The 141,728-nt window shown below is 50.1% G+C and overlaps 5 protein-coding genes across 5 annotated transcripts in view; 2 read left to right on the top strand and 3 right to left on the bottom strand.

Moving 5' to 3' along the window:
- The window catches only part of LOC135887330 (C-type lectin domain family 2 member D-like), a 15,482-nt gene extending 6,839 nt beyond the window's left edge, over window positions 1–8,643 (bottom strand). The window contains exons 1-2 of the mRNA XM_065415093.1: window positions 8,565–8,643; window positions 331–429 (exon numbers count right to left, since the gene is read on the bottom strand). Of these exons, the coding sequence (XP_065271165.1) occupies window positions 331–429; window positions 8,565–8,643 (178 nt within the window). The remainder of the gene's footprint in view (window positions 1–330; window positions 430–8,564) is intronic.
- Window positions 8,644–22,577: 13,934 nt separating this feature from the next.
- Window positions 22,578–96,813, top strand: LOC135887318 (killer cell lectin-like receptor subfamily F member 1). The gene is made up of 6 exons (XM_065415080.1): window positions 22,578–22,662; window positions 23,754–23,852; window positions 87,465–87,626; window positions 90,632–90,786; window positions 93,000–93,112; window positions 96,693–96,813. Exons 1-6 carry the CDS (start codon window positions 22,578–22,580, stop codon window positions 96,811–96,813), a joined length of 735 nt encoding a protein of 244 aa, XP_065271152.1.
- Window positions 35,976–42,455, bottom strand: LOC135887332 (C-type lectin domain family 2 member B-like). The gene is made up of 5 exons (XM_065415094.1): window positions 42,368–42,455; window positions 39,653–39,748; window positions 37,259–37,446; window positions 36,953–37,056; window positions 35,976–36,096 (listed from the first exon to the last, which is right to left on the bottom strand). Exons 1-5 carry the CDS (start codon window positions 42,453–42,455, stop codon window positions 35,976–35,978), a joined length of 597 nt encoding a protein of 198 aa, XP_065271166.1.
- Window positions 59,643–65,667, top strand: LOC135888041 (early activation antigen CD69-like). The gene is made up of 4 exons (XM_065415855.1): window positions 59,643–59,847; window positions 60,973–61,184; window positions 64,862–64,965; window positions 65,559–65,667. Exons 1-4 carry the CDS (start codon window positions 59,643–59,645, stop codon window positions 65,665–65,667), a joined length of 630 nt encoding a protein of 209 aa, XP_065271927.1.
- A 686-nt stretch (window positions 96,814–97,499) lies between the features above and the next one.
- On the bottom strand, window positions 97,500–123,335 carry LOC135887319 (C-type lectin domain family 2 member D-like). The gene is made up of 6 exons (XM_065415081.1): window positions 123,271–123,335; window positions 119,026–119,165; window positions 107,340–107,450; window positions 104,538–104,716; window positions 102,728–102,831; window positions 97,500–99,897 (listed from the first exon to the last, which is right to left on the bottom strand). Exons 2-6 carry the CDS (start codon window positions 119,108–119,110, stop codon window positions 99,747–99,749), a joined length of 630 nt encoding a protein of 209 aa, XP_065271153.1. The 5' UTR covers window positions 119,111–119,165; window positions 123,271–123,335; the 3' UTR covers window positions 97,500–99,746.
- Between the last annotated feature and the right edge of the window lie 18,393 nt (window positions 123,336–141,728).

The following is a 141,728-nucleotide window of genomic DNA, read 5'->3' as shown; positions in this document are numbered from 1 at the left end:
TGATGCCCGAGAGGAGACAGCCCGTGACTCTGGGTATGTCTGCACGACAATGGCACTGCTATGCTGCTGCAGCTGTGCCATGATAGTGCTGGAGCGTAGAAACTTCCTACATTAACAGAAGGGTTTTTCCCATCGCGGTAGTTAATCCACCTCTGCAAGAGGTGGTAGCTAGGTCGATGGAAGGACCCTTCTGTCGATCCAGCCGGGTCTACACCGGGGGTTGGGTTGACCTAACTGTGGTGCTCCGGGCATGGAATTTTTCACAGCCCCGGAGCGGCGTGGCCAGCTCCATGTAAATGGAACACACAGACACAGGGATTAGCCACTCACCTGCCAGAACAACAACAGCAACAATCAGAATGACAAGTACAACGCTCACTGCGACTGTACATGCAGCACGTTTCCTGAGCTTGCAGCTAGAGACATTCCCTGAAAGAGAAAAAGCCCTTAATTCTCCTGAGAGTGGGGTACCCAGAGTCAGTAGCTGCACCAGGGTCTGAGCTGCGTTGGTGCAAGGAGCATTGTGCTGAACGGCTGCCCTTATCTATCTATGGAATAGGACCCCAGCAGTGTCAGTCTGTCTGTGTCGCTCTGGAGCCTACAATCTCCGCAGAGTCACTGGGAAGCAATGGAAGTAGCTACTAATATGGCCGAAAGCTCTTTTTGTTCGGAATATCACCAGGTTCATTCACCACTGACATCCCCGGCCTGTTACCGCCCAATTTTTAAGTTCTCAGCCATTCAGACTTTACAGCTTACACCCGTGCAGTGTGCAGCTACAGTAAGGGATAGATCTATGCCATGCCCAGAGCCTAGACCAGCGGTTCTCAACCAGTGGTACGGGGCCCCCTGGGGGGCGCAAGCAGATTTCAGGGGTCCGCCAAGCATGGCCAGTGTTAGACTTGCTGGGACCCAGGGCAGAAAGCTGAAACGCCGCTGTGCAGGGCTGAAGCCTGTGGCCCTGAACCCTGCCACCTGGGGCTGAAGCTGAAACCTGAGCAACTTAGCCTGGGGGACCCCTGTGGTTTGGGGCCCGGGCAGCTGCCCTGCTTGCTACCCTCTAACGCCAGCCCTGGCTTTAACACTGGTGGGCCGTGGAGTTTTTATAGCATGTTGGGGAGGCCTCAGGGCATGTCTACACTGCCCGCGTTAAAGCACGGCCGCGGCAGCGCTGCAATGTGGGCAGTGTAGTCACACTTTATCGCCGGGGGAGAGCTCTCCTGGCGATAAAAAATAACCACCCCGAATGAGGCGTGGCTCCTGACAATAAAGCGCTGTCTATACTGGCGCTTTTCAGCACTAAAACTTTTGTTGCTCAGGGTTTGTTTGTTTTTTCCACATCCCTGAACGACTAAAGTTTTAGCGCCGAAAGGGGCAGTGTAGACACAGCCTCGGAAAGAAAAAGGTCGAGAACCCCTGGCCTAGACTATTGTGATGTCAGAGGTAACTCAGCCAATCACCATCCTTACTCTACTGTCACTTTGCATGCAACAGTTTCATTGGTTGCATGAGGGATGACTGCAGAGATGGTGGCTTACTTAGCCCAGCTGCCAGACCTGTGCCACATGATGAATGGGGTTGTTAATTCCACTCTTTGCTCCTTACCGGACTCTCCCAGAGCTGACACACAGAATGTCCCAAGGGCGACTGGCTCCAAGCTAACATGGGAGAAGGGATAGGAGTGTGGGACTCACCCTTACTTGGCAGTCTGTGCCCCCTGCCCAGCCTGTGCCCTCTCCCAGACACTAAGCTTGCATGCCTAGCTATGCCCAAGAGGCTGGGCTACTCTAGAGACAGTAATGAGTATCTTTCTTCACACAAGAAACTATCTTAGGCTGGCGAGCTGATGCCAATTCCTTTTTGTGATAGTTTTCTCAGTTTGGAAATTAGTTCTCATATGTTTTAGTTCAAACCACAAATTTTTCAAAAGTGCCTTTTTCTGTGTACGTCCACACTGCAGAGAAAAAGGGATGTTCTGAAGTTGGGTTGGCTACTCCGTATTAAAATGGCAGCAAAGACCTTTAAGACAACTGGGGTTAGCCCCCCCAAGTTCAACCCGAGACTCCATTTCAGGCTTTAATGTGAGCTGCTAGCCCGAGTTGCCGAGTCTTCACTGCTATTTTCACCCAAGTGAGCTAATGCGGGTCACCCACCCCAGTTGAGAACACACCTTTCCCCGCAGTGTAGACATATGCTCCTCTCTCTCTTCAGAAGTGACCAGAGAGCTGTGGACCTCAGAAACCTTCCCATCAAAATCGATACAACTATGCAAAACATTTTAGCTTCAATGAAGCTACATATTTTGATGGAAAATGTTCCCACCAGCTTTACTCATTTCCTCTGAAGGATTTTTGAATCTTTGCTCACTGATGATTCATGATGATCTCAGATATGGATGGAATGAACCCAGGCAGCCCCTGGGGGAGAGGAGTCCTGTGGTCTGGGGGAACTAGATCAGCCCCCAACATTAAAAAAAAAAAATCTCCTGTCCTATCTAGGTAAGGTCTTCTCTGGCCCCCATCTCCACAATATGTGAACACCTCACAGACTGTTAATGAACTTACCCGCCCAGCAGCCTTGTGAGAGAGGGAATTACTGGTCTGACCATTGTACAGATGGGAAACTGAGGCAGAGAAAGACTAACACTTGCCCGGGGTCACACAGGGACTCAAACCCAGATCTTCCAACGCCTGGCCTAGCCCCCAAACCACTAGGCCACCCTTCCCCCAGCAGTCAGTGCCGGGGTGAATGGGAAAAATCCCCCCAGTCAATGTGACTCACAGTGACAAAGACTCAGGTGTGCGCACTGAGCTGAGGGAGCTGCAGTCCCACCCAGCAGCTGTGCAGGACGGTGGGGTTCACACAGGGGGGTTCGTAACACGTGGGAACAGGAAACCTGAGGCAGGACCATCTGTGTCCACACACGTACAGGGAAAAACTGGCCCCAAAGAACAGCAGGAAAAAGGAACATGAGGTGGTGAAGGGAGAGAGACGGGCAGATCTTCAAATGAGGGGGCAGTATGAGGCCCCCCAGGATATATCTCCCCCCCACACACACACCCCAGTCACAATCCCAGCTGGTGGTTCAGGCCTGGCTGTAGAAGCCCATTGGGGTGGATGCACCTGTGAAAACCTCACCAATAGAAGGAAGAGGATAGAGAAGGCAGGAGAATAAAGGGATACAAGGGGCTATTGCCAAGTCCCCCCACCCCGCAGGACACGGCCTTGATCCCGGATGCACGCACAGGATACAGCAGCTGCGAGTGCAAACCAGCTGCCCTGCTCCTAACCGTGATCAGCTCCCTGCTGCTCCCCCACAGGGCCTGGCCATTTACAGCCAACACTGAAAATACAACCCCACCTGTGCAAGCTGCAGCCTCTCTCCAGCCAGGGACGCTCCAGCGAGCCGGTTCCCCTTTGCTGCCTGGCTCTCCATGGCGGTCAAGGGGCTGCTGTATCTCAGCTCTTCCCCGCTTTCCCAGGCTGTCCGAGTGACACAGCCCTAGAGCCCAGCTAACCGCCGCCTGCGTCGACATCCACACAGGGACCGAGATGCTGCAAATACTGAGTCAAAAGCGAGGAACTGCTTCAACGCTCCTGTAGGGCGTGGGCATGGGCATCGGCCCCGGAGACCGTGTGACAACCTGTGATCACTTTACACGCCAGTCACGCTGCTCAGGAGTTTCCAATCTGCATCACTCACAGGTTTAGAGGTCACACAGCCGCCTGCCATGGAAAGACTTAACGCCAAAAGGAAGCAGCCGGCATCGACGCTGTTCAGAGTCTCCATGAGGCGAACGCCGGCTGCCCTCATTTTCCATGCACGACAGTGGATTTACTGCACACTGCAACGCTACTGTTCTTACCACATCCCCTTCCTGGCTGCTAACGGTCTGAATCCTCCTCCACTGAGCACCGCAGCCCCCTGCTTCCCCCACAGCCACAGCCCACTCCCCACCACTGCGACTCCATCATCCCCCCCCTCCATTGCTGGCCCCTTCCCCTCCCATACACCCTTCCCCATTACTGCTGGTTTCCTGTCTCACCCCGCTGCTTCCTCCCCACCCTTCCCACCGCTGCCGCTTCCTGCCCTCCATTTCTCCCACCCACAGCTGACCCCTTCCCGTCCTAATCACGGCTCATCCTCTGGCTGCTGACCCCTTCCCCCACCTGCCGCTGCATCCTCCCTGCCCTCCATCCCTCCCGCTGCTCATTCACCCTCCTCCAGCGTCAGCCGGAACTCGGCGTGGAGGGGACCAGGTGACGTCTACACTGCAGTCGGCAGCTGTGACTGCAGCTCGGGTGGACGTGCCCGAGCTAGCCTGGATCTAGCGAGTGCCGCTAAAAACTGGCAGCGAAGCAGTGTCAGTGCAGGGTTTGGTACATACGTGGGGGGGCAGAGGGGCTCACACCGCCCAGGCTGAAAGCCGGGCCACTGCCCCGCTGCTGTTTTTAGTGCCACTCACTAAAGCAAAGCTGGCTCAGGTCTGCAAACACCCGCCCCCGGCTGCAGTACGGACAGTCCCTTTAACAGAAGCTGGGGCATTTGCAGAGTCGGGGACTGGTCGACACGCACACTTGCACCCAAGTGGCTTTCAGTTCCCCCCTCGCGTTGTGTTGGCTCCCTGCCAAGTCTGGGCGGTGATATATTTAGATATTAAGAGCAGTGACCTGTTTTGATTTAGCAAATGAATCACTTAAAAAAACCCAATTAAAAAACCTCAAACACTGATTACCGTCAGTCAGAATAGGGCACTTACAGTACATTTGCAATCAGTGGGCAGCTAATAAATTCCCCTCCTCTCTCCTCTTAAACTACTATTCAAATCATTCAAATTAGTTTTATTTGGCGACTGTCACGAGTTAGAAACTTTAAAAAAAAAAACATTTAAAAAACCCCAGATCCCAACTTGACAGTGAGATTGTGAAAGGTTGGTTTTGGCTTCATCTGCTAGATGGTGAAATTCAGGGCAGCTCCCTGCTTGGCTGCCCCCCACTAGAGCCCCTTTCCAGCCCCTGCACCCCACTTCTGCAGCCCTGCTCAGGCGCACACAGATGTTTGCTCTTCTGGAGGGGTCTGCAGAGGAGAGCATGGAATTGGGTGGGGCGGGGGGAGTGGAGTGGAGCAGCAAAAAAGCGGTCAGAGGGGGAGGGGAATGGAGAAGGGAATTGTAGGGAGGGGGCACAATAGAGGAAATCTAGCTCTCTGGCAGGCCTTTAAAATCTCAGCATGTCACCCCACCTGCAACCTGCTGCCTCCAGAAGCCACGTCTCTGGACAGAGACCCTCTGCGCCGTGTCCACCGGCTCCCAGGACACCAGTGAGGAGCAACGGACGCTGTCCTGGGTTCTTTTCTCGGTGCCCCCCTCTGAATCCCTGATTTTCAATCTGTGACCCTCACTCCCATCCCTGTTTTTTCATTTGTTACCCCCCAGTGACTAGCTGAAAGTGTGGGTTCAGTGCTCCTCGCCTTAGGCTGTGGGCACCCACCCATCCCCCGTGCTTCACTAGGGGCAACCTGCTTAAGTCAGCTCACTGCCCTGGGATACTGGGGGCCTGGGTTCTGTTCTCAGCTCTGCTACTGCCTGACGTGGGCAAGTCACGTCCCCTCTCTGGGACTCAGTTTCCCTCTCTGACACAGGGAGAGCGATACTGGCTTCCCCTGGTAAAGTGCTCTGAGATCTCCTGATGACAAGTGCTGTCAGAGCTGGGGATTATCACCATGAACAGCCTCTGTTTCAGTGGCTCCTGCCTCTAGGAGAGAGTGAAAAAGACCCCAATGGATTGGAGGCCTCTGGAACATGGCGTATTAGCTTGGAATTTGGAGGAGGGACTTGAAGTCACTTAGCCCAGTCCCGCTAAGCATGCTGGGAAAACTGAAAGGTTGTTAACATATTTCAGGCTCCCCGAGGTGGTTGAGTTTTCGAGTTAAGACGATTGGGCTAAAAGAGCCTGGAAAACTCTGCCAAGTCCAGTAACCGGGCGTGGGCTGAGAGTACAAGTCACAAAAGGGTCCAGAGGGGCAGTGCTGCGCTTTGCTTTTTGGTGGTTTGCGGTGTCTGTCTCTTTTCACAGAATCATAGGACTGGAAGGGACCTCAAGAGGTCATCTAGTCCAGCCCCCTGCACTCATGGCAGGACTAAGCAATATAGACCATCCCTGACAGGTGTTTGTCTAACCTGCTCTTAAAAATCTCCAATGACGGAGATTCTACAACCTCCCTAGGCAATTGTCTTAGCTTCCTTTTATTTCTTTCCCAAATTCCAGTCCTAATGAGCATCAGGCCCCTTCATGGTGCTTCAGATCATCCCTTAGGTGGCTCTGGTCTTTGCCTGCTCATCTAAAGCCAACTAGGAGCGCAGAGGGCAGATTTTGTCTGACACCCAGAAGTCTCCTCCAATCCAGTTTTACCCCACTCTTCCTACCCAAGGAGACAGCCACAAACTTCAGACCACCGGTCGCCATCCACTGGAGTATAAAGGCTTGTCTATATGGGAAAGTGATCCCAGTATAAGCCCAGGTGGAAATTTAAACCAAGGAGTTAAAGCTAAACCAAAAAAGCCACTTACTGCAGAATAAGAATGTCCACGTGGGAAGTTATTCCCTGTATGTTTCCCATGCATACCAGCCCTAAAAAACACACCTTAGTCTCCTTGCCACCTACCCTGGTTACCTAACTCTGTTTGTGTGCCACTGGAAAACATAACTCATGCGAGCTTTGAGCTAGTGAAGTGGGAAATACAATGACTGTTTCAGTCATTTTAGGTTAAAAAACAGCTTAACTGACAATTTCCACACCTATCTCAGTGAAAACATCCTGTTTTGCTAATTTACGCCTTAGATCTTAAAAACCAGGGACCACGGCTCTGGGTGTAGTACAAAATCCCCAACAGTAAAACACAATAACAAAAACCCAACCCTATCCCTACAGCACACACCCCTCCACAAACCTGAGCGGGTTCCCTGGAGTGCTGTATAGAGAGGGGAGACTGTGGACTAGATGTGACACAGGTTATTTTCCATTGCAACGTTCCACATATCAGGGAGTGACAGACGTTGTCTCCAACCATAATAAATCTCATTGAAAAGTATCAAGGAAAAACCAAGGCTGACCCTGGAGACATCGTACAGAGTGACCTACCACCAGAACAGGAATGACAGCAACGGTAACGAGGTACAGGGGCTCAACCCATGTGACCCCATCCTGGGTGGGGCATACCCGCCTCTAACAGACACCTGGGGACGGGCTTCTTCTAACACCTTGGCAACACGGGCCTGGCTTGTCCTGTGACAACCATCACTAACAAGCAGCCTTGGTAGGCTCAGCAGACTCCCAAAGAGACTTTATCATGTTGTAGGTGGCTGTTGTGTTGTTGTTGAAGCTGCTGGGTGTAACCACCACCCTTCCTTTACAATAATTCTTTCTTATAGCTAAGCTCCTTTATGAAACTACAAAGCCCCTATCCGAACACAGAGGCACATGTGGGCTACTCGGGAGTTTGAGCTACGTAGGAGAGGGGCTTGCCTGTGTGTGTGTGTGTGTGTGTGTGTGTGTGTGCGTGTGTGTGCGCACAAGACAGAGAAGAAAAAACACCAGAGAAGCTGAGGGGAGCAGGCAGCCAGAAAGCCAGACACAGAAGCACTGGCAATGGGATCCTGAGAAGAAACCTTGAGAGCGTGCTTTTGGGCACAGTGCTGGCTGAAAGAGGCTGGGAACTATGAGCAAGGAAACTGTCTCCCATCATTTGACTCCTCCCGTCTTTGGGGTAACACAACTTTGTACTTTGTAAATAAGCCAGACTATATGAAAGGGGACCAGACCCCACTGTCTGTTTCTCCTCGTAACTGCAAGACACCACATTTTTGGCAAGTCGCTCAAGTCGAAAGGGATAAGAGAGGGTTTGATGAGCATCTAGCTGTAGCTTGCTGGAGGCAGACCAGCTTCTTAAGGCTTGCAATGGGGCGGGTGGATGCAAGGTCTCACATCTGACACCAGGGACCCTGCTCTCCCCGTGCCCCTAACCCTACATGCACACACACACACACACTCCTGAACAACCTCCTGATTTGGGGGGAGCTGGATGGCCTGGCATCCGGGCAAACTGCTTACCCAGAGGGAATAAACCCAGGGCACCAGGCCGTCTGGAGCTGAGAGAACAGTTTCAGTCTCCCCACATGTCCTTAGCCAGCATTTTCCACAGTCGTGTTTAAGGCAAAGCAGATGGCCCAGCAATTTCCCCCACCCCCACAGGTGTTACAGTCACAGGCACTGAAAGGTGAGACTCCTCCTACACTTGCTCTTTGGTATTGGCAGAGACCCATCTGTACAGAGCCAGAGGTTTGCACTTTTTTTTTTTAAACACAAGCTCTAGCTTCCCCCTCAGCAGGCGTGGGCTGGATGCAGGGGGCAGTGGGTGAGATTCAATGGCCTGTGCTGTGCGGCAGTGGGGATGGGGTGGGTGGAGGGTGGGTGTCAGAACAGGTGATCACACTGGTCCCTTTTGGCTTTACAAACGATGACACTAGAGACACCATTTAAGTGCTCAGAACCAGGCTTCAGTTACCTGGCTCCGCTCCGCTCTCGGGGTTTCCAGGGATATCAGGATTAACCTCTGACCGCAGTTTCTTCCCAGCGGGATCCATTCCTTTCTCTCGTCTTGACGGGACATGTGGGCACACGCCGGACTCCTCGCTTTCTCGCTACCGGATTCAGTCCCGGTGGGCTGGAAAGATTCCTGGCTCACGACGTGTCTGTTCTGCAATGCAAGAGGGAAGAGCCGGAACATGTAAAGGGCAGTTTCTGTGGGTCGCGGAGTCATCGCTGTTATCGACCTGGGACACGGGGCATGGGAAGTTCCCATTGGTAGATTACTAGACCTGACTTTCCCCTCTCTTTAAAAGGTTCTGAGGCCACATGCTAGGTTGAAACTGCTCCCCAAGACACGGCTGCCTCAGACACACTGGCAGGGGAAACTGAGGCAGGAGCACGTTGGGGTTCTGACTGGACTCCCCAGATGCAGGTTCTCCCTTTGCATAGTACCCCAGCACTTTCCCCAAGCACAGCCCTTCTCCCCGCCAGGCCTGTCCTACCCCCCCCATATTCGCTTCCCTTATCCCCTTATGCTCTCAAACACAGCCATTTCTCCCCCGCAGACACACTTCTGATGGAAAAGGAAAGGGATGCTGTGGGGGGAGCTTTGGGGCTAGGAGGATTGTTTTGGGGAGACCTGGTGCCCAAAAAGGGGCGCAGCACGGAAGGACACCAGACCCAAACACCAGGCTCTCCTTTCACTCCTGCCTCAGTTTTCCCACCAGTGCTGCCTCAGTGTGCCATGGAGTCTTTAAGCGTTGATGCCTCAGCATAGTCGGACTAAACTCCCCACTTTGGACCCTTGCCCTGTGCACAGCCCTATTCTCTTCAACACAGGAGCCCCCTGCACACAACCCCCCTCCATACACACACTGCCTTCAACAGTGCTACTGAGCCCTCCCATCTCATGCCCCCCTCCCACCCACTAACTCCGAGCTATCAAGTTTTTCTACACAGCTGCAATTCGCAGGACCAAAAGGGAAATGTAGTCAGATTCTAATCACAGAACTTTCTGTGGGCAGTAATGTTTCGCTTTAACGTGGCTGTGTAGTCCCGGCACCAGTGCTGGCAGAGAGCTCTCCCAGCGCTGTAAAAAACCCACCTCCAGGAGGGGTGTAGCTCCCAGCGCTGGTGCACTGTCTACCCTGGCATTTTATAGCGCTGAAACTTGCAGCAGGGGGGGCAGGGGCCGGTGCTACCATTTAGGCAAACTAGGCAGTTGCCTAGGGTGCCAAGATTTGGGGGTGCCAAAAAGCGGTGCCCCCCATTATTTTTTTTAATAGCATTCCTGGGCTGGTCGCCGCTCCACTTCTCCTGCCTCCAAGGCTTGCAGCGCCAATCAGCTGTTTGGTGCCACAAGCCTGGGACGGGAGTAGAATTAGAGCGGGGCGGCGTGCTCCGGGAGGAGGCGGAGCAGAGGTGAGCTGGGGTGGGGAGCTGCCGCACGGTTCCCGGGGGAGGAACTGCCGGGGGGAGCTGCAGGGGGGGTGCCTCAGGGCAGGGGGGGAGCTGCCGCAGGGCTGGGGGGGCGCAAGGTGGAAGTTTCGCCTAGGGAGTGAAATTTCCTTGCACCGGCCCTGAGGGGGGGTTGCAGCGCTGTGAAGTGCCAGTGTAGACAAGAGAGCAAATAAAGGGAACAAATAAATTGGAAAGAGGCCACAGATGCAGTGTCTTAACTCCTTACTAGCTTACTTACAAACTGCTTTCAAAATGCACAACCCCCCGCGACAGCCCTTCCCTTCGGGCGAGGAGCGCTCCCACAGGAAAACACAAGGCAGAGAGGACAGCTGCACTCCTGACTTCCCTGGATGCAGAGCCCACTGGCCCAAACACCTGCTCCAGTAGAACGGCTGGAAATATTTTTGATCACTGTTTTCCAGCAAAAAAATATTCAAATGGTCCAAAATTAACGGGGAGGCGGGTTTGGGGAGGAAACTCTCGTTTTTACAAAACTTTCCAGCAGGAAATTTGCAATTGTAAATTTTAGTTTGGGATTAAAAAATCCCCACCACTTTTTAAATTTTTTAAATAATATCCCCCCCCCCCCCCATTTGTTGCCACTGAATGCAATAGAACAAACAGCATCGTTGGAGTCTCACACACGTGGTTGACTTATAAGACAGCTGGATACGGCCAACGTGAGCCAGGGTCTGGCGCTGGAGGCTGCACTGGGTGCGGTCATATTTCTTATCCCATGAGACAGGAGAATTGGCAGGAGGTTCACGGCCAGAAGTTGGCTGGATCCTGCTATGGGGATGTTGCTTTTTGTGATGTTCTGCGCCCTTCCCCCTCACCCACCCCCTTTCTGATGGTCTCAGACCAGCACAACATTTCTATTAACATGATAGCGTCAGGGAGGGGGATGGGGGGATGTCTGGACCCAGCAGTGTCCATGTGCTGGATGAGGGTTTATGCAGCATTGTTATGCCCAGGGGCAGACTGTTCCTGCGGGACGAGGAGAAGATTCCCTCATTGTCTATTCTGACAATAGATTTGGGGGCCAAAGCTTGTCTGGGCCACTTTATATTGAAACCACTTTGTGATTTCCCCGCAGACCCCAAACTGTGATTCACAGTCTCACCAACTCACACCCCACCCAACACCCGGTTCACCCAGGGATCCCCCAGAGCATCCACACTAGGGCTCAGTGGGTCCCCACCACCTCCTGGGCCCTCCTAAGGGGACCCACTTCCCAAGTCGATGCTCTCCCAACCCCCACACCGTCCCTCCCGGTACCCCTGCAGCCCGCCTCACTGCACAGGGACCCCAGCATCAGTGCTGAGAGCGCCCCGTGATCTCCCCACCCCACCGCCCAGGGGCGCTGAGAGCCATTGAACCAAACAGCAAACCCTGGCTGGGATGGGAACCACTTCAAGCGGGGGGGGAATGCATCCGCCACCCGCTCTCCAGTCTGGATCTACACTGGGCTCCCTCGCAGCATCTCGGACAAATCGCTCCCTCCCCCCACCCCCAAACACACACACCAGCCCCACCCCTGCCCACCCCCGTGCGGGCGCCCGGTGCAGCAGAAGGAAGGAGGATCCCCCCACCCACCCCCATGTCCCGGGAGCTCTGCTTGTCTGCGGGCTCCATGGGACCCGGCCCCAGCCCGGCGGGGTCCCGGTCCCAGCTCCCACCCCAGCCCGAGCAGCCCGGTTATGGCTCAGACCCCCTCCGAAACTGGCCTCCCTGCCCCAGGCCTCTCACCTAGGATCCGGCTCTCACAACGCCGCTGAGAGAAGCACGTGTACTTTTTAACCAGGACCCGGTTTCAGCTCCAAGGGCTGAAACCCCGTTGGGGGTGGAGCTAACTCTCCACCAATCAGCGTCGGAGTGCGGGGGCGGGGAAACACAAATTCGCTCTGCTCCCCCAGCTCCCCGAAGCCGGTGAGCGCCCGGGATACGGGCGCGGTGCCCGGCTGCCGAGGGGGCGTTTTGCTAAAATCCCCCGGGACTGTCGCTCCAGCCGCAGCCGCTCCTGCCTGTAGCTCTGCCAGGCCCCAGTTCACTCCTGGGCGCGCCTGGTCACCCCCCTGCGCTTCTCCAATGCCGCTGTCCCGTTCCCGCCCCGCAGCGCCCCCCGCCCAGCTACGCTCCCAGAGACCCGGTGCCCGGCACTTGCGGGGCCGGACACAGACGCCCGCAGCGCGGCTCGCGGCCCTGCGCTTCAGCGATCGGGCTGTCAGAGCCCCGCATAAGCCCGTGTGCGCCCCCAGCTGGGGAAACGCGTTCACACGGGGAGAGGCGGGGCGCGGGGGGACGATGCCCCAGGACAGACCCGAGTCTCACGGACACTGATCGGAAAGCCCTGGGGGCGGGACTGTGGTTTTGTTCTGGGTTCGGACAGTGCCTAGGAGGGTTCACACAGATGAGATGTTTGCCGTAAGTCCCGTTACACATGTGGTGGCAAATCATGTGGCCCAGCTCCGAGGTGGGTTGGGGTTGGGAATAAGAGAATAATTGTTGCCGACATGACAAGCAGGGAAATTCTGCCACCCTCAGGCGGTGTGGGCGGCTCGTGTGGTTTCCTTGTGACTCGGACCCATCCACGCGGTAGTGACTAGGCTGGGGGAGGAAAGGGGAACGCAGGTGCTGATCTCTAACAAACTGACAATCCTGCGCGCTGCCCTCGCTCCTTTCAATAGAAAAAACCCGCCCCGAAAAATCCAGGCTCCTTTGATTCTAATTTCAGATTCCTACTTTGTTTCTATGTAACCCTTCTGCCAGGTGGCGCTCTCAGCTCACATCCGCCCAGCCCCTGCCCAGCAATTAATCCTACCACCAACCTACAAATCAACCCGCTCCTCCCAGCCCCCACATCAGTTCTGCCCCCCAGGCCCCGAGATCAGTGCAGCTCCCTCGCCCACAACATTTGCCCTGCCCCCAAATCAATGCTGCTCCCCAAATCTACCCTGCCCCCCACATCCACCCTGCCCCTTCAGCCCCTCGATCAGTGCTGCCCCCTCATCTGCCCGGCCCCCTAGATCAGTGCTGCCTCCCTGCATATGCCCTGCCCCCACGGCCCCTAGATTAGTGCTGCCCCTCACATATGCCCTGACCCACCCATCCCAACCTCTGCTTCTCCTACACCTCCTGGAGTTCTTCACACACACCCAGGCAGGTGGAGGGGGGGGCTGCAGCAGGGTCCCCATCCCTGGCCCCAGGCTGCGTGTTGCAGAGGGGAACGGGGAAGACACAGAGGGACCCTTGTCTGTCCTTCTCACAGGAGGGGAGGGGCGAAGCAGACCTGCCCTGAGCTGGGGGGGGGGCTCTCTCTGCTCCCCCTTCCCCTCCTATGAGAAACTCGGAGCTTTGCCAGGCGAGCTCCAGCACCCTCTGAAATCCCGTCGCCCGCGGAGAAAAACCCATGGCAAGGGTCGGCGGCACTGGAAATGCCACTTCCCTCCCCTGCACCGATACACTGTTCGCCCCACCCCCTCCCATCTGCCTCGTCACCTCAGGCTCACAGCTGGTGTTGTCTGGGATCGATACTGGTATTTCTTTTCGGTGGAAAAAAGTTTCTTTCCCCGCCACATTTAGTACTAAATCTAGAAGGGTCCCTTCCCTCGGCAGCTGGCTGCCACCTGCAACATGCTCCCTATTGCGAGAATCAGCTAAGAGTGTGTAGGAAAAGGAGAGGGACGTTTTTTAACCTTGCTTACAACTCCGAAGGCCATTTTAATTGGGACCTTTCACCGGTTCCAGGGGTGCCTCTTTGCATAATGGGCTTAATCTGCAACAAGGGAGATTCAGGTTCGATATTAGGAAAAACTTCCTGACTCTCAGGGGAGTTCAGGTCAGGAACAGGCTTCCAGGGGAGGTTGTGGAGTCCCCGTCACTGGAGGTGTTTAAGACCAGGTCGGACAAACACCTCTCAGGGCTGGTCAAGGGGGTACTTGGTCGTGCTCAGCGCAGGGGCTGGATTTGATGACCTCTCGAGGTCCCTTCCAGCCCTGCATGTCTAGGATTCTAATATCAGCCCCCTCGGTTAAACTCGATGCCCTACGATCAGGACTTTCTGAAGAAGTTTAGCTGATTCCTGCCTTTCAGTGCAGTAAGCCATTGTTACAATCTGAGTGGCCAAGCAGACATGCAGCAGATAAATCAGAAATCCTCCCCCCCTTCAAATGAGCTCAGACTGGTTTCCATCCAGCTGAGGTGCAAGGTGTCAGACTCAGAAACCCCAATTCTCCAGCCAGTTCTGGACAGGCAAAGCTCCTCACAGGACCAAGGCCGTGTGATGGGGTGCTCTTCCCCACGCTAGCCTAGAAGGGGGTTCATGAGGCTGGGAAGGGGGCAATTAAGTGGATAGGCCACACCGGAGTAGAGGGTGGGCCCGGGTTCCCCTCCCAGCCACTGGGGAAGTGGCACTGTCTGGGCAATGAATTAGAAGGCTCCAAAGCAGAGGTGGGCAAATTATGGCCCGGGGGCTGCATCTGGCCCTTCACACATTTTAATCTGGCCCTCAAGCTCCAGCACCCTCCTGCACTCCCAACCCCTCATTCCTGGCCTCACCCCAGAGCCCGCACCCCCAGCTGGAGCCCTCACACACCTCAAACCCCAACCCCTTGCCCCAGCCCTGATCCCCCTCCCACCCACCGAACCCCTTGGTCCCAGCCCCACCCCAGAACCCACACCCCCAGCCAAAGCCCTCACCCCCTCCCGCACCCCAACCCCCAATTTCATGAGCATTTATGGCCCGCCATACAATTTCCATACCCAGGTGTGGCCCACCCCTGCTCCAGAGAAACTGTCTCAGGCAAAGACTTCGATGTCCTGGGAACAGTGACCTGGCCGAGCCAGGGAGAGAGAGCACCCGGTATCAGAGAGTCAGGGAGAGAGGCGGCAAGGTGCACAAGCAGCGGCAGAAGGGAACGTCGGACCTGGAAAGAGCTAATCCCCAGAGCAGCCAGGAGGAAGCGCCTTAGCAGTAATTAACCTGACAACCGCTGACTATTTAGAACAAAAATCAGAACCCCCACAACGCACACTGACCTGCCAGACGTGTGTAACGTGGCAACATCAAAAAAGAAACCCGACAGCCACCACATGCAAAACAGGACTCTGGAGACAGAGTCACAACATACAGAAAACCCACCAATGAAAGCAGCAGAGATCCCAATTCCAGGGATCCTGCCCTGTGAGAACCCAAGCCAGAATCGGCTCCAGAGGCTGACTGCTTGTCTATAGCCTGTGTTGCACAGATGTAATTAAGTCCTTGTCTACATGAGACAGGGTACGTCTACACTAGAAACACGACAGTGGCGCAGCTGCTGCGTTGGCACCATAGCAACGCAAGTGGTTCTTCCCTAACTGTAGATAATCCACCTCTCCGCGAGGTGGTAACTAGGTCAGCGGAAGTATTCTCCTGTTGACGTAGGGCTGTCTACACCTGAAGTGAGGTTGGCTTAACTATGTATCTCCGGGGGGTGAATTTTTCAGACCTCTGAGCAAAATAGCTACAGCGACCTAACTCTCCAGTGGAGACCAACCCAAAGTTGCACCTAATTTAAATCAGTTTCTAAACTGGTTTGGTTAACGCCCCCCCCCCTTTTACCCCCACTCCACATGGACACTTGTTTGGAGTTTAAGGACAGTTCATTACGGGTAGCTTAAACCTATTCCTATCTGATCTGAGACAAACTGAAACGAGCCACTCAAACTCTAAAAAGAGCAGGTAAAAGCATGTTTCAGTTTAGTTAAACTGAAGTAATTTTTAATCTGATTTCAGTTCAACTTTCTCACGTAGATAAGCCCCGTGGCATCTTTATTATTATTTAAATTGCAGCAGCAGGTAGGAGTCGCAGCCATGGACCAAGATCCCCTTGTGCCAGGTGCTGGACAAACACAGAACAAGGATGGTCCATGTTTCTAATGTAAGTATGAGACAAGACAATGGGCGGGTGCAGGCAGACGGACGGGGGAGTACAAAGGAAAAGTGAAACAATACTAGTCATTTACTGCTGTGCATCTAGTCATCTCTGTAGCGCCTATTACACATCTCTATAACCTGCTTCTAGCATTTACTCATAATTTATTAATCGTTTATAGATAGAATCATTAACTAAGAAGTGTGACTGTTTCATGTACCTCCTCCAACCTGACAACTCTGGGGATAAAGCGGCTTCAAATCCCCCCCTTTCAACACTCACCTGGAGATGTCACAACCTACCCAGAGACAGGCTCTGCCTTCTACCCTCTCAGCCAGCAGTGCCACTCACACAGACTCTCTTCTCTATTAGCCACGAGACAAGCCGTTAGTTTTCGATCATGTCTCTCACCTACTCACGGAGAGAGACCGGAATGACCGATCCATCTGCTACAGACCAGAGACTCCCGCTCCGTCAATTAGACACGATCCCAGCAACAAGCTCAGGATGAAACTCAACCAGTCTCTGGTACGAAGCATCCCGCTCAGGCATTGCCACATCCCTGCTCTGGGAAAGCTACACAGCTCCGGGCATCTGGAAGCAGGAGGTTCTAATGGCAACTGGTTTGTAAGTTTAACTACAGCAGCTGCTCCTGCTACAACCCCCGAACTCCCAGGGATGATGCCGAAGGAGCTCACTCACCAGGTTATCTTCTGCTGGGGCCAACGGAGCCTGCCTCAAGAGAAAGAAGAAACATCCTCTAAAGAATCAATGGGACTGAACTGTGGGGATTGGGTCAGTTTCACTGAGAAAATGGGATTCTTATCTGATGGCAGGCAGCCAAGCCACACGGGCTGGGAATTTTCTAAAAAGAACAGTGATAAAGAGAGGAAAGTCCCTGACTAGCCAGGACATTGTTACTAATCTCTGTCAATCCCCCATCCCAGCTGTGCTAATAGCCCCTCAATCCTGACTCCTCAATCTCCCTATTGTCCCAGCCCTGGACTTTCCCTCTGTCAGTGCCCTTCAACCCCGACCCATAGTCCCCCTCCCCTCCACCCCTATCCCAGCCCTGGGCTTTCCCCACCACCACCCCACAGCTCTGCTGGTGCCCTGCAGTCCCCTGTTATGCCAGCCCTGGGATCTCCCTCTGTCAATGCCCCTCAATCCTGACCCAGAGCCGTCCTGTTACCCCAGCCCTGGGTTTGCCCTCCTCCTCCTCCCCCCAACTTTGTCAGTGCCCTTCAATCCCAAACCCATAGCCCGGCCCCCTCTGCCAGTGCCCTGTAATCCCGACCCGCTGTCCCCTGCTCTCCCAGCTCCGCGATCCCCCTCAAAGGAGGGTGGTGACTTCACGCACACACCCAGCTCTGCCTCAGTAGGTCAGTTCATCCTGATAATCCCATTCCTCAGCTTGTAGCCAGCATCAGACACAGCAGCGAGGACTGTGTGGAGTTAGAGGGGAACCCCTCCCCCCAAGACCCCATCGAGAGGAGCGGTTCTCAAATGTATGTGATCGCACCCCCATTCTGGGTGTCTGGAGTAGTTTGTGTCCCCTCCGTGACGTCACACACGTACATATACCGATACAAACACACAACTCTCCCTATTCAACCCAGCAAGGCGGTGATTCAAACAGAGCCAACGAGCTGTTGTAACAAGAGCAAAAGCAAACCTGCGACTGGGGTCCAGACCTCGGGTTAAACAGGCCGCGGCTGCATCGCAGCACAGGGATTAATGTCCAGACGGCCGGGACTGTGTATAACCAGGGCCGGCTCCAGGCACTAGCTTAACAAGCAGGTGCTTGGGGCGGCCAAGGGAGAGGGGCGGCACCTGCGGCAATTCGGGGGCGGCAGGTCCCTCACTCCCTCTAGGAGCGAAGGACCTGCCGCTGAACTGCCGCCGCCGATCGCGGCTTTTTTTTTTGTTTTGTTTTGCTTGGGGCAGCAGAAATGCTGGAGCCGGGACTGTGTATAGCGCTCTGCAAAGGGAACAGAAATCCCGCCAATGCACAGCGCCCTCCAGAGTCACACGCACAGCGCCACCGGAGGAGCTGACATGTCTGGAGGAATCGGCTTTGCTAGTTTTTCCCTGCTGGGGATAACATGTGCGCGATACGTCCCCCCCCCCTTCTCTCGCCCTCCCCCTCCATACATTCTGCAACCCCAGTTTGGGAACCTCTGGTCTAGAGAACAAGGCAAGATGGCTCCTCATGGTCCTCCCCCCCGGGCTTCATCCTGGGAAAAGTGTAATCCTTCCAGGTCCCTGCCAGTTTGCTGCATCCCTTGGGGGGGAGGGAAATGAGGCTCCCGCACCTAGACTATCAAAGGGACACAGGGGAGGAGGGGAGTGAAATGGGGGAGGGAGGAACATGAGAACTACACGTGAGCAAAAGAATGCAGTGGGGGGTGGATGGCAGGAGGGGTTCTTATAACAATCCACTCCCTAGCTTCTCCCACACACACACCTGATCTCCAACCCCAAATAGCCATAAACTAACACACACACACACACACACAAATCCCTATCAAAGGGACACAGGGGAGGAGGGGAGTGAAATGGGGGAGGGAGGAACATGAGAACTACACGTGAGCAAAAGAATGCAGTGGGGGGTGGATGGCAGGAGGGGTTCTTATAACAATCCACTCCCTAGCTTCTCCCACACACACACCTGATCTCCAACCCCAAATAGCCATAAACTAACACACACACACACACACACAAATCCCTATCTACCTAATCTCCACCCCCAAATAGCTACACTACCCTCCACACACCCCCCTAATCTCCATGCCCAGATAGCCACATTACCATCCACACACCCACATTAAATCAGTTCTCACCTGCATCCCAGGGCCAGCACCCGCAGTGCAGGTGGGGGCAAAGCACCTGCTCTCCCATGACTGCTGCAGCTTTTCCCTTCTTTACTGTCTGTGCAGCGCTGGGTGTTTGCAGCCAACAGTTCCCATTGGCTGCCCAGCTGAGAAGGAAACACCCCAGGAGCTCTTTGGCTGGCTGGCTTTCAGGGGACGACTTGCTTTCCTCCTGCCCCTTAGCTTTGGGCACTGGGGGCCTCACAGAGACCCTCGTGTTTCTCAACCTCTGTGTCCCATTTGGGATGTTGCAAAACTTCCGCCAGTGATCCTCTGTTGCCCACTTGTTGCATTTTCACACAAACCCCTCGAGGCTTTCCCCCACATTTGGGAGAAGCTCAGCGCTTAGCCCTGGCACCTCCTCTGCCCGTGGCGTGCAAGGCGTGACCTCGCACGTCCGGCATGTGCGAGCTCACGCTTGGCAGAGGGCACCATCATCAACTGCTTCAGCCCCCAGCCCCTCTTCTTTTAACAAACGAAGCCCTAGAAGAGCTCCCTGTAAAAATCTGCAAAACGAACTCAGTATCCACCTTCAAGTCTCTCCTCCAAACTCTCTTGTGCCATGATGCCCACAGCAAACTTGACAATGGTCAGTCTGCTGGTGTGCTGTGACCACGGTCGAGCGTGCTGACCACTCTTGTGTCACTGTTTCCTTGTGCTCCCCCGGCGATCTGTATCTATCTATTGTCTCTGAGATTGTCAGCTCTCTGGGGCAGGGACCCTAGAGCCCGTCTAGCCAAGTTTTTATATTTTCCTTTAAATTGGAATACAGGTCTGTCTCATCTTACGCTGGGGTTACGTTCCGCAGTCAGCGCCTAAAGCGAAAATCGCATATAGTCAAAATTACATTGAGTGTAATGGCGGTCAGAATCGCCCGCACTACAGAAACAGTATTTAAATTATTTTTCTCTTTTTTTTGTTTTTTTGTTTTTGCCGACCGCGTAAAGCTGAAATTGTGCATGTTAAATGCACCTAAGATGCGACAGACCTGTAAATACAAGATACCGAAATAGAGATCACCAAAATCCATGGGGAAAAATGCAAATCCAGGGGTCAGAGTGAAGGGTGTCGTGATGCAATATGCATTTCTCTGTTCTTTGTAACAGCAATGTTTCTGTTATGTGGGCAAGTTAGGCTTGGCAGGGTCCTTAACTATTCATTTCCTTGATTTCAAGGGCTGGGGTAGACGGCAATGGTATGATTGCTTAGCTGGTTTTGAATGAAGTTTAAGACAAAAAAAATAATAATCAATGAGTTTTCTGGGCAGTTTGGCACCAAATTCTCCACTTCTAGCCTCATGCAAGGCAATGACCTGCAGGACTATTGGTGACTGTTGGCCAAGAAATAACAATAGTAGGGGGAAAGAGTGTACACAGAAAGCCTGGCAGAGGGGAGAAGGGGGCCCTGCTATGGGAGAGAAGGGGGAATGAAGGGCGTACACAGCTTCTGGCCTGGGGGGTTGGGTGGCATGCAGAGCCCCTGGCATGGGGAGGAGATTTGGGGATGCTGGAGAATACAGGGAAGGGGGGGCATACACAGCGCCTGGCATGGGGTGTGGGAGGGAATGAGGGAGAACACAGAGTCCCTTTGTGACGTGGAGGAGACCCCTTGGCAGAAGGCAGGGGGGTGCACAGAGTATGGGGGAGGAGGGAGTGGGGGACACACAGAGACCCTGGCTTGGGGGAAGGTTTCAGGGAGTCCTGAAGCAGAGGAAGTAGGAGGATGGCTCACAAGGGATGCACCGCGCTCCGTCCAGAGGAGTGACACAGTGTCACTCGCCGTACGAAGTGTTGAAACAAGAGATTCTTCTTAGAACATCCTCACGTCCCGCAGTTCTAGGCCTGGTATTTATTGGCCGTCCCTGCAGAACCTACTGGAAACTCTGTCACAGGAGCCTCAGCAACAGAGCGACCACATCCTGCGCCCACCCCTGTTTCCTCCCTGCAGGAACTCGAACTCTCGGCATGCTGTGGTTCTAACGGGGGCAAAGACACTGCCCGAGCCATTTCAGAGCCACGGTCCCCTTTTCAAAAGTGACCCAGGAGCCTGCAGTTCATTGCAGGTCAACGGGATGGAGGGGGCAGATTTCCAAAGGGGTTTAGGTACCTAAAGATGCAGAGAGGGGCCTAGTGGGATTTTCAAAAGTATCTAAATCCGTTAGGTACTCCTGACCCACAGCCCCTCCCCCATGCCATCTCAGCCCTGGGCTCACCCCCACCCGTCCCCAGCTCTGCTGGTGCCCCTCAGTCTCGATCCACAACCCCCCTGTTATCCCACCCATCAGCTCCCCCCACAGCTCTGCCAATGCCCCCCATTCCCAGCCCACAACCCCCTACTGCTCCAGCCCTGGGATTCCCTCCGTGCCCAGCTCTGTCAGAGCCCCTCAATTGTAACCCCCAGTCTCCTGCTACCCCAGCCCTGGGCTTCTCTTGCACACACAGCTCTGCTGGTGCCCCTCCGTCCTGACCAACGCGGAAGCAGAGCTGTAACTTTGCATTTTAGCACCCAGGGTGAGGAAGCATATTTGCACCCCTACCATTTCCCCCCCCCCATCATTTTTCCACCCCAATTTTCCATCCTTGCAGCTTTGTGCCCTGGGCAGCCGCCCTGCTCGCCCCAGATACAGCCCTGCATGGAAGCATTACCTGAACATTATGATTGCAATATTCAAACCCATTAAAGTTGCCTAGAATCAAACACATTCTAGGCAACTTTAAAAAACTCACCCAATGCATGTAGCCACTGGTTAGGTTACTAATACATCACACGAAAGATAGATCAGTCATTTAGCAAAGTCTATCTCATCCAAAACCCATAATGAACTTTGGCAAGATACATAGTGTCCGTGAATCATACTGATCTTTTCAAATTCACTGTGCAATTGCAGCAAGCGCAACGTTCCTTAAGAGGCCCCAGTCCTGCAAACGTTTATGCACGTGCCTAACTTTACGCACATAACTAGCCCTACTGACTCCTTGCGTTATGGCCCAGTCATAATATGGCTCCATTGTGTTGGGTGCTGTCCAAAGAAACATCAGTAGAAGACAGCCCCAAAGAGCTCACAGTCCAAGCAGTCACGGCAAACAACTAAGCAAATGCTTCCGTGTTTGCAAGATCTGGGTCTAAGACGGTCACGTTCATCACTGTGTTTTCAAACCAACATTTTGGGGGGCAGATCCCACAGCTGGTGTCAATCGGCTGTATCTCCATTGGACTCAATGGGGCCAGATCCCCCAGCTGGGGTGAATCAGTGAAGCTTCGTTGACTTCAGAAGAGCTATACCAATTTACATCACCAGGGGACTGGGCCTGTGACATTGTTTATTGCATGTTTAGAGATGTGTTTCTTATCGCTGAGAGGCGCAGCAAGGAGTGGGGATGGACTCAAGAATAACCCCCCAGTGCCTTGGCTGTTCTCGATCCTGCCTGCAGCTTGCAACTTCCCTGTGACTTATTTCAGAGCATTGGGTCCAGTTTTGCCCTGTGATTGCTCCCTTTACGTGCTCCCCCACTGAGCGTTATGTTCTGACCCACGCTCTAATCCTCTTGCCTTTTCAAAGTGCCAAGCTGTGCAGCTCGCTAGCAGGTTGGACGGCCTCTTGCATCTGAGCAGATCCTGTGGTTTGACAGCTCGAGATAGGGTTAGCGCTTCCTCTGCAGCCTTGAGCCCTCAGTTGGACAGGGCGAGTCTGTGGAGGGTCATTGCTTTCTTCTCTTCTTGTCGTTTTCTGGGCAAGCCTGGAAGATGGAGGATGAAGAAGGTTACACGGTATTGAACCTCCGACACCAGGAGAAAACCACCACCCGCCCGTCACCAGGGCGGATCCAAGGTACGGACATTAGAAAGTTATGCTTCACGAGCATGTCGCAGGGAGAGAATGAGTGAAGAGCACAAGTGCAGAGCGCCATTATTCTGATGTGTGTCAGACAGGCTTTTCTTTGACCCGTGACCAGACCTTCCCTGTTCCTGTTCAGAAATGGATATTTGCACTTGAAGGTTGAGATTTTCAATGCTGCCTAAGAGATTTGGACACCCAAATTGAATCAAAATAAATGGGATTTGGACATTCAATTCCCACAGGCTCTGATTTTCAAAGCTGCTTATTTTTAGGGCTGGCTGGAAAACAGGAATTCCATTTTTTGAAAAATGTAGCAGTCTCGACATTTGTTTTAATTCTGCAGCAGAACAAAAATAAGATCCTTGGATATAGCAGGGACGTGAGCCTGGCTCCCCCACATCCCAGGGGAAATGCCATAACCACCCCTGAACCTGAGCAAACTTTGCTGGAACTGATACGCTTCCATGAGAAGTTTTGATGAATCGGCATTTTCCAACAAAAACAGGTTTGTTGGCAAATTCCCGACCAGCTGAACGTGAGCTCCCAGTGTGGGGCTGCAACCGAACGCTAATGTGATTCTTGGAGCCATAAACAGGAAAATATTGAGTAGGAGTAGAGTGGGGTTTTTTTACCTCTGTATGTGGCATTGATGTGACTGCTGCTAGAATACTGTTCTGGTATCTACAATTCAAGAAGGCTCTTGATAAGCTGCAGAGGGTTCAGCGGGCGGGAGCTCAGTGCTTTCTGAAAACCAGGCCCCTTTAAGGGCTCTAAATTTGAGCACCCGGAATCACTTGCCACTTTTGAAAATCTTCACCCATAACTTGAAAAATTGCTGCAGCGTTTTCTTCACTTGACTTTAGTAGATTTCATTGAGGCTTAAAAAAAAAAAAAAAAAATCAAGCCAAGACTGGCTGTGCAACTGTGCTGTAAATTACTGCACGTAGGGTTGGATGAGAAAGTTCCGTTTGTATTGCATTATGGCTATTATCTAACAATGCCTAACGACATCACGTGAGACCAGATTTTAAAAGGCAAAGATGAGGTTGAAGGCATCTCACCAAACTTTGCATGTTTTACAGATTCTCCTTTGCGTTCCCAGCGCTGTAAGCGCATGCTAGGGATTCTGGGGGCTGTTTGCATCATTCTGACAGTAGCCGTGATCATTCTGACTATCCTGGGTAAGTGTCTGGATCCCGTCGGTTTTGTCAATACGCAGGTGGTGAAGTTTCTTATGCCTTAGGAATTCAGCTTAGCTATTTCCTATTCATCAACCGGGGATTCTCAAATTTTCCCATGGCGCAGTCCACCTGTGAAGATCCATCTACGCTGCACACCCTTTTTGGCAGTGTGCAGAGCACATACACCACATGGCCCTCCCAACTTGGGTATAAATAGCAGTGTAGATGGTGAGGCCCTGCTTACGTGAATAGGGTTAAGATACACTGAACCCTGTGAGTACGCACTCAGATATGCACCCTACACAGCTCTCTACTCGCCCAAGCAGTGTCTCTCCCATCTACACTTCTATTTTACAGTGTAGTGTCCCACTGCCAGAGTCTTTCCCCACCAAAGGGGAAGCTTCAGAAGTGAGGAAAGACTCTGGCAATGGGAAGTCAGCGGTGAAAGGCTCCGTCAGCTCCCTGCTGCAGAGTCTTTCCCGTTGCAGAGGGAGACTCCAGCAGTGGGGAAAGTCTCTGGCAATTCCCTGCTACCGAGCCCCACCCCACCGCTTCCTCCCTGCCAGAACCTTGCCCTGACACATGTAGCTGTGCACCACAGCGTGGACCAGTAGTGGGCAACCTGCAGCCCGCAGGCAGCCCATCAGGGTAATCCGCTGGTTGGCCACGAGACAGTTTGTTTACATTGACCGTCCGCAGGCACGGCCGCCCGCAGCTCCCTGTGGCCGTTCCCAGCCAATGGAAGCTGCGGGAAGCGGGGATTACAGATTCCCTGGTGCACATAACATAATCTCTTACATTTATAATCCCTGTGCCAATGACAGCTATTGCTTGCGTGGAAAGCGTAACATTAGGAAAATAATGTAATTGTTGCTATTGTATAAAGTAATTTAGCAGGTAAAAGCAAAGATATTTAGCCCAATGTGGCCAGTTTTTACTACCACCAAGTGCTCTCTGGTTCATCATGAGTTACAGTTTGAGAACTGCTGTCCTATATTCAGATACCACATCATTAGTAAGGTCAGGAAGAAATGGCCCCCGAGCAGGAAATGGGCAGGCCCCAGTTCAGGTAAGCAGATATGGAACCTTTTAAAATTAAGGCTCTGCTTCAGTGGTTTCCTGAGTAGGTGCCTTAAAGAGACCATCACCGTTAAAACTAGTCAATTTAAAAAACAGAAAAACAAGCTAAAAGTATCACTGCTACTGGGTTCTCTTGACTGTCAGACCATTTACAATTAAAGCCGGTCAAAAGTTTGTGAACAATTTTTTTCATTAAAAAAAGAATATTGTATATCTGGAAACAATTTTTTGGTTCCGACAACTTGTCAGTCGTACAAACAATTTCACTGAAAAGTTTTCAGTGCTTTGTTCTGTTTGTGAAAAAATTGTTGGGCTTTTTTCCAATTTGTCAAAATTATTTCAGTTTTCAGTTTGCCACTGTGTAGATTTTGATTGGCGCAGGTTGTAATATGTTGGCACAAGATGTTTTTAATCTGACTCCTTGATACGATGAATGTGCTGGTCAATTCTTGATACTCTCCCATTGTGTCTCACACAAGAGGCTCTGTGGTTTCCAAACACCAGGACAAATTTTATAAAACAAAATATGGCTAGTGTGAAAACAGATAGTTTTTATATTTTTGAAATTTTTTTAAAAAAAGAAAATTTTCAACCAGCTCTATTTACAATCCCATTTTCCAGAGTGTTTTCCCTCCCCTGTGAGACCCTAGATCTCACTTTTCAGAAGTAATTAGTGACTTTGGACAATGGAGTGGAGAGTGGGCTTATACATTTTGCAGATGACACCACGCTGAGAGGGGTTGCCAGCACTTTGGAGGACAGGATCAGAATTCAAAACGACCTTCAGAAATTGGAGAATAGGTCTGAAATTGACATGATGAAATTCAATAAAGACAAGTGCACATTGCTTTACTTAGGAAGAAAAAAATCAAATGCACAGCTACAAACTGGGGAATAAGCGTCATCAAGTCCAGCCCTCTGCAATGAGGCAGGACCAAATACACCCAGACCATCCCTGACAGGCGTTTGTCCAACCTGTCCTTAAACACCTCCAGTGATGAGGACTCCACAACCTCTCTTGGAAGCCTGGTCCAGAGTTTAACTTCTCTCACAGTTAGAAAGTTCTTCCTAATATTGAACCCGAATCGCCCTTGCTACAGATTCAGCCCATTACTTCTCCTCCTGCCTTCAGTGGTCATGGAGAACAATTGACCACTCTCCTCTTTATAACAGTCCTGAACATATTTGAAGACTGTTGTCAGGTCCCTGCTCAGTCTTCTTTTCTCAGGGTTAAGCAGGCCCAGATTTTTTAGCCTTGCTTCTCAGGTCAGATTTTCTAAATCATTGATCATTTTTATTGCTCTCCTCTGGGCTCTCTCCAATTTGTCCACATCATCCACATGTGTCCTAAAGTGTGGCACCCAGAATTGGACACAGTCTTCCAGGTGAGGCCTCACCAGTGCTGAGTAGAGCGGGACAATCACCTCCTGTATTGTACATACGACACTCCTGTTAATACACCCCAGGATGATATTAGCCATTGTTTGCAACTGCCTCACATTGTTGACTTATATTCCATTTATGATCCACTGTAACTGCCATCTAGCCTCTTATTCCCCATTCCTAGACTGCTATTCCCCAGTTATTCTCCTCCCCTCACTGCAGCAGTCCCTGCTTCTGGTCCTATCGGCTGGAGTCTCTTCGAAATACGATCTTCCTTCTCCTTTCTCACATGCGATGTTGCACAGTGAAACAGCTAACAATGTTGACATTTAAAGTATCATAATTAGTATACAAATTCTGTGGCCTGCAATGTGTAGGAGGCCAGACTAGATGATCATGATGGTCCCTTCTGGCCTGAGACTCATAGACTGTAAGTCAGCATCTGTTAAAATGGATTGGGCAGTTCACATACCAGGGCTATTGTTTCAGGCTCTCTGCAGACTCAGGCAGAAGTTGCTGGATCAGTTACACTTTGGTCAACGTTTTTAGGGTTGCCCCCACAACAATAATAGCTAGACACTGACTTAGAAGAAGCTCTGGAGACCAACTCAGTGGTCTGTCCATGTCCCCCATTTTTGGAAAAAATTGCCTTAAGTCTTTACAATGTTCTTATGCTGAATGCTACAGACCCCAATAGCTATGGATGAACAAACTGACGTAACAGACCATATTCCCAGAACTGGGCTGCTATCAATGATAATTGGAGTTGGCTGGAAATTATAATTTTGGTTCTGTGGGAAATTCTGACAATTTGAAATTTGTATTCATTCTAAATTGGAATGAAAAGCCAAAATTTTGAAATTTCCCCCTGGATAAAAATTCCTATTTCTTTTGGCTCGGAACTATCAAGTTGGTTTGATTATGTTGAAACATTATAATAATAATAACAGATACAATACACTGAATATTAAATATAAAATGTAATAGATGAAAATTAATATTTACTACAATATAAAAGTTGGAATGAAATGAATAAATGAAATGATAAAGTCACAATAATTTTTTTACCTTATTGAAACATTTTGAAACAAAATGAGAATGTCAAAACAGTTCATTTAGATTTTTTCCTCATCAAAAATGTCATTGAAACAGACAAATTCCTGCAGAATGTTTCCATTTTGATAAAACTGCATTTTCCCACAGAAAACTGTTCCGTCAGGTTTTTCAGACCCGTTCTACTGATCACATAAGCAAAGATGCTGATCCAAAGGCCTGGTCTACGCTATGAGTTTAATTCGAATTTAATTCGAATTTAGTAGAAAGAAACTAATGAGGCAGAGGCAAATTGAGCCCAGGGAAAAGCATTCAAAATAAAAGAACTACAGGGCCAGCTGGAAATAGCCAAAAGCAGGCAAGAGAACTGTGAAAGCGCTAAGAGATTACTATATGTAACAGGAAAGGGGGATGTACAAAGTGATACATGTCTGTTTCACTTTTGTGTTTAAATACTGTAGGAACAGAACAGAACTTGCCTCTGGGTTTTTAACAGTTCAGTTTCTTTCTCCAAAGTGACTGGCTGGGATCCATATTACTCAGTGCTTTATTACACACACATGCGAGGCAGTTCTCTAACCTCTGTTCACACGGCGGCTTTGTGGGGAAGTTTTCCAGGGCGGCTCTCACGAAGGCCAGACGGGAACACCCCCAAACACCCCTGCGGACAGTGATTCCGGGCGGAGCAGCTTAAACAGCGCAGAAGGCCGCAGCAGCAGCAGCCCAGAGGACGTCCTGGCTCATCTGAGACAGAATCTGTGCGAGCTGCAAACACACCGCAGCGCAGGTAACCGCAGCTCCTTCCCTGCCTGAGCTGTCCGCCTGTCTAGCTCCTTAGGCTGCTCTAGTGCATCTATCAGAGCTCCTGCTAGAAAAGTCCCTTCCCGCTACTCGGCCCACATGTGCCACCCACCACCCGTCCTCCAGAGCTTCTCTGCACTGGGTACCAGGAGTGCTGTTAACCACAAGCATTTTCAGATGGGGCTGTGGGGAGCAGCAGTGACACCTAGTGGCCAGTCAGGGTAGCTCTCCGTACATACAGTACCACAGGGAGGGAAAGCACAGGAGAGTGAGAGGGGAAGGGATGGGCTAGAACAGAGTGAGGAAGAAGGCAGAGGCTGTGCTGGGACATGGCATGAAGGGACATCAGGTGTCTACCCATCATGCCACACACCCAGCGAGAGACAGTCCCTGCCCCAGCTGAGATCAGGGCCCCGTTGTGCCGGGCGCTGCACAGACACACAGCGAGAGACAGTCCCTGCCCCAGCTGAGATCAGGCCCCGTTGTGCCGGGTGCTGCACAGACACACAGGGAGAGACAGTCCCTGCCCCAGCTGAGATCAGGCCCCGTTGTGCCGGGCGCTGCACAGACACACAGCGAGAGACAGTCCCTGCCCCAGCTGAGATCAGGGCCCCTTTGTGCCGGGCACTGCACAGACACACAGGGAGAGACAGTCCCTGCCCCAGCTGAGATCAGGGCCCCGTTGTGCCGGGTGCCGCACAGACACACAGGGAGAGACAGTCCCTGCCCCAGCTGAGATCAGGGCCCCGTTGTGCCGGGCGCTGCACAGACACACAGCGAGAGACAGTCCCTGCCCCAGCTGAGATCAGGGCCCCGTTGTGCCGGGCGCTGCACAGACACACAGGGAGAGACAGTCCCTGCCCCAGCTGAGATCAGGGCCCCGTTGTGCCGGGCGCTGCACAGACACACAGCGAGAGACAGTCCCTGCCCCAAAGAACTTACAAGACAGATGAACAAAGTAGTACTATCCCTATCTGACAGGTGGGGAAACTGAGGCATGGCAGGTTGCCATGACTTTTCCCAGGTCACACAATAGAGTGTGTGGCAGAGCTCGGAATTGAATCCAGATCACCTGACTCGCAGTCAAGTGCCTGAACCCACTGCATGGAAAGTGTTGAACCATGAAGTGTCTTCAGCCCCATTAATGCCGTGGCCCTTTCCCCCAGGTGGAGGCTCCGAGTGCAGACTCTGCCCCATGGACTGGCTGTCGCACAGAGGAAAGTGCTACTGGTTCTCTAAAGGGAATAAGGACTGGAATGGGAGCCGTGATGACTGTCCAAGGAAGAGGTCTCACATCCTGGTGATCCAGGACCAGGATGAGATGGTAATGTGAAAAATAAAGGGTGCAAACTATACCTAAAACTTCGGTCAGCCTAGCTATGTTGCTTAGGCGTGTGAAAAATACCTCTTGTTTTAAATCTGGGTTGAAAAATTGTCAGTGATTGAGAATCTACAACGACCCTTGGTAAATTGTTCCAATGGTTAATTACCCTCACTCTTAAAAATGTACACCTTATTTCCAGTGTGAGTTTGTCTAGCTTCAACTTCCAGCCCTTGGATCATGTTCTACCTTTGTCTGCTAGACTGAAGAGCCCATTATTTAATATCTGTTTCTCATGTAGGTACTTACAGACTGATCGAGTCTTCCCTTAACCTTCTCTTCGTTAAGCTACATAGATTGAGCTCCTTGAGTCTATCACAGGTTTTCAAATCCTTTAATCCATTCTCACGGCTCTTCTCTGACCCCTCTGCAATTTAGCAAGATCCTTCCTGAACTGTGGGCACTAGAACGGGACACAGGATTCCAGCAGCGGTCACACCAGGGCCAAATTGAGAGGTAAAATAACCTCTCTGCTCCATTCAATATTCGCCTGTTTAAGCATCCCAGGATCACATTAGCTCTTTTGGCCACAGCATCCCACTAGGAACTCATGTTCAGCTGAGTATCCACTGTGACTCCTAAATCTTTTTCAGCGTCACGGCTTCCCAGGGTAGAGGCCCCATCCTGCAGTCTTTGTTCTTAGCTATATACATTTAGCCATATTAAAAACACATATTGTTGGCTTGCGCCCATTTTACCAAGAAATCCAGCTCGCGCTGTATCCGTGACCTGTCCTCTTCATTATTTACTGCACCCCAATCGTTGTGTCGCTGTAAACTTTATCAGTGATGATTTTTTTTTCTTCCAGGTCCTTGGTAAAAATGTTCAATAGCTTAAGGCCAAGAACCAGTCCCTGTGGGACGCTATTGGAAACACACCCGCTCAATGACGATTCCTTGTTTAAAATTAAATTTTGAGGCCTAGCAGTTAGTGTTATATGCCAGGTCTATAGGGGGGGGAAATCCCCTTGTTTGTTTTGGGTCCAACTAAAGGCCTCTTTGGAGATTGGGGATTAAGTTCTCTGGTGTCCTTTAGAACGACTGCTTTTGCCCCAGGCTAAATTCACGCTCCTGCTTTTCTCCACAGGAGTTCATACAGAACATCACACAAGGGAAATATCCCGTTTGGATTGGGCTTAATGTTACATTCCCAGAGGAGAAATGGACCTGGGTGGACGGCTCCATCTTAAACCAAAATCTGTGAGTGTTTCTTGCTGTTAAATATTTCATGTGTGTCTTGAGGAAAGCTTATCATTAAGTAACTTTGGATGTTTGCAGAGTCAGAGAGAAAGGCTGGCCTTGAACTGGGGCTCAGGCGATCTGGATTTACGAACAGACTCCCTGCGTGACCTTGGCCAAGTCACTTAAACTCTCTGGGCCTCCACCCCCCAGCTGTCATAAGGAATAATTATTCTTTGGCTGCTTTGTGTATTTAGATTGCAGGCCTCTGGAGGAAAGAACTGCCTCTTGCTAAGTGTATAGATAAAACGCCCAGCACAATGGAGTCCTGATACTGGTTGGGGCCTCTAAGGGTACGTCTTCACTACCCGCCGGATCGGCGGATAGGGATAGATCTATTGGGGATCGATCTCTGCCGTCGACTCCGGAACTCCACCGTGGCGAAAGGCGGAAGCGGAGTTGACGGGACAGCGGCGGCCATCAATCCCGCACCGTGAGGATGGGGGGTAAGTTGAACTAAGATACGTCGACTTCAGCTATGCTATTTTCGTAGCTGAAGTTGCGTATCTTAGGTCGATCCCCTCCCCCCCCCAGTGTAGACCAGGCCTAAGCATTACTAGAACACACATAATACAGAGAGCCGGGGAGAAAATTTCCCAACGGAACAGCTTTCCCTCTAGGAACATCTACGCTACAACTGCTACAGTGCAGCAGGTGTGATGCTGTAGCACCAAACGTAGGCACTTCCTACAGCAACCGAAGGGGTTTTTCCGTTGCTGTAGGTAGTCCACCTCTCCAAGAGGCAGTAGCTGGGTTGATGGAGGCATTCTTCCATCAACCTAGCTGCATCTACAGCTAGGGGGTAAGTCAACCTAATGATGTCGCACAGGACGCAACATTTTTCACAGCCCTGAGAGATGTAGTTAGGTCGACTGAAGTTTTTAGATGAAAACCAGGTCTCAGAAAACACCGATTCCATGAAATTGACACGTTGCCTGTGACTGTGTTGGTTTTTCTCAATTTTTGATGGAAAACGATCGCAACAGTTTATTTCAGCGTCATCCATTTGATTACATTGTATATTACATTACAACATAACAGTGGAAAGATTTTGACCTGATTGAAACATTTTTGGAAACCTCATTTTGCTGTAAATTTCAATGTTTTGTTCTGATTGAGAACAGCAGCAAAAAAATCACCAACAAACCTCCTGATATTTTTGGAATATCCCATGGAATGGAAATTCAATTTTCCAGCTTCTTCTAACAATAAGTCAAGTCCCCTCCTATCAGGAATTAAAGCAATGCTGAATGTTATTAGGTAGGCAACTTCCCCTTGATTCTCAGGCTGACCATGGGACTGCCAGGTCTGAAAGCATGCACACGACTGCTTGAGAGAAAGGACTGGACTTTGGGCACTTTTGTGGCCCAACCACTGACTAGGAGGAGACAAAGAGCCACACTCAGCATAAAGTCTGGCAAGCTTTCTTCCAACCCACGCTTTCCCACTGCTGCCTCTAGGCTAGAGTGGTGAGTTCAGACCCCAACAGCCGTATGGAGACCAGACGTGGTGGTGAGTTCAGTCCCCAACAGCCGCATGGAGACCAGACGTGGTGGGAGGTTTGGGACATTTATAACCTTGCAGGGGAAAACGCAGAGATAATGGAATACCTACAGCTGAGCAGGCCAGTAGATTTAATACAAAGAGACGCTTCTCTGGACCTTTATTTGAGAAGTCTAGACACTAACACGGATTATTTCTCCTCTCCCCCCCCGCCCCTTTGCTCCACAGGTTTCCGGTATCTGGTCCAGCTGTGAGAAACAGCTGTGGGGTGATAAAAGGGAATCAGATGCGTTCGGAAATGTGCAGCGCTGAATTTAAGTGGATTTGTCAGAAAGAAGCCGTCCTGATCTAAGCAATGACAGTAGGGAGGCGGTACCCTTAGAAATAATAGATTCCTAGATAGAAAGGCCATTCTGATTGTCTACTCTGACCTCCTGCATAACAAAGGCCGGCGAATGTCACTCAGTAAAAAGCTGATGGGAGAGAGCTACATGCTCTTCCTAGTTAGGGTGACCAGATCTCCCGATTTTATAGGGACAGACCCGATATTTGGGGCTTTTTCTTATATAGGCTCCTATTGCCCCCCACTCCCGTTCCTGATTTTTCACACTTATCTGGTCACCCTACTCCTAGTCCTCTGAAAGGTCCAGCTCACCCCTGTGACAGAGTGGGAATTTTCTGTAATATTTTTGTATGACACCGGTGCGTGCCTCAGTTTCCCCTGTATGCTGCGTCGTCACCTAGGAGGTAGAAAAGGGCTGGTTACGCTCAGGCAAGGGTGGCTGACGCTGGTCTCGAGTGTGGGGCCCATGTCGCTGGAAGTCCATGAAGACAATGGCAAAGCCAACACCCGAGACATTTGCTACCAAGCTACGAACGACCATGGATGGCCCACCTCTCCGCAGGAAGCCAGCTGTGTTTGAGCAGCTGGACAGCCAAGGACCCAGAAGGGGCCTGGTGGGACTGGCCTGAGATCTTGACCAAAGAGAATAGAGTGGGAGCTAGAAGGGGACACACCACTTTGGCTGGGGCTCTGGGCCAACCAGAATGGACCTTGCTGTAACTTGTTTTTCTCTATGTTAACCAAGGACTCTCTACACGGTGTTCCAGACAGCTAATAAACCCTCCTGCTTTTACCACGCTGGCCGGGAGTCACAGCCGATGCTGAAGGAGGGCTGCCTGGCTCCGTTTGGGGGTACACGTCTCCCTCAGAGGCCCATCTCAGGTGGCCTCGCTGAAGGGAGTTCACAGTGTGAAGCAGGGGGGCTGGAGACTTCGAGGTTCAGTCCAAGGAGGTGGTGAAGCCAAAGGGCTTACCCTGGTGACAGAGTGAGACCCTAAGGGGGTCTGGCACCCTGAAGGGGTCCTCCCAGGGACTGTTCTAAAGCACTGGGTGTGTGGATCTGTGACAACCCCCAATAACCATCATCCTTAGCATGTAGTGCCCTTCTTGTGCAGATCTCAGTGCTTTGCAAAAGGCAAGTGATCACCATTATTGTAGAGGTGGAAGGGGAAATGGAGGCAGAGAGAGAATCACAGAAATGTAGGACTGAAAGGGACCTTGATAGATCATCTAGTCCAGTCCCCTGTACCGAGGCAGGACTAAGTATTATCTAGACCATCCCTGGAAGGTGTTCGTCTAATCTGCTCTTAAAAACCTCCAATGATAGAAACTCCACCATCTCCCTACGTAATTCGTTCCAGTGCTTAATTACCCTGACAGTTAGAAAGTTTTTCCTAAAGGTCTAACGTAAATCTATTTTTTTTTTTTAATCTAAGGTGCTTAATACGGAGCCCTCGTTACCACAGTCACAATCTTTAACATCTATTTCTCCTCCCACCCCTCCCCGTCACCTAAGCCCCCTCCAAACCCATTGCTAAGAACCGCTCGGAACCACCCCACGCTCCAGATTCCACCCCAGGTGAGGTGGGGAAGGCTGGGTGGTACTGGCTGCTTCTGCAGTTGATAAGGCAACTCAGACTCCTCCCCCCACCAAATTAGTTGGCCAGCTGCTAGAAAATCCCCTTTCCTTCCTTCCACCTGGACACAGCCCTTCTGGCACCGAGGAGGCACTGAAGTGACGCAGGGAAGAAGACAGAACAAAACCGTAGACCCAGCAGTGAGGTCATTTATTTACACAAAGTGCAAAAGAGAGTACAAAACCCTACTTATATACAGACAAAGGTTTAAGCAGCAGTGTTTCTCAAGTATACAGAATACTGTAGCCCATTAGTGGGTTCACTGAGCCAGGTCGAAACAGGGAAAGTCTCTCCCAAGATAGGCAGCTTGTGGGAGGCTGGCTGAGATGACGGATGGTGAAATTAAGCCTGACTCTTGACTTTTCACAGTTTGGTCTCAGCCTTATTGCGAACGCCCTGGGGCCTGACTCCCTACATTTCCTTAAACAGCTACTTTACACCACTGCAGAATGGGTGTAAGGCTGGGTTTGCACCTAAAAATCAGATCGACCCAGCTGCATCGCTCAGGGCTAGGAAAAATGTCACACCCTGTGCACCGTAGTACGATCGACTGTAGATGTAGCTTGACACAAGAATTCTCTCAGAGAGGTGGATCAAATACACCCACGGCAAAATTCCTTCTGTCGCTGTCAATGAGACTAAAGCTTCCGAGAGAGACAAGGCGGGGGAGGGAATATCTTTTATCCTGGGACCGACATGGGACACGCAACAAGGGAAGATACCGAATTTTGCCGTCTCTATGGAAACTCCACAATATGAAGAAAAAGCAAAGCTTAAAGAAGTTATTGGACGACAGGGGACGGATCACTTAATGATTGCCTGTTCTGCTCTTTCCCGCTGAAGCACCTGGCATTTGCCACTGTCGGAAAACAGGACACTGGGCTAGATGGACCTTTGGTCTGACCCAGTATGTCCGTTCTTATATTCTAAGTTGGTCCAATAAAAGAGATTCCCATCCAAGTGTCTTAGAACCTGGAGATAGTTTCAAAAGCGTCTGTTTAAAGGCTTTTAAATGACTGGATACCCCTTTCGGGAACGAACTCCTGATGAGGTTCATCAGCCCATCACCTCTAGAAAGGAGAGATCGGACTCTGCTGGGTCGGACACAAACACATTAAGAAATAAATACAGACAAGGGCTGCATTTAAGCATGCGGCAGTAGGAACCCCCAGGCATTCTGCTCGGATGCCGTATCCCTTTTCCCCGGCATCCCCTGTTTGTGGCTGTGAGGTTCTCTGGGGTGGTGGACGAGTCTTACTGAAGTTTGTTTGGACAGCAGCCAGCAAAATGGGGCCCCTGACCTTGACTGGAGCCTCCGGTGCCCCTGTGATGTAAATATCCTCAGAGAAGGGATCAGCAGCAAGACACTCAGCGGCACCATTTGCGCCCTGGCCACCAGCACCCAACATAGCACGGAAGAGTCAGCTCTGCATTGCTCTTCTCCTGGAGCAGCCCTTCGGCAGCAAGGAAATGCTTCAATCAACGGTAGCCCGGAGTCTGGAACTCACCAGCCATCTTATCGGCGCCCTGCAGGTGGCGCTGTCACGTTACAGCAGCACAGATGACCGCGGCAATGACTGGGCTCCTCCCCTTGCAATATATGCGGATAGCGCAGCAGCAAAAGCAGATCGGAAGTCCGACAAGCCTGGCCTGACCAGTCCCACGCACGTCAGGCACCGCGCGCCGCGGCCCGTCGGCTTTTCCCTAGCCCTTCGTGTACGCATCGCGTTGGGCACAGATCCAGTTGCGCAGCGTGTGGCACCACGAGGAGCTGACAGCCTTGTCGTTCAGATAGGCACAGTTGCCGTTGGCTCGGATTTCAAACCTGCAACACAAGTGCCGTGGGGCCGTGAGTCCCGGCTCCGCATTCTGGGTAGCGCAGCAGATGAAAGCAAGTAGCAACGGGGCCTTAATTACCCCGCTCTCCACTGCTCTCCCCCGCTGCATCTGGGCCCAGCATCCCCTTGTGATTTGTTTTAATATCAAATTCTGTTCATTTCATGATGTCCTCCCATGTGGAGCATGCAGCCCTGGGGTTAGCACTGGTATGTCCCTAATGCAGGCAAAACGTCAGGCCGGATGGGGATCAGACCATAGGTAGGATGTTTCCAGCCCATCACGCTATTTAGTCTGATTGTACCTTCTGTTGCCCCCAACCCTTGGTCTGTCTTGTCTAGTTAGACTGTGAACTCTTTGGGGCAGAGACTGTCTCGCTGTGTGTCTGTGCAGCGCCCGGCACAATGGGGCCCTGATCTCAGCTGGGGCAGGGACTGTCTCTCCCTGTGTGTCTGTGCAGCGCCCGACACAACTGGGCCCTGATCTCAGTTGGGGCCTCTGGGTGCTACCATAATGACAACATCAATACTACTACTACTAATAATAAAAGGTATCTTGGGCCAGGTCAGTTACACGGGGGACATCAGCCAATAACGTTGCTACAACAGTGCAAACAAACGCCCACGTACAGAAGACCTAAGATCCCCTCAAAGCCAGCTCCATTAAACAATGCATCGCCCCCCAATCCCGCACCGAATAGGAGTTCCAAAATACCATGTCCAGTCTTTTTAATGCCAGAAAAAGATTATCGGTGGTTTTGTCTTCCAACCAAGCTTAGACTGGTCCAGATTCAATGCTTATTCGAGTCACATGCGTCCCAACACTTAGAAAGAGAGAAGACTCACAGGTTGTTGAATTCTGCACCATTCACCCATCTCCAGGGCTCGCCCTCTTCCCTCCGCAGGCCAATCCAGTGCTCGGAAAGGCCTTTATAGCGCAGCATGAAAGCCTTTTTGTAAAAGAAAAAGGAAGACGTTATTTCTGGGTGGGTCCTTCTCACTCTCTCCTGCTGAAGCTGTTCCACGTTGTATAGGACACCTGAACAGTCGCTGGGGCCGAGAGTGAGTGAGGTGGTTAGTGCACACACCTGGGAAGAGATCCAAGTTCAGGTCCCTGATCCAGGCCCATTTTGTAGTCTGGAGGCGTCTCACCTTTTCAGGCAGGGTGTCGATCGTAGCCAGGGAGGCGCCGAAGGAGGAGCAGTTGCTCTGGCTGAAGGTCCAGTTCCCTTCGGCCTCTGAGAAGTAGTAACATTTCCCCAGGTACCCGACCCAGCCGTCAGGGCACCAAGGGACAGCAGGGGAGCGTGGAGGATCAAAACCAAGTTTCAGTGCTATCCCTGGGGGAAAAGAGACAGTAACAGACACTGGGTGACAGAGAGCCATCTGTTCCTGTGCAATTACACGCAGCAGTAAGAATTTCACACACACGCTTCCCCCTGAGATTAACCCAGCCCATCCTGTGCCCAGCACTCAGATCTGTATATTTCGTGGGTGAATGCCCACTTTGTCAGACGCATTCACTCACGAAAGCTTATGCTCCAATACATCTGTTAGTCTTAAAGGTGCCACAGGACCCTCTGTTGCTTATTTCATCAGGTTACCCCTAGTTCTTGTGTTATGTGAAGGGGTAAATGATACTTTCTCCACACCAGTCATGATTTTACAGACCTCTCTCATCTCCCCCCTTAGCTGTCTATTTTCTAAGTTGAACAGTCCCAGTCTTTTTAATTTCTCCTCATATGGAAGCTGTTCCATTCCCCTAATCATTTTTGTCACCATTCTCTGCACCTTTTCCAATTCGAATATAGCTTTTTTGAGTTGAGGTGAGCAGAACTGCGCACCGTGTTCAAGGTGTGGGTGTACCACAGATTTACTTAGTGCCATTTATGATATTTTCTGTCCTATTATCTCTCTCTTTCCTAATGGTTCCTAATATTCTGTTAGTTTATTTGACTGTCGCTGCACATTGAACGGATGTTTTCAGAGAACTATCCAAGATGACTCCAAGATCTCTTTCTTGGGTAGCAACAGCTAATTTAGACCCATCATTTGGTATGGTTTTTTTCTAATGTGCATTACTTTGCACTTATCAACACTGTTTAATCAGTAGCATAGCTAGCGGGGTGCAGAGGAAGCAGCCGCTTCCCCTCAGCACACTTTGCAAAAGCGGCGCCTTTCCAAAAGCGGCCGGTGGAGCGAGGCGGGGCACGGCCGGAGGAGCGAGGGGGCGCAGGCTGGCTGTGGCCCGGCAGCTGCAGCCGGAGGAGCGAGGGAGGGGGGCGCAGGCTGGCTGTGGCCCGGCAGCCGCGGCCGGAGGAGCGAGGGAGGGGGGCGCAGGCTGGCTGTGGCCCGGCAGCCGCGGCCGGAGGAGCGAGGGAGGGGGGCGCAGGCTGGCTATGGCCCGGCAGCCGTGGCCGGAGGACCAAGGGAGGGGGGCGCAGGCTGGCTGTGGCCCAGCAGCCACAGCCGGAGGAGCGAGGGAGGGGGGCGCAGGCTGGCTGTGGCCCGGCAGCCGCGGCCGGAGGAGCGAGGGAGGGGGGCGCAGGCTGGCTGTGGCCCGGCAGCCGCGGCCGGAGGAGCCATGCGGGGGGAAGGGCGGTGCGGCCGGAGGAGCCAGCGAAGGGGAGGGGGCGTGGAGCGGCCGGAGGAGGAGCCAGGGGGGCGTGGGCAGAGGAGGAGCCAAGGGGGGCGCCATCTTTAGGTTTGCTCCCCCTCCTCTTAAAAGCTGGCTACGCCATTGTGTTTAATACATGCAGGTAGCCTTCATTATTAAAAAAAAAAAAAAAAAAAAAAAAAAAACACTAGATAAAGTCCCGCCACAAGATGGCACCAGAGCTTCATCACAAAACTTTGCACTGACTGGCTCGGAGAAAGGTTTTAACTCAGTGGAGGGCAACCTGCGGCCCATCAAGGTAATCTGATTACGGTCCGCGAGTCATTGTGCTAACATTGACCTCCGCAGGCACCGCCCCCCGCAGTTCCCAGTGGCCGCGGTTCTCTGTTCCCAGCCAATGGGAGCTGCGGGAAGCGGCGCCTGCAGGCGAAGGGGCCGCAGGGATGTGCTGGCCACCGCTTCCCACAGCTCCCATTGGCTGGGAACAGAGAACCACGGCCACTGGGAGCTGCGGGGGGCGGTGCCTGTGGACAGTCAACGTCAGCACAATGTCTCCTGGCCCGCAATCAGATTATCCTGATGGGTTGTCCACCATTGTTTTAACTCATTCCACCTCTCATTTAGTGGCCTCTTTATTGGATATTGCATCAGATAAAAGATGACCAAGTAACAAAACTAAAGACCTCATTGAAATTCTCACCCTTTCAGGGCAAAAAAGGAGGCTTAGGGACTGGCGCCCATGAATCATATCACAGGGATGGTTTGAAGGGCAAATGAGCAGTCATGTTAAGGGCAGTTGGAGCAAGAGTCTTGTATAAATCCACCATGTGGCCCAACTATCTGAGGCAAGAAGAGAGAAAAACGTGCGATTGCGGCCGCTCCTGGGCCGAATGGAAAACAGAAAGGAGCAAGAAGCGCTGAACTCTCACCTGACAAAGCCACGATGCCGATGCCAGCAATGGTCAAGAGGATAAAGAGGAATTTACGTGTACAACGTTTCCAGGGCTTGGTCCAACGCTGGTCACCTGAAAGAGAGAAACCTGATGGGTCTCCTGGAGGAGGTGGATGGGAGGACCCAGAGTTATTAATACCAGCATGTCAGCTGCCAGACAGGGCATTCAGTTAAATGGCTCCTGCTTCCTCTCCCTTACGCTCATTGTTCCGCTCCGGGCTCTCTGGAGCTGTGATCCTGAGTATCCCAGGCTGACTGGCTCTCAGCTAACAGGGGAGGGGAATGTGTCTCATTCTGCAGTCTCTTCCCTCTGCCCTGCCTGTGCCCCCGACCCAGGAGATCAGACGCTCTCAGACACCGAGACCACAAACCTAGTGGCCCTACATTAAGTCAGGATGCTCTGAGCCAAGCCATGTGGGGGAGAGGTGCTGGAAATCGGACTCCCTTAGGAGGAGAAGCAGTGTACATTTGGTATTAGTGTCCCTAAAGAGCAGAGAAATTGCTACAGGATGGAAAATGTCCCCATTCCATATTACAGGGACTGCAGACATTAGTCTGATAGATGATGTTGATTTACACCTATACTGCATTGGAAGGTATTTACACAATAGACCAGAAACACCAGTGCCAAACAGAGAGAAAATAACCTCTCGTCTCCTACGTGAGATTCCCTTGTTTATGCATCTCAGGATTGTACTAGCCCTTTTGGCCACAGCTTCGGACTGCGAGCTCACATTCAACCGTTTATCCACCATGACCGCCAAGCTTTTCCAGAGTCCCTACTTCCCAGGAGAGAGTCCCCCATCCAGTAAGTATGGCCTGTGTTCTTTGTTCCCAGATGTACACGCTGACATTGAGCTGTGTTCAAACACCTACTGTTAGCTTGCCCCCAGCTTACGAAGCGCTCCAGATCTCTCTGAAGGAAGAGGGCAGGTCACTGATTCAGAGCCATCTAGATCACTTGGTAAACATGGGGAACAAATAATTAATAACGGGCTCTTCAGTCTCGCAGAGAACGGTACAACACGATCCAAGGGATGGAAACTGAGGGTAGACAAAGTCAGGCTGGAAAGAAGGCGTATATTTTTACTAGGGAGAGTAATTAACCATTGGAATGATTTACCAAGAATCATGGTGGTTTCTCCATCACTGGCCATTTTTAACTCAAGACTGGACGTTTTTCTAACAAATCTGCTCTAGACATTTTTTCGGGGAAGTTCTCGGGCCTATGCTAAACAGGCGGTCAGACTAAATGACACAATGATCTCTTCTGGCCTTCGAATCTATGAACCTGTACATTCCTCCTCTATAGCACCTTCAACACAAGGCACCTAAGTTGCTCTATAAACAGCCATGCATTCAAGGGAGCATTCAAAAATCACCATTTGTCCAAAAAAATTTCTAGAGAGACTAGTGCTGTAAGCCAGACCTAAGATTCTTGTAAGCGAAAGACACACGCCTCACAACAGGGGCTGGCTGGCTCGCCCAGCGGTGTGGATACAAACCTGCGTTCCACTATAGCGCACACCCAACCCTGCCAACTTTGCTGCTGATGTAGCCAAAGTTCCCGTGGCCTAGCTTGTGTTCAGACAGTCTGACAAAGCTATCCCACAATTCCCGGGGTCTGCGTGTTCCTGTCCTTCTGTCTCCCATCTTCCCACTTGTCTCCCATGAGCTGGAAGTAACCTGCTGGCTCAAATACAGTCGCCCTGCGGTTAACCCTTCATTTCCACACGGACGACTTGGTTTGAAACATAGCTCCGCCTAGTTTGTTAAAAAAGCAGAGATGATGCCTATCAACCAGCGTGTCGCAGGACGGACAGAGACGTTCTCCCATAATACACCACGAACCAAGCCCTAGAACTGCTCTAGCTAGCCGGGCACTAAGAACCCTGGGACGCGTCCCCAGAAGCCACCATGTCTGACAGGCGTCAGTGCAACCCCAGTATGGATGCAGCTGCCAGGACACAAGGCAGGTATGAGATGTGCATACCGATGCAGTACAGATGCTCACAGGCGAGTTGGAAAGCACAGGCTTGCACGCCCGAGTACACAGACCCGGGTGCACTATGCAGTAGAGACATCCCCTAAGTGAACCAAATTCCTCTTTTGTATGTGCAAATGCAGAATCCTGGGCTCGCAATGCCTTGGGTGGATTAACCACACCCACTTCCATCTTTGGCCGTGAAGAGGGAAAGGAGAGGGCACCAGGGCCAAACCATCATGTGCAGGTGCAATATATGCTCCAGCCCAGAAATGTACGTGAACCTACTTAATAACCCACAGCATTCCCACAGCCGTGCATAGAGTTGCAGGTACAAAATGAGGTAACAACACATAGGAGAGGGTTTGGGGGTGATCAGATACGCCTGACTGCACATGCAAATGCTGCATCCTCCTTTGAAAAGGCAACCTCAGTATTTAAACAAGGTTACATCTCTCCTGTGTTATGATTAGTGTGGACAGAGGGGGGAAAAAAGCAGGTTAACCATGCCATAAACCCTCTTCTAATCCTGCCAGACACCTAAAACATGTTTGTCCTGTCCACTGTCAAGAAGAGTTTTGTTATAACACAGAAGAGCCACGACCACGTTTCAGATCTGTGTCTAAACATGGCTATTCTTCCAGTGTAGATGGGTCTTACATTTGTCTCTACCACCACCCTGTACCTGAGCAGTGAGGCTCTGGTTACCTGGATTTCCTGACCTCTCTCGATCCCCATTGTTATTAAGAGGGTCCTCAGCAGAATTCTCAGGCTCTCTTCTCTGAGTGAGATGCATGGTCTATGAACAGTGGGCTCTGCTCAGCTCCCTCTCAGGCTGAAGCTGTGTTTAGAAGAGGAACCGCAGTCATTTGAAGACCTGAAATCCAAGATTTAAGAGTCAGGACATTTGGGTTTTGTCATTCATTGCCACACGGTGATCAAAACAAACAGCCGGGGCTTTTAGCAGGGGCAAGTCTTGCATTGCATTGGCACCTTCAATCTAAAAATATCTTAGAAACATTGCTGCACACTAAGGACAAGGATTTCTTCAGCCAATCACTGAAAGCAGGCACTTCTGGGGCAGCTGGTTAATGGCACATAGCTACAGGGAAAAAAATAAATCTTGTCATAAACTGTTAACTGCCTACATGCACAAGAAACTGCAGAGGGAATTTGAAGGAAGCAGAAAATCATTTACTGTGTTTAAATCTGGCCTGGATCAGGGGCGTAATCAGCATTTTCCTGACAGGGACCTAAGGGTGCTGATTTCAGTGGGGGCATTTCTCTGGGGCAGAGCATATGATGAGGCGAGGCAGAGTGTGTGTGAGACCCCCATCAGCCTCGGGCTCCTCCCAGCCTGGGGTTCTCAGCCGCCCAGCCAGAGGAGGGACCAGATGCTGCAGCCCTTTGTAGCCAGGGGCTCTGGAGGGTTCGAGCCCCAGCCAGCCCTGGTTGCACCCCGGCTCTGGATGCTACTTTAATAGTAGGTTGGGGAGTTCATGTCTTGCATGTAACCCAGTGCTCTCCCTCCCACAGCTCCCACACTGTTTTGACAGCACCCCGGCTGCCTGCCACCTACCACGATTAGAGCTAAGACAGCGAACTAGTGTCACAGCCGTCACCTCCAGAATAAGGCCCTGTCTACATTAGAGACATTTGCACTAGTGTAGCTACACTTGCAAACCCCTAAGAAACCTGCTGCATTGGTGCAATAAGCAATTTACACCACTCTCTTACCAGGGAAAGGCCTTGTCCACATTCAGCATTGCACAATACCAATGATTACAATTCAGTTAAACCCATTGTGCTTTAAAGTCAAACAGCTGCCCACAGAAGTCTCTGCACTGGTTTATTTGATGGCTGGTCCACAATTTAGTTCTTAGGCTATTGTTATACAAGTAATCAGAGCTGGTTGAAAACCTTCCGACGGAAGAATTTTCCATCAGATAAAATTGATTTGACAAAATCAAAATGTGCTGCAGGACCGCGTCAATTTCAACAAAATGTTGTTTAGGAAAAAAATCAAAATGATTCTTTTGGAGGAGGTCATGTTTTTGTTTCAATTTTTAATTTTGAAATAATGTTTTTGTTTCAAAATGTCAGATGTTATAGTACACAAATTATACTATAAATTAAAGTTGAAACTGAAACATTTCTATGACACTTGCTAACCATCACTCATACAAGGGAGGCACATGCCACCCGCCCTATGCTCATGGAGACAGATGTCTCACAAACAGGGAGACTCTCCCAAGCTGTTTTCTCCTTGTATAATCATTGACCAGGATCCCACTGTGCTAGGTGCTGTACAAACACAGAAGAAAAAAGACAGCCCCTGCCACAAAGAGTTTGCAATCTAAGCCTTGGGGTCTGTCTACAGTTGAAACTCTACAGATGTAGCATAGACACTTCCTACAGTGTAGCATAGACACTTCCTACAGCGATGGAAGGGGCTCTTCTGTCTCTGTAGTAAATTCACCTCTCCCAGAGATGGTATCTGGGTCGACAGAAGAATTCTTCCATCCACCTAGTGAGCTTAGGTTGGCTTAACAACATTGCAGGGGCATGAAAATTTGCACAGCCTTGAGCGTCATAGTTAAGCGGACCTAATTCTGTAATGGGGACCAGGCCTGGGTCTGCACTTGAAAGTGATATTGGCATAGCTACGTCAACAAGAAGCATGGGGTGGGAAAAAAACACCAAACATCCCAGACCAACATAGCGATGCCAACAGAACACCCGGCGTAGATGCTACGTCCACAGAAGACTGCATCTGTTAACGTAGCCAACGTCGTTTGGGGACTCCTCCACTGAGGCCTATTAGCAGCACCCCCCCCTTAGACTCCCCCATTAGCAGCCCCGCGTTGACCCTCTCCACTTCGGATTCCTCCATTGGCTCCTATTAGCAGCCTCATTAACCCCTTCTATCTGGGATTCCTCCATTGACCCCCTCCATTAACAGCCCTCCCCACTTGGGAAGCCACCATTGACCTCCCACCACCAGCAGCCGGAGACCCCCACTGCCACCCCCCCCCCCCTTTATGAGACGCCCCCAAGCCGACTCGAAGGGGCGGGGGCAGGACGCGCTTCGCTCCCACCCCGCCCTTTCTTCTGCGCATGCGCTTTGGCGGTACCACGAGCGGCGTGTCCCCTCCGGCTCGCCGTACCGCCGCCATTTTAGATTTCCCGCTAGCGCCGAGTGGTGCTGGTGCTTCGCTCGTGTCCGAGGTGAGGATCCATTCAGGGGTCTCCGGCTGCGCAACCCCCCGCCCGGATCCCGTGTTGTCCGAGGAGCCGCCCCCCCAACCCCGTTGTCACCCCCCCCACAGCCGGGGGAGCCCCATAGAGCCCCGCCCCCATCAGGCTCATGCCGCCTCCCCCGGCAGTGCCCCCCCGGGCGGGGTGCCCCTCCCCCCGATGGCTAGTGCGCCCCCGTGTTCGGTGCCCCCAGTTCCCTCCCCCGCCCCAGGATCCGGACGGGGGGGGGCGCCTAGGAGTCACCCCTGTGCACAGCCCCCCCCGTAGCGCTCCCCCATCAGGGGGCGCCCTACACAGCGCCCCCCCTCTCACCTCCCAAGTCAGAGCCGGACGGGGGGGGGGTCCGTGGGAGGCCCCCCCCCGGCCTAGTCATGGATCCGGGGCGGCTCCGCTTGTGGAGGTGCAAAGTAACTGCAGATGCCCCCGCCGCTGGCTGGCCGGATCGGGCCCGTTGTGTGGGGCTGTCACTCGCCCCGCCCGGCTCCCGCCGGCTCGCCCGCCTGAGACAAACTGGCCCCGGCTTGTGCTGCCGCTTCTCCCTTTAAACCCTTGTTCGTTTCCGGCAGGGGATTCACCCTCCCGGCAGCGCCAAGAAACTTTTTTTTTTCCTATCCTTTTTTGTGTCTCGCACAGTGAACAGAGCAGGAGCTGGTTGAGTGGGCGTGGGATTAAGGGAGGTCATTCTTTAACACAGCGGCTCTCAACCTTTCCAGACTACTGTACCCTGTTTCAGGAGTCTTGATTTGTCTTGGGTACCCCCAAGTTTCACCTCACTTAAAAACGGCTTGCTTACAACATCAGACATCAAAATGCAGAAGTGATACAGCCAACTATTACTGAAAAATGTCTGCCTTTCTCATTTTTACCCTATCATTATAAAAATGTATCAATTGGAAGATACATATTGTATTTACATTTCAGTGTATAGCATATAGAGCAGTATAAACAAGTCATTGTCTGTATGAAATTGTAGTTTGTACTGACTTCACTAGTGTTTTTATGTAGCCTGTTGTAAAACTAGGCAAATAGCTAGATGAGTTGATGTACCCCCTGGAAGATCTCTGCATACCCCCAGGGGTACATGTACCCTGGGTTGAGAACCACTGCTTTAACACAGCTGTGCTGGGTCGTGAATGAAGATTTACCGTTTATATAATGATGGCACACAGAGATGCCCCAGCTGAGCTCAGGGTCTTGTGCTGTGCACTTTACAAATACCTAGTGGCTGTTAAAATTCAAAAACAATTTAGTTAGTGCAGAGTTGAAGCTGTCTGGCGGTATCTGCTGCCTTCCCAGAACATCGACTTACGAAAACAAAGAAATGCAGCATTAAGATGCTTGTTTGAGTCCATTGGCGCTTGTGACATGCCCTTTGTTGTAAACCATAGACACCGACTCCATGGGTGCTCCAGAGAAAAATGAGTGGGTGCTCAGCACCCACCAGCAGCCAAGCTCCTCCGCCCTGCACCCCCGCGCCTCTTGCCCACCTGCGGCTCCTGCTAATCAACTCCTCCACCTCCCAGCGCCTGCCGCAAACAGCTGTTTCACAGCGTTCAGGAGGCTCCCTGAGGGAGGCGGGGACAGGGGCTTGGGGGAAAGGGTGGAGTGGGAGCAGGGCCTGGGGCAAATGGGGGATGTTGAGCATCCCCCAGCTAGAGGGGAAGTGGGTGCCTATGTTGTAAACGACCAACATTTCTCACTTAGAAGACAGCCCAGTCATTTCAATACTTTGTTTACACCACAAAACCACCAAAAAAAAAAAAAAACCCGAGTCACAAATCACTGACATGTTGGAAGTCAAAGTGACTCATTTCATAACCAGCCTCTAGTTTGTAAGGAGCATGAAACAACATTATATATATATATATTTTTATTATTTTTGCTAACGTGGTAAAATCCTACGTGGGCAGTTTGTGGTTTTCACACACACTAACAGCCCGGGGGAAATGCGTGACTTATTAATGCGTGTGACAACAACTATCTTTACAAAAACTAATTTCCCCATATTAATTTCTACTGTTACTCACACCTTCTTGTCAACTGTTTGAAATGGGCCATGCTCATTACCACTGCAAAAGTGATTTTTCCTCCCTTGGTATTCTACTGATAATTGAATTGTCTCATTAGCACGGACCCCCCAACTTGGTAAGGCAACTCCCATCTTTTCATGTACTGTGAATATATACCTGCTACTGTATTTTCCACTCCATGCATCTGATGAAGTGGGTTTTAGCCTGCGAAAGCTTATGCCCAAATAAATTTGTTAGTGTCTAAGGTGCCACAAGGACTCCTTGTTTTTGCTGATACTGTACAGACTAACACAGCTACCATTCTGAAACTTAACAACTGTCTTGTCCACACTCGGATTTTACCATATGTTAGCCAACATGGTGGTAAAACCTTTTTTCCTGGTGAAGACAAGGCCATGGTGTGACATAGAATCGTAGAAATGTAGGGCTGAAAGTGATTTTGAGACGTCACCTAGTCCATTCCCCCAGCCTGAGGCAGGACCAGGCAAACCTAGACCATCCCTGACAGGTGTTTGTCCAACCTCTTCTTAAAAACCTCCAATGACGGGGATTCTACAGCCTCCCTTGGTAACCTGTTCCAGAGCTTAACTACCCTTAGAGTTCGAAACTTGCTTTTAATATCCAATGTACATCTCCCTTGCTGCAGAGTAGGCCGATTCCTTCTTAACCTACCTCCAGTGGACATGGAGAACAGTTGATCACCGTCCTCTTTACAACAACCCTTAACATATTTGCAAACTGTTATCAGGCACCACTCCATCTTTTCTCAAGACTAAATGTGCCTAGTTTTTGTAACCTTTCATCAAAGGCCAGGTTCTATTTGCTCAGGATCCTCCAGCAAAGGAGACTCTTCCCAACCCCCAGCCACCTCCCCATCGTCAGCTGGGACAGAGAGGGAATCCAAACGTGCAGCACTCTGTGCTGGGCGGAAAGGAAACCCCAGAAAGAGGAATGAGAAGCTGAATGTAATTCAGGGGGGAGGGATAGCTCAGTGGTTTGAGCATTGGCCTGCTAAACCCAGGGTTGTGAGTTCAATCCTTGAGGGGGCCACTTAGGGATCTGGGGCAAAATCAGTACTTGGTCCTGCTAGTGAAGGCAGGGGGCTGGACTCGATGACCTTTCAAGGTCCCTTCCAGTTCTAGGAGATGGGATATCTCCATTTATTTATTTATTTATTTATAAGCAGGGGGAGAAGGAGAAGTTTGTGGTTCCAGATGAACTGAAGGACAAATGTTTGTTTTCATGTTTTTTAAACACGTGGTGTTAGTAAGTAAAACCACTAAGTGTGGATTCATTTAAACACGTGGTGTTAGTAAAACCACAAAGTGTGGATTCACTGAAACATGTATTAGTAAAACCACTAAGTGTGGGTTCATTCAAACAAAATCTCGCTGTTGCTCTCTCTCTCACACACACACAAACTCTTAAATCAACAAACTGAAGGAAAAAAGGAAGTTGGGTGGGATGCCACTGTGATTTGATAAATGGCTTGAAATACAACTGAGACCTCCAGGCCCCTCGTGCCAAATGAAACAGAATGCATTATGTCTTGCAAAAGGATTTGTGTAGAGTTTGGATTTGGTTTATTTCTACACTCTTGTATGATTACGCCATTTATCCGCTGAGGTCATTTGCCTTCTTGAAGCTTATGTGGGCGTTTTGTTTTTACTTTTTAAGTTCTGATTGTGTAGTGCTTCAGTAGACCCTTATGCCTGCAGAGCTCCTCACTGAAATCAGCGAGCTTCTGTGCCATGTGGGATTCCGCCCACAAAGAACTCATTGCAGGATTGGAGTGTCAGTTGTTTAAAGGCTGATCTTACGTTTAGATGACAAACCAAACACGTTTTTTTGATTGAGAAAAATTTCAGAATAGGGAACTGTTCTCTAGATTCCCCCCCCCCCTTTTTTTTTTTTACTGTGCTCTTTGTAAGGCTGATAAAGAATGAGGCGTCATCCAGGCGTCTCTGAAACCACAGTCATCCTGTTGCTTATTTGACACCAGTCAAAGAAAACCACAAATTTTCCTCCCTTGTCATGCTGCCAACTTCTGAAAACAATAATTGTTCTAGTTATACTGTAGCCGCAGTGCAATTTAACAACTGGAGGGCCTGTGGTTGTATGTTGTAGTCTGGATTAAGATAGTTGTTTTAAGGAGTGATAGTGAGCGATTGCATTATCTGGCCGTTACAAGTGATATTCTTCCGTCAGGATGTCCCCGCAGTAGGTATTTTTGGGTGCTGGTATTGATTGGTTTCTAGTCTGACCGTTTGCTTAATACAGGTGCCTGGCTCCTGTCACGGACTACGAGAATCCTGTAAGGAATTCCATTGGCTGTATAGAGACTGGAACAGAGACAGGCAAATGTAGATTCAATGCAAGACTGCAAAGAGTATAAAGTCAACATGATAGTCCTTCTCCACACACTGCAAAAATAACTTTTAAACGTGGTTGTGGCCCAAGTGTAGTGTAACATGCTGGTTTTTCTTTCCAGTGCGGAGAGAAAAAAAATTGTGTTGAAGAAGCTAGGTTAATTCTCTAAGCCAGTGTTTCTCAAATGCGGCCACTGTGGGCTTTTCTTGCAGCCACAGCCTCCTGGGTGGTTGTGAGTGGGGCGGAGTAAAGCAGCAGCCCCTCCCCTGGAGCTGCCGGCAGTGGTTGGGCCCTGGCCGCCTCTGGAGAGAGAAAATCTGGAGGAGCAGACGGTCGGCCATGTTCCCAGAGGTGGTGGGTGGTAGGCTCCACCCATGGGGCTTTGGGCTCCATTCCCTGGCTGTGAGGTGACGGGCTCTGGCCCTGAGATCACCCTCCCCAATCACCCTGGCCCCTGTTGCCTCCCCCAGTGGCCCATCGTCCCACTGCCTGCGTAATCACTTCCCCATCCAGGGCTTAATTTGTCTCTGGGCTTGCCGGGACTGAGTAAGTCTGCTGTGAAAAGTGATATTTGTATGTTTGTTAATATCACTTTTCATAACAGACTTACCAGCTAGCAAGTCTTTTAAAAAAGCAACCAAAAAGGCAAAAGAAACAATAAGAAAAAAGACACGAATGTACAAAGCACCTTGTGTTTCTATTCTGTTTAGGTCCAGCAAAGGATAGAGACAACTGTACATTATTTTTATTACTGAGTCTGCAAAAAAACCCCTACATAAATAAATTACAATGATTTGGACATGTACGTGTGCATATTTATTTCTTTTTCTTAAAGTTAATGAAGTATTTTAGGAAAAATTGTCGGAGCAGCCACCAGCAAGAGTTAGTGGCCGCACTCTGAGGCCACCAAAAAGTTTCTTGTGAGAACCCCTGCTCTAAGCACTGGAGAACTGAACAGAGACAAGCCCAGCTGTGCAGCACCAGACCAGGACTTGCTCAATATTTAAGCCTGTACCTGTGATCCCGCCTGTGTCTGCATTGTTCCCAGCCCCGCTCCGGTACGCTTCAGCCCTGCTCCCCTGCTTGGTTCCTGAATCTAGCTCTGACCCTTGGCGCTGACTCCAGCTCCGACCACTAGGCATGATTGCCTGTGCCCTGGTCTGTGACAGAAAGAAGGAGACAGGAATAGATGAGATAGAACAGAGGGAACGGAAAGGCAGCCACCCTGCTGGAACATGACGTGAAGGGACATAAGAGGGGGCAATCTCTAAACAAAAACAACAACAACAACAACAAATAAATCCATTCACTCAGCTATACTGTAGGATTCAACTGGCTCTTCCTTTCATGGACTTGTGTGACTGTGAGGGTGCGGCCAACAAATCTCTCTTGGAGTTTATCTAAACAAACAAAGCGGCTTCTGAAACTGTTGGATTTGCATAGCAGACAGGTAGGTAACATGTTAGGACACAGGCTTTTGTTACAACATTCTGTCCAGGTTTTCATCCCTTGGGATCACTGGTATTGCAGAGCCTTCCAGAAGTGATCCGTGACTAGCGACATCTCGCACCAAACGGATACATGGAAATGCTGTTTAGGCTGCGGTTTCACGGTTGCATGCTGCAGTGATGCCAGCACCCGAGGGTGGGGGACCCTAGCCTAGATGTATACCTTACATGGCGTACTTTGTATAAGATTTATCACAGTTGTGCAACACTGGTGACACATTACATTTTTGTAAACAGGAATCGTGTTTCTTTTCTACAGCGTCACAAGCAGCGCAAGGCATAAACGTGCCCTGGCCCTGCTCTACACATAAAAATTAGGTTGACCTAGTTACAATGCACAGGAATGTATCAAATGTCACGCCCTGTTGTGACGTAGTTAGGTCGATCGAGCCCCCACTATAGACGCAGCGAGGTCGGTGGAAGAGTTCTCTTGTCGATCTAGCTACTCCTTGGTGGAGAGGCCTACCCACATTGATGGAAAAACCCCTTGTGTCGTTGTAGGAAGCGTCTGCAGTACCGAGGTACCGCTGCAGTGCCGTAGCTGTGCTCCTGTAGCCGCTGTAGTGTAGAGGTACCATAGGCGCTGACTCGGGGGGTGCTCCCGGGGCTGGAGCACCCATGAAAAAAAAATAGCGGGTGCTCAACAGCCCCCCACCGATCAGTTGTTCGGCGGCAGGCAGGAGCCGGGAGGGGAGAGCGAGGGCAGGGCTAGGGATGTAAAAGTCAACCAGTTAACCGGTAAGCATCAGTCTTATCGGTAAGGTATTATGGTTAACATTTAAACTCCACTGCGGGATTCCGCTGCCAGCCCTGTGCCATGGATCCAGGCTTCTGCTCCCCCTACACCAGGATCCCAGCTGCTGGCCCCTCCCCCAAGGTCCCAGCTTTCGGCCATGGGTCCCAGCTGCCGCCCCGCCTCTGGGGTCCAGGCTGCTGGCCCTACCCCCAGGGCTCTGCACGGGTGGCAGCCGGGACCGTGGGTGCGGGGCCAGCAATGGAGTCCCCAGCACGGGGCCAGCAGCGAGCGGAATACCCGGGCACGGGGCGGCGGCAGAGCCCTGGGCGTGGGGTCGGCAGCTGGGACCTCGGGTGCGGAGCCGGCAGCTGGGACCCTGGGCGGAGGGCAGCAGCAGAACCTCAGGCACGCAGAGCGACAGCTAGGATCCTGAGCACATGGGGCAGCAGCGGAGCCTAATGGTTAAATGTTTAACCAGTACAATTCTAATAGTTTAAACATTTACTTTTTAAAAACACTAGATACATCGCTAGGCAGGGCACATTCGGGGAGGGGGCAGAGTGGGGCAGGAAGAGGTGGGGGAGAGATGGGGTCTCAGGGGAGGGGCAGAGGCGGGAAGAGGCAGAGCAATGGTGGGGCCTTGGGGGAAGGGGCGGAGTGGGGGGAAGGCCTCGGGGCACCCACCGGGAAAGAAGAAAGTCGGCGCCTGTGAAGAGCACACCAGGCCTTATTCTGGAATAAGAGTATCCACAACAGAAATTATATCTATCAGTTGAACTGTACTGATATAACAGGGAAAAATTTTCTGTGTAGACAAGAGTCAGGTTTACAGTACAGCCCTTTGCCGGCATAGCTGTCGGTTACGGGTGCACCGGCAGTTATATGAGCCAAACGGTGCTTTTACTGGCGCAGCTTGCTTTGCTCATGCAGGGTGGAATAAGCTAATAACTGCAAAGCTGTGCTTTTAAGGGTCAGCTTTTTTCATTGAAAAATACCAGGGTGGTCAGGAAGACTCGATTTAATTATGGATTTCTACATAAAAGTGCATTCTTGTTGGTTGTTATAACCTTAATGCATATTCTTCACAACTCTGAGCTAGATTTAGGTTTCATTTTTAGAAGGTATACACTATACATTTTTAAACCGTGATTTATTCTGAAAAGTTTTCAGATTAGTTTTACAGCTATATCAGAAAATGAATGATTGTTTGGTTATTTCATTTACCAAAGGTAATTGAAGCAGATATTTATGAAGTCATTGGGAGGTGAACTATCTCCAATAAGAACATAAGAATGGCCGTACCGGGTCAGACCAAAGGTCCATCTAGCCCAGTATCCTGTCTACCGACAGTGGCCAATGCCAGGTGCCCCAGAGGGAGTGAAGCTTACAGGCAATGATCAAGTGATCTCTCTCCTGCCATCCATCTCCACCCTCTGACAAACAGAGGCTAGGGACACCATTCCTTACCCGTCCTGGCTAATAGCCATTAATGGACCTAACCTCCATGAATTTATCCAGTTCTCTTTTAAACGCTGTTATAGTCCTAGCCTTCACAACCTCTTCAGGTAAGAAGTTCCACAAGTTGACTGTGCGCTGCGTGAAGAAAAATTTCCTTTTATTTGTTTTAAACCTGCTGCCCATTAATTTCATTTGGTGACCCCTAGTTCTTGTATTATGGGAATAAGTAAATAACTTTTCCTTATCCACTTTCTCCACATCACTCATGATTTTATATACCTCTATCATATCCCCCCTTAGTCTCCTCTTTTCCAAGCTGAAGAGTCCTAGCCTCTTTAATCTCTCCTCATATGGGACCCGTTCCAAACCCCTAATCATTTTAGTTGCCCTTCTCTGAACCTTTTCTAGTGCCAATATATCTTTTTTGAGATGAGGAGACCACATCTGTACGCAGTATTTGAGATGTGGGTGTACCATTGATTTATATAAGGGCAATAATATATTCTCTGTCTTATTCTCTATCCCCTTTTTAATGATCCCTAACATCCTGTTTGCTTTTTTGACCGCCTCTGCACACTGCGTGGACATCTTCAGAGAACTATCCACGATGACTCCAAGATCTTTTTCCTGACTCGTTGTAGCTAAATTAGCCCCCATCATATTGTATGTATAGTTGGGGTTATTTTTTCCAATGTGCATTACTTTACATTTATCCACAATAAATTTAATTTGCCATTTTGTTGCCCAATCACTTAGTTTTGTGAGATCTTTTTGAAGTTCTTCACAGTCTGCTTTGGTCTTAACTATCTTGAGAAGTTTAGTATCATCTGCAAACTTTGCCACCTCACTGTTTACCCCTTTCTCCAGATCATTTATGAATAAGTTGAATAAGATTGGTCCGAGGACTGAGGACTTGGGGAACACCACTAGTTACCCCTCTCCATTCTGAGAATTTACCATTAATTCCTACCCTTTGTTCCCTGTCTTTTAACCAGTTCTCAATCCATGAAAGGACCTTCCCTTTTATCTGCAGACAGCTTAATTTACGTAAGAGCCTTTGGTGAGGGACCTTGTCAAAGGCTTTCTGGAAATCTAAGTACACTATGTCCACTGGATCCCCCTTGTCCACATGTTTGTTGACCCCTTTAAAGAACTCTAATAGATTAGTAAGACACAATTTCCCTTTACAGAAACCATGTTGACTATTGCTCAACAGTTTATGTTTTTCTATGTGTCTGACAATTTTATTCTTAACTATTGTTTCGACTAATTTGCCCAGTACCGACGTTCAACGGGTTAATCCTTAATATTTGGAGGATTTTCTTGCCAGGCTGTATTAGGAGGAGAACATCACCAGACAGACATTTAAATTGTTTTATTTAACTAAAACAACAACGTTAAGTATTCTGGATTTTTTTCTTCAACAGCAAACGTAATATTTTAACAAAACAAGCATATGAATTTTTGAATTTAGTTAAACATTCAAGTTTTTTTAAAATCAGGTTTGTTTTTGTTAAAATTGTTTTTAACTAAAATAGTTAAATGAAATATAATGTCTGTCTTACCCAGAGATAGAGGAACTTCATTAAAATATTCCCAAATTGGATTCCCAAATCTGATTTTTTTTTTAAATCATTGATTTTTATCCACTCTGAAAAATACAGATTTCGTGCCCCTGAAACATTTTGTGACTTTGTGTTGATTTCACTGAATTGTTTTAATTGGGGAACAAAAATTCCAAAACAAGTCAGAAGTTTCATTTTGACAGTTTTTCAAAAGGACACACTTTGATTTGTTTGGTTTGAAACTTGTTTGTTTTGGGTCCCTGTAGTTTTTTTTTTTTTTGAGAACATCAATCAAATGTTTAAAAAAAGTTCAACATTGAAACAAACTGACCTGAAACAAAAGGAATTACTTTCTGGAGGTTCTCTAGCCTGTCTTATACAGGAGGTCAGAGTAGATAAGCACATTGGTCCCTTCTGCCCTTGGAATCTATACATTTTCCCCCTGATTTTTTTAAGAATTGCCAGCGAATCAAAAAAAATCTGTTATTTGCCCACTTCTAGCTGTAGTTGGTTCCTGTGGTTTTCAATCAGCGTTTCTAGTCCAATGTTGCTCAAGCTCAGAAAATCTCTTTCAGTTTGACATCTGTGGCTGGAAGTTCCTTCTCTTGTGCTCCCAAAAGGGCGAGGGGGTACATTTACCACTACAATAGACTCCTGATTTGGTGGCAGGTTGCTATCTTGTCGAATGCTCTCTCACGGCTTTCTCACTGGTTTACATTCATGTCAACTCCTCCCCCAATTAGGGTGTTTCACCCAGCGTGAGACTGAACATCGGTTGCACAATTCTCTCCCAGTTGAGCAGTTCCTTTGGATTCAGAGTTGATGCTGCAGGAAACAGGGTGAGTTATGATTCTTATATTAGGAGACTAGTGGGGAGGGGGTGTGAGGGGAAGGCAGAGGCCTGGCCCAGGGAGGCAGGGAATGGGGTGAAAAGAAGAGTTCTGAGAGAGAAATGCAGAGGAGGGCGGGTGATGAGGTGGGAAAGTTGGTGTAGCATCCAAAGAAGAGCTGGGTGAGAGGAAGTTTTGGGTGGGGGACGGTTAGACAACTATAGATTTGGGGGAGGCAGGTAATTTTGTTTAGTCAAAAATCCAGTTTCTGTGAGGGAAAAAGTTCTGAAGGAAAATATTCGACCGGCCTTATAAATTTCATGTAACTATCCAGAACATTCTGGTGCATTCTTGGTTAACAAGGGAGACATAGCTGCGTGTAATGCTGACACGCAGTGGAGATTTCCAGCATTGCAGCCCGGTGATAGGGCAATGTTGGTAAACTGGTAAGCTTAGTACTAATGAGCAACCAAGGAGAAGACAGTGGTTTGGGGAGAAAGAGTTCCCGGCCTAGCGAGCAGCGAACTAGATTGGAATTTGCAAGATCCGGGTTCTGTTCCTGGCTCTGCCGGGTGACCACAAGTCAGTCACTTCTCTCAGTGCCTTAGTTTCCCCCTCTGTACAATGGCAGTAGTGATATTGGAGTGCTTTGAGATCTTCTGAAGGTAAGAGCCAGGTATTATAAGATGAAGACTAGTCTTGTGGCTAAGACCGGGACTCAAAAGACCTGGGGTTCAATTCTTGACTCTGCCATAAACTCCAGGTGTGCCCTTGGACCAATCAGGAAGAGCAAAATGTTCAAAAATGACACCAGCACCATGAGCAAGAGATTTTAAAAGGTATTTAGACACCTACAAATACAGATAGGGGCCTAGTGGTCTTTTCAAAAGCAGGTTAGGCCCCTAACTTCCATTGACTTGGGCTTCCATTTTCCAACCTCTAACTAACTCCCACTGAAATCAATATGAGTTAAGCACCTAAATACCCTTGAAGATCTGGACCTCGAAGAACAACTCGGATGTCTGTCCTCCCACTGCCCAAAACACACTTTTCCTTCCCAAATACAGATGTTGGGGGTAAAGGAAAATTTCAGCACCTGTGATGAATATTTCAGAAGTTATGAGTGACTGAAAATTGGCAGGGAAGGGTGATTAGAATGGAAACAGGTTTGCGACCTCAATTACAACAGCGCTAGTAAATGCTCACTAAGACTAAATATTATTGCTGGTAGAACAAATCCATTTTTCTTTAAACTCAGACCCCGAATTCTCCTTTGGCTAATTGTAGCAGTGCGGCCAACAGATTGACTCCATGCTGGGATGTATTAACAACATGAAGTTCTGGGGTGTATTAACAGGAAGGTTGTAAGTAAGACATGGGAGGTCATTGTTCCGCTCTACTCAGCACTGGTGGGGCCTCAGCTGGAGTATTATGTCCAGTTTTGGGCACCACACTTTCAGAAAGATTGGAGAGAATCCAGAGGAGAGCAACAAAAAAGATCAGAGGCTTAGAAAACATGACGTATGAGGAAATGTTGAAAGAATTAGGCATGTTTAGTCTAGAGAACAGAAAGCTGAGGGGGGACTTGCTAAGAGTCTTCAAATACGTAAAAGATTATTATAAAGAGGATGGTGATCGATTGGTCTCCAGGCCTTCCAGAGGTAGGACAAAAAATAATAGACACAATCTGCAGCAAGGGAGAGTTAGGTTGGCTATTAGGATAAACTTTCTAATTCTAATGATAGTTAAGCACTGAAACAGGTTACCAATGGAGGTTTTGGAACCCCAGGTATTTAAGAATAGATTAGAGAAACACCTGTTGGGATGGTCTAGGTTTACTTATTCCTGCCTCAGCATGGAGGGATGGACTAGATGACCTCTTGAGGTTCCTTCCAGCTCCTTATGATTCTATGCTGCCTAAAGTATTTCAATTTATTTGTCTTGAAAGTTAAATTAATTTCATCCAGTGAACTCTTGTCTGTTTTCTTTTATCCTCTGGTATAAGAACAGAGCAGACTATAACTCAAGTGGAGAAACCTTAGGAAGAAAAGAACCTGGAGCCAGGACTGTCACAGCTGATCGGGAGTAATTCTATATCAGTGAAAGAGCTGGTTGGGACACACGGACAGCTCGCTTCCCAGGAAAGATGGAGAAAACTAAGTCTCATTCTGAAAAGGTGCAACGTTGCAACTCGATTGAAAAGGGTAATCTGATGGCCATTCCTTCCTCTTTCTTTCTGGGGACATGGGGAGTGATGCGTGTTGTAAAGGATTAGACCCTGAGTGTCTGGGAAGGTTTGAATAGTCGATTTTTCAGAGGTTCTGAGAACCCACAGCTTCCATTGTGTGAGCTGCGGGTGCTGAATGCACCTGGAAGCAGGACCAGCCAGAGGTGCCAAGATACTCCAAGCAACAGCCCTTGAAATTTAACCTAGGCAGAAACACCAGGAACATCTGAATAGCCAGACTTATCTTCTAATGCAGGGGTCAGAAACCTTCGGCACGTGGCCCATCAGGGTAATCCGCTGGCGGGCCACGAGACATTTTGTTTTCGTTTACCATCCGCAGGCACAGCCCCCTGCAGCTCCCAGTGGCCGTGGTTCACTGTTCCTGGCCAATGGGAGCTGCGGGAAATGGTGCGGGATTACCATGATGGGCTGCGTGCCGAAGGCTGCCGACCCCTGTTCTAATACTATGACCTATAGAGTGAAACATCTCTTGATCCAGGGCAGCTCAACTGCTGATATTGTGGAGGCATTTGATAGGCAATTCCAAAGCTTAAGGTTATAGCCCATTTATAAGCCTGAGGCCTTGTCTACATGTGGTGGCTGCTATCTTGGCCAACACTCCGGAGATCGAACCAAGGATCTGCAGAGCTCAAAGCACAAACTGCTACAGCTTGTGCTAAACTTCTAGAACTAGCGCCTGTAAAAGAAGACTGAGAGGGGACCTGATAATAGTCTTCACTTCAGATACGTTATAAAGACTGTGATAAATTGTTCTCCATGGCCACTGAAGGCAGGATCAAAGTAATGGGCCTAATCTGCAGCAAGGGAGATTTAGGTTAAATGTTAGGAAAAACTTTCTAACTCTAGGGTAGTTATGTTTGTGGAGGATAGGTCCATCAATGACTATTAGCCAGGATGAGCAGGAATGGTGTCCCTAGCCTCTTGTTTGCCAGAAGCTGGGAATGAGCGACAAGGGATGGATCACTTGACAATTCCCTGTTCTGTTCATTCCCTCTGGGGCACCTGGCATTGGCCACTGTGGGAAGACAGGATACTGGGCTAGATTTACTTTTGGTCTGACCCAGTATGGCCGTTCTTATGTTCTGGGATAGGCTTCCAAGGGAATAGGCTTCCAAGGGAATCCAAGGGAAACAGATCGGAGAAACACCTATCAGGGCTGGTCTAGGTTTACTTGGTCCTGCCTCAGCACCGGGGGCTGGACTTGATGACTTCTTCAGGTCCCTTCCAGCCCCAACATTTCTATGATTCTAAGAAATAAGATACTCTGAAACTGAAGTAAAAGCAGTCACAACACCTTTTGTGCTAGTTTTACTGTACTGGTTTAAAATCACACAGCTGAGTGAAATTGGCGCAACTCTGCACCCTTATTTTAACCCAGTGAATCTGGTAGAGAATAGAGTATATGGTTCAGGTTGAAGGAAACCTTATTGTGCCTTTTGTTTTTGGTCTGAAGGCCCCAATCCTGCTAACACTTAAATTAATGCTTAATTTTCAGCAGGTTAGTAGTCACGTAGGCTTCAGTCTCAGCTATTTGTGCCCACTGCTTTGAAAGTAGATCCCTTCTTTGTACTTCTAGCTGCCTATTTTACAGCTGGGGAGCGAAATCACAAAGTATAAGTGACTTAACCAAGGACACACAGGGACTCAGTAGTAGAGCTGAGAATTGTGTCCATTGTCCTGAGTCCCATTGTAGTGCCTTAACCACATGTAATTTAGTAGCTGGAAACAAGGAAGAGGAGCCAGTGCCATGTGACCAGCCAGCTCTCTGCAGACAACCAGCAAGGGCTGTCAGACCAAAGTTGGACAACCACTTGACTAAGGGATCCTGAAAGATGTCTGAAATCAACCAGACCCTGCTTTAGCCAGTGGAGATGGCAAGAGGTTGGCGGCTATCAAGATTAGATCAGCAATAAATATCACCCAGTGGAAGCTTGTCTAGATCTTTTAACTTCTCATTCCCCTTTTTAGAAGAGGTGGGGGATGTTGTACGGCAACTGTAACTGCAAACTAAAGCAGTTTGTTTCGGGCAAGTCTGCTGCATGGCTAGTAGCTCCGTTAGATATTTGGATACTATTGGCTTTTTCTCTTCCAGAGGGCAAATCTACATGTATCAGATTTCTTAGATGCAGGATTAGAATTGTAGCTGAATTCTTCCTCCTAGCTGCACTTCTCATTTCTTGGGCAGGTGAGTAAACAGCCTTTTACTTAGCGTGGTATTTGTTCTCTGCATGGGGCTGTTACAAACCTGCATTCTGTCTTCCCAGCTTCTACCTGTCTAGTCCTCATTGTAACAGCATTCCCCCACCCCTTTGAGTTAGAGCAGCATTATTATCCCCATTTGCCTCATGAGTAGAGTTGGCCTGGAGACAGGACTGAATTTCCATGAGAAATGTTGAGTGTTTAGAATTTTTCTCCTCCTCAGACAGAGACTGACTCAGTAACCTGATGGGTAGGGAGCCAGGTTCAACTTCCAGGTCTGCCTGATTCTCAGCAAAGACTTGAACCCACGTTTCCCACCTCCCAGATCAGTGCCCGTAGAAGCAAGGCGTGGCCTTGCAGGTACCTTGTCTCGGTTTCCCGTCTCTCAGGGCCTCTTGAGAACTCCACGCAGTCCAAAAGGGTATGAGGCAAAATTTCCCAGCTGCGGTTCTACTTTATTACATCCAAAGAAACTTGAAATAAAGTCTCTCCCCTTGGGCTCAGGGGGTTGCACAGCCCTCGTCTTTGGCGTTTGTATTTCCCAATCCTGACTTGGTGTCTCTGGAGTTCTTCACCCTCAGCAGAGCCCTCAATGGCTTTTTATCAGGCCTACGTGCTTGTTATTCCATTCACTGCCTAGATAGGCTCATTCCCTTTAATTTAGCTCCTCACCAGTAGCTTGGGCCTAGACTCCCCTTAAAGGGGTCAGCAAGCCCGTGAAAGTGCCCTAACCAATTGGCTACTCTGGGGTGTGTCTCTGTGTCTTGTTTTGATCAATAATCCCGCCCTGGACCCGAGAAGCCTTCCCAACAAAACCGATCTGTTTCGGTGAAAAGTTTCAGTTTTAACAAATTGGCATTTTCCAATTGAAAACGCATTTTGTTAAAAAATTCCCGACCGGCTCCAGTTATCATCTCCCATTTAAAGAAGGGGAAACCAAGCACAGAGATGATATCACTTCTGATCTTTCCTATCAGATGCCCTCCAGCCAGCAACCAGACACTGAAGAGTCTTTGAAGCCTAAATTTGGGGGGTCTTCTTTTGATTCGTGCCCCTGTGACACAGAGCAGTGGGGCAGGAGAGAATCAGTTTCTTTCTTTCTCCTTTCCAGTGATGGGATTTAAAACCCAGCAGTCATGTCCACTCTCCAACGCTGCCTCATGTCCAGTGAGCCGTTCCACCTCCTCATGTGTGGGTGGCTGGATCGGGTACAGAGGGAAATGCTACTATTTCTCAGAGGCTGAAGGGAACTGGACCTACAGCCAGAATAATTGCTCTTCCCTCGGTGCCTCCCTGGCTGTGATTGACACCCAGCAGGACCTGGTAAGGAAGAAACTGATTTCTTGTTCTATATGGCAATCTCAATAGACTGGGATTGCAATGATAGTGACTGACTCATTCCAGGGTTCTAGGTTTGGAATGCTAGTGACTGACTCATTACAGGGTTCTAGGTTTGAAATGCTAGTGACTGATTCATTCTGGGGTTCCGGAATTGGAATGCTCATGACTGTCTCATTCCGGGGTTCCGGGTTTGGAATGCTAGTGACTGACTTATTCCAGGGTTCCAGTTTTGGAATGCTAGTGGCTGACTCGTTCTGGGGTTCTGGGTTTGGAATGCTAGTGATTGACTCATTCCAGGGTTCTAGGTTTGGAATGCTAGTGACTGACTCATTCCAGGGTTCCAGCCCTGAAGCTCATAACAGCCTCTGGTCCATGTAGTGGTAAAGATGCTAAATAGCATGGAAGTTTCAGCGGCTAGATTCAAAACTGGCATCTGTGTTGTCATGGCTGAGATCTGAGAGTGTAAGTTGAAAGGCAGTTCCCATTATAAGCCTATTGCCAAGATTTTTCAAAGTGACGAGTAATTTTTGGTTGCCCAATATCAGATGGCTTCAGAGGGCCTGATTTGGAGAAATTGCTAAACTCCTGCCCTCTAAAAATCAGAGCCCTTTAAGGCTTCTCATGACAGGCACCCAAAAATCACTAGTTTCATTTGAAAATCTTGATCTCTCTAAAATGGGGTTAATAATCCTCACCATTGTCTGTCTTGTCTGTGAGCTCTTGGGGCAATGGGTGTCTCTCAGTATAAGGACATAAAACAGGAAGGGTCATTGAGTCCAGGACCTGCTATCACAGGCAACCCCATTTGTTAATAAACTTATCAAGCTCCATCTTCAAATTAGTTAGGTGTTTGCCCTTGCCTCCTCCTATTGGTCAGCTGTTCCAGAACCTCTCCCCCTTGATAAGTAGCAACTTCTAATTTCCAGCCTGAATTTATTCATGGCCAGTTTGTCCCCATTTGTTCTTGTGCCAACATTCGCTTTGAGCTTCAATAGCTTTTTCTCCTTCCCGGGTGTTTTATCCCGTGATGTATTTATAGGGAGCAATCAAATCCCCTCTCAGGCCTGCTAAACAAGCCAGGTTGTTCCAGTTTCCTCTCCCATGTGCATGTACATAATAATCTGCACAGCCACTCCTTCCTTTGGTGGGCAGTAGCTAAACTGAGAAAGGGCTGCTGCTGGGCAGAAGAATGGTGGCTGCTACAAAGAGTTTTTAAGAGGAGCTCCATCTGTGCGTGGCATTGGATCCTGCAGGGTAGTCATTGCCACGTATTCCCTACAAAAAGCATTTTGACTTCCTGTCGCAAGTTGATCCCAAGTGGTCTATTTTGTCTGAAAAACTCTGTTATTATTTATTAGTGTCTAGAGGCCCCCCACAGAGATAAGGGCTCCATTGTGCCAGGCGCTGCCCAGACACTGTGAGAGACAGTCCCTGTCCCAGCTGAGATCAGGGCCCCGTTGTGCCGGGTGCTGCCCAGACACACAGCGAGAGACAGGCCCTGCCCCAGCTGAGATCAGGGCCCCGTTGTGCCGGGCGCTGCACAGACACACAGGGAGAGACAGTCCCTGCCCCAGCCGAGATCAGGGCCCCGTTGTGCCGGGCGCTGCACAGACACACAGGGAGAGACAGTCCCTGCCCCAGCTGAGATCAGGGCCCCGTTGTGCCGGGCGCTGCACAGACACACAGCGAGAGACAGACCTTGCCCCAGCTGAGATCAGGGCCCCGTTGTGCCGGGCGCTGCACAGACACACAGCGAGAGACAGTCCCTGCCCCAGCTGAGATCAGGGCCCCGTTGTGCCGGGTTCTGCACAGACACACAGGGAGAGACAGTCCCTGCCCCAGCTGAGATCAGGGCCCCGTTGTGCTGGGTGCTGCACAGACACACAGCGAGAGACAGTCCCTGCCCCAGCCGAGATCAGGGCCCCGTTGTGCCGGGCGCTGCCCAGACACACAGCGAGAGACAGTCCCTGACCCAGCTGAGATCAGGGCCCCGTTGTGCTGGGCGATGCACAGACACACAGGGAGAGACAGTCCCTGCCCCAGCTGAGATCAGGGCCCCGTTGTGCCGGGCGCTGCACAGACACACAGCGAGAGACAGTCGCTGCCCCAGCTGAGATCAGGCCCCGTTGTGCCGGGCGCTGCACAGACACACAGCGAGAGACAGTCCCTGCCCCAGCCGAGATCAGGGCCCCGTTGTGCCGGGCGCTGCACAGACACACAGCGAGAGACAGTCCCTGCCCCAGCTGAGATCAGGGCCCCGTTGTGCTGGGCGATGCACAGACACACAGGGAGAGACAGTCCCTGCCCCAGCTGAGATCAGGGCCCCGTTGTGCCGGGCGCTGCACAGACACACAGCGAGAGACAGTCCCTGCCCCAGCTGAGATCAGGGCCCCGTTGTGCCGGGCGCTGCCCAGACACACAGCGAGAGACAGTCCCTGCCCCAGCTGAGATCAGGCCCCGTTGTGCCGGGTGCTGCCCAGACACACAGCGAGAGACAGTCCCTGCCCCAGCTGAGATCAGGGCCCCGTTGTGCTGGGCGCTGCACAGACACACAGCGAGAGACAGTCCCTGCCACAGCTGAGATCAGGCCCCGTTGTGCCAGGCGCTGCACAGACACACAGCGAGAGACAGTCCCTGCCCCAGCTGAGATCAGGCCCCGTTGTGCCGGGCGCTGCCCAGACACACAGCGAGAGACAGTCCCTGCCCCAGCTGAGATCAGGGCCCCGTTGTGCCGGGCGCTGCACAGACACACAGACAGTGAGAGACAATCTCTGCTGCAAAGATTTTATAATCCAAATAGCTCCTTGGGATGAACGCTAATGACTAATTGATTTTGCAAAGCACTAAGGCACGTCTATGGTGCATTATAAAAATATACTAGCGCAGGTCAAAAATTGTCAAACAGAACAATTGGGAAATGCTGGGTAATCAAAATATTTTTATAGAATTTGTCAATTTAGACAGTTTTTGATGAAAAATTATCAGAATGAATCAGTTTGATAAGGCTGAAATGAAACAGTCCGATTTTCCCAAAATGAAATATTTCATTCCATGAAGAATTTTGAACTTTCAACTTTTTGTCCTGATTTGGGACAAACCCAAAATTCAGAATTTCCCACCAGATGGAACTTCCATTTTCCCCTGCTCTAAAATGTAGACGTACAGTCATCATAGTGATCATCATCAAACACACATAGTCTACTAAGGACCGTTGCGCCAGTCTGAGTGCCCGTGGTGGCTGGTGTCGCACCAGGTGTTGTGTGGTGAAGTTCCCAGATCTTGTTCAGTCCTGCGAACCCACAGATCTCTGGGGTGGCCCCGGATGTGGCACCAGCTAGGGTCAGGAAACAGTCCCCTTTGCATGTTGCTGGAGAGTTTGAGAGCACGGCGCGCTGGGTTACTTTTGTCCATCTGGTGACATGGCTGAAGAGCCTGCAACACCGCTTTTGAATAAAATGAGCGACTGAAGGAAGGCCGGATCTTTGCGACATTGTGACATTTCCCACAAAACCAAACCACGTTATGCTCAGGAATGGGCCTAGATAGAGTGATGGGACTATAGTCTTCTTCTACAAGAGTGGGGTGGAATGATGCTGTGTGCAGTCACTGAAGGCTGTTGTGCATAACAAGCTTCCTCTTTGCTTCTTTATCACCGTAAGGATTTCATACTGCGATATAAAGGCACCGCAGATCCGTGGATTGGTCTCCAGAGGGGCTCTGATCATCACTGGAAATGGGGAAATGGCACCAAATTCAACAACCTGTGAGTTTCTTTGTTCATCTGGAACGCTGAGTCAGGCTGGGCTGTGTTTAAGGCTGGAACTCAGGAGGTCTGGTTTCCATGCCTGGCTTTGCCACAGGCTGTGTGTGAGATCGGGGCCTGCGTCGTAGAATAATGCTTTGGCCAAATCGCTGGGTGGCTGGCCCTTTAAGGGGACATGGGTCTCAACCCCACCTGTGACGCAGTCAACTCTCGTGGGTGGGGAAAATGGAGATCATGTGACCCAATCAGACGTTAAGGGCGAGGCTGAGCTGCTGGAAGAAAGCACTCAGCCAGGATCTGGTCCCTGGAAAGAGGGCCGTGAAACCCTGGTCTAAAAGGAAGTGTGTGTGCAGGCTGGAGAGGCCGACTTGAACCACACTGTCCCAGTAGCAGCACTGTGGGAACCTAGAGAGGTGGGTGAAAGGAGGCTGACTTTGGGAGCCGGACTATGTTCAATACATTAGACCCCAAGAAGAGGGCGATACGGTTTTAAAGACTTTTGTGCTGAGTGGCTGATTTCCAGGAACCTCGGAGGGAAACTGAGGCAGGGCCATGAGGGGTGCTTACAAGCCACATCTTGCTGTTCTTTCCAGGTTTGAAGTCAGAGGAGATGCAAACTGCGCATTTCTGACGGAGACTGCAGTCAGCTCTTCAAGGTGCTACACCGTGAGAAGCTGGATCTGCAACAAACCGTATGCGTAATAGATGAAGGGAAAGTAACACAGACATGCAGGGGGGATGCCAGAAATGAAGGACTTAAATCACAGTTTGACTCTGAAAACCGAGAGCAAAAAACTGCACCTTAGGAGTATTTTATCATCTCTTGGTGTCTCCAGATCAGATGGGCTCATTTTACAAGTAAACAGATGCTGCTGGGGTTCCTCCCCACCCCCACCCGCACCCCCTTTAGCTGCCAGCACCACAAGCTCGCTTCTGGTATCTGAGAGTTAAGCTGGGTTCTCGATTTCGTACAGCATCTCCAGTGATAAAAGTTCTGCGGGGCGCAGATGCTGCCCTTTGTGGACACCCATGTTGTTCTTCCATCCCTTTCCCGTCCTGCCTTCCGTGACCGCCATGAGGCCCCCGTCCTCTTCCCATGCTGCCCCTCTGACCCACCCAGCCCCTGTCCCCTCCCTATCCTGCCCTCTATGACTCTCGCACCGTCCCCCCATCACCTTGTCCTGCCCTTTACTGACCCTCCTGGGAAGGGGGTTTGTGCGCACCTATATATGCTCCTTGAAATGTTTTTTATCTTGGTTATTTATTAAGGCAGTAATGGCTGAGCAGATGCGTATTACCCCACTGCCCTAAGTATTTACACCTTGCTCGTTTCTGTGACCTCTGAGCCCCAGCAATTCCAGGCTATGATTCCATAAAAAAAATTGGATCAAAAGCGTGAGCAGTGTGTTGTCATGAATGTAGGGTTCAGAATTAAATCCTAGCCCCACTGAGGTCAATGGGACTTTCGCTGTTAATGTCAAGGGGGCCGGAACTTCACCCTCTGTTTATATGCTCTTTGGGGTATGGACCATCTTTGTGTGCTGTGTTTGTACAGCCCCTAGCACAGTGGGGTCCTAGTCCATGACCGAGGCATTACTATAGTACTAGTACAAAAAAAAAGAGTGATCATATGGACCTTTAGATCAACACAATAATCAAGAACAAAGCAGGATTGCATTCACAAGAGTCTGTTAGCCACTATCGCCAAGCCCAAGTGTTCACAAATCAGGAGTCAAAACAGTCCTGCGGTGCCTGCGGATGGTCAATGTGAACAAAATGTCTCATGGCCCGCCAGCGGATTATCCTGCTAGGCCACATGTGGCCTGTGGGCCACAGGTTGCCCTCCTCTGGACTAGAGACTTGCTTTTATTTTAATTCAAGCTGAGATCATCCTATGATCACATGAGTCCAGGAGCTGGGGCTTTAAGAAACAGGCTGTCACAGGGCATGGCTGCCCCATCATGCGCCCTTCTGGTGGAGTGTGCCTCTGCAGGTGAACCCTGCCTCAGAGTCAGTTTCCACTCTGAGGCAAGTCTTCTTGGCCTTCTGCACGGGGTCTCTGTTGGCAATTTCACTGGTCTTGCAGCGAAGTCACTACACAAATTTAACCCCTTCCTGGGTAACAAAAGTTCAAGCCAACAAAAGGTTCCTCTGCTCCTTTTGGGCTCCTCTTTAGCCCAACTTCTGGGCTCAGTTCTCAGTCCCCTTTGGGCTATCTTTAGGTGCTTCTTTGCTCTGTTATAGAGCATTGACTCCCTGGTTGCTTTTCCTGGAGTAACCTCTCAGTCTACCACTCACTGGAGTTTCCCCCCAGAAAATGCTGATTTGACAAAATTTAAAATGTTTTGCTGGAACAGATTAATTTCATCAAAATTTTCAATGAAACATTATAGAAGCACTTCATTTTGACTTTTATAGTCTAATATAAAAGCCAAAGTGAAGCACTTTAAGAAGGCTCTCTTGATATTCCCCAAACAAATTTTTTTTGTTTCACAGGAAATTTTGACTTTTCATTCCAATTCTGGACAAAAGGAAATTCTGAAATGTCAGGATGTCTCGCGGACTGGGAATGCCAGTTTGATTACTGTTACTCCGGGGTGACTTAGGTGCTTTAGAAGATAGTTTCATAGACCGTTAGATTATCTAGTTTGACCTCCTATATAATACAAGCCATTACATTTCCCCTGCCCAATTACTTGTGTTTGGTTAAAGCATAACTTGTGTTTGGCCAACATACATCTTCCAGAAGGGCAGCCAGTCAAGGCATCAAGAGATGGAGAATCCAACACTTCCTTTGGTTGTTTGTTCCAATGGTTAATCACGCTCACTGTTAAGAAGGTCACAGAGGATCATCCCAGATCTCCTGAATCCTACCTCATAAGACCAGTCTTCTTCTAGAAGAAAGCCCCAAATAATTTCATCCGCTTATATTTGGAAATATTTTTTCTCCTCCCTTTTCAAAACCACGTGATGATCAAGCCGTGGGCTTAAAATGTATAACTCCAACTCATAAAACTCATCACTGCCCATAGACTAAAATACAAAGCGTTCATTTTTTCCAAGCAGGGACCACCAGGTTTATAGCAGGATGGCTCCCATCTGACAAACCCACTTGAATTCAGTGTTGCAAGATTCAGAATTAATCCGATTCCGTCTGATCATCCCACAGCTGTTTCCTTCAGCAGAGCCAGTTACTGGGAACCTGCAAAAGATCTGTGATTTAAAATGTGATTTATTACTACCGATATAAGACGATTTCAGGAGCGTCACCTGTTTGTCACTCTGAAGTCTAAAACATCTGTGGAGTCAGTGCGAAGCGATGGAATCAGCGACAAGCACGATTGAGGGTTTGTTTTGTTCAGAATATCGCCATGTTCAGTCACTAAATATCTTACAACTGATCGTGTCAAGATTATGGCTCCAAATGTGGCTGTAATTGGCGGTGGGTGAATAATGATTTTCCGGTTTGTTGGCAATTTAGTCCACACACACAAAAATTGTTTCTTGCTGGACCGAAATCAAAACTTGTTGAGATTTTTGGCGAATCATAAAATTTTAAAAAGACATTTGGGATCCAACTACACCTTTTGACAAAATCGAAATGTTCGGTTTTGATTTTGACCATTTTCAGACTTTTTTTCAATTTTAAAAACATAAAGTTAAAGGCAATTTTTAAATGAAAAGTAATTTCAATCCAAAAAATGGATATATTTTGTTTTCATAGATTCCATGGTCAGAAAGTACCATTGTGATCATTTAGTCTGACCTCCGGTATAATACAGGCCAGAGACCTGCCCCAAAATAATTCCTAGAGCAGATTTTTTAGAAAAGCATCCAATCGTCATTTAAAAATTGCCAGTGATGGAGAATCCACCAAGACTCTTGGTAAATTGTTCCAGTGGTTAATTATTCTCACTATTAAAAATTTACACTTTATTTCCAGTCTGAATTTGTCTAGGTTCAGCTTCAAACCACAGGATCATGTTATACCTCTTTCTGCTAGATTGAAGATCCGATTATTAAATATTTGTTCCCCATGTAGATACGTATAGACAGTAATCAAGTCACCCCTTAACCTTCTCTTTGTTAAGCTAAATAGATGGAGCTCTTTGAGTCTCGCACTATAAGGCAGGTATTCTAACTATTTAATCATTCTCGTGGCTCTTCTCTGCACTTTCTCCAATTTATCAACATCCTTCCTGAATTGTGGGCACCAGAACTGGACACAGGATTCCAGCCACTCTCGCGCAGTGCCAAATCCAGAGGTAAAACAACCTCTTGACTCCTACTTGAGATTCCCCTGTTTATGCATCCCAGCAGCACTTGAACTCTTTTGGCCACAGCGTCAAGCTCATATTCAGCTGATTATCCACCACAACCCCCAAATCTTTTCCAGAGTCCCTGCTTCCCGGGGTAGAGTCCCCCATCCTGTAAGTAGGGCCTGAGTTCTTTGTTCCTAGATGTGTACATTTACATTTAGCCGAACTAAAACGCAGATTGTTTGCTTGCGCCCAGTTGAACAAGTGATCTAGATTGCTCTGAATCAGTGACCTCTCCTCTTCATTGTTTACCATTCCCCAGTGTTTTGAAAATGTCTAAGTAGAACGCTTTGATTCATCGATCAATCGATTGATTTTCTGAAATGAACAATTCGGTGGAGCCTACATGAATTTGCAGAACATTTCGGTGTCACTGAATCTCTATTTTTCCCCCCAAAAAAAGTTTTGGCAGAAAGTTTTTGCCTAGCTCTGTTGCATTCCTCCTGCATCCATGAGGGGGAGGTAGAGGCATAAAAAGGAATGAGTTTAGCAATTGCTAATTCTTGAGGATGAAGAAGACCTTTCACCAACAGAAATTGGTCCTGTAAAAGATATTACCTCACCCACCTTATCTCTCTCAAATCCTGGGACCAACACAGCTACAACTTTTCGACCTCATGTAAACCAGTAACCACTTACAAACACTCACAGACTTTGATCTAATGGGGAAGTGTCCACCCAGGTCCATTTCTTCTCTGGCGATTTAATGGTGAGTCCAATCCAAACAAGGCTTGTCCCTTGAGTAATGTTCTGTATCAACTCCTGCCAAGTGTGAGACAGATGCATCAGGGTGAATATAATTCTCTGGTTTCTTGTGTTCTCATGCCCAATGGGAACCCCAAGTCGTTGAGAGCCCCATGGGACTGGAAAGATGTAGCTGGATGCAGTGGTGGAGCAGTGACTTTACACAGCACCATACGCTGGCATCCACACACTACAATAGGATCAGCCTTAACTCCAACAGATTCCCATCTCTGAGCCCTCTAGATAGAGGAAAGCACAGGGATAGACCATACTCGCTCCTGAGAGTGGAAGCAGGTGCATGTGGGGAGGAAGAGTCAGTGAAATTTTCCTATGGCTCTTGAGACCAACAGCCTGGAGCAAGACCACGTCCTGTGCCCCTCCCACTTACCCACAAGCCCCTTCCTCGGTAGGGCTGTCCCTACTGCCTGCAGTGGAGATACACAGATTTAAATCAGCTGGGGATCAGGTACATGGAATTTTCCGTTGAGGATGTTTGGCGACATGGGACAGTCCAGCCCAGCTTGTTAAACCAAATATTCCACCTCTGAAATTCACCCTCATCCGCTGTGTTAGCAACATCCACGGTAAACCATAACAAAACCTCCCCAGGCAAAGTTAAACCCCCAGCTTAGTTTCTTTACCATCTCCTCCCTGTCCTGGATCACCAGCATCTGAGACGTCCTCATTTCACAGTCTTTAAAGCTCTCACTCCAGAACTTACTCTCTTTAGAGACCCAATAGCATTTGTCCCTGTGGGGCAGCCAGTCCCGGGGGCAGACTTTGCACCCGGAGCCATCTGGAAAGAGACATAAAAGCAGGGACTTCATCAGCGGAGTTGAGGATTCTGGGGGGAAGCTCAGGCTGGGAGAGCAGGGATCTGCAGTTTGGGACTGAGGGGCATTGGCAGAGTTGGAGGAGATGGGGGATGCAGGGCTGGGATAGCAGGTGGCTTCTGGTTGGGACCTAGCTAAAAACCGGAAAAATGTGAGTAAAGGCTGAGAAATACCCTGAGTGACCACTAGATGTCTCAGCTGACCCACAAAGCTGGCCCCAAGAATGTGTTATTACTCTTAACAGTCAGGCCGCACCAAGCAGAAATGACGGGGGCTGGTGGAGGAAGATACAGTTATGTGCCTCTGGCATATTTCTGCTGGACACGCCACCTTTCCTCCTCTCCAATCAGGGTAGGTGCCAAATCTAGACGCAGCCAAATGTCAACAGAAATATTCCAAGGAATCGGTTTGAACTTTGAACCTCCCAGTGGAAACCAGTTACTTTATGCTAGCAAAGTGTGTGCCGCATCCCCCTCCAGTAGCTAGTCCACAGAAAGGAGAATAACTTTAACATAAGAACAGAAGAATGACCATACTGGCTCAGATCAAAGATCCATCTAGCCCAGTATCCTGTCTTCGACAGAGGCTAATGCCAGGTGCCCCAGAGGAAATGAACAGAACAGATAATCATCTAGCGATCCATCCCCTGTCGCTCATTCCCAGCTTCTGGCAAACAGAGGCTAGGGACAACATCCCTTCCCATCCTGACTAATAGCCATTGATGGACCTATCCTCCATGAATTTATCTAGTTCTTTTTTGAACCCTGTTATTGTCTTGGCCTTCACAACATCCTCTGGCAAGGAGTTCCACAGGTTGACTGTGCATTGTGTGAAGAAATACTTCCTTTTGTTTGTTTTAAACCTGCTGCCTATTCATTTCATTGGGGGACCCCTGGTTCTTGTGTTGTGAGGAGGAGTAAACAACACTTCCTTATTTGCTTTCTCTACACCAGTCATGATTTTATAGACCTCAATCATATCTCCTCTTAGTCGTCTCTTTTCAAAGCTGAAAAGTCCCAGTCTTATTAATCTCTCCTCATACGGAATCTGTTCCATACCCCTAATCATTTTTGTTGCCCTTTTCTGAACCTTTTCCAATTCCAATATATCTTTTTTGAGATGGGGCGACCACATCTGCACGCAGTATTCAAGATGTGGGTGTACCATGGATTTATATAGAAGCAAGGTGATATTTTCTACCTATTATCTATCCCTTTCTTAATTATTCCCAGCATTCTGTTTGCTTTTTTGACTGCCACTGCACATTGAGTGGATGTTTTCAGAGAACTATCCACAATGACTCCAAGATCTTTCTTGAGTGGTAACAGCTCATTTAGACCCCATCATTTTATATGTATAGTTGGGATTATGTTTTCCAATGTGCATTACTTTGCATTTATCAACATTAAATTTCATCTGCCATTTTGTTGCCCAGTCACCCAGTTTTGAGAGATCCTTTTGTAGCTCTTTGCAGTCTGCCTGGGTCTTAACTATCTTTAGTAATTTTGCATCATCTGCAAATTTTGCCATCTCACTGTTTACCCTTTTTTCCAGATCATGAATGAATATGTTAAATAGGACTGGTCCTAACTTTCTACTACTGCCAGCTATTGGAGTTACTCCTTTAGCTCACCCAGTAGAAGTCTGTGCTATAGGACCTGGGGTTCAAAGCCCACTGATGACCCTACCAAGGGAAGTGAGATGTGCAAACATTTCTTCCCGGTGGTGTGAAATGTGCATAGCAACCCCGCGTCCGAAGGAGGTGAGGTTACCTGCAGCGCTGCCGGGTGCTGAGTCACACAGACGCCGCCTCAAGTGAGACACCAGCTCCTCCAGGGATGCGTTCCCTGCTGCTCCAGCCTGGTCTTCATGAACTCGACCCTTGAAAACTTAGCAGCATCCAGCAGAGCTGGGGTTAGGAAATTGCCTGGCAGTGTCTGACTGTAATAAAGCATCAGACAATGTGGCTCGGGATCTGTTAGGCAGAAAGGCGGAGGGAGAAGACCAGACGTTAAATATTTTAGTGGGGGGGAATCTATGGTTCTCCTGCCTTGGATGATTGCTAGCTCCAGCCTAAATATCAAATTGAAACTCTCAAGGGCTAGTGTACGGGGTTTTCCTTTTGGATGTTTGGAGAGGATAAAGCTGGGGGGACAAAAAGAAAGGAAGGGTGGTTTGCGGCTCATATTCAGGCAACATTTACAAAGAAGTTGATGAGTGTTTGACAGAGGTAGGGTGGGTCTTGTGGTTAAGGTCGTGGATGGAGGTGTGGCTTCAATTCCTAGTTCTGCCACAGACTCAGTCTGTGACTGTGGGCAAGTCACTGCATCTTTGTGTGCCGCCTGTGCCTCAGTTTACCACCTGTGATGTGGGAGTACAGAGCCTTCCTTTGTCTTGTCTATCGAGATGGTGAATTGTTCGGGGCAGGGACTGTCTCTCGCTGTGTGTCTGTGCAGCGCCTGGCACACTGGGGCCCTGATCTCAGCTGGGGCAGGGACTGACTTTCACTGTGCGTCTGTGCAGCGCCCAGCACAACAGGGCCCTGATCTCAGCTGGGGCAGGGACTGTCTCTCACTGTGTGTCTGTGCCGCTCCTGGCACAACGGGGCCCTGATCTCAGCTGGGGCAGGGTCTGCCTCTCGCTGTGTGTCTGTGCAGCGCCTGGCACAAGGGGCCCTGATCTCAGCTGGGGCAGGGCCTGTCTCTCACTGTGTGTCTGTGCCACTCCTGGCACAATTAATTGAGTTAGAGAAAACATTGTAGTACATAGGCTTGGAAGAATTTGATTTTTATTGGTAAACGTTGACTTCACCAAATACACACAAACTAATGAAAAAATATTTATGGATAATAATCTAATTTTACTTGTATATTTTGACATGTGATACTGAGTATTTCTGTGAACTGTTATAAAGCTTTCACTTTTAGAATCACGTCTGCTGTCATTAAATAATTATTATCTGACACCACTGTTGTCCTACCACCCCATAATTTCCCACAACTGTGAACATTTAAATAGATACAAATACGAAAAGATTAATACCCATAATTTTTCACAACTGTGAAAATTTTACTTGAGAAAAATTTAAAAAATGCTTAAAAATAAACATCAATATTATCTGTCGAAATTATAAAAATCAATTGAAATCTGCCAAACCTAGTTAGACTGTTACTTAGCGAAGGTGATAGCACTCTAGAAATCTATCTAAAACAGACTGCATTTGATCGATTTAAAAAACGGTTGGGATCCCAGACACTTACCCCAGGTGCCCAGTGCAATCCCCGCTAACGTCAGAATGATACACCAGGCCCCCAAAGCTCCTAGGGCGATTTTGTAACAACGGGCGCTCGTAGGAGACCCTGGAAGATGAAAGATTTAGTGAAACATCATCGTTAATTAGATAACTCCAGCAAAGTGCTTTGAATAGGAAAGATGCTAGAGCAGGAATAAATGTTATTATTGGCCCTGAATCTTAGTTCCAAAATTCTCCCTGCAGCCAACCAGCGTGTTGCCAGATGACACTGGAGATTGGGGTTTAATTCCTTGCCGGGCCACAGATTCCTTGCTTCATCCCAGGCAACTTCACTCAATCTCAGACACTGCGGTGATGAGCGCGGGAGTGGAACCGAGTAGAATCTCAGGTCTCATTGTCCACTATCTTCTCTTTAGGCTGTAAATACTTTAGGGGAGGGACTTCTTTCTGGTTATACGTCTGTACAGCACCTGGCACAAAAAGGTCCCGATCATGGATGGGGTCTCTAGGCGCTATTGAAAAACAAAGATGAAATAATAACAACAATAATAAATGCTATTGTCAGCTCCAGCGGCAGGTCGGTAAGACTGTCATTTAAACTGAGATTTAAAAAATTAGTCTGCAAAATTATTTCAGCGGGAAATACTGGAAATCTGCAAACCTAACTCGGACCTGAGAAGAGGATTTCTTCAATACCAGAATAATAACTGCACATCTAGCACCAGCAATACCAGAGTCCAGATTCAAGTAACAATTTTTTCAGATGGGGCCTCTTTCTACTCCATAGTATTTCTGTATAGTCATTGGAGATGCCCAAGGTCACAGATCCAGGATTAGAACCCAGATCTCCTACTCGCTAGACTACACGGCCTCTCATATCCAGGGAGAATGCTTTCTACTTGTTCCCTCCTTGAAATCTCTGGCATAAAAACCCAGATCTCAATGGTGGTATGTCTCAAACTGAAGACATTCTACATCAATACCTTGGCGTCCACCTGGAGACGGACTGGCTGAGTTTCCCCTCTTCGGCCGGAGGTTCAATACCGTGTAAACCTTCGTCATCCTCCATCTTCCCGAAACTCAGCGGAGCTGTTTCTTCAAACAAACAGATCGAAATGAGAACTAAGTGTGGCCACAAGAGTGAAACTGACCAGCTGCAACCTTTACAAGAAGTTCTGGCAGCTTCTTGGGACTGTGAGACCACACAGGAAATTTAGATTTGTGGGTTGAAACATGCTGCCCAATTCTCAGGTCCAGCTGAGTGATGCTCTCGTGTCGGACGTATTCAGTGCCCCTGTTTGTGATTCAGAAACATTTTTGAACAGAAAGTGGCTTTTTTTCTAGTTGCAAATCTTCATGGGAAATGTTCATTTATTCGAAAATGTTTGCGGTTATTTGACAAAAAAAGGCGCTTTTCTGCTTTTTTCCTCCCCTTTCTCTCTCTTGTATTAGCTTTTTACCATTTTACCTCTGAAAAAGGAGGAAAAAGAGAAGGGGAGAAAGCTAGAGAAAGAGGGGGTAGAACTAAAACCTTTGTTCCTCCTTATAAAAAAAATATTTTTATTATTTTGTAAAAAGATCTGGGGAAATATATTTTTACAAAAAATCTTCTGCAAACATGCCACCTTCGTACTCTATGGACCCAGAGCCTGCCTTCCCAAGTGGTTTGCATTGGGCCAGCTACAGGCATTCCTGAAATCAGGGCATTTCTCTAGTGCAGGAACCAGGGTTCACCCAATGAAATGAATAGGCAGCAGGTTTAAAACAAACAAAAGGAAGTATTTCTTTACACAACGCACAGTCAACCTATGGAACTCCTTTCCAGAGGATGTTGTGAGGGCCAAGACTATAACAGGGTTCCAAAAAGAACTAGATAAGTACCTGGAGGATAGGTCCATCAATGGGTATTAGCCAGGATGGGCAGGAATGATGCCCCTAGCCTCTATTTAATAGTGGGAAGTGTAAGGTGATGCATTTAGGGATGACTAACAAGAATTTTAGTTATAAGTTAGGGACGCATAGGTTGGAAGTGACGGAGGAGGAGAAGGACCTCGGAGTCCTGGTTGATCGCAGGATGACTATGAGTCGGCAATGTGACGTGGCTGTGAAAAAAGCTAATGCGATCTTGGGATGCGTTAGGCGAGGTATTTCTAGTAGGGACAGGGAGGTGCTGCTTCCGTTATACAAGGCGCTGGTGAGACCTCATTTGGAGTACTGTGTGCAGTTCTGGTCTCCTATGTTTAAAAAGGATGAACTCAAACTGGAACGGGTACAGAGAAGGGCCACTAGGATGATCCGAGGAATGGAAAACCTTTCCTATGAAAGGAGACTCGAGGAGCTCGGTTTGTTTAGCCTAACCAAAAGAAGGCTGAGGGGGGATATGATTGCTCTCTTTAAATATATCAAAGGGATTAATACCAAGGAGGGAGAGGAATTATTTCAGCTTAGTAGTAATGTGGATACGAGAACGAATGGATATAAACTGGCCGTGGGGAAGTTTAGGCTTGAAATTAGACGAAGGTTTCTAACCGTCAGAGGGGTAAAATTTTGGAACAGCCTTCCGAGGGAAACGGTGGGGGCAAAGGACCTCTCTGGCTTCAAGATTAGGCTTGATAAGTTTATGGAGGGAATGGTTTGATGGGATAATGTGATTTTAGTCAAATAGGCATTAACGGGCCATCACGGGTAAAATGAGGGTCCGGCTGTAGAATCTTGCCTGTATGCTCGGGGTTCTGCTGATCGCCATATTTGGGGTCGGGAAGGAATTTTCCTCCAGGGTAGATTGGCAGAGGCCCTGGAGGTTTTTCGCCTTCCTCCGCAGCATAGGGCAGGGGTCGCAGGCTGGAAGATTCTGTTGTGGGTGAGTCAGCTTTTGTGGCCTGCATCATGCGGGAGGTCAGACTAGATGACCATATTGGTCCCTTCTGACCTTAAAGTCTATGAGTCTATTTGCCAGAAGCTGGGAATGGGCGACAGGGGATGGCTCACTTGATGATTCCCTGTTCTGTTCATTTCCGCTGGGGCATCTGGCATTGGCCACTGTCGGTGGACAGGATACTGGGTTAGATGGATCTTTGGGCTGACCCAGTATGGCCGTTCTTATGTTCTGGCTCAAACCAGGCAGTGAATGGGATCCAAGGAGCCATTATGTCAACTGGAGATCACCACAATGCAGCAGAATGCAGAGCTCTCTCGCCACATCTCCACAGCCCCTATATCACCCTCTGTGCCAAGGGGAATAGAGAAATCTACGCCCGTTCTGCCTATGGTAGGTTCAGGCAGACATTGCAGCGTTGGTTACACTTGGGGCAGTTCCTTTCAGAGCAATTATCTCAGGCTCTTGCAGACATCACTCAGGTCACCTTTTCAAGCTTTTCTTCCCAACCGTGAGAGTTAGAGATCTACTTTTTTTTTTAAATGAAGGTTGAGATTCTGCTCTAATCACAGGTTTCAGAGTAGCAGCCGTGTTAGTCTGTATCCGCAAAAATAACAGGAGTACTTGTGGCACCTTAGAGACTAACAAATTTATTAGAGCATAAGCTTTCGTGGGCTACAACCCACTTCTTCGGATGCATATAGCTATATGCATCCGAAGAAGTGGGTTGTAGCCCACGAAAGCTTATGCTCTAATAAATTTGTTAGTCTCTAAGGTGCCACAAGTACTCCTGTTATTTTTGCTCTAATCACATGACTCTGGAAACTGGGGCCCTAATCTTGGGCCTGTAGTTTCTAGGTCTTAATAATCCCCATGGGTCCTCCAGTTATCTCTCACATCTCCTCCAATCAAGTCCTCCCACCCCTTTTTCTCACTCATTGTCCCATTCTGAGGCCCTATGTAGATTTCTCTCCCACAACAACATCCTTGGCCTATACCACAATGGTTCTGTTTATCAAGAGTATGCAGAGTACAGGGGGCCCTTTGCAAAGTGTTTCTGAAACCAGAACACTTTTTTGACACTTTTTGCAAGCAGGAAGAACAACAGTGGCTTGAGATCACACAGGAAAAGAAAGAATGAAGTCAGTCGCTGGTCAAGGCAGCATTTCATTGCCTCTGCGGCTTCTGCGGTACAGATTTTCCATTAGACAAACGGGTCTAAAGACAGAATTCGGGGCTGCTCTAAAAATAAATCCCTCCTGCTTAAAACAAAATCTGCCAGTTCACATGCATAGGGGAGGACGGGCGGGGAGGATGGGGGAAACGACGACCATGGGTTTCCGCAATACGTGGGACTAGAAATTCTGTTCTATTCCATATAGGTTCTTGTACCATGCTCATCACCATAGCATTTGAATACCTTCCAGTCGTGCATTAAGCAACATGACTAACATCTGTCGCACATGTTTGTTCTCTCACTCTGTTCCCAGGGGGAAAATTGGGTGCACCGGAGTCATGTATTTAATTTAGAGAAGGCCTCTCAAAGAAGTGTTCCTTGCCCTTGGGTGGTTTGGGAAGGTCCTTTGTTCCTGGGAGAATTCACAGCAGTCTGGAGAGAGTTCAGTCTCCTGAACAGATGAGCTTTCCCCTTATTTTAGAGTCCAATTGGGCCAGAAGACCAACGTTATCCCCCAGGGTTTTCACCCCAGAGGTGTAGACCCATTCGGAGATCCTGGGCCCAGGCCACGGAGTGCCTTGAAGATCAGGACCAGAAACAGCTTTGGCTTCCTAGAAGAATGGATCAAGCTTTGTCAGTGAGGCACAGAGGAGTCTGATCTTTAGGCTTTAAGATGTGTTTGTGAATGAACTGAATGCTCCTGAGATAGGAGGGCCTCCTGGATCTGGCATAGTCTGCTGCTGGCCTGGGGACCGTGTTTCAGAGAATGATTTAATAGATTCATAGATTTCAAGGCCAGAAGGGACCCTCATGACCATCTAGTCTGACCTCCTGGATCATAGGCACCGAATCCGTGGGTGCTTCGGGGCTGGAGCACCCATGGGAAAAAATAGTGGGTGCTCAGCACTCACCGGCAGCCCTGCAGGTCAGCGCCTCCCCCTCCCCCAGTGCCTCCGCCTGCTGGTGATCAGCTGTTCCACAGTGTGCAGGAAGTGCTCGGTGGAGGGGGCGGAAGAGGGCAGGAAAGGCGGGGCGGGGCAGGAAGAAGCGGGGTGGGGGTTTGGGGGAGGGGGTGGAGTAGGGGCGTGGCCTGGGGCGGAGCAGGGGTTGAGCACCCCCTGGAAAACCACAAAGTCGGCGCCTTTGTCCCAGATATTATTAATTATCTATTGTCCCGTAGCACCTAGGAGCCCTAGTCATTGACCAGGACCCCCATCGTGCAATGGCACATTATTAGGTCTATTATGGTAGCCTCTAGAAGCCCCAGTCATGGATCACACCCTGTTGTGTTGGACACTGTATATTAGGTGTATTACGGTAGCACCTAGGAGCCCCAGAGTCTTTTCTACACTGCAAAAAAAGACCCACGGCTGTGAGTCTCAGAGCCCGGCTTCACGGTGCTCCAGTCCCGGGGCTAAAAATAGCAGTGTGGATGTTTGGGCTCAGGCTGTAACAACCTGAGGTCTCAGAGCCCGGATTCCGTCCTGAGCCCAAAGGTCTGCACGGCTATTTTTAGCCAGTAGTGCATGCGCGAGTCAGTTGATCTGGGCTCTGTGACTCACTGGCGCTGTTTTTTTGTTTGCTGTGTAGGCATGCTCCCAGTCATGGAGGAGGGCCAGTTGTGTTAGGCGCTGTACAAACACAGATCAAATGATGGTCCCTGCCTCAAAGAGTATAAGACAAGAGACAACCAATGGATACAGACAGACAGACGTGAGCACGAGGAAACAATGCAACGCTACTGGTCAGCATGACAGGCAGGGGTCTGAGTGCACCAGCAGCATTCCCCCGCATCAAGCCCATAACTTTTGCGGGAACTAGCAGGCACCGAGAGGAGGAGACTTAAAAAACAATAATGTGTAGGTCTGTTTATTTGCCTTCTGGTATTGTAGCGTTTAGGGGTCTCATCTTCAAGCTTTTCTCTCCAATCATAAGGGCCAGAAAATTACTTTCTTTTTTCTAATGAGAGTTGAGATTCTTGAGGCGTAACATGACTCCAGGAGTTGGGGTTTTAAGAAACACACCAAATATTGCACAATTAATTCATGAGCTGGCAACACTGAGTATCTAAAATGTTATAGATTCCTAGATTATAGGGCCAGAGTGAGCCACCAGAATAATCTAGTCTGATGTCCTGCATCTCCCAGGCTGTAGGACTTCCCCAGAATAATTCCTGTTTTACTAGAGCATTTTAGAAAAACATCCAGTCTTGATTTAAAACTCACCAGTGATGGAGAACCCACAACCGCCCTTTGGTAAATTTATCCACTATTAAAATTGTATACCTTATTTTCAGTCTGAATTTGCACAGTTTCAACTTCCAGCCATTGGATATTGTTTTGATGGTGGTTGGGTGAAACCTCATTGAAATTGGTGGGCACAATAGCTGCCCTTCAATCAGAATAAATGTAAGAAGCAATTAAGCTTCTTCTTGGAGTGAGATAGCTGAAACAATAGGAGCCACCACCCAGGGTGGCTCTATGTATTTTGCCGCCCCAAGCATGGCAGTCAGGCAGCCTTCGGCGGCATGCCTGCGGGAGGTCTGCTGGTAACGCGGATTCAGTGGCATGCCTGCGGGAGGTCCACCGGTCCCGTGCCTTCGTCGTACCCGCTGCCGAATTGCCGCCGAAGCCGCGGGACTGGTGGACCTCCCGCAGGCATGCCGCCGAAGGCAGCCTGACTGCCACCCTTACGGCGCCCGACAGGCCGTCCCCCACGGCTTGCCGCCCCAGGCACGCGCTTGCTGCACTGGTGCCTGGAGCCGCCCCTGCCACCACCCAAAACATAGGCCACATGCAAGACCTCTCAGAAACTGAGCTATGTGTGTGGATGGGTTTTGGTGAGCGTTGGCCCATTGAGAGATGTGTCTGGGAGCAGGAACATGCAGCAGCAGCCAAGCAGACAGCAAGAGCAGGACTGGAAATGTGTCCCTGAAAGCAAGCAAAGTGAGAGAGCTCTTTGGGCAGAGTGAGGGCCAAAAAGAGGCTTGGAACTATGCATAAAGAAACTTCCTCCTGTTGTTTGATTCTTGCTGTGTTCTGGGAAAACAGGACATCGTGAACAGTCTATGTAAATACAGAGGATTGAATCAAAGACATCCCTTGCTCTTCACCAGTCTCTCTTAACCAAAACAACTTGCAAGGCCTTGAATATTGGGTAACCACTCGAGCTAAAAGGGCTAACAATCTCATCTGATTTGGCCGATTCCCCTACCAAGATTAGCTCTGTTTTAGCATTTTGTAGGAAAAACAGTGTAAAAAATATCGCGGTTTTCTATCTCCTTACCAGAAAAGGTCAAAACCACAGATATCCGGCTGGTAGCTGAGTTGCTGCTCAGAGGAGGAGGCTGGGTTTGCTGCAATGGATGAAAAATTCAGTTTCTGTTTTTTGCAACCAACTGGTCAATAATCAATCAAGAGGTTGACAAGCTGTTCTGAGGAAAGGTGGTCACCCGTGGTTAGCGCATGAGCCTGGAATGTGGACAACCAGTGTTCAAGTCCTTTCTCTGCTATGGTAACTCATTTGGTGTCTCTGTACCTCAAGTTCCCCAGCTGTGAAATAGGGCTCATAGTATTGCCCTGTTTCAGAGGGGCATAAAATGATTATGAGGGGCTCAGATACTATAGTGACAGGGCCATTAAGATACACAGATGGAATGCTGCAGATCTATTACCCATTGGGGAGGTCCTGGGAACCTGATCATTTAACTTTCTGGCTGTTATGACCAGAAATTTGCATCCCAAGTTAAAGTCACCACCCACGTAATGCAGCAGGGGGCTTTGCCATAGAGACGGGGAAAGGAGAATTCACCAATGCTATTCCATCTATATACACCAATGCAAGAATCTGATGCTCCCAATTCTGTGGGGGGAAAAGGGTAGGTGGCCATGTCTAGATTCGAGATGGGCCCCCCCCACTGGCGCCAATTCCCACTGAAAACTTTATCGCCACATCCATTTCTTGCCTCTTGACCATTCAGAGATGCTTCTGCCAACACAGCATGGGGCACGACAGGCTAACGCGTCAGTGTGTTTATCAAAAATAACAGGAGTACTTGTGGCACCTTAGAGACTAACAAATTTATTAGAGCATAAGCTTTCGTGGGCTACAACCCACTTCTTCGGATCCCCAGTCGCCCAAGTTCCTCAGGGTCTGTAGCATTTAAAGTTCACCTTGGTTGAGAATGTTCTGCCAGCAACCTTAATTTATGAGGGAAGACCACAGAGCAGCAATAGGAAAGAAATTCAGTGCCCCCCCCCCCGAATGATGCTACTTCCTGATGTTGGGTGTGTCGGCTGGCTTACTTCATACATAGATAGACACTTGTCCTTGCATAACACTATTGGCTGGGTGGTTTTGCCTCCTCTGGTACATGCCATGGCTGGGGACATAGTGTATGCTGATTTAAACCTTGCTGGGGCCAGGCTATCACCTTCATCTAAAGCTCACAGTAAGTGGGGGTTGATTGCTAAGTTTGCTGCCAAAATTGGGAGGATTTTAGCTGGGATCCCAGTTTTCTAATAGCTGGTGAGTGCGAAGGGACATCTGGAGTAGCAGTAGACTTTTGTAACAATATGTTTTATGCTTTCTTTTGGGAAAGATACAGGGTAACTTAAGGGCCCTAGGGATGGATTTTTAAAGCTATTTAAGTGCCTAGGTGAAATTTCAAAAGCACCTGGACTCCTGCCGCCATTAATTTCAATGGGTCTTAAAAGCACCTGGTTGCTTTTGAATATCCCACTGTGCTCCTTTAAAAATTTGGCCCTTTAGAGACCAAAGTCTCATTGATTTTTAATTCGATTTAGATGCCTCTCTCTCTTAGGCACTATTGAAAATTTCACCCAGTTTATTTGCAGGCTACTTGTAGGTTTGTTGTTTCTCTCTCATAGACAGTCTCTGTTTGTTCGTTCTGTGTTGTTTTCCTGCATCTCAGATAGAAGCGATCTAGGCGGAGGGTGCACGTTTTGCTCTTTGGGTGTGAAAAACCTGACCATTGAGTTGGTCGGCTTGATGTAGTTTCTGGAAGGAAAGCTGGCCTTGTGCCTAAGACACTGGAGTGGGACTTGAGAAGAGACCTGTGTTCTCCCACAGACTCCCTGTACAACCTGCGCAAGGCACTTATGGTAAAGTTTTCAAAAATGCCAATAAATCGCATTTTCAAAGTGACTTAGGAGCCAAGTCCTACTGTCTACCAATAAGGCTTAAGCTCCTAAGTCACTTTGAAAGTCAACAGGACTTGGACTGCAAAGCCATTTAGGCTCCTGCAAAAACTTTTACCCTTCATCTCTCTCTGCCTCAGTTTCTTCATCTGTAAAATGGGAGGGATTGACAAGACATAATGGACAAGACATAACAGGTGGATGAGAAAGAAGCAGGTTGCGGATGGGGTAGTAAAATTACTATGGGGTAGTAATAAAGACACTATAGGATTTAAACAGAGTAACTGATACTATGTGGGGTAATTGAAATTGCAACCAATGGGGGCTATGTAAGCACCTCGTTAGCCAGGTGTATAATCTTTGTGTGAGCTCTCAGAAGACAAAATAATCAGGTAACCACCGAATTTCCTCACATTTAATCAAACAGGGAATCTTCAAGAATCCCCTCAGTGCCCGCGCTGGCATGGGGTCGTTCTGAAGGTCGGGTGCGCCGGGGTCATCGTCCTGCTGGTGATGGTAGCCGTGCTGAGTGCTTGGGGTAAGTCGCTCCAGGCCATTTATTCAGCTGTGAGAGTCTCCTGTAGGCAAAATGCACCACATTGAAATCAATGGGGCTACTCATTTGAGTAAAGACATGTCTGTTTGTAAAGCTCAAAGCCCCAACGTTATTTTAACTGAGGATTTTTTTGTAGGGACAATGAGTGCCTGCCATGCGTGTGATGCAGTGGCTGTCGCCCAGAGAGCTAGCTTAGTCTTTTCTTGTATTCAGCAGTAACGCAAGGAACCTACAGGCCCGTATCCTGTCAGACATGAGCTGAAGTAAGTTAGCATATGTATAGTCGAGTAGAGTCGGCCTGTGGCCCTTGGCATGGATGAATGGGGAACTAGGAACAGCTTGCACCATAGCCGGAGTCGGAACCTCACGGAACATTGAAGTGATAATGGGCTGGGATATTTTAGGATAGACTCGTGGGCAGATGTCCAACCGCAAACTTGCTTGAGCAACAGGGGACGTATAGGATAATGAGTTAAATGGCATGAATAGGTTAAACTATAGAATAAGGGCATTCCAACATTATGAGGGTGAGGAAGTTAGATTTGGACATGGGAGGCTGGCTGATAGTGCTCCGGCCCTGTGTGACGGGGCCACTCACCTCTCGTGAGCACCCGTGCCGGTCGGGTGTTTCTGCACCTGCCCTCTCCATTTCACGTTACCTGTGGTGGCCCCTGTTGATAGTTAAACTCCTCGAGCAGGTTTTCAGTGACTCAGGCTGAGTCACACAAAGTCTGTAGGTGTACAGAGAAAACAAACCCCTTCCCGGATACAAGTCTAACAGGGCTTCTCACGGCGCTCTCTGTGACGTCTCGGTCTGGTGTCCTGTCTCCGGGCTCAGTGAGTCTAACAGGGCCTATCGCAGTACCTTGATTAGCCTCGGCCCCTCCTGGGCTAACTTCCAATGGTACCTGCTCTGTTACGGAGAGTGCACCAGGACCCCTGCCTGGTGACTCTTTGCTCCATAGAGAGCCCTCCTGACCCCAGCTTTCCAGCTCTGTCACTAGTTAAGTTCAACCCTCCCCCCTTTCTGGGGTTAACACAGTTCAATTAAATGCTGACCCTCCCTGTGCCTCAGTTTCCGCTCTATTGTGTGATCTCGAGCATCTCATTTCCCCTCTTTCTGCCTCCCTTCCCCTCCTATCCGCTGTCTGTCTGGTCTATTTACTGTCAGGTGTTTGGGGCAGAGGCTGTGTCTGCATTGCATAGCACAGCAGAACACCACTCTATTGCCGAGTGCTACTGTAACACAAATAATGCGTTTTCTTGTTCAGCTGTAAATCCAGTCTGTCTGCCAGGTGAACTGTGTGATACGTCCTCATCCCCAACAGCTGGGCAAAGTGTTACACGGACCAGGCGCAGATGTGAGCTTGACACATTAATCTCGCATCGTCTGCTATAATGAAGGAGGCTTTCTCCAGAGCAGATCAAAACATTTTTAATACAAAAAGGACTTTTTCAAATCCATTTTTTTCCTTTTTTAAAAACGTTTTGATGCAACTGAAAACAAAACAAAAAATAGCCTTTTTTCTCCCCATTTTTAAGTTGTTTGGGGTTTTTTTTCTCTCCCCCTTTTTTATTCTTTTTCATTTATCCATTTGCTGATTTTTTTTTTCATGAAATTTTTCAGATTATTTTTTCTGACCTTTTTAATTTATCATATTTATCCTGTTTTTTTCCATCTTTCTTCTTTAACCTTTTTTTTCTTTTCCTTTCCCAATCATTCTCAAATAATGCCCTGGGTGGTTGTGGGGTTTGTTTTTTGGTTTTTTTTATTATTCAATTTTTCGTTTCTTTTCACTTGGCAACTTTTGAAAACGTACAGGGTGGCAAACGGAAAAATGAGAAAACCGTGGCCAGGGTTCATTCTGTCGCATTCAGTGGCAAAATGGGGGAAAAGGCAAAAGGGGGAAGGAGAACAAAATGAAAAAAAATGGGAGGAAAATAAAAAATTGAAAAACATTTTCATGGAAAACATTCAAAAAATGAAAACATATTTCATTTGGTAACCTGAAGAACAAATCTAACTTTGATGGGTTTTTTTTCATTTTTCAACTACTTTACTTTCTCTCCAATCCTCTTTTCTTTCAGCTCCCTGTAAATTTACAGGGATAAGCTGTGTACCTTTATACCAGCATCACTATATCCACACTGGGGAGTTTGTACCACTTTAACTAGAGCAGTTTCTAACCCACTATAAAAACTCCATATAGACTGACACTATGTTCCCCATTACTGAGCAACTTTAATCCTTTCCACCTCTGTGAGGTAGAAGAGTGCTCCTAGCCCAGTTTTTCAAAGGGGAAACTGAGGTCTAGAAGGATTGAATCATAGAAGATTAGGGTTGGAAGAGACCTCAGGAGGTCATCTAGTCCAACCCCCCTGCTCAAAACAGGACCAACTCCAACTAAATCATCCCACCCAGGGCTTTGGCAAGCCGGGCCATAAAAACCTCTAAGGATGGAGATTCCACCACCTCCCTAGGTAACCCATTCCAGTGCTTCACCACCCTCCTAGTGAAACAGTGTTTCCTAATATCCAACCTAGACCTCCCCCACTGCAACTTGAGACCACTGCTCCTTGTTCTGTGATCTGCCACCACTGAGAACAGCCGAGCTCCATCCTCTTTGGAACCCCCCTTCAGGTAGTTGAAGGCTGCTATCAAATCCCCCCTTACTCTTCTCTTCTGCAGACTAAATAACCCCAGTTCCCTCAGCCTCTCCTCGTAAGTCATGTGTCCCAGTCCCCTAATCATTTTCGTTGCCCTCTGCTGGACTCTCTCCAATTTGTCCACATCCTTTCTGTAGTGGGGGGCTCAAAACTGGACACAATACTCCAGATGTGGCCTCACCAGTGCCAAATAGAGGGGAATAATCACTTCCCTCGATCTGCTGGCAATGCTCCTACTACTACAGCCTTATATGCCATTGGCCTTCTTGGCAACAAGGGCACCCTGCTGACTCATATCCAGATTCTCATCCACTGTAATCCCCAGGTCTTCTTTTGCAGAACTGCTGCTTAGCCAGTCAGTTCCTAGCCTGTAGCAGTGCATGGGCACAGTCACTGGCGCAGTGTCATGACCCGCACACATTGTCAAAGAGGAAGTCTGTGGTAGAGGAAAGAATCAAACCCAGCTGAGCCACCTTGAGTACCAGTTGCGCCACCCTTCCTCTTCGGAAGCCAGTGTAATTATTTTAGTTCTAATCTCTGGGTGAACACTCTTATTTCAGACTTAACGTGGCTAAGGTCAATTTAGCTTCATTCGGTTTGCTCCTGACATTAACAAAATTGATTTTGTCCACTTTGTGTGTGGACCTTGTTCTTTCGGAATTAAAGTTGCTAAAGTCAATTTAGTTAATGTTGGTACCAGCTTGAATGGTGCTTAATGGACTTTAGCCACTTCGGTTTTGAAATGAGAAAGTCCCTGCAGAGATATGAACTGAAATAACAACATCAGTTTTAACTGGAGCCTTTAGTTAGTTCAGTGCGAGTCTATCTGTAGACCAGACCAGAGTCACTGATCTATCACATCCCACACACTGACTCTCCTAAGCAATAAGCAGTAACAATGGATGCTGTTCTGAAGTTTTCCAGGGCTTCTCTAATAAAGCAGAGGAAGGACCAGCCGTGAAGACCGATAGTGTCACTCAGAGAACCGGAAGTGGAGGAGAACGCAACGCCAGCCTGGAGGACTTGTTTTCTCGTCTGAAGCAGAGTCTGTGTGATCCAGCCCAGATAAGCTCAGCAGGTAACCTCAGTTCCCTGTGACACACTTCACACCTGGATCTAAGGGACTGCTGTCTGACCCACTCACTGCTGTGCTGTGTGGGGGATGTTTTCCTCTCCCATCTACATCCCCTGTGCTGGTATAACTCAATGGTTCAATGTAAACTATGCGGGTCTGTCTGGTGGCTGGAGAGACAAGGTGGGCGAGGTGATATCTTTTATTGGACCAACTTCTGTTGGTGAAAGAGACAAGCTTTTGGGCTACACCGAGCTCTTCCTCAGGGCTGGGAAAGGACTCTTGGGAGTATGTCGACAGTGCAATAAAACACCCGGGGCTGGCCCATGTTAGCTGACTTGAGCTCGCGCGGCTCAGGCTGTGGGGCTATAAAATTACGGTGTAGACATCCGGGCTCAAGTCAGCTGACATGGGTCAGCCGTGGGTGTTTTATTGCAGCATAGACCTCCCCAGAGTGTCACAGCTAAATGCCAGGCAGAACAGATTGTTTAGCACAAGTAAACACATATTGTAAGAGACCGTTCAAGGTGAAGTGGTTGGTTAACACCTCTGCAGTCACAGGACAAAAAAGAGTTACAGCTGCTTGTAATAAACCATAAATCTAGTGTCTTTATTAAGACCAGGAGTTTTAGTGTTGAGCCAGGTTTCGAATTTAAGCTCCCAGGCTCGTCTTTTGAAGGTGTCGTGCAGGTTTCCTTTGAGGACGGGGCCAGAGCATAGTGATTGTGTGGTTTCACCCATTCTTTTTAACGGGGCATGTAGTGCACTGGAGGAGACACAGCACATGTTGTGATAGGCCTGTGTAGGACTCCTGGATCTTGACAAGTGAGCTGTGGAGGTGTTGATCATCCTAGCAGTGGAGATGTGGCTGCAGGTTTTGTGCCTGTTGTTATGGCAAGGTCTCTAGGGGTTGGTCCATAAAAGAGTCAGCTCCTGCTACCAGGGGAGGGCTGTGTGATGGAGCTGCAAAGCTCGGGACTACAATTCCTATCAGCCCCTTTACCTCTGTACATCCCCTTCCCACTGGCCAAGCAGGGACTATACATCACCCCTCCTGCCCCCCCGCCTCCCCGCCTTTGCACTTCTCCTACCCATCCCCTGCCCAGGTAAGGGGAAAGGTTCTGACCCAGGGGGAGCCACATGGCAGCAAGAGAGAAGCCCCAGGAGCTGTGGACAAAGCCAAATATGGAACCAGTTGTGATGGCCGGATATCACAGCTGGGTGGAGGTCTGTGTGGGGCTCACGGGGGAGCAGCAGCAGCTGGGCAGGGAACCGATTCAAAGGGGCCTCAGTGAGAGACACTAATAGAGCCTGGCTTGGGAACCCACAAACACTTGTTTGCTGGAGTAGAGACTGGAGCGGAGTGGACAGCCCAGGCACTGGGGCTGAAGACCCTGCCTCTCAACCGGACGGCCCCAGGGACCCACCCAGGATCCACTATTGCTCACTTTGAACTGTAACCACTGGTGCTGACTTTCATTTTTCCGGGTGGGTGCGCCACCCCCGCTCTTCCCCAAGGCCCCAACCTCACTCCGCCTCTTCTGACCCCTGCTCCACCCTGAGACCCCGCCCCCACTCGGCCTCTTCCCCCGAGGCCCCGCCCGCACTCCGCCTCTTCCCCAGAGGCCCTGCCCTCACACCACCTCTTCCCCTGAGGCCCCGCCCCCATGTCGCCTCTTCCCCAGAGGCCCCACCCTCACTCCGCCTCTTCCCACCCCCACTCTGCCCCACGGCCCCGCCCCCACTCCACCTCTTCCCCTGAGGCTCCACCCTCAGTCCGCCTCTTCATGCCCCAATTATGCCCCTCCCCCGAGCACCTCCTACCAGCAGCCGAACAGCTGTGGTTGGTGGGTCCTGAGCACCCACTGTTTTTTTTTTTTGCCCCGGAGCACTCACGGAGTCGGCACCTAGACTGTCACCGTTTAAACCTCTGCACCTAGGTGATCTGCAACCTCTCCCCTTCCTGCCAGCCCAGGTCAAATCCCCTTTCCCTGACCCATGTACCTGGGTGGTTATTGGCACCCACCCGGGCTAGCCCCTACATGGGCAGACTGCTGAAGCACCTACAGTGCTTGCCTCTGAGATGTGATACACTGAGCATGCCAATGGCGCTGGAACATTTTTAATAGTAGGGGTGCTAAAAGCCCGTTCCATTACCCCTGTCCGCACCCCCCATCGCCCAAAGCTGGGGCCGGGAGCAGGGCTGTGTCTCCAGGAGGGGGGGACCTGGACAGGGATAAGGGGGCCAAGGCTGGGGCCACAGCTCGGGGTGGGTGCAAGGCCAGCAGCCAGGACACTCGGGCACGGGGCTGTCAGCCATCTGCGGGGCCAGAAGTGGAGGCACAGGACTGGTGGGTCAGGACCCACGGCTGGGACCCTAGGTGCAGGGCCAGAAGTGGAAGCACGGAGCCGGTGGTCGGGACCCCCAGGTGAGGGGCCAGAACCGGAGGTGTGGGGCCGGCGGCCAGGACCCAGCATGCAGGGCTGGGAGTAGAGCCCCACATAAAACCTGGGGGTGTTGCAGCACCCCCCGCACCCTTAGTTCCTGTGCCTATGGGGCACACCACTGGCACCCTAAGGATTTGGGTTACAAAGTAACCCCAATACTTACGGACCTACTTTAGCTCAAGTGGCGTGTGCTCCTGGTGCTGAAGGGCTGGGGTTCAGTTCCTCTGGAGGACCCATGTCGGGGTGTTACTCTGGCCTATTCAACAGGGGAGGCGGCTTCCCCGCCCCTCCTCCATCCCATCCAGCAGCAACCCGGCTCTAAGGATTTCAGCAGCACCCCTGCTGCAGCTGTGCTGGGCCCTTCGTTCTGAGACATCCCCATTTCAGCTCAGGGAATTGGGAGGAGGGTGGGTTAGCCAGGAGGGGAGCACAGGCCAGCCCACAGGAAAGGCTGCAGGGACCAGCTCTGGGAGATTTGTCTGCCTCCACGGTTAACTGCAGCGAAAGAATTCGGAAGCGTCAGAAGCATTAATGACCTCTGCCTCTTCCACTGCCCCCTGCAGGTGGCTCCGGGTGCAAACTCTGCCCCAGGGAGTGGCTGCTGCACGGGGACAAGTGCTACTGGCTGTCTAACAAGACTGACACCTGGAACAAGAGCCGTGACGACTGTTCAAGGAAGGGATCTCAAATGCTGGTGATCCAGGACCAGGAACAGATGGTAATGTACATTTTATGTTAGGATAATGGAGAGAGCCATTCATCATGTCTCTGTTCTCTTTGTTACATGTCTCTATAGCACTGTGATGGGTGTGTGTGTGTGGGGGGGTGCCCCTGTCCAGTGCAGGGTGAGTTCAGCCCATCACTCGAGCTCTCCTCTACCTCAAGGCAGTGAGACCTAAGGACAAAAGTCAATAGGGTTATCCTGGCTCACAGAGCAGTAAGGCCTAGTGGACAGAGTCAGTTACCCTGCTTCGCAGGGCAGTGGGGTTTAGCGGTCCAAGCCAATAGGAGTATCCCAATTTGCAGGGCAGTGGCCAGGGTAGGGGGACCCGAGCCCTCCCTGCTCCACTGAGTCCCGGCCCAGAGCCCTGGCAGCAGCGAGTGAGCTCACGACTGAGTCAGCGGGGATTCAACCGCAACATGCTGACTGCACTAGCAGGGCCGGCTCTGGCTTTTTTGCCGCCCCAAGCAAAAAAAAAAAAAAAAAAATCGGCGCGGCCAGAGCGGCAAAGCAGGGGGGAAAAAAAACCTGCGGGGCGGCCGGAGCCAGGGTGCAGGGGGACTCCCTGCGCTGCAGACGTGCCGCAGCTAGCAGGGGGAAGGGGGAGAGAGAGAAGTGGGGCAGCCAGGGCTTCAGCTCTGGTCGGCAGAGAGGGAAGGATGCGGGCTGCCCTGCCGGGCTTGCTACAGACCTGGCACTGGCTGGGGCATACGGAGTGCGCAGCCCGCTCCCAGCAGGGCGCTCCCCTCCTCTGCGTCGCCGCCCCCTACAGGGCGGCCGGATCGGCGAACAAAAAAGAAAAAAAAAGCAGCCGTGCCGCCCTAGGATTGGGCGGAATGCCGCCCCGTAGAATCTGCCGCCCCAAGCACGAGCTTGCTCAGCTGGTACCTGGAGCCGGCTCTGTGCACTAGAGACTATGGCTAGTCCCTCCCCGGGCTACTTACTACCATGACTCCTGCATCCGTGGTCCAGGCGGCTTTGGGGTTCCTGAGTTCCTCTGCCTGGGCTGCTCCCGGCAGCTCCGCAGTCACTAGGGTCTCTGCAGATATCAGGGCATCTGCCAGGGTATCGGTGCCTCTGGCTTCTACTGTCAGGGGTGGCTGCTGCTCCAAGGCTGAGGCTGCAACAGTCGTCCTTCCTCTCCAGCGGTCAGCCCAGACTGAGCTGAGCCGCTCACTCTTATACTGGTACTATATTTGGGGCATGCCCAGTAGGTACATGGGGTGGGGCTTCCTCAGCCCACAAGGAGGAGTTAACCCTTTCCTCTCCGGTGTGGGGGTGAGTTCACCCTGTCACAAGCACTTTGCACAATGCGGCCCAGGTGATTGATTGGGGCTCAAAAATAAGAGTCAAAAAGGGATTGGGCACTAATGTGGATACTGAGCCTATCCAGAGATATCACAGTTAATGCTGGAAGAGTTTTGTATAGGAAACTAAGCCTCCCGCTGCAGGGCTTAAGCCACTGATCTGTTAGAGATCTAGAATCTACCTACTAGAGATCAGGATGGGAACCAGTGTGGGGTGAGATCATCCTACGTCTGCTACTGCGGGGTGCTTACGCCTTTCTCTGAAGCAGCCAGTGCCGGCCACTGTGGGAGACAGGGCACTGGGCTAGATGGACCCTGGGTCTGATCCCGTCTGGCCAGTCCTGTGTTCCCAAATTCTACCAGAGCACAAATAACAATAATTATCTAAGTACCTGCTGGGCACCTCCATAATAAGCTAAGAGGTAAGAACGTGGTTCCAACCCCAGCAGTGAGTTACGGATATTTTGTTTAAAGGTCAGCAGCTCAGAGAGCTAAGATTCTAGATCTATCTTTAATGATAATGACATAAAATCACCATAATAATTATTATTTGTTCATATTATAGTAGTACAACTAGTGGGCCCAGGGCGGATGGGGGCCTCATTCCGTGGGGAGCTGGCTGTGCCCATCAGCAGACACGGTCCTTGAGCCAAAGAATTTACTATCCAAATAGACCAGACGGTCAAACATGGGCTCATTATCCCCATTTTACAAATGGGAAACTGAGGCCCAGAGAAGTCGAGCGATTTTCTCCAGCACAGCGTGTTGTGCCGGTTTATTGCTGTTAGGTTTTTCTATACTGCAGCATCTCGGGGTCTGTCTAATTCCATGTGCTGCTAATGCTGGGGGGCAAACATAAAAGACTTCTAGAGCAATACATTCACCCAGCCACTTCTGTTGCAGGATTACCTGAAGCCTGTCATACCAGCTGACCATGCTGTTTGGATTGGATTAACATTTAACTCTTCACAGAGGAAGTGGACCTGGGCAGATGGTGGCCTTTTCAATGAGAAACTGTGAGTGTCTCCTGAGTTTTATTATTTGATGCATGAAAAATGCCTTGCCATGTAATTTGCTGGTTTGGAGCATGCAGAGTGTCACTCGCCAGCTCCTCTGGGACTCCTAGCAGTTAAAGTCACGGTGTAGGTCACTGGAAAGGATTTCAGATTATCCCAACAGTTGAGTCAAATCTAAGCCTGCTTTATATGCTCACTCCTCAAACCGCAGCTTACTTAAACCTTGTCCTGGTGATGCTTTGTGGAATCCATCTGTCCAATTTAGGAATTTGAGCAAGACTATGAGCTCTCCCAGTATCTTTACCAAGCTGCAAACTCCATTTTAAATTGGGGGGATGGCGGGGGTAGTTGTCATCTTTGTTGTGCATTTGCCTCCAGGTGGAACTGGAAATCCAAGGCTTGGGGGTGGCAGAGGACTAGCAAAAGAGAATCAATGACTTAAGTACCCAACCACTGAAATATACTTGCTCTAGACAAAAGGCTGGGCCCTGCCTAGCCTAGAGGGACTAGTTTAACAGGGGAAAGGTTGCCCAGCAATGAGGTCACCTGACAGATGATCTGGAAGGTTATAAAAGGACAGGAACTGACCTCTTATCAGCCCTTCTATATGCTTGGTCCTGCCTCAGCACGGGGGGGCTGGATTAGGTGAACTCTCATGGTCCCTTCCAGCCCTACATTTCTATGATTCTCATCAGCTCAAGCTGAGCACAGCTTCACGTAGGAGCCTGATGGGGCAGAGGGACCCCCGCCTTCCAAAGCACAGACCCCGCAAGGATTCCCAAGGGAAGGGGGAGCTAGTGAACGACATTGCATGTCAGTTCATTTCTCAATGATCTGCACTGTCTTGCACTTTGTGTCTGAAGCAGAGAGCAGTGCTGTTCGAATTCTGGGCAAAGCCTGGTTGTGCATTTCATGCTTCACAACTGCCCCATGTCCCTGGAGAGTGTTAAACGGTAACCCAGGCGGCTCAGACCTTTGGTACAATACTGGCAGAGGGTGTGTTTAAGCTACTGAGTTATCTTGGAGGCCAGCGCTAGGTGTGGGGTGCTAGGGCGGGTGGGCTGAGGGGCTCTGTTTCCAGGGTGGCAGACTGAGAGTCAGTGTCCAGGAAATGTGCCAGACAGGCCGAGGGAGAAAACAGACCTGCAGCCTGCTGAGACCCAGGGAAGCTTAAAGCACAGTGCAGGAATTCAGGCCTGGATCCTCTCACAGCAATCTGGTGCACCGCCAGCAGGGGGAGCCCAACCAGATCTGCAACCCTCATGTTCAAAAAGACGCTATTTCCATGTCCATATTTACCTGCATAAATGGGTATTTGTGCATGCAGTTCTGATGCTGATGCTCACTAATGGATGTTCTTCAATCTCCATGTGCAAACACCCCTTTATACAGGTAAATAAAGGCTCTGGGGTGCCCAGTGGGTGTGCACACAATTTGCAGAGTTCACCTGTTGCTCTCTAGACTAAAGGCTTGACAGATGTACAAGGGAAGGGACGGAGAAGAAACAACTCATCAACCTTCACCTTCCACCCCTTGTGGTCCCCTGCACAGGAGCCAGGCATAACGGCTCTCCTGTTCCGAGTACCACTGCTCCCTGCCAGCACCCCTCAGGGCTGGAGCCACAGCGAGGGAGGCAGAGCTGGCCTGCTGCTCAAGTCCTGACCACTTCAGTTCAACAACCCAGAGCTTGTCTACACAGGAACTGAAATAAGGATATTAGTTCTAATTCACACCGTGCTGCAAGTCCGCCTCCGGACACTTTTATTGAGGAATGAAAGGGCCCTCCTTGAATGTAGCTTAAATCAGTAAATTATTGCTATGTTTTTGAGTCATTTCCATTCTAGTTACCGTGAAAAGAAGCCCAAAGGATTGGAACACTGTTCTCATAATTCCCGTGTTAACTCACAGATTAGGATGTGGCCTGAACAGACGTGCTTTATTAGTGTGTCTGCAAACTCAGCGATACAGCTTATTATGAGGCGCTGGCCAAAATTTTTTCAAGGGAACATTTTTCCGTTAGACTGAATTGAAATGTCCCGTGGGAATGTAGTGATTTTGTCAAGATTCTTCTTGTTTTTATAAGGTTGAAATGTTTTGTTTTTAATTTTTCCTTTCATTTTGTCTTTTTGGGTTTGACTTTAATTTTACACTATATTATCATTTACAATCTATATCATAAGATTCCAGGATGGTTCCTCTGTCTGTGTTTCACGCTGAAGCCTGGAATGTCTATAGAGTCAATGTGAAGTGATGGAGACAGCTACAAGCATGGCTGAGAGCTCTTTTTGTTCAGAATATCGCCCAGTTCCACCATCACTGGGGTTTGTGGTCTGCTACAGTCCAATTTTTAAGTTCTCAGCCATTTTAACTTTACAAATTACACTCTGGGACAGCAAGGCATGTATCTATGGGCTTCTCTACACTTACCGGGGGATCCACATACAGCGATCGATGGTCGATTTAGCGGGTCTAGTGAAGACCCGCTGAATCGACCGCAGATCGCTCTCCCATCGACTCCGGTACTCCACTGGAATGAGAAGAGTAAGGGGACTTGACGGGAGAGCGTCTCCCGTCAACATTGCGTAGTGTGGACCCCACGGTAAGTAGATCTAAGCTACGTCAACTTGAGTTATGCTATTCATGTAACTCAAATTATGTAGCTTAGATTGACTTTCACGCGTAGTGTAGACCAGGCCTAAGTCATGCCAAGAGTCCTAGGCCACTGTGATGTCAGAGGGAACAGCCAATCACACCATTATTCTACAGCTAATTTGCATGCAACAGTGTCATTGGTTGCATGAGGGAAAGGGCACAAAAGCTGGATTTCTTGGCCCAATAGCCACAGCCATGCGACTGCTACTAGTACAATATAAAATAAGAGTTGAAAGGATTAAAAATTTTCTTTCATAGAAAATTCTAAGACTTTGCCTTTTCATTCCTAAGCTTTAACAGCCCTATAGTGGTTATTTAGCTATGTAGCCACTGACATTGATGGGAAAGGCTACCTGGGAGGAAGTAAAAGGTAGCTGACAGGATGTAAGCTGGGCTAGAATGTATTTGAGTTTAACCTTGTGCTGTGAGTATTTTCCTGGCTGTATAAATAAAGCATCTTGATCTACTAGATCCACTAGGCATGTATTTTAATTGATTTTGCAATGCAACATTCCTACATGGGTTGCAACTATTGAACTCATGCCCTATGTGTCTAAAAAGCACAAGTCACTCCTGTTGGAGCTAAAGGATGCAGCTAGAGTAGCTTAAAGCCAGTAGCAGACTCCTAATATCTGACAGGCAGCCACTAGGGGAGGTAGAGCCACACCATAAGCATGGGTGACAGCTCGGCTTTTGTGGCTTGAACACCCAAGCTACACCCATAATAGGGTCAACCATGTTGCTTAGGTTTTGGTAACATGGACACGGGTTCTCCAGGACTCCAACTGACCAATGGGGCTGTGTGGGGAAAAATGTAGAGATAAAAGAAGAAACCACAACCTGACATGACATCCCATGAGCAAGAGCTGGTACAGGCTCTTTAATCACTCTAAACAAACTGACAGTGACTTTCTGCTTCATCCTACAGGGTCCCAGGATTAAGGCAGGCTGAAAAGAACAGCTGTGGACAGTTAAAAAATAAGATTGATTTTGAAATCTGCATCACTGAGTTAAAATGGCTCTGCCAGAAAGCAGCGTTCCTGCTATAGACTGCAAAGTAGAGTCTTCAGTCTCTGAAACATCTACTGTATGTTAGAGGTTTACGTATAAATGTAGTGTCAGATGGCTGCACATCTGGGGCCAGATCCCCAGCGGGTGTGAATGAGCCATAGCTCCACCGGAGTCAAGGGGGCCAGATCCCCAGCTGCTTGTTTGAAGTCAATGGTTTTGTTATCCACTAAAGAAAAGCAAATCCAGTGACCCACTGGGCCATAATTGCCAGAGGTTTTCCCCACTCCAGCCCCCCAGGAATAAAGAGTACACACCTCCCCAGGGGTGGTGGAAGTGGGGAGCTAGTGCCCCTGCAATGTGAATCTCCATAATGGGCGCACACCTGGGAGATGGAGGGCAAGAATGGGACCCGGAGAGCTGGAACGGGCCTGGGAGCACATAGGGACCAGCCTGGAGCCCCCTTCTCCCTCCTCCCACTGCTAAGTCTCAGCACCTCCCTTCAAGATTCCCCTCCCTGCCCCCATTCCCAGGGAACCTCCACTTCCACCCCCACCTCATTCCCCTTTAACCAGCTTCCCTATATATGCTGCCCCAACTAGCCATGTGACCAGTTAACCCTTTACAGGCAGCAGCGCCTTTTCCTTGTTGCAGACCCCGTCTGCGTATCCTGGATGTGAGGCATGGCCACTTCTTTAGGAAAATAAACTTTTGTGAAAACATTGCGTTGCTTTCAAGATTTTTATTAAGCGAGATAATGGCTCCAGCTGAGATCAGGGCCCCATTGTGCAGGGTGCTCCACAGACACAAAGCAAGAGACAGTCCCTGTCCCAGTGTTGCCAACTTAGCGATTTTGTTACTGGATTTAGCGACTTCCTGGTTTCCCTAGTGAGGAAATAAATGTCAAAGTGACCAGTAAAAGACCTAGTGACTTTCACTGCCAATTACAGTGATATTCAGAGACAGACGTTGCCAATTTGTATAATCACAAACTCATTCACAAGCAGCTCAATAAAGTCCATCCCACGCTCTTCTTACTACGTTCTGTAGCACACCAAGTCACTGTCATTCCGTCTGACTTGGGCATGTCCTCGGAAGGAAGCACAGTCCAGGGCTTCTTGGGCTGAGAGCCCGGGAATGAGAGGAAGGTGTTACCCAGGGTTCTTTCAACCCAAAGCTGTTGGTAACTTTTACTCTGTGTGAGGTGGTGTCAGGAAATAAAGCAAGGGAGACACGGCCATCCGACCGATAGATGGCTGGCACAAACAGGACTACACAAGAGATCTTTCATTTAAAGCTAAACTGTACTTAGCCCTGGTCTACACTGGGGGGGGGGGGGGGGAGAGGATCGATCTAAGATACGCAACTTCAGCTACGAGAATAGCGTAGCTGAAGTCAACGTATCTTAGGTCGACTTACCTCGCGTCCTCACGGCGCGGGGTCGACTGCCGCCGCTCCCCCGTCGACTCCGCTTCCGCCTCTCGCCGCGGTGGAGTACAGGTGTCGACGGCAGAGTGATCGGGGATCGATTTAATCGCGTCTACACTAGACGCGATAAATCGATCCCCGATAGATCGATCACTATCCACCGATCCAGCGGGTAGTGTAGACGTACCCTTATTCTCGCGCACTTACACACGTCCGCAACAGGTTAGTAAAACACCCCCAACCCTCGATAATTACCGAAGCTGAGCGTGGCTTTCAAGTGGCACTGTCATAGGCTTCTGCTGGCCAGGCTTCCGTCTGCAGGTGGGGACCCGAAGATGCATTCAGAGGGAGCGTCCCTGAAGAGCCCCTTCTGAAAAGTTCAACTACCTCGAACTTTCCCCCCTTTATTTATACATTAGTAATACAATGACATATCCCTTAAAGAAAACTTGCTAAGCAAGCAGGTTTAAAAGGTCAAGCACCTTATGATTGTCAATTAACCAGAGGGTTTTTTTTTCAGAGTGTCCATGCCTTGGGGCCCTGACAAACATTCCCAGGGGCATGTATAAACAGACTTCTTGTTTTTCTAAAATACATGCATCAGCAATTTCCACACTCTTAGCAGGAAGGGCACGGGGGTCAAGCTGCCCTGTCGGTGGCACCCAAAACCCCCTGCCCTCCTGTCTTGGTTATGCTGAGGCCGCTGCATGACCAATTTACGACCTGCTAACTTGACTACGATTGGCAATAAGCCATAGTGGTTTAGGCACTTTACTGGTTTGCCAAAATCTCCCCATACAAAGGGATCGATTCGAGCTCCTGGTGGTGGAATAAGTGCTTAGCCCACTACTGGGGCTCAGCTTCGATTCCTTGGTGACTGGGGGGGGGGGGGGGGGGTGAAAAGCCAGACCAAATGGGAAGGGGAGGCCACAACTGCTCTTTGGGGGGAAAGTTATGATCTTCTGCTTAGTAAAAACTCTTAATGACCAGGGCAGGCGCCACTCCCTGGGCGAGGGAGATGCAGGAAAAACCATTTGTCAACAGATCTTTGAGCCTTTGGCCACTGAAATGTTACCTGATCACACGCCCCCTCCAAGGGGTGGGAAGCCGGCTTGTCTAGCTGGGCAATTCCTGGGGATTCTGCTGAACCTGCTCCCCTTCCTGGGGGCGCAGCCCAGATTCCCTGAAGGGTGCAAGGGGGAGCAGTCTAACAACTTCAAACCTCTCCCCTCACTGTAGGATGTCTGAGAAAGAACAAGTACAGCATGGGAAGGGGAGGGATAGTTCAGTGGTTTCAGCATTGACCCGCTAAAACCAGGGTTGTGAGTTCAATCCTTGAGGGCTATGTAGGGACCTGGGGCAAAATCAGTACTTGGTCGTGCTAGTGAAGGCAGGGGGCTGCACTCAATGATCCTTATCTCCATAAATGGTGTTGCAAGCTACATGTGGGATTAAGGGTGTCATGCCAACAGTGGAGCGAGTGTAGCAGGAGAAGCAACCTGGTGATTATCATGGGATATACACCTATCGGATTCTCCTCATCGTTTTAAGGCCTCTTCTGTTCCATCCCATTGTAGCCACTCCTCAGGTGCAGGCTGGGTTTGCTGCAGATCCAGTTCTTCTCCGTCTGGCACCTCGAGGAGATGACAGCGACATCATTCAGATACGCGCAGTATCCTCCTCCCCTCACCTCAAACCTGCAAACGGGAGACGACGGGGTGAGAGCCAGTCAGTGCTAGGCAGAGGCGGAGTCGAAGGCAGACACAGCCCAGATTTCTGAAGGGATTTCCCTTTCATGGACCACCATCAAGCTCCTCTCTGGTGGGAAGGGAGTAAATCCAGAGGGGGAAATTTAACAAAGGCTAAAATGGGAGCCGTGGGAGAAAGAGGCCAGTAGTTGCGTGTCAGGATCCTGGGCAAAGGAAGGCAGGATTAGTGGCTTGGGAGCCAGGAACTGAAGTCAGAAGTTAGTGCCAGTAGCAGGGTGAAGAGTCAAGATGAGGGTCAAGCCTGAATCAGAAATCAGGGTCCGTGTGGCGGTTCTAGGGATCAATCGGGAGTCGAATCCAAGTCAGAGCCAAGGTCAATACCAAGCATTCAAAGGCAGGGCAGCTGCCTGGACACTTCCTGCTACGCCCCAAGGGCTTATATAGGATCAAGGAGTCAATCAGGGACCGTGAAGACAATTGTCAGTCAGATCACTTGAGGTGGGACTTCCTGTGGAGTGCAACCTCTGCAGAGGGTGGGTCACAGGAAGCAGCCAGGGTACAGTAGGTGGCAGCGTGGGAAGGTGGGGTGCTTGGTGGGCCTGGGTTCAAGTCCTACTGATCCAGACCTCAGGTAGCTTCCATTTAAGGCTTATTCTGGGCTGATATTTTCCTACTGAGTCCTTTGCGCCACATCTATATTTGATGTTTCCTTCAGCCCCATTCTTCCCCATACTCTCACCCAACAAGGATTAGGAGTCTGAAGACATGCCTATGTGACTGGGGGCAAATCTGCCTCTATTTCCCCTTCAATCTTTGGTCTTTCAAGCTGTTTGCCTCTCTCACTCTGTGGGTGTCCAAGGGGGTCCCGAGAGCTTCCAGTCTAAGCCACTGATCCTACAAAGACACCCCCTCCCTCCCCCGCCCCGCGAGCCTAGTTTTATATGCTGTGAGTAGCACCATTGGAGCCAGCGGGATTATTCCCAGTGTGTGAATTAAGCATGTAAGTCTTTGCAGGATCTATAGCAGGTAGGAGAAGCAAAGGCTGGGAGAACAAGATGATCCTTATCCCCATTTTACAGCTGGGCAACTGAGGCCCAGAGAGATTAAGGCTCGGATCCTCAAAGGTATGTAGGTTCAACTCCTGTTGAAATCAGTGGGAATGAGGGGCTGAAATACCTTTGAGCATAGGCGCCAACTTTTCCTGGCACCGGTGGGTGCTTGACACCCCCCCCCCCCCCGGCCCCGCTCCAACGCCACTCCTGCCCCACCCCCATTCCAACCCCTTCCCCAAAGTCCCCGCCCCAACTCTGCCCCCTCCCTGCACCTATTGGACTCCTTCCCCAAACCCCCGCCCCAGCCCCGCCTCTTCCCTGAGCACGCCGCATTCCCCCTCCTCCCCCCTCCCTCCCAGCGCTTGCCGCCACGAAACAGCTGTTTTGTGGTGGCAACACTGGGAGCTAGGGGGAGAAGTGGGGACGCGGTGTGTTCAGGAGAGGAGGCAGAGGCGGAGGTGGAGCAGAGGCGGAGGTGAACTGGGGCAGGGGGGTGGGAAGGGGAGCTTGGCTGCCGGTGGGTGCAGAGCACCCACCAATTTTTCCCCGTGGGTGCTCCACGGAATCGGCACCTATGCCTTTGAGGATCTGAGCCACAGGGATTTGCCCAAGGTGATACACAGGGAATCCGTGGCAAAGCCTGGAATCAAATTCTGATCTCTTGAGTCTCGACTCGGGGACTTAACCACAAGCTCAGCTTTCCTCTTCAATGGCTGTGATGGGGTGTCCACCTCTCACAAGGCCTGACGGGATAAATTAGGCCGATTAACTAACAGGCTGCACCTGGGCGTGTTATGGCCTAATTTGCTGATGAAGTCCAGTGCGGGGGAGGAGCTGGGCCGGGGCTATAAAGGCGGGAAGTTGGCAACCAAAAGAGGCTGCAGGGAAGTCGGCTGCAGTCGCTTCCCAGGAGAAGGAAGGTGAGTTTGGGGGCTACAGAGCCATGGTAACCTACAGTCACTCCCTGGGAGGAGGGAGTTTGGGTTAGTAGACCCAGAAGAAGGCAGGAGAGGGCTCAGGGCAAAGCCACAGGGTTCAGGAGGCAGCAGACCGCGGCTGAGGGTCCCTGAGTTGGAACCTGGAGAAGGTGGAGGGCCTGGGTTTCCCTATCAGCCAGGGAAGGAGTGGCACCATGGGGCAGTGAATGGGAAGATGGCTGGTGAGAAGGGACGTTGATAAATAACGCGCCCCCCCCCCCCCCCCCAGAAGGGGAAATCACGTAGTGACCTGGCCGGAGGACCAAGCCGCAAAGAGAAGGCTGCAGTTCCTGGAACGAGAGAGGGGCTGCAGATGGAGAAAGAGACAGAGTGATGGAACACAACCGCCAGAAGGGGCACCAGCCTGGCAGAGCTAATCCCCAGCACCGCCAGGAGGTGGTGCCGTCCAGCGGGGAGTAGAGCCCTCGTCACAACAACCTAGTGATTTAATCTATATTACTTACTCCGTGTGTAACCTCAGCCTGCTTGGAGTGGCACTCTATCCCCCTCTAGTGGTGGTTTAGCCAGCTAGCGATTGATGAGCCTACTACAGCCCTGCTAAGGGAGGTGTGGCTTTTAGCTTATGCAGTAGAGGCTCATGCATTAAGCTCCAGAGATCCCTGGTTTGATTCCTCGCTGCCGACCCCCTGGGGTTACACAGAAGAGTAAACAATTCTATTTTTTTAATATAATGCGTTGTTGATCTGAGCACGTTTAGCAGCCCACTGAGCAAATTTAGCGCCGGGGAACTAACATGGAGAAACTTCATAGAAAGAAAGCCGGACTCACATGTTGTTGAATTCTGTCCCATCCACCCATTTCCAGGGCTGGCTTTCTTCCCGCCGCAGGCCGATCCAGTGGTAAACGGTACCTTTAGCACGCATCAGGAAAGCCTTTAAAACAAAGAGTCTACATGAATGTGGTCTGTTTAGAAGGATTTCCAGGGAGCCCACCACCCATGAATGTAGATCTATTAAACCTCTCTCCGCAGTCTCCATGGAACTGTGTGTGCAGCCTTTGTGCGGAGAGTAGTTTGATAGGGAACAGAGAGAACGGTGTGAAAAGCCCAGAGGCTGAGCTGTGCAAAACTTTTCACACAAAACATCTTTTTTCCCCCCTTCATTGAAAAATGCAGATTTGGTGACACAAACATTTCAGAAATTCGTCAATTTCACCAAATTGTCCATTTTGCACAAAAAAAAATTAAACTTTATACAAACAATCTCCTCTTGTGATTTTGGGGGTTTGAACATTTCTTGTCATTTCAAAATTTCTTGTATTTTTTTAAAAAGTCAAGAGATTTTGAAATGGGGAAAAAAAGAAATGTTCAAACCCAAAAATCGCAACAGGAGATTTATTTATTTATTTATTTATTTATTTATTTAATAAAGGGCCAGTTTAAAATGTTCAGTCTCTAAAGGAAACATTTCGTTTGTCCCGGAATGACTTTTTTTCAGCTTTTTTTTATTCACTAAAAATGTTTCTTTTGTGGTCTGACCTCAAATGAGGGGTGTTTTTTAATTGATTTTTCAAAGTGGCTGATACACTGAAAAAAACAGCATTTGCCCATCTCTACCCAAGAGCCGCTCTACCTCCCCTTGGGGAGGTTCAGGTGTAAATCAAGTCACCTTCTCAGCTCGATTCACCTTACTATGGCCAATCTGCATGGAAGTCCTGAACTGGGGAAGGAATAAGGTCCTCTTTCCTCCTCCAGCAGATGACCAGGGCTGGAGCTCTGCTGAGCCATTCCTTGAGAGAAGAGATTCTCCAGAGGGATCTGAGGTCCCTACAATCACACACTGACTGTAGCACCTTGGGCCTAGCCAGGGCTGGGTTCAGTGGCCAGAACTCTCAGACAATGTTGCCTCCCAGTACAAGACGCACCAGGGCCCCCCACTGCACTTTCCTTTCATTTTTTTTTTAAAGTGTTCAGAAAATACTGGAAATCAACACAAAACATTTCAATTGACCCAAAACGAATTTCAGGCCCTCCCAACTTTTCAGTTTGATGACAATTTCGAAAGATTTCCTTTTGAGTTTGCCTCTACTAGGGTGCACATCCTCACATCGAGGGCGCCCCCTGCTGCCCGTATATGGCATTGCAGGGGACTTCACCTCTCATGCCCCCAGCGGCCGCTTCCTTGGCCTACAGTAGCCTTTCTCCGCCTGCCTCTTCTACTGATTCCCCCTCAGGATATTCTGTGGTTCGGCTGCCCACCCAAGTCACGTCAAGGGTTCCAGGGGCAGCATGAACAAGGCCAGATAAAGATTCAAAAAAGGCTTCAAATTAACAGCCCTTCTGCCCCTCTCCCTGGTTGTATCCTGCCTGCTAACCACTAGAACAGGAGAGACCTCTCTCCTCTGCAATTTTCCCCCAGCGGAGCTCCCTGAGTCTACTTACAAGCTTTGGCTTCACCTCCCTTGCTGACGAGGCAGGTAGTTACTACCCGCCAGGTGCAGAACATGATTAATTGGGTCCTTTCCCTTGCGTTGCAGGTGCTGGGGGCAAAGCCCCATCACAGCTGCAAAACAATTTTTTTTTCAGACTTGCCAGAGAACCAAACAAACCCCAAACACGTTATTTGCCCCAGTCCCTTACCAGGTCCTGCAGAGTGTCGATCCCAGCCAGGGAGGCGCCGAGGGAAGAGCAGTGGCTCTGGCTGGATTCCCAGTTCCCTTCCCCTTCAGAGAAATAGTAGCATTTCCCTCGGTACCCGACCCAGCCGTCTGGGCAGCAGGGCTCAGAAAGAAGAGACGCAGGGACACGAGACACTACCACTGAAAATAAGAAAGCGACATAAGGTGAGAGATCTTTCCCTTTCCGTCTCAGGGCCTGGGTCTCCATTGCCACGCGGCGTGGGAGGGAAACACCACCCAAGCACCTTTTGCTCTCTCTGAGCCGCCTCAGTGACTGTCCAAGGCAGAGCGCCACGGGGGATTGGACCTTCTGTATCCACGGGGAACGAGTAGAAACAATCCCCTCAGATCCAGGCCTGGCTGAGAGCTCGGGCAATGGCTTGGAGGGCAGAGGGAAGCCTCCATGCCCCTGATTTCAGGGGCGCTCTAGGAGGGGAGTGGGGACAAAGAGTCAGGACTCCTGGGTTCCATCCCCAGCTCCGGGAGGGGAATGGGGTCTAGTGGTTAGAGGCAGTGGTTGGCAATCAGAACTCCTGGGTTCTATCCCAGTTCTGGGAGGGGAGTGAGGTGCAGTGGGTTAGACTGGAGGGAAACTGGGAGTCAGGACTCCTGGGTTCTATCCCCAGCTTCTTTGATGTGAATCAGTGACAAAGTGGCTCCCCCCCTGTGCCTCAGCTTCCCTTTCTATAAAACAAAGGGATAATGATACCAGCCTTTATAGAGTTGTGATGGGGTGTGTAGACCCCATGCTGTGACAGCCGGGGAAAGAGTTAACAGACGGACCAGTTACTCCTTCAGCTGGGACTAAGGGGCCAGTTAGCAACAGCTGCAGTAAAGGGCTGCAGCTGAGAAGACTGGCTGCTGGAGAGGTTTCTGCTGGGAGCCGGACTTCCAGAGGGAAAAGACGGGAGGACACAGAATGGGGAGAGGTGGAGGTAAGAAGGAGCAAGGGCTTTAGCTGCTTAAACACAGGGTCCCTGGGCTGGACCCCAGAAAAGGCACTGCAGGATCCCCCCACCACTCCCAGAAAGGGGTGCGGTCTAGGAAAACCTCCTTGAGAAAGAGAGAACAAGAGGCTGATGACCTGATAGAGGGTGAGCCCAGAAATGAGTCCCAGAGGGAGGCTTAGAGGGCCTGGCCATTAGACTTGGGGGTGGGGAGGGGTAGTTTTGCACTTTTCAGCTAACCCTGGAAGGGAACCAGACTGAAGTGACCTGGCTGACCACAGAAGCTGCAAACCATTGCAGAACCAGGTGTTATAATAATAAATAATAATAAACAGATTTATTAACTACACAAGGATAGATTTTAAGTGACTATAAGTAGTAAGTGTACAGATCAAAGCTAAAACAGATGAACCCCTGCAATGCCCCATCCTGGCACAAGGGGGTGCTGTGGCAGTGAGCTCTAGGGATAAAAATGCCTATAACAGGTGCTGATTGAAGCCAGACATTTTCAAACCCATCCTGTTGTGGCAATTACAATTGGCCAGAATGTTACTCTAAGTCATCGGGGTTGATCTCTAGGGGATAGGGAGAGGGATGAGAAGCCGCGGACACTGAGTTTTTTCCTGCACCCGTAGCCAGAGACTTATCTGTGTGAGGAAATACAAACGGGGGGAGCGAGGACCTAAAACAAATCTGCGGCATGAACGAGCCATTTGCTAAGCTTCCCCTGCTCAGACACGTCACTTTTTACATTTTCTACATGTCCCGTCCTGCTCCACTACACTGTAGGGTGTATGGGGCGGGGGCTTTGTCATACGGTGCTGAGTTCATAGAGTTTATAGACCAGCCCTATAGAGCTCACAATCTAGAGTGAGAAAGGCTGGGGGAAAGGAAGGCTCATTCACCCCATTTTACAGATAGGGAACTAAGGCACAGGGAGATGAAATGACTTGCCCAGGGTCACACAGACAGCCTGTGGCAGAGGCGCCATTTGAATCCAGATCTCCTGAGTTCCACCCCAGGGCCTTTCCTCTATGGCAGCCTCCTGCTGTACAGGTCACAGCTGTGTGTCCTGGGGCATTTGACACTGGGGAGGCATATAGGGTGCTGTTTGGAGATGGTGGAATAGGCACCTCTTTGTTATCGGAATTATATTAGTGCCTACAGGCTCCAGCACGGATCGGGCCCCCATGGTGCAGGGCGCTGTACGCACATGTAACAACCAGATGGCCCCAGCCGCCCAGAGCTTGCAGTCTAAATTTCGGCTAAAATGAAATTATCGGGGGGAGGTTGATTCCAGTCATTCTTAGCTCTTCCGTGGCTTTACTCCTCCCTGGATCTGGGAGCAATCTGCCAAGGAGCACTTGGGGTCACGGTCCCCATTTGCCAGGTGGGGGCATGATAGCATTCGCGCTCGAGCCTGCTAGGACACATCACTGGGCTACGGGGGAGAGAGCGCATGGACTGTGTGACGCCCCTTGCTGCCCGCCCCAGTCCCGACCCTCAGCAGCCCTGCTCCCTTGTCCCCACCATCCTCAAGGGGTGATGGGGTGTTTCCGCCTCATTCCTCCCCCTTGGGTCAGACACCCTGCTGCTGGTGGCTCATGGAGGTGCACAGAGAACCTACCTTCAAGGGGCACCAGTGGTCGCTACAGCATTATGGGGTGGCTGAGGAGCTGCTCAACTGGGGGCCGTTTGGCCCTGGAGCCCCCCAGCATTGCAGGGTGCAGGAGCTATAGATCTGGGACTGTGACCACGACAGCTCCAGGGGGAAAGGGGAGACACAGAGACTCAGGCATGCAGGGCTGGCAACTCACCTGCCAGAGCTACTATCAGAATGAGGATGATCATGATACTCATCAAGCATGTGACTGCAGCTCTGGCTTTACGGGATGAGAGATTTTTGAAAACAGCGTCGGGGGCATAATCTGAAAGAGAAAAGGTGATTAGTGCTCCCACTGGAGCTGCCCTAGGAATTAGCGAAACAATCCCTCTCTCTGTTTAACACAACAGCCCTGGATGGGTCGTTGGCAGGATTTCAGCCCAGGCCTTTCTTAGGGCTTGTCTACACTGCCAAGTTGTCATCAAAACTTTTGTCTTTCCCGTGTGCTTAAAAAAGCCCTTCCCCGAAAGACAAAAGTTTTGCCGCTGCAAGTGGTGGTGTGAACCATAGGCACCGACTTCCCCTCTTTCCCCTGGGTGCTCAACCCCCCCTTTGCCCCCAGCCCCGCCCCCACTCCACCCCTTCCATGAGGCACCGCCCTTGCCCCACCTCTTCCCACCCCTTCCCCACCCCCCATTCCAACCCCTTCCCCAAAGTCCCCGCCCCAACTCTGCGTCCTCCCTGCCAATATTCCAACTCCTTCCCCAAATCCCCGCCCCAGCCCCACCTCCTCCCCTAAGTGCGCCACATTCCCGCTCCTCCCACCCCGCCAGAGCGTGCTAACGCTGCCAAACAGCTATCTGGTGGCAGCCGGGCGGGAAGCGCTGGGAGGTGGGCAGAAGAGCGGGGACGCGGTGCGCTCAGGGGGGAGGAGGAGGAGGGGAGCTTGGCTGCCGGTGGGTGCAGAGCACCCACTAATTTTTCCCTGTTGGTTCTCCAGCCCCGGAGCACCCACGGAGTCGGCGCCTATGGTGTGAACGTGGTTTTGTTGGCAGGAGCGCTCTCCTGCCAACAAAGCGAACACCGCTTGCGGGGGTGGAAGTATTTTGTCGCCAAAAGTGCCAACAAAGAGCATTTACACCCACCGACTTTTAGCGATAAGGCTGTGTTGACACAGCCCTGTGGCTAAAAGCTGCGTGGTGTAGACAAGCCCTTACTTGAGCTAAAGAACCCAGCTTCCTCAGTTCAGAAGCTGCTGCAGACTCATGTCCATACCATGGCTAGCCACTAGAGGCGCCCTGTGTTTAGCATGGCCATGCTTAGGGACTGGAGTACTACATGCAATATCAGGCTAGTCCAGATGGCATCATACTAACGACTGTGAAACCAGCCATAGATAGCAAACATACTAATTTCTATCTTCGCGCCATGAGTGGGGTTTGAACCTGGGATCTAAAGGCATGAGTTGCTGCAGCTTGAGCTAAAGGGGCACGTCCTTGAAGGGTGTGCATTTTATATAACAACCTGGTATATGGATTGGGCCAGCTCTTTTACAGGCCCAAAGTCCAGAGTTTGGTCAAGAGACCAGAGGCCTAGCAAATAGTGATTAGCTAAAAGAAGCAGAATAAACAAAGATAACCTTGCTTGCTAAAATAACAGGAGTACTTGTGGCACCTTAGAGACTAACTCCTGTTATTTTTGCGGATACAGACTAACACGGCTGCTACTCTGAAACTTGCTTGCTAAGACAGGCCTGGTCAGCAAAATTGCCAGATGTTGGAGCAATAACTGAATATTGTGTCTTATGCAAAGTTGCAAATAGAACAAAGCAGCCCTGTTTCTGTTGTTAGTTTCTTCTGTAGGGAGATGTTCTTCCCACACTCCAACCTTGAGTTCATGAAGGGTTGGCACATGTCAGTATAAGATATGGCCTCCTCCCACCGCCCTTTCCCAGGGACCAATGCCTGCCTTAAAACACAAAGGAGACAATCTTTATTGTCATATACTTTCACTGTTTCTTTGCTTTATCCCCTAGGAATGTACCTGTTGGACAATCAAAGGAGTTGCTCCATTCCTATGGACCCCAAATCAGAATTCAACATCTATATTTTATGCTAATACATTTAATTAAAGTACTAATTAAATGTTAACTTGTTAATTTGAAACTATGGGCGGAGACATTATGTAACCTTTAATCATTGGCTACTGTGCTATCTTGTCTTGCTGCTGGAACCTATCTGGGGGTGTGGGACTGCCTACCCTGTCACTTTCCCCCGCCCATGGAAAATCCATATATTCCATTGTAATCAATTGCTTGACAGTGTCTCTGAGCCTAATAAGCCAGGTGACACTCCGCCAGCGCTGTGCGTAATAAACTCCTATGCTTGACCTCTACACGGTGTGGATGTATGTCCTTCAGTCCTCGAATGTAGGAAGCAGTAGCAGACTTGTAAAATTCATACAAGATCCAACCTCTAAAGACCCCACAGCATGTTAACTAGGTATCACCTACACTATCAGCTAGACGAGTTACAACAGGGGCACCCAACCTTTTCAGCCTGACGCTGAACATATTTCAAAAGGTCGCCCTTTGCCATGTGCTCCCATAGACTTGGACAAAGACAGTCAAGCTTTGTAGGGAGCCAGCAAGGTAGCTCCAATCCCTCCCATTGCAATGCAGCAAGCAGCCAGTGGGGGTGCTGCAGGCCAAAAGGGAAAGCATCTACTTAAGAATGCTTGTGACACCAGAATTGCTCTAGATATCTAAGATTCCTGCCTGGTGTGTCTTTCTCATGTGCTCTGGGTGTAACTGATTATCAGATCTGGGATCAAGAAGGAATTTCCCCCCCAGGTCAGATTGGCAGGAGCCTTGGGGGGTCGGGTCTTGCCCTCCTGTGTAGCATGGGACATGAGGTTGCCTGCTGGGACATCTAGACACATTTCACAAAGTTCTTGAACAATACCATCAACGGTGCCACCGTGAGATCTTCTGAATCAAGTGGGATGACCGACACACCAACAACAGTGTTCTGTCCCAAGCCAAAACCTACAGCATTGAAGCTACGATCGTCCACCACCAACTCCGTTGGGCTGGTCATGTTCTTTGAATGCCAGAACATCGATTCCTGAAGCAGGTCACATTCTCACAGCTGAGCCATGGCCAATGGTCGAGGGTTGGACAAGAAAACCCGCTTCAAAGACACCCTCCAAGCCAATGTGAAGAAGTACAATATTGACATAAACTCATGGGAAACCCAAGCCTTCGATCAAGCAAAATGGAAAAAGACTTTGTGCCAAGGATGCCAGTATTTCGAGATCCAATGGAGACAACAAGAAATGGAGAAAGGGAAAAGGAGAAACGAACACTCCGCAGCCTGACTCAACAATCCAGATCCGCCCCTTCCCTTGGAAAATGTCTGCCCCAACTGGGACTAGATCTGTGGATCCCGGATTGGTTTCATTAGCCACCTGCAGATCCACTAGCAATAACTAGCTATCATTTTATTGGGAGACAATCATCCTCAAATGTCGAGGGATCTCCGACCTCCCTGGTGTTCCAGGGGACGCGGGTGTGATGGGTTCTCCTGGGGTACAACCTCAAACTGGGGTACCACTGAGCCCTCTGGCTTACTAACCTGGGATCTCTCTCGGCAATGTGATGCTGTGACAAGCTTCAGACCTCTCCAGGTACTGTATTTACACAGCCATCCAGAGGCAGGGACACACCCAGCTGCAGTTACATGAATGCTTTTGCCAGTCACTCATGAACCAACAATATAGAGGCTCCAGCCAATTCCCCCCAGTTCCCCAGCCTAGGACCCAAGGGCTGTACCATCTTGCCCTGGTCAGAAGCCTGAGCAATGTAAGTTCATTACTCAGTCCGCCCCTCCCTCAATGTGGAGAGGACATGCACCAGTCCTTGAAACCTGAGCAGAATTCCCAAGCACTTCAACCAAAACACACTGCTTTAGGAAAAATATAAAATAGATTTATTAATTACAGAAAGATCGATTTTAAGTGATTATAAGTAGCAAACGTAGAGATCAAAGTTGGTTACCTAAAAAATAAAAGTAATATCGAAACCTGAGTTCTATAAACTGGACAGGATTTGAATCAGGCAGTGTCTCACCCTGATAGACGGTATAGTTCCTGAATACACAGGCTGGGATTCTTCTTTCCAGTCTGGGGCCACCTCCTCCGTTCAAAGTCTTTCTTCTCCAGATGTGTTTCCAGGTGTTGAGTTGTGGGGGGAGTGAAGCCAAGTGATGATGTCACTTCCCCTCCTTTATAGTTTCTTCCCCACTGTGTGTGTGCTCTCTCTGAGACGTTTCCATTGTATACAATTCCTGGGATAGATCTTGGGAGTGTGGATTCCTTTAGTGGAACATCAGTGCGTCTGGCTCCTCTATTGTTGCACCCGAAAGGCTGGTTGTGGGTGTTCCCAACCTCACAACATATTTCAGTCACACACCTGTAGCAAAACTTCATAACTTCTCATCCAATGACAGCACAAACAATCCAACAGGCTATTCATGTTCAACAGATCAAGCCTTTTAAAATGATACCTCGCAAGGCATACCTTGTACAAAACATACCATAACTATATGCCAGTGGTGAATATGGGGGTTCCGGGGTGCTGCATTGATGGCACGTCAGTTTCTCCTGATCTCTGAGGATTAAAATACTTTAGTTTAACTGAAGTTATTGGCCTCAACGTAGGGGTATTTGGGTGAGATGTAGTGGTCTGTGCTATACAGGAGGCCAGGCTAAATTATTGGATGGCCTCTTCCGGCCTTCAACTCTATGAATCTATCTCTTGGGCTGCCAGGGGAATGTTGGGAATGAGTCAGAGAGACAGCACCCCCTACCTCTACTCAATAGCAGTAGGTCACAAGCACACACTTCATGTTATGGTTGTGGGATCCAGCCAATAGAGACACATTTTCAATCATCATCGAATGAGCACTTTTACTGAACACACAGATCTGGATGGACAGTGGCAAACATTTTGTGAAAAATGTTGGGGGGGGTTATTCCGGGTTGGGATTTTTTGCACAGACCACACCAAAAAAATCAGTTTCCAGTTTTGAGCAATGAAACATTTTCAGGACTTTGGGAAAAAATAAACAAAGTCTCCCAAAGGACACTTTTAGGGGGGAATGAATAAGAAATTTCAATCAGTTCTAACGCTACAGCTAGTTGAAATTTCCAAATTTCTGTTGGAAAATTCTGATTTGACGCTGTTGAAGCATTTGGGAGAAACATATTGATTTTGTTGAAATTGTCTAGGGGAAATGATCAAAGTATATCATTTTCACTCTATTGCATTCAACATATCGTTTTCAGCACAGTTGAACTTTCCACTGGAAAGTTATGAAAGTATATCATTTTCACGACATTCTAATGAAGTAATCAATGTAAAACATTTCAGCAAGGTCTGTTCTATTCAAAATTGGTATTTATATCATGCTCATCACTGCACCTGAGTGCCTTCCAGCCGTGCATTAAGAAACGTGGCTACACATCTGTCACGTTTGTTCTCTCAGCCTCTCCCCAGAGGGAGAAGCGGGTGCAGTGGAGTGTCTTGTTGTGCCAGGATGCATCTTATTTTATTATAAATATACCCGTTGCTCTATGTCTAAGAGAAGGCTGGTCAAAAGAATGTGCCTTGCCCTTGGGGCGGAAGGTGCTGAGGTTTGTGATGGTCCTTAGTTCTTGGGGGAATTCACACCACAGCCTGGGATCTGTACCCAAAGAAACTTCTGTCTCCCACACAGACCAGCGTTACCCTATAGTTGAGGGTTCAACTGGGCCAGAGGAACAGAGCTGTCCACCACAGTCTTCATCCCAGAGTTTTAGATGGGCTTTTAGGTATATTGGGCCCAGGCCACAGCGTGCCTTGAAGATAAGGATAGAGACCTTGAACAGTCATACGTGAGGGCTACAGTTTAGAGAGATTATTGGGGCCCCCCCAATAGCTAGAAAATAGACCCTCATCCCTTCCCCTCACCCACAATCTTCCCTTAACAGCTTAGACATCTGCTGCTTTTTAAATGTCAACACAAAACCACAGGTTTTGTTTATTCATCATGATCTATTTTATCTGCCCAATCAAGTTCCGCCAGCTAGTTCTGCTAGCTTCCTCTCTGACTCACCAGCTCTACTCAGCAATGGGGACCCCTGGGAAGCCCGGGGTATTTTGTGGTGCTGTTCAGAGACCAGCACTATGGACAACCAAAGGGTATTTTGGGACGTAGGTAGGAGAACAGCATGTGACCAAGCCTTCAGAGGCATAGGACAGGGTAAGGCTTCAGGCAGGCAATACATGCTTATGCTTTTAGAGCCAGAGATACTGGCTTCAATCCCCCCCGATAAACCAAGCAGGGACCTCGTTACGAGTAGATGAGGAATTGAAGTGCTTCTGCTGCCTAATTCATAGCGTCTAAAACCAGAAGGACCCCCTCTGACCATCTAGTTTGGCCTAATACAAGCCAGAGAATTCCACCCACTGAGCTCATAATGTCTCTTCGAGTTGGAGCAGAGATGTTAGAGAGAAACCGAGTCTTGACTTAGACTCCAAGCAATGAATAATCCACCATGTCTTCAGACGAGATGTTCCAAAGATGAATCACTCTCATCGTTAAAACTTCTCACCGTATTTCTAGTCTGTATTTGTCTTGCTTCAGCCTCCAGCCATTCGATCTCGTTCTGCCTTAATTTTGTTAGCCTCTTCTCCCAGAAATCTTCTCCCCGCGTAGTTGCTTATAGAACACGATAAAGTTAACTCTTAACTTTCCCTCCGTTAAGATAAACAGACTGAGATTCTTCAAGCAGGTTTTCCAGACCTCGAATCAGTCTTGTAACACTTTTCTGAACCCTTTCCAATTTGCCAACATCCTTCATGAAGTGTGGACATCAGAAGTGGAGACGGTATCCAGTAATGGTCTCACCAGCGCTGTATACACAGATGATACCACTTCTATTTTGTTTCCCACCCTAAGTAGAGATGTTGTCTATAAGACACCCTTCCCTTGGTATTCGGCCCCCGCAAATTTCCAGAAGATTGAAAGGTTGCATGAACCAAAAACCAAGGCATGTTTCTGTGTTACACCCACAGAAATCCTCATTCACAAGAACCAGGCGAGCAACCACATGCCCCAGTTACTCAACTGGCCCCAACCACTGTTCAATTGCATGCATACCTGTGAGGTTGTGCGTGTGCACAACCTTTGTCATGACAGGTTTTTTGGGGATGTGCCAGCTACATTTTAAAGCTTACAGAACTTGGCCCTTGGCTTTTCCCACTTCACATCCTGCCGGGGGGAGATCTCCCATGTCTTTAAGTATCCTTTCTGTGCCAATCACTCCATCCATCTCCCTCCATCCGATCCCACGTCTCGTCCTGCTCTCAGTGGCATTACGGTAACAGTGACAGGTTGCACATAAATTGGGTGCTGGTGCAGAGGACTCCACTGAGGTGACCAAGGCCCAGCTCCATGGCGGAATTTAGGCTGCTTCTTCCATGGATCTGAGCCCAAATATCTTTTGTCCTCCTCCTCCTCCCTCTTCAGAAAGTTTGGTTCTCTCTGTGGCCTGGTCTACACTATGAGTTTAATTCAAATTTAACAGAGTTAAATCGAATTAACCCTGCACCCATCCACACAACGAAGCCATTTATTTCAAAATAAAGGGCTCTTAAAATCAATTTCTGTACTCCTCCCTGACGAGCGGAGTAGTGTCGAAATCGATATTGCCATTTCGAATTAGGGTTAGTGTGGCCGCAATTCGACGGTATTGGCCTCCGGGAGCTATCCCACAGTGCACCATTGTGACCGCTCTGGACAGCAATCTGAACTCGGATGCACTGGCCAGGTAGACAGGAAAAGCCCCGGGAACATTTGAATTTTATTTCCTGTTTGCCCAGCGTGGAGAGCACAGGTCACCACGCAGAGCTCATCAGCACAGGTAACCATGCAGGCCGATAATCGAAAAAGAGCACCAGCATGGACCGTACGGGAGGTACTGGATCTGATCGCTATATGGGGAGAGGATTCAGTGCTAGCAGAACTTCGTTCGAAAAGACGAAATGCCAAAACTTTTGAAAAAATCTCCAAGGGCATGATGGAGAGAGGCCACAATAGGGACTCAGATCAGTGCCGCGTGAAAGTCAAGGAGCTCAGACAAGCCTATCAGAAAACAAAGGAGGCAAACGGTCGCTCCGGGTCAGAGCCACAGACATGCTGCTTCTATGCTGAGCTGCATGCAATTCTAGGGGGGGCCGCCACCACTACCCCACCTCTGACTGTGGATTCCGGGTCGGGGATAGTCTCATCAGCTACACCTGAGGATTCTGCGGACGGGGAAGAGGAGGAGGAGGAGGAGGAGCAGCTTGCGGAGAGCACCCAGCACTTCGTTCTCCCCAACAGCCAGGATCTTTTTCTCAGCCTGAGTGAAGTACCCTCCCAAGCCAGGATCCAAGACCATGACCCCATGGAAGGGACCTCAGGTGAGTTTACCTTTTAAAATATAAAACTTGTTTTAAAAGCAAGCGTTTTTTAATGATTACTTTGCCCTGAGGACTTGGGATGCATTCGCGGCCAGTACAGTTACTGGAAAAGTCTGTTAACGTGTCTGGGGATGGAGCGGAAATCCTCCAGGGACATCTCCATGAAGCTCTCCTGGAGGTACTCCAAAAGCCTTGCCACAAGGTTTCTGGGCAGTGCAGCCTTATTCCGTCCTCCATGGTAGGACACTTGACCACGCCATGCTAGTAGAAAAGTAATCTGGTATCATTGCATGACAAAGCCTGGCAGCGTATGGTCCCGGTGTTTGCTGGCATTCAAGCAACATCCGTTCTTTATCTCGCTGTGTAATCCTCAGGAGAGTGATATCGCTCATGGTAACCTGGTTGAAATACGGGAATTTAATTAAAGGGACAGAGGTGGCCGTTCCTACTGGGCTGTTTGTCTGTGGCTGAAAAGAAATCCTTCCCTGCAGTTAGCCAAGCGCGGGGGGGGGGGGGGGAATTGGCCATGAGCTTTTCGCATTTGGCTAGCAGGGATCTTCCCTGATACCAGCCACGCGGTGGGGGGAGGGATAAAGCGATCATCCCAGAGAATTGGATGGTCGGGGGGGTTAGTTTGTTTTCTGCTGCTGAAGGTTAACAGGAAAACCGGAGCACTCAACGGGCTTTGTTTGGTATGTGGGAAAGGAGGGCGCAGAAGCCTAAAGACAATGGCTTACCATGGCCGCATGCAAGCCGAATTCTGTTGCCCAGACCTGCGTCTGTGATCTCTAGCAGCAAAGCCACAGGCACTCAATAGTAAGATGCAAAATGCGACCTTGCACAGAAATCACATGTGCTATGTAATGTGAATAGTGTTGGTCACCGTGAAAGAGTATAAGCATTGTTCTGCAAAATGTATCTTTTTAAAAAATTCTCTCCTTTTTTCCCTCCCTCCAGCAGTTGCAAATTTTTCAAGCCTCCCTCCTCCGTCCCGAAGGCTATCACAGATAAGGCGTCGGAAAAAGAAGACGCGAGGCGAGATGTTCGCAGAAATCATGGAATCCACCCGCAATGAAAGAGCTCATCTGAATGAGTGGAAGGACACGGTTTCAAAGTATAGGAAAGAAGCCAGTGAACGTGAGGACAGGAGGGACCAACGTGAGGACATGAGGGACCAACGTGAGGAGAGGAGAGATGCTCGAGATGAGAGCTGGCGGCAGGAAGATCAGAGGAGGCAGGATGCAACGCTGGGGCTGCTGCGTGAGCAAACAGACATGCTCCGGCGTCTGGTGGAGCTTCAGGAACGGCAGCAGGATCACAGACTGGCGCTACAGCCCCTGTATAACCCCCCTCCCCATGTTCCATAGCCTCCTCACCTAAATGTGTAAGAACGCGGGGGGGAGGCTCCGTGCACCCTCCCATTCCACCCCAGTGGACAGCCCAAGCAAAAGGCTGTCTTTATTTTAACCTTTTTTTAGTGGCCTTTTCCTTCCCTCCGATCCTCCTCCCAAACCCCACCCGGGCTACCTTGTCAGTTCTCCCCCTCTTTTTATAATCAATTAATAAAGAATAAATGATTTTTAAACGATAGTGACTTTATTTCCTTTGAATGCAAGCTGTGATCGAAAGGAGAGGGTGGGTTTCCTACAGAGAATGAGTCAATAAAGGGGGCGGGTTTTCATCAAGGAGAAACAAACAGAACTTTCACACCGTAGCCTGGCCAGTCATGAAACTAGTTTTCAAAGCTTCTCTGATGCGCCGCGCTTCCTGGTGTGCTCTTCTAATCGCCTGGTGTCTGGCTGCGCATAATCAGCAGCCAGGCAATTTGCCTCAGCCTCCCACCCCGCCATACAGGTCTCCCCCTTACTTTCACAGAGATTGTGGAGCACACAGCAAGCAGCAATAACAATGGGGATATTGGTTTGGCTGAGGTCTGACCGAGTCAGTAACGAGCACCAGCAACCTTTTAAGCATCCAAATGCACATTCTACCACCATTCTGCACTTGCTCAGCCTGTAGTTGAACAGCTCCTGACTCCTGTCCAGGCTGCCTGTGTATGGCTTCATGAGCCATGGCATTAAGGGGTAGGTTTGGTCCCCAAGGAAACTATAGGCATTTCAACATCCCCAACGGTTATTTTCTGGTCTGGGAAGTAAGTCCCTTGCTGCAGCCGTTTAAACAGAGTAGTGTTCCTGAAGACGCGAACGTCATGAACCCTTCCCGGCCAGCCCACGTTGATGTTGGTGAAACGTCCTCTGTGATCCACCAGTGCTTGCAGCACCATTGAAAAGTACCCCTTGCAGTTTATGTACTTGGTACCCTGGTGCTCCGGTGCCAAGATAGGTATATGGGTTCCATCTATCGCCCCACCACAGTTAGGGAATCCCATTGGAGCAAAGCCATCCACTATGACCTGCACATTTCCCAGAGTCACTACCTTTCGTAGCAGCAGCTCAATGATTGCTTTGGCTACTTGCATGACAGCAGCCCCCACAGTAGATTTGCCCACTCCAAATTGATTCCCGACTGACCGGTAGCTGTCTGGCGTTGCAAGCTTCCACAGGGCTATCGCCACTCGCTTCTCAACTGTGAGGGCTGCTCTCATCTTGGTATTCTGGCGCTTCAGGGCAGGGGACAGCAAGTCACAAAGTTCCATGAAAGTGCCCTTACGCATGCGAAAGTTTCGCAGCCACTGGGAATCGTCCCACACCTGCAACACTATGCGGTCCCACCAGTCTGTGCTTGTTTCCCGGGCCCAGAATTGGCATTGCATGGATAGAACCTGCCCCATTAACAGCATGATCTCCAAAGTGCCGGAGCCCACGGTTTGAGAGAATTCTGTGTCCATGTCCATGTCCTCATCACTCTCGTTGCCGCCGCCTCCTCCTTGCCTCGTTTTTCTGGTCCTTGTTCAGCATAAACTCCACGATAACGCGCGAGGTGTTTACAATGTTCATGACTGCTGTCTTGAGCTGAGTGGGCTCCATGCTTGCCGTGGTACGGCGTCCGCAGTGTTCACCCAGGAAAAAAAGGCGCGAAACGGTTGTCTGCCGTTGCTTTCATGGAGGGAGGGGGAGGATATACCCAGAACCACCCGCAACAATGTTTTTGGCCCCATCAGGCATTGGGATCTCAACCCAGAATTCCAATGGGCGGAGGAAACTGCGGGAACTATGGGATAGCTATGGGATAGCTACCCACAGTGCAACGCTCCGGAAATCGACGCACACCGCCGAATTAATGTGCTTAGTGTGGCCGCATACATTCGACTTTATACAATCTGTTTCCAAAATTCTAATTCTGTAAATTCGGATTAATCCCGTAGTGTAGACACACCCTGTGACTCAGTGACACTCCCCAACTTTTCCCCAGGGCATTTATACTCAGTTGTTACCTGACTTTGCTCCTTTCTCTGCATCTCCTTGGACTTTAAGCAGCTTCTCTGGCTCGACTTTTTCCTTCTGTGTGCCTTTCCCCATCTATTCCTAGGATCTCTGAATCCAGTTTTCCTTCACTGGACTTTGCCTGTAGGCTCTGTAATATAACAACCAAGAGTTTTTACAAGCTGTGACTTCTGCAAAACTATTTGTTTTAGTAGCACCTCATCTGCCCAACTCACCCCTACCCCATTTGTCCCTTTCAACAACCAGTTGCATCCTGTCGGACCACTAGATTTTAAGCACTCTGGGGCAAGGACTATCTCAGGGGTGGCCAACCTGAGCCTGAGAAGGAGCCAGAATTTACCAATGTACATTGCCAAAGAGCCACAGTAATACATCAGCAGCCCCCCCTCAGCTCCCCTCTCCTGCCCCCAGTCTCTCCCGCCTGCCTGCAGCCTCACCAATCAGCGCCTCCCCATCCCTCTCCTTGCCTCCTGCCCACCACAATCAGCTGTTTCACGGTGTGCTGGAGGCTCTGGGGGAGACGGGGGAGGAGCGAGGGCACGGCAGGCTCAGGGGAAGGGGCAGAAGCCTTGGGGGAAGGGGTGGAGTGGGGGCAGGGCCTGTGGCAGACCCAGGGGTTGAACAGTGAGCACCCCGGCACATTGAAAAGTTTGCCCGTGTAGCTCCCGCCCCAGAGTCGGTGCCTATACAAGGAGCCGCATGTTAATTTATGAAGAGCCACATGCAGCTCCGGAGCCACAGGTTGGCCACCCCTGGACTATCTGCTTCATTACTGTATGTACAGCACCTAGCACAATGAGGCCCTGACCCTTGATTGGGCTTCCTGGATTCTGCCATAAAATAAATCAATAATGATGTGATGTAAGGGCTAATGAGCTTTATGGGGATCTTTTGTCATTCATCCTCTGGTTCATTAATACATCACTCAGAACATAAACCTTCCTTTCTCCCACCTTTTGTCTATTTAGATTGTAAGCTCTCTGGGGCAGGGACTGTCTCTCCCTGTGTGTCTGTGCAGCGCCCGGCACAACGGGGCCCTGATCTCAGCTGGGGCAGGTACTGTTTCTCCCTGTGTGTCTGTGCAGCGCCCGGCACAACGGGGCCCTGATCTCAGCTGGGGCAGGGACTGTCTCTCCCTGTGTGTCTGTGCAGCGCCCGGCACAACGGGGCCCTGATTTCAGCTGGGGCAGGGACTGTCTCTCCCTGTGTGTCTGTGCAGCGCCCGGCACAACGGGGCCCTGATCTCAGCTGGGGCCTCTAGGCACAGCCATAATACACATAATAAATAAAAATAATCCGCATGTTCTTGAAAGACTGGGACTGTTTATCTCAGAGAGGAGACAAATAAGAGTGATATGATGGGAATCACCTCTCGTTATTTTATATTGTGTCTATGATGTATGTTAAGTCCCCCTAGTATGTTTTTTTTAAAAAACAGACCTTCTTTTGCAGCTCTTTGGTCACATTTTTGACAAACCCAATTTAATAATAATACCTCGTGCATTTCATCAGTAGATCAGGAAGCACTTTACAAAGGAGGTCAGGATCCTTATCCCCATGTTACAAGTGGGGAAACTGAGGCCCGGAGCCTGGAAGTGACTCACCCAGCAGACCAGGGACAGAGCCACTGGAATAAAGGCCAGTACGCACTAGGCCACACTGCCTTTTCAGCTACGAATTGCTAGCTTTAGGACCTGTCTCCTCTGGAAAAGCCAGACGCTTTAACCACCAGTGTCAGATGCAGAGCAAACAGTACGGTTTGGGGTAGGTTTGCTGCCAGGCCAGGGCTTGCCTGGACAGGCTGGGACAAGCACTTCTGCTGCTGCACCTTGGTAGTTAAAGTCTAATCCAGGAGCAGCTGCTCCCAGTGTCAACAACACCCACACAAGCTTTCGACTAGAGAAAAGGCTTTTGTTGGATAGTGATCTCCCTAGTGCCATAGAAATGAAAGCCACTAAACAATGCTCCAAGCTTTATTTACGCTTGCCTTCCTGGTTGGCACAACATAGCGCAGCAAAGCATTTTCAAAGGGACTCACCCACAAGAGCGTCCAAGAACCTACATAAAATGCCCCCCCCCCTTTTTTTTTTCTAAAGAGCTCAGCAGCAGCCCCCCATGCTGTGCTAGGAAGAGAGGCAAACCTCAGGGGGAAGCACAACACAAGGGACTGGGTGGGAGGGCCGGGGGAAGCCCCAGGCACAAGGGGAAGGAGCTGTGGGGGACAGCCAGGCACATGGGAACTTGGAGATCGCAAAGGAGAGGCACGAACTGGGAGGCTGGAGGGGATGTGGGAGCTGGGGAAAGGGCAGAGCAAAGCACTGGGTGGGTGAGGGAGACAGCAAGGCAGAGGATCTAATGTGGGGCAGCAGCCCATCAAAGCTAGCTGCCAAGGAGCTGGAAGAGGATATAGAAAACCTACATCATGCAAATTACAGAGAGAAACTCCCCTGGCCATGGGCAGAGTGGGTGTAAATCAAGGGAACGCAGCCAAGGGCCTGTCTGCACTAGAGAGATACAGGACTGGTCTATCCTTTAGCCCGTTCCCTCGTATCCACACTCCAATTTGCATCTGTCAGCGTTTTACTGCACATCCACCCATCCAAGATCCCCCAGGTGCAAGCAGAGGGAAGCATCTGGTGCTATCGTGGTCACATCATCAGGGCAAACGGTCCTTCCCCTTCCCACGCTGCTGTCCCACGGTGCCCAGGCCATCGCAGAGCGGGCCTGTAAAATTACCCAGCATGCAGCATGCCCAGGAATTCTGGGAGTCGGGCAGTGCACCATGGCACTAAGTGGTACCTTAACTCTGGGGTTGCACCCACCGCATAGGCACTCCCATAGCAGTCAGAGCAATTGGGCTGTCTCTGTCAAAGGCAGGGTCTGTGAGTAAGGGCGGTGGGGGGGTTGATCCAGTAAAGGCTTTGTCTACACTGGGTGATCTGCCCAGATTGCAGTCACTGGTGTCGCTGCATCAGTCCAAACCCTAAATGCAGAGTGACACACTATAAGGCACGGTTTGCGTCCATGCACCTAATCCCAGTTTGGAGTAAAAAACCCAAGCTTTCCTAGGACAACTCAACACCCGGCACCTCGGGCAGTAACTGATGTCAGTGCAGTGCTAAAAAACACAATCTGCTACGGCTCAGGCAAATGCTCTGTAGCTAGGGCTGTACTAGACTCATATCCTCTGGGTCAGCACAAAGGGGCACGTGTAACATACACTCACCCACCAGTGAGTTACACAAATATAGCCTTAAACCCCTTTCACATCCCCTCCGAATTCAGCCTGCGATCCCTGTCCCAAGGAGATGCCTCGGGCCACATTTGCCAAATCCCTCAGCCATGAGAAATAGGTGTGTGTGTCCTTTTTTGCATTTGTTGTTTTATCGGCTTGTTTTAGTTCCTCTCCCAAAGGGGAGTTGGGGGAAGGAAGTCTGGTGATGTGAACAAAGAATCCACACATAGGGACTGGAACTTGGTGTGTGTGTGTGGGGGGGGGGGGGGCGCTACCACCACCAGCCCCGGCTTGAAGTGGTTTCCAGCATACGCCGGGTTTACAGTTGGTTCGATGGCTCTCAGCCCCTGCACTGTACAAATTGTTCCCGCGCACCTGTCACAATAAGAGCGGCCGAGAGAGACTTGCGCTGTGCGTTAGTGGCCGAGGAGAAATGAGGCTTTTAAGGGTCTAGAGAACATGACACAAAATGTCATCCAGAAAGTGAAAGCCACAAACTAACCCAAGGTTAAATATCAACAAAGTCAAACTCAACTCTGTACAAACCATGGGAGCCCAGAGTTCCCGGCTTCTCCTCCCCCGCCTTTTGCTTCTCCCCTCCCCAGGCAGCAGCAACTCAGATCTTTTTTTTTCTTCCTGCTCGGTGGCCTTGGCCGAATTTCAGAGCAAGGCAGGGGCCACTTTCCCCACTTCAGTGATTTGAAATACAAGAACATACAAACGAATCCCGAGTGGAATCAAGTATCAGGGGGTAGCCGTGTTAGTCTGTATCTACAAAAACCAGACTCCTTGTTGAGTTGAATCAAGAGGCCCCCACCCATTTCCTGCCTCCTCCCTCCCACCCTCAGTGTGGGCAAGGGGGAGGCTCCCCCCCCAGCTCTGCTCCCTGGGCCTTGGCATTGGGTTAGTTACAGCCCCGCCCTGTCCTTGTTGCTGCTGCTGCAGCCCCAGCATCACAGTGGAAGATACAAAACCCTCCCTCCAGGGTCCCCTTGCTTACCGTAGCTTTGCAGTGAGCTGCAGTGACTGCATCAACTGAACTGGTTCCTGCTTGCGGTTGCTTTTCTCGGAATAACCACAATATGGCCCGCCCCCTGGGTGGTATCAGGCTAGCTTCTGTTCCATGCTGAGTGCACTCTGCTGGCCTGTTCCCTCCTTGTGAGCCATCGCTGGTTCTGCGTTGGGTCGCTTTTCGCTTGGGGGAAGGACACCCTGTCCCCGATTCTGAACCCACCCGAGCACTCTGTCTCCTGTCCCCTGGGTCTGGATGCCTCGGCTCCGGAGCCCGCCCCTGCTTTTGACACTGGCAGCTCTGATTTATTCATTATTTTATTTTATTTTTGATGAGATCTCAGTCATGGACCAGCACCCCACTGTGCCGCAGGGGGTCTCAAACTTCATTGCATCGCCCACCCCCTTCCGACAACAAAAATTACTACATGACTCCAAGACGGGGGAACCGAAGCCTGAGCCCCTCCACCCCGGGCTGGGGGCCAAAGTCTGAGTCCCACTGCCCCAGGTGGTGGGGGCTAATAACCTGAGCCCCGCCACCCGCAGCTGAAGCCCTCAGGCTTCAGCTTCGGCCCCCAGCACATCTAATGGCAGCCCTGACGACCCCATTAAAAGGGAGTCATGACCCACTTTGGGATCCCAACCCACTGTTTGAATCATAGAATCTCAGGGTTGGAAGGGACCTCAGGAGGTCATCTAGTCCCACCCCCTGCTCAAAGCAGGACCAATCCCCAAACAGATTTTTGAACTCACTACCCTGGGTTTAGCAGGCCAATGTTCAAACCACTGAGCCGCCGTGCTAGGGGCCGTACAGACACAGAACAAAATGATGGTCCCTGCTCAAAAAGCTTCCAGCCTCAGCTTAGGTTACGTCTACACAACAGCCTTATGTCACTCAGGGGTGTGAATACTTCACCCCACCGCACCCCGAGCAACATAAGTTTCACCAGCATGTCCCGCTGACATAGCTTCTGCCGCTCATAGGGGTGGGTTTTTTATGCCGACAGGAGAGCTCTCTCCCATCTGCATAGAGCATCATCGTATAGCGCTGTATTTATAGACACCCTGAGACAACAGAAAGGTACTGACAGCCTGATGAGGAAGTTCAAGGAAACACTTTGACAAGTTTGATCAACAGGATGGGCGCTGATCATACTCCCCTCCCAACCAGGGGCCCATTGCAATGTCCCAGCAGGGGCTGCTGCTTTCCCCGCTGGTCATAGGAAGCTGTGACAGATTTGTTTTTCTTTGTAGCTCTGAATCATGAGTGGAAAGACAGACTCAGAGGGTGAGTGGGGAAGAGGTGACGCAGACAGAGAATGTTATCTCACAATATTCCATGTGGCACTTGAGCCCCAGCCTCTGGAGATAAGGTGTCAGGCGAGAATTCAGCGTTCATTTTTTTTAAAAGGACGTTTGTAGCTCTCACGATTGTGGAGTAAAGCATGAAAATGTGACCAGATACCATAAGGCAAAAAGAGAACCCCAAATGTATTGCTGTTTATATTTGGGTGGCACCTAGGAGCCCAAAGCTGTGAACCAGGACGCCATTGCGCTAGGCGCTGTATGTTATTTATTAGGTATATTACGGTAGTGTCTAGCAGCCCCAGTCTTGGACCAGGGACCCCACTGCGCTAGGCGGTGTATGTTATTTATTAGGTATATTACGGTAGCGTCTAGCAGCCCCAGTCTTGGACCAGGGACCCCACTGCGCTAGGCGCTGTATGTTATTTATTAGGTATATTACGATAGCGTCTAGCAGCCCCAGTCTTGGACCAGGGGCCCCACTGCGCTAGGTGCTGTGTGTTATTTATTAGGTATATTATGGTAGCGTCTAGCAGCCCCAGTCTTGACCAGGGACCCCACTGTGCTAGGCACTGTACAAACAATTTTTTTTTAATGGGTCTTGTGATTTTTTGTGGGGCCCAAATCACGAGCGTAGGACCGGCACTGCTGGGCAGATCAGAGTATTGCTGAAGGCAAGAGAGAAGAGGATGGTGTTTTGGGGGGAGGCAGAGGAGAACAGAGGTACAAAAGCAGAAGAGGAATAAACTTAGGCTAAGTCTTTACTGTGCCATTAACTCGAGTTTTCTACACCTGCGTGAACTCCTGGTGAGTGAGCCTAGCTGGCGTGAGAGCAGCCACACTGTGAATTATCCCTCGCCCTGCACAGAGTGGTTGTGTGAGCAGCCGCCGAGTTATGCTAGCGCTAAAAGCATTGGAGTGAAGGGGCTTTGGGTGTGGACGGGACTTGAGTTAAGGGCAGCGCTTGGGATATAACACTGGTCTACAATTTTTGAGAAGTCGTCTGCTTCAGAGATAAAATATGCTGTTTATTATGTATTTTGATGTGCTGAATTCAAATATGACAAAACAACTGATTGGCTACTGTTTCTAAGATATTTAAGTTTTTACATTTTATGTCTATGTATATTGTGTAGATAGTAGAGTTTTAATCATAAATTGTAAACCTAGGTCTTTTCATGTGTTTATGGTTGCTTTACATGATAATATTTCACCTGTGCTGTTTATGTAACACTTTAAAAATCAGCAAAAGGGTTATATAAATAAAATTTATTTTGAAACAAAAGGCAAAAAACTATTATGTACATAGTTTAGTCCTATTCAGTGTCTACTTGGCGCTTCTTGGCTTGTCTCTTGTATTTATTAAATGGAGCATCTCTTGTCACTGTCCAGCAATAGTCTGCAAGCATTGATGGGCTCCATTTGCCCTGATAGCGTTTCTCCATGGTTGCAATGTCCTGGTGAAATCGCTCGCCGTGCTCGTCGCTCACTGCTCCGCAGTTCGGTGGAAAAAAATCTAGATGAGAGTGCAAAAAATGTATCTTTAGTGACATGTTGCAACCAAGGCTTTTGTATGCCTTGAGGAGGTTTTCCACCAACAACCTGTAGTTGTCTGCCTTGTTGTTTCCGAGAAAATTTATTGCCACAAACTGGAATGCTTTCCATGCCGTCTTTTCCTTGCCACCCAGTGCATGGTCAAATGCATCATCTCGAAGAAGTTCACAAATCTGAGGACCAACAAAGACACCTTCCTTTATCTTAGCTTCACTTAACCTTGGAAATTTTCCATGGAGGTACTTGAAAGCTGCTTGTGTTTTGTCAATGGCCTTGACAAAGTTCTTCATCAGACCCAGCTTGATGTGTAAGGGTGGTAACAAAATCTTCCTTGATTCAACAAGTGGTGGATGCTGAACACTTTTCCTCCCAGGCTCCAATGACTGTCGGAGTGGCCAATCTTTCTTGAGGTAGTGGGAATCTCTTGCACGACTATCCCATTTGCAGAGAAAACAGCAGTACTTTGTGTATCCAGTCTGCAGACCAAGCAAGAGAGCAACAACCTTCAAATCGCCACAAAGCTGCCACTGATGTTGGTCATAGTTTATGCACCTCAAAAGTTGTTTCATGTTGTCATAGGTTTCCTTCATATGGACTGCATGACCAACTGGAATTGATGGCAAAATATTGCCATTATGCAGTAAAACAGCTTTAAGACTCGTCTTCGATGAATCAATGAACAGTCTCCACTCATCTGGATCGTGAACGATGTTGAGGGCTGCCATCACACCATCGATGTTATTGCAGGCTACAAGATCACCTTCCATGAAGAAGAATGGGACAAGATCCTTTTGACGGTCACGGAACATGGAAACCCTAACATCACCTGCCAGGAGATTCCACTGCTGTAGTCTGGAGCCCAACAGCTCTGCCTTACTCTTGGGTAGTTCCAAATCCCTGACAAGGTCATTCAGTTCACCTTGTGTTGTGAGGTGTGGTTCAGAGGAGGAGGATGGGAGAAAATGTGGGTCCTGTGACATTGATGGTTCAGGACCAGAAGTTTCATCCTCTTCCTCTTCCTCGTCTGACTCAAGTGAGAATGATTCTGATGCATCAGGAACCGGCAGTCCTTCTCCGTGGGGTACTGGGCATATAGCTGATGGAATGTTTGGATAATGCACAGTCCACTTTTTCTTCTTTGACACACCTTTCCCAACTGGAGGCACCATGCAGAAGTAACAATTGCTGGTATGATCTGTTGGCTCTCTCCAAATCATTGGCACTGCAAAAGGCATAGATTTCCTTTTCCTGTTCAACCACTGGCGAAGATTTGTTGCACAAGTGTTGCAGCATATGTGTGGGGCCCACCTCTTGTCTTGATCTCCAATTTTGCAGCCAAAATAAAGGTGATAGGCTTTCTTAACCATAGTGGTTATACTGCGCTTTTGTGATGCAAAAGTCACTTCACCACAAACATAGCAGAAGTTATCTGCACTGTTCACACAAGTACGAGGCATCTCTGTTCACTTTGGCTAAACAGAACTGTGTCCCTTTGCAAAATCAAACACTGACAAATAAGAGAGCACGACACTGTATGATTTCTAGAGCTGATATAGGGCAGTTTGTTCAGCAGAGTGATGTAAGCTTCGTTATGATTGCATCATCCATGACTTCTAGGAATAACACGATGCAATTCATATCATGTATGACGCAATACCAGCTTCAGATTGCATCATTCATTGGTTTGCCTAAAAAGCAAGTACTGTCCAAACCCAGTCATAGATTTATTCATAGATCCAGTCAAAGATGTATTTTAGTCATTTCTGGTTTAAATTGAGATCCCTTCCCTTTATAACTCACTTATCCTCCGCCATTCCCAAGTCAAGGGTCGTATATACTGACCCAATAGCATATCTTGAAAATTGGAGCCAATCAACAATTTTAAGCATCATTTTCATTCTCAGTGACCCAGAATTAGTAAAGTTTGACTCCATTTATTTCAGAAGCATTTTGGCTGTAGAGCAGTGTAATAGGAGTTAACTCGGCTGGAGCCCCTAGAAGAGGGGAACAAACCTTCCCACTCCGACAAATCCCTTTTATCGGGGGCCCGGAAACAAAGGTGCAGAAACGCAGCACCCTTCACCCTCACTGGGAGTGAAGCAGAGTCCTTGCCAGTGAGAGAGCCAGATCCCTTAGTGCAGCGCTTCTCAACTGGGGTCTGTGGCCATGAGCCCAGGGTCCCCACATGGGGGGGAGGGTACTGAGGCCCTGGGGGGCCCAGCCCAGGCTGCAACCCCCATGAGATTGTATATGTGGGAGGGGGCCCATGTTACAAGTCTGTTCTGGGCCCGAAAAAATTATGGTTGGGCTCTGTGTGAGCCATTTCGGAGGGTTCCTGAGCCCTGGTGCCCCACAGAGCTAAGCCCAGCACCCTCAGGGGCAGACACCCTGACACACACACACCCCCATCCGGTGGCTGAAGCCTGGAGCCCCGAGTCCCCTCCCTGCTGGACCCTAGAATTTTTATAACATGTTGGGGGGAGGTGGGCGCTCAGAAAGAAAGGGGTTGAGAACTCCTGCCTTAGGGGACAGGAGATATTCTCCCCTTCCCACAGGGGGGCAATCTTCCCACCAGCCCATATTGAACAGGAAATGTGTGAGCTTCCCTCTGACATCTGTTCACGCCCTGGGAGACACGTGATTTCTCATAAACAGCCTGGCTGCTGGACGCGGTTTCTCATAAACAGCCTGGCTGCTGGACGCGATTTCTCATAAACGGCCTGGCTGCTGGCTGAGAGGAAAAGGAAACTAGTTAGTTAGTTTCATGGTGGGAGGTGGCAGAGGAGGAGGGAGGGCCTAACAGAAGCCAGACGCCTGGCAGATGTGGACTAGCAGGAGATACCAGGCTTCCTGTAAACAGGCTGCACTGGGGAATTGGGGTGTCCACATCACGACCCCTGAACTGGGGCTGAGAACAATGCATGTGCAGAGCAGCCCAGAGAGCGCATGGGTGGAGACACGGCGTGGCAAGGCAAGTGCTGCCGCAGTGTAACAGACGGATCCGCTCAGCCAAATCTTTCTCCTGCCGCTCAGCGCCAGGCTCGGGTTTTCCCGGGTGATCCTTATTTCATGATTCCCGAGCGCTTGAGGCAATTTCTCTCACGCACCCTTGGATTTGGGGGCGCTGCAGAAGAAAGTGCCTCTGGAGCTCCGTCTACACTAGGGGCTTGTAGAGGTCTGCTCAGGCCTAGCCCAACCTGGACCTGTTCCCCACTCAAGCCCTAGTGCAGGGGTGGGCAAACTTTTTGGCCCGAGGGCCACAACTAGGTGGAGAAATTGCATGCAGGGCTAGGAATGTAGGGCTGGGACAGGGGGTTGGGGTGCAGGAGGATGTGCGGGGTGTGGGAGGAGGTGTGGTGTGCAGGAAGGGGCTCAGGGCAAGGGGCGGAGGAGGGGTGCAGGGTTCAGGAGGACGCTCAGGGCAGGGGGTTGGGGTGCAGGGAGGGGTGCGGAGTGCAGGAGGGGGCTCAGGGCAGGGGGTTGGGGTTCAGGATGCAGGAGGGATTTGGGGTGCGGGCTCCAGCCTGGCGCCGCTTACCTGGAGTGGCAGTGGGGCTAAAACAGGCTCCCAGAAGTGGCCCGCACCACGTCCCTGTGGCCCTTAGGGGAGGGGGCAGAGGGCTCCACCTGTTGCCCTTGCCTGTGGGTTCCACATCCGAAGCTCCCATTGGCTAGGAATGGAGAACCGTGGCCAATGGGAGCTTCGGGGGAGGTACCCGCAGGCGAGGGCAGTGTGCGGAGCCTTCTGCCCCCCTTCCCAGGGGCCGCAGGGACATGGTGCTGGCCGCTTCCGGGTGCGGCGCGGGGCCCATGGCGCCACACCGGTGGCAAGCTCATGGGCCGTATCCAAAGCCCTGAGGGGCCAGATCCGGCCCAAGGGCTGTAGTTTGCCCACTCCTGCCCTAGTGGGTCAAGTCATTTTTGAGACCTGACCCAAACCAGAGATGTCCCCCTGAACCTGAGTCAGCGCCAGCGCCGCCTTCTCCTTGGAGCTCAGCATGGTGGAGGCTTCCCGCTCCCTGGTCCTGCGATCTTTCTGGTCACCTGCTGCCCATGGAGTTGCCATTGTCTGCCAGTCACTACCACCTTGAGTCTCAGCACACACAGCCTCGGCAACCTCACTCCACAGTCGGCAGGAGCAGGGCACGCGGCTTCCACCATGCCAACCCCACGGGCAGGAGGAGGTGATCAGACACTACCTGACCCGAACCCAAGAAGGTCGGGCTGGAAGCCTGACACCTGTAGAGGGGTCCTGTTGGGTTTGGATGGGGGTGCAAGCCTCGAGGGCAGTGGTTCTCAACCGCTTGCGGCCCAATCAGCACACAGCTGGGACCCATGTGACATCCTCAGGGCCATACAGGCAGTATTGGATGCAGCCCACATAACACATTGTGGGCCACATATGCAGCCCACCAGGGTAAATAGGTTGAGAACCACTGCTCTAGGGGCTTGTGCCCAGTGGGTAAAGCACAGGATTGGGACTCAGCAGTACCTGCCACTTTCCTGCTGGGTGACCTTGGACAAGGCACCTCCCCTTTCCATACCTCAGTTTCCCCATCTGTAGAATGGGAATAATGATCCTGCCCTCTGTTGGAAAGCACCTTGAGATCTGCTAATGATCAGAGCTAGACGTGCTTTGCCGCTGTAATCAATCAACTATTGTTAAAGTGTGTGTGTGGGCAGGGGGGAGCTAGCATGAACTCAGTTGTACCAGCATAAAAGTGCTTATGCCTGCAGTTTATTCTAGTTTAGAATATAAAATAGACTATACCAATATAAGGGCCCTTGAGTCTTCACTAGGGCTTAGACCAGCATATCATTAAAAATCACACCCTCGTTATGCTGGTATAGCTTTTCTGGTGTAGGTCAGGTCTGTAGTAAAACCAGCCCCCCACATAATACAAGGTGTTTTGGGAAAGGGCCATTTTCACAGTATAGCGGCGATCACACTAGTCTAGTGGTTCCCAAATTTGTTCCGCTGCTTGTGCTTGGAAAGCCCCTGGCGGGCCGGGCCGGTTTGTGTACCTGCCACGTCCGCAGGTTCGGCCGATCACGGCTCCCAGTCAATGGGGACTGCTGGAAGTGGTGGCCAGTACGTCCCTCGGCCTGCGCCGCTTCCAGCAGCTCCCATTGGCCTGGAGCAGCGAACCGCGGACACTGGGAGCTGCGATTGGCCTAACCTGCGGACGTGGCAGGTACACAAACCGGCCCGGCCCGCCAGGGGCTTTCCCTGCACAAGCGGCGGAACAAGTTTGGGAACCACTGCACTAGCGGCTTTTGCTGACGCAGCTTTGTCCAATGGGGAAGCACACTCTTTTGCACCCTTGAGCGATTCAGCTGTGCCAGCAGACGTCTGTAGCATAGACTTGGGCCCTGCCTCAATCCCCGTCGCATTGTTGGCTCAGCTGCTGCTCTCTGGAATCGAGCCGGGCTCTGTTCCTTCAACAGTTTGTGGTCACGGACTCCATAGCTGGTGAGGGGCTGTCTTAACTTTGCACATTATTATTAATTGTTCTGTATTATTACATTGCCTGGGAGTGCCAGTCACAGAGCAGGACCCCATCGTGCAGAGACAACCTGTGCCTGCCAATAGTTGGGAGAGGGGGCAGAGTGAGGGCGGCGGCTTCAGCAGTATTACTGAGCATGCTCAGTCCCTGTGAGCATGCTCAGTACAAGCCAAACAGCTAATATAGTGACCTCCCATGCCCCTGCACGTATTGCCTCTGCCTTCGTGCTAGGTGCTGCACAAACATAGAACAAAAAGAGGTTGCCCCAAAGAACTCATTGCGTAAAGGCATGTCTATGCTACAAAATTAAGTCGAACTAGCTTAGGTCGGCATACAGCCGCTGCAGTGCTTGTGTGTGTCTACTTCGCTCCTTGTGTCGGCGGTGTGTGTCCTAACCAGGAGTGTCTGTATCGATTGTGCTGTCAGTGTGGGGCATTGTGGGACAGCTCCTGGAGGCCAGTAACAGTTGGCATAAGCAATGCTGCGTCTATACTGACACTACATTGACCTAACTACGTCCACCTTGACTCTACACCACCCGTGGAGTGATTAAGGCGATGTAGTGAGGCAGTTACGTCGGTGGGAGCGAAATTTGAGTGTAGACAGGTCTATAGCTAGGTCGACATAGCTGCCTTGCATCGACCTAACTCTGTAGTGTAGACCAGGCCTACGTGTAAAACGAGAGACAACGGATAGCTACAGACAGGAGAGCACAAAGAAACAATGAGACAGCACTTGGCAGCACCAGTATCAGGTTTACAGTGGCACCAGTGGTGCCATGGAGCCGGGCCCATGCTCAGAAGGGGCCACAGTCTGCTCTGCTTGCACTGCGCCCCGAGACCCCGCCAGCCTACTGGCTCCCCCCACCATGCCCATCACTTGCTCCTCTCTGCCCCCTGGCCCCACCCGCCATCTCCTCTCTGCCCCCTGGCCCCACCCACCGTCTCCTCTCTGCTCCCTGGCCGGACCCCAGTGCGCCTCCAGCTCCAGGCAGTCTCTGCTTCCCACCACCTGTGGGGTCCCATCTGTCTCCCCGGAGCTGAGCCGCCTGGGACTGGGGCAGAAGCATGGCTAGTCTCGGCCAGTTGGGGGGAGGGCTGCGGGGGGGGGCTTGGCTGGGTTCCTCCAGGCAAGTGGGTCCTGAGGGAGCCCAGCTGGGGCAGTCCATGGCCTGGCTGATCGCGCCACTCCCAAGGGGCCGGAGCGATTCCCTGCCCCGGGACCAGCCCTGGCTGCACTGCCGGCTCAGCCCGGCAGACACAGTCGCCTCCCAGCAAGGCTGGTGAGTGCAGCCGGGATGCAGGGCGTGGGGGAGTGGGTCTCTGGGGCATCGGGGGGGGGGGGAGCGGGTGCTGGGCTGTGAGGGAGTGGGGAAGATCTGTATGTTGGGGCACTAGGGAGTGGGGGTTCTGTGTGGGGTGCTGGGAAGTTGTGGTGGGGCTGTGGGCAGGGGACACTGGGCAGGGGTGGTGATGTACAGGACACTGAATTTGTGGGAGGTCTGTGGGGGGGTGCTGGGCATAGCGGGTCTGGGAGGGCTCTGGGCATAGGGAGTCAGGGGGGTGTTGCAGAGGTGCTGACTTTCTGATTTCCCTGGGGGTGCTTGACCTCTGCTCTGCCCCAGGCCCCACCCCCACTCCACCCTTTCCCCCAAGGCCCCATCCCCACGCCACCTCTTCCTGCCCCCGCTCCACCCCTGCCCCATTCTGCACTCTCCCCTAAGAGCCCCCAGCCCTCACTCCCCCCCCAGCGCCTCCTGCCCGCTGCTGAACAGCTGATCAGCGGCGGGCAGGCGGCACTGAGGGCAAGGGGCGGGAGCTGATCGGCGGGGCCTCCGTAATGTGCTCAACACACACCATTTTTTTCTTGTAGGTGCTCCAGCCCTGAAGCACTCATGGAGTTGGTGCCTATGGGGTGCTGCGGGGGGGGGGGCTGTGTGGCGTGGCATGGGCCCTCCCCCGAGGGGAAGGGGCACGCTGGCAGCACAGGGCCGGGTGGGCCACTGTGCATCTGACAACTGCCAGTTTCTAAATAACGCCCTCGCAGTGGGCTGGGCAGAGCGGGGCTGCCCCTGCCATGCCATGCCCCGTTGCCCCTGGCTGGCCCCTCACTCTGGGCCATGCTCCTTTGCCCCCATGGGGACCCACAGAGATGTTTGGTGCTGGGCCCACAAAAGGTTAATCCAGCTCTGGATAGCGCGCTGGGCAGTGATCTCAGCCTAACAATTTTTTGGTAGGCATCACAGCAAAGGAGAAGGTTAGGGAGGGATTTGATGATGAAGATGGATGATGAGTGAGGTTTGTGAATGTTTATGTGAAGAGCAAGGGGCAGCCTGGGGGAAAGCATAAAGGTTCTTGTTTGAAAGATTACCAAGTGGGCAACGGCGGGCCCACTTGGTAATCACGGGCCCATCGGAGATGGGAGTAGTCGGCAGCTCGATAGCGAGTGAGAGATAATAGGTAGGGTGGGGATGGGGAGAGCGCTGCATGGGGATCTGTACTGCCCGGTGACTCACTCTCATGCTGTGTGTTTGGATCTAACACGATCAGTATTTTTTGTTTTCACTGGGGTTGTTTGCTCCAGTGGTCAGGCACTTGGTGGTGAGGTCAGACCATGAGTCATGGGACTGAAAGATGATTTCACTTGGAAAGGTTGTGTCTTTCTTGCTGTCTTTTTTTTTTTTTTTTTTTGCTCTGTATCCTGCTCTGAGAAGGATCTAGCAGCCACAATGAACCAACAACACAACTTGAGCTCCCACGGTGCTCCTGTGCCTAAAAGGGCAAATGTTATCCTTTGGATGTATAAACAGGGGAGTAACGGGAAGGCGTAGAGAGGTGATGTAAACTCCGTATGTGGCACTGGTGAATACTCTGCCCAGCTGTGGTGTCAACATTTTAAAAAAGGATGTTGAAAATTTGGAGAGGGTGCAGAGATTAACCTAAAAATTATTCAAGGGCTGGGCAAAAATGCCATACGGTGAGAGCTTGAGGGCTCAGTTTGTTCACGTTAAGATCAAGAGGTGATCACAGTGTATAAATACCATCCTGGAGAGAAATTACCAGGTGCTAAATCGTGACTCTAGTGGCGGAAGGCAGAACAAGAACCAATCGCTGGAAGTTAAACAAGGCAACTTCAGATTAGAAATGAGGCCCGGCCAGTTGTTCGCTGACTCAAGCAGATGTCACCGGTTCTTGCTCTTAGGGGGTGTACTAATGATGAAGCTTTAGAGACATTTGCTCTCTTATTCACTCTCTGCCCCAGTGATTCTTCAGTTATTTATCCACAGTGGAACAACTTCAGGGGAAGCTCCACATCAGCATATCCCATAGCTCAGTGCAATCACCTGAGTGGTGGGGAAACCCTGTTCAAATCTTTTCCTCCCCCTTGGGCAGAGGGGGGAATTGAACCTGGATCTTCCACATCCCAGGGGAGCATTCTAAGGGGGGGTCTGAGCTGGTAGGCCTAGTCAGAGCATGCCTGCTGGATCCATCCCTGCATGCAACTTAGGTGGGTGAGCAGCAACGATCTTCCCCTGGTTTGTGGATCATTTGACTAATGAGATGGAGAGGAAAACGTGTGTAACGTGGGTGAACAGCCTGTACGGGAGTCATGGGAACAAGCGATAAGACTCAGGGGGTGGGAGTGCTTGGAGGGGTGAGATTGAGCAAAAGGGGAAATTTCCTAACAGTGAGGGGATCCATCAGGCTGTGGCACATTCTCCCCCGGGGAAGCAATAGAAACCCCATTAGTGGAATGGCTTAAATGGGACTGGGCGAAGCCCTGGAGAATCAACTGTAGGGAACAGTCTTGCATTGCTTGGAGGGTGACAAGATGGGATCGAACTCAGGCTCTTGCATTGTTGATTTCTTTGTAAGCTTTGCACTCTGCTTCCTCTTCGCGTGGTCAGCTGCAGATCGGGAGTTCTCTGTGTAGCAACTCAAAGACGCCCCAGGCAGAAAGCAATTTCCTTCCCCCTCTTACCGCCAAGCTGAAACAGAAAACAGAATTTAGTGTCAGTCAGCGGAGTTACACTGGTATGTGAAGAGCATCTAGCACAGAATCTGCCATGCTCCTCTGGTTCCTGCTAATGGTCAGAATTCTGTGCGGACGGGGCTAACTTGTTGGCAAGTACAGTCCATCCGTGCCCGGCACAGCCTCAGTCCGCCGGCCCAGGGGTCAGCATGAAAAAGGGTGAAGAGTTTCTGGATGATCAGCAGAATTGCCACTACGGCCAACGCTTGGTTTGACTGAGATGCTGGTTCTGTGTCAGGAAACTCCTCGTGTAGTGTATTTGCTCATTACCCGAGCTTTTCCTTTACTTTGCCTTTTGGTGCACATTGTGATGAACGTCAGCTTCACTGCACCGGCCAGGAGACAAACTCCCCATAGGAACAGGCCATCGGTTTAGCGATACAGGGCATTATTACCTGCCTAACACCGCTGTTTAGAAGCCCCAGCTGAGATCAGGGCCCTTTGGTGCACGGTTTAGAAAAGGCTTTTCAATCAGTGACCCCAAGTATCCACACAGCGGCGCCAGAACCTCAGAAACCCTACCCTAGCCATGCCCCTGCCAAGCCCCCCCCCCCCCCCCCCGTGTAACTTGATCCTCTTTCGGCTTGAAAGAGACATTTGGTTCCCCTAATGCAGCAGGAGGAGGATTTAAAGGAGAAAACTTCTTGGAAGGCAGCCCAGAAACGTAACCCTTCCAGTGCCGACGTGACAGAGCAGCAGTGCAGTTGCCCATTCGTTATTATTTATATTACAGTAGAAATGATATTGCAGCTAGGGCTGGGGCCCCATTGGGCAAGGATTGTATAGCTGGACTTGAAGAGTTTACAGTCTAAGGCCCCTTACGTCCGTGATTGCCTTTATGAGCCATGATCCCCTGCTAGTGTAAAGGGCGTAACTGTTCGGAGGACGGGGGCATACATTAGGGTGACCAGACAGCAAGTGTGAAAAATCAGGACGGGGGTGGGGGATAACAGGCGCCTTTATAAGACAAAGCCCCAGATATCGGGACTGTCCCTATAAAAGCAGGACATCTGGTCACCCTAGGACAGACAGACAAAGGCAAGATTATTTCCTAGCAGGGAGGGGGAAGACCTGGGCCATGCAGAGTTTTAGTGCCTTTGCCCAAGGTCACCCAGGCAGTTGCTGGCACAGGTGCTATTTGAACCCAGGTCCCCAGGCCAGTGCCCTCACCGCAAGGCCGCCCTTCCCGACCCCAGGAAGGGGTTTGAAATGGGGCCCCGAAGAGGAATGGTAAATAGAGAACGTGGGGTGCAAAAAGGAAGGAGATGGGTGTTACCTCCATGGCTCCCTGCAGCCTGGACCCAGCATCCTCAGTGCTTCTCTGGCTGGGTGTCGCTGTGCCAGTTCCAGGCAGAGGCACCAACCTGGCCTCCTTCCCACTCCGCGCTTCCCATGGGCTCCGGAATCCGAGATGTAGCAACCAGGGCAGGTCCCCCTCCCATTGTCCTCTTCATCCACACGAACAACCAGCACTTTCAGTGGCGTAATCAAAATAAACATTCCATCTCCCCGGCTCCATGAGAGTCAGCAGGTGCAGATCCCCAGCTGCCGTGTCAATCAGGTGTAGCCCCACTTAGGTCTGTCCACACCAGCCGGGGATCTGGCTCATCGCTGGTGCAAACACTCACCTGGCTGGCGGAGCAGCAATTCCCCGATAATCCTCTACATGCTGAAAAATAAACCGGCTGAGACTCCTCTTGGCCAGATCAAAGTGTACAAGCCCCAGCTTGCCCCGTTTGGAGGTGCAGAGAGAGCACCATCCCCTTAGAGATGCAGAAGGGTGTGAGTCTGGACTAGTCCATTTCTTTTTGCCCCGCCTCTCCGGCTGCTGACTCAGCCAGTGGCATGTTGGCAGCTGCCCAATGGCTGGTGCAATGTGTCACCACAGCCCCTCCCATCTCCTCCCCACAAGCTCTGCTCTGACAGGGAGGCTCCTTCAGTGTTTCTCAACCTTTTTGATACCAGGCACCGGCTTGCTGCCTTCCTAAACTGTGTCAGGGAGATCTCAGGGACCGGCACCGGTCCACGGACCGGTCCTTGAGAAGCACTGCTTTGCATCCCAGGAGCATGCAGCATCCTCGCCCCCGGCGGAGTCTATCCCCCCCGGGCTGTCTGCAGCCATGGGTCCCAGCTGGAGTGGGGGGCAGTGTTGCCCCTGTATTCTCTCCCCACATGTTCATACTGTGGGATATGGACTGACTCCCATCCCTCCATAGGGATGGGCTCCCTGCTGCTCTGCAACACCTAGGCATCAGCTGTACTGGTCCACTAGTAAGCCCCGAGGAATACCCCAGCACAGGGGGTGGGGCAGGGTGGAAGAGGGAAGGGCATGGCTATGAGGGATTTTGGGGAGCAGGGTTAGGGGCTGGAGGAGGGTAGGGCTAGTAGAGGGCATAGCCATGGGGTACAGCAGGGATGGGTGGCTGGAGCAGAGAAGGCTGGAAGTGGGAGGGGCTATGGTGATTTTGCTCCTCCCCAGGGATGCCCCAGAAGGGGTACAAGTGAGGATGGCCGTGGTCTGTGAAATGGACCAAACCAGCCTCTGGCTATCTACGAATAAGAGAGATTCAGGCTGCCTGTGCCGGTCTTAGCTGCCCTTGCACCTCCCAGGTTCTGGGCTGCTCTGGGGGCTGGCGCATACCCCAGGATAAGTTAGAGCAGCCGCGGGGGTGCTGTAACTTATAGCAACTTCACAGCCTGACGTGCAGAGTGCTCCGGCCACGCCCCCTCCTGTCATGGCCCCTCCCCCAGCGGCTGAGCGGGAGGGCAGCACGTGCTTCCAGTGAGCTCCAATACCACGAGCTTTTGGATCTGGAGACCTGGGCTCTATTCCCAGCTCTGTCATGGGTCCGCTGGGTGACCTTGGGCAAGTCAATGTCCCTGCCTCGTGCCTCAGTTTCCCCATCTGACAAATGGGGATAACGATACTGGCCTCCTGTAAAGCGCCTTGCGATCTACAGATGAAAAGCCCTAGAAAGGAGCTCTCTCCCGTTCACTTCTCCCTGCCTCCCACCCTTGGGCAGGTTCTCATCCCAGAGGCAGCATCTGTGAGACCCCTTCACCCTGCACCGTTCTGCTTGTGGGAAAACATCAGCTACAAAGTAAGACCCGATCCAGGGCTGCGCCTGCACTGAGGCTATTGGCTTTCGATTGCGTATCAGCCTGGGCCAAGTTAGAGCTTCAAAAGGGCAATTTTTCAGCATTTCATCATTTTGGGTTTTTTTTAATGATTTCCATCGTTTTTGGGTTTTTTTATTGAGCATTATTTGGTTTCAAAGTAGCTAATATCTTTTAAATTAATTTTTTAGTCAGTCAAGGCCCCCTGTGTCTGTATTGCCGATGGGCAACAGAAACTTGTGAAACTTCTCCATGTGAAATTGATCTTCCAGAGATCAATGCACGATACAGGTGGCTTCATTATTATGTGTATTACGGTAGCATATGGAAGCCCCAGCTGAGATCTGGGCCCCGTTGTGCCGGGCGCTGCACAGACACACAGCGAGAGACAGTCCCTGCCCCAGCTGAGATCAGGGTCCCATTGTGCCGGGCGCTGCACAGACACACAGGGAGAGACAGTCCCTGCCCCAGCTGAGATCAGGGCCCCGTTGTGCCGGGCGCTGCACAGACACACAGGGAGAGACAGTCCCTGCCCCAGCTGAGATCAGGGCCCCGTTGTGCTGGGTGCTGCACAGACACACAGGGAGAGACAGGCCCTGCCCCAGCCGAGATCAGGGCCCCGTTGTGCCGGGCGCTGCACAGACACACAGGGAGAGACAGTCCCTGCCCCAGCTGAGATCAGGCCCCGTTGTGCCGGGCGCTGCACAGACACACAGCGAGAGACAGTCCCTGCCCCAGCTGAGATCAGGGCCCCGTTGTGCCGGGCGCTGCACGGACACACAGCGAGAGACAGTCCTTGCCCCAAAAGCTTACCATTGAAAATAATCAAGACAGGCACAGGCTAGGAGGGGAAACAGAGGCCCAGAGCCGAGAAGCACCGTGCCCAAGGTCACGCCCCTTGGCAGTATCCCGTCAGAGCTGGGAATGAAACATATGTGACTTGATTACCAGTCCCATGTCCTAGCTACTGGATTTCCTTCCTGAGGGTGCTGTGAAACGGGGGAAGAATGGGTAGGCCTTAGATAGGAGTCAGGACCAGATCCTACAGCTTCTTGACGCCCCTGCCAATGCCCCTACCCACTAGATCATGCTGTTTCTATATTCCCTTCCAGTGGGTGCGTGGGTAGGGGGAAGGGACAGGGAGGTCATTTCTCCCCATCTCCATTTGGTGGACAATTGGCTGATGCTGTTGTCCTGCGGGCTTTGATCATCTAATTCTGCTTTCTAGCCCTTGCTGCTTTTCTTTTGCCAGCTGAACTCAACCATCTGCTCAGCGGAAGGGCAGAAGCAGCTATCAAAGGCCAACAGCTCTTCCCAGCTGAGGCCGCATTGCGTCATATCTTCTGCTGGCTGATTTCCCATGAACTCTAGCCAAATTCACTGCCTGAAATTGACTCCGATGTAGCTGCCAGGACAGCAGCTCACGCAGGAGGAGGAGTTTATGCCTTTTAACAGCTGATGCCGGTCCAGAAAGCTGGAGACTTCATGCAAATGCTGCAGTGTACTTGTTGATTAATATGCATTGCACTGTTTGCATAAAAGACAGCAAATGGCCTGGTTATCAGAACTTCAGCCTGATGAGGTTGCAGCCTTCGGTTCCTGGCTTGAGTGAAGGGCAAGGCGTGTGGATAAATGGCAAATAGCTTGAAAAGGGGGAGGTACCTGCATGTCCCTCATTTCCCTTTGGACTGTCTACATTTTAGAGTCCCTTGTTCTACCTCCAATTGCAGATTAATGGCAGGAGTCAACAGGAGCCTGGGTTGTTGTAAAGGAATATTTATTTGGATATAAATTAAAGTATAAAAAACAAATAGAAAAAGCCGTAGGTGCCCGAACAATTATACTTGCAGTCAAACAAGAATAAGCATTTAACAGCATCAGATTCCCCACGTATGGGCGGTTAACTCAACACCCCGCAGCAGGAAGGCTGAAATTTTCAAAGCAGCTTGCAGATTTTAAATGCCCATTGAACAACCACAACTACATACATCCACAGCCACCCTCCTTATGAAGGAGGTGGCTCTTTATATACGGCCCCTGGTTCCCAGCATTCTCTGTTGTGGAGGCCTACAAATCCCAGCATGCCTTTGGGACTACATTTCCCAGGATTCCTTCTGCCTGATGGAAGGGCAGCCTTGCCCCACCCCCATTTCAAGGCTCTGATTCTAGGCACAGTCAGCAGGCTAGGTTCTCTCCCAGAGCACTACATCCTGGGATCTGTTCCTCTAGGGCAGATCTATTTTCTCCCATTTCTTTGCAGCTCAATCCCTGGAATGAATCATAGAATCAATCACAGAAGATTAGAGTTGGAAGAGACCTCAGAAGGTCATCCAGTCCAAAGCAGGACCAACCCCAACTAAATCATCCCAGCCAGGACTTGTCAAACTGGGCCTTAAAAACCTCTAAGGACGGAGATTCCACCACCCTTAGAGGTTTTATGAGTAATATGACCCCCCAAATGTCCTTCCTCTGACCTAAAGAGCCAGTATCCCTTGTCACAGGATAGCTCGGCAAAGGGGTTGTTGACTCGGTCTCCTGATCTGTAGCCACTCAGGGATTCAGTTTCCCTCAGCTCCGTTGGGCTGCTCCCTTATTTATACACACAGAGAGAGTGTCATATACGCAGCCAGCAGCAAGAGAAAGAATTGCAGGGCAATCACTCCAGCCACCACCAGCGCGATCCTGGCAGCATCGCTCAAAGGCCCTGAAATGAAAAAGGAGAAGGGGAGTGTTGCGAAGAGGTTCCTAGATTGTCAGCTCACTGGGGCAGGCGCCATCTTTTTGTTCTGTGTTTGCACTGCACCTAGCGCACTGGGGTCCTGGGCCATGACGGGGGTCTCCTCAGCGTTGCTGCAATACAAATGAACTGCCCCCAAAGTGTCGTTAATGGAGAGTTAAGGTTGCCCAGTGCTGCCTCATGCCCTTCCAGCAG

The sequence above is a fragment of the Emys orbicularis genome, chromosome 13 (genome assembly GCF_028017835.1).
Source record: "Emys orbicularis isolate rEmyOrb1 chromosome 13, rEmyOrb1.hap1, whole genome shotgun sequence".
Lineage (NCBI taxonomy): Eukaryota > Metazoa > Chordata > Testudines > Emydidae > Emys > Emys orbicularis.
Note: the sequence above shows the minus strand (reverse complement) of the source record. Positions and strands in the feature narration are given on the sequence as shown.

Excerpts from the sequence above, each read along its gene's own strand:
- LOC135887318 (XM_065415080.1), top strand. The coding sequence starts at position 22,578 with ATGGAGGATGAAGAAGGTTACACGGTATTGAACCTCCGACACCAGGAG. Across the intron at positions 22,663-23,753 it reads GTCACCAGGGCGGATCCAAG|ATTCTCCTTTGCGTTCCCAG; the intron begins GTACGGACATTA and ends CATGTTTTACAG. Across the intron at positions 87,627-90,631 it reads AGCCCAGATAAGCTCAGCAG|GTGGCTCCGGGTGCAAACTC; the intron begins GTAACCTCAGTT and ends TGCCCCCTGCAG.
- LOC135888041 (XM_065415855.1), top strand. The coding sequence starts at position 59,643 with ATGTTGTACGGCAACTGTAACTGCAAACTAAAGCAGTTTGTTTCGGGC. Across the intron at positions 61,185-64,861 it reads TTGACACCCAGCAGGACCTG|GATTTCATACTGCGATATAA; the intron begins GTAAGGAAGAAA and ends TATCACCGTAAG. Across the intron at positions 64,966-65,558 it reads GGCACCAAATTCAACAACCT|GTTTGAAGTCAGAGGAGATG; the intron begins GTGAGTTTCTTT and ends TGTTCTTTCCAG.
- LOC135887319 (XM_065415081.1), bottom strand. The coding sequence starts at position 119,110 with ATGGGGAAAGGCACACAGAAGGAAAAAGTCGAGCCAGAGAAGCTGCTT. Across the intron at positions 107,451-119,025 it reads AGAGAAAGGAGCAAAGTCAG|ATTATGCCCCCGACGCTGTT; the intron begins GTAACAACTGAG and ends TTTCTCTTTCAG. Across the intron at positions 99,898-102,727 it reads GGGACAGAATTCAACAACAT|GTTTGAGGTGAGGGGAGGAG; the intron begins GTGAGTCCGGCT and ends TCCCGTTTGCAG.
- LOC135887332 (XM_065415094.1), bottom strand. The coding sequence starts at position 42,455 with ATGCATCTCACTCAGAGAAGAGAGCCTGAGAATTCTGCTGAGGACCCT. Across the intron at positions 37,057-37,258 it reads TCGACACCCTGCCTGAAAAG|GCTTTCATGCTGCGCTATAA; the intron begins GTGAGACGCCTC and ends TTTTACAAAAAG. Across the intron at positions 36,097-36,952 it reads GGTGCAGAATTCAACAACCT|GTTTGAAATCCGAGCCAACG; the intron begins GTGAGTCTTCTC and ends CTTGTGTTGCAG.